The sequence below is a fragment of the Bufo bufo genome, chromosome 6 (assembly GCF_905171765.1).
Source record: "Bufo bufo chromosome 6, aBufBuf1.1, whole genome shotgun sequence".
Classification (NCBI taxonomy): Eukaryota; Metazoa; Chordata; class Amphibia; order Anura; family Bufonidae; genus Bufo; species Bufo bufo.
This window is the reverse complement of record NC_053394.1, coordinates 174,613,193-174,721,269: the sequence shown is the minus strand read 5'-3', so window position 1 is coordinate 174,721,269 and position 108,077 is coordinate 174,613,193. Positions and strand designations below refer to the sequence as shown.

Below are 108,077 nucleotides of genomic sequence, written 5' to 3'. Positions count from 1 at the left end.
GCTATTAAAACAGGCATGTCAGGAGTGGTGGCAGGTCTGAACTTACACTGGCCCATTCTAACACATTAATATGCTTTGATCTAAACCATTCTATTGTAGTTCTAGCTGTATGTTTAGGGTTGTTGTCCTGGTGGAGGGTGAACCTCCGCCCCAGTCTTTTGCAGCCTCTAACAGGTTTTCTTCCAGGAATATCCTGTATTTAGCTCCATTTATCTTCCCATCAACTCTGACCAGCTTCCCTGTCCCTGCTGAAGCAAAGCCTCCCAACAGCATAATACTGCCACCACCAGGTTTCCCTGTGTTGGTGGTATGTTCAGGGTGATGTGCAGTGTTAGTTTTCTTCCATACATTTATCCAAATTGAATCTCATTTCCCAAGTGGATTCCCAAACACTCATAGTGTCCAAGTCAGCTTGTACTGTAGTTGGGCATCTTCCATAGACTGCACAGTGCAACATAACTTGGCATCATCTGCAAAACTAGAAACAGTGCTATTAATCCCATCCTCCATATCATTACTAAATTACGGTTCAATCATTATTTTATTAAATCGTATAATTGAATAATGTATAAATATATCCAATGAGTATACAAAACAGTAAAGTACAAGGTCAAGAACTGGACATACCAATAAGTCTGAGGTAGTATTACATTCAATAATTAGTCTTACGGAACAAAATTTCAAGTATTAGTACCGTTGGGGCTTCCATAGATGAATCTAAGAGCATACACGGCATTTATTCTCTAACTTCCAGACTAGTAACCACATAAGACAGGGAAGACATCACAAGACGTGACAGACCAAAACAAGACATATACAAAAGGAAGGGGGGGGGGGGGGGGGGGGGGGGATAGGATAGGATAGGAGATTCTACTTAGTGTAGTATTTAGGAGCTATTACCGGGGACAATACCTGTTGTCAACCAATCATGGAAAGATGTGGAGGTACGAAATTGATTCCATGGGTCCCAAGTCCCCCAAAAGGCTGTAGCAGATCCTGAATCCCTAGCGCCTAATTCTTCCATATGAACTAGTGAATCCAGGGCGTTAGACCAGGTCACTCTCAAAAGACTCTCTGTAGACCTCCATTGACGGGGAATTATCTGTCTCATAGCTAGGATATCATTACTAAATTAAATAATGGGGTACCCAGGCCAGCACTGAACCTTGGGGGACACCACCAAAGACCATTCAGAATAGGAATCATTGACCCCAACTCTCTGGACACGGTCCTTCAACCAGTTTTCAATCCAATTACAGATGATACTTTCCAAGCCTATAGACCTTATTTTACCTATTAAATGTCTATGAGGGAAAGTGTCAAATGTATAAGTATACATTAAGTTTAATAGGGTCTTGCGGAGATCCAGCCACATTCCTGCAAAAAAGCCTAGAATCGGCTGGACACAAACCACTGGATGCTGCAGTTTGTGTCCTGCCGATTCTCACTTTTTTCTGGATCAGGCAGCCAGCATTCCGTGCCTCAGATGTGAAAGTAGCCTAAGGAGGTATAGTGGCAGATTGGATGGCTATTTAATGTCACTGGCGATTGGAAGTGCTTCCAGAAAGCATCAGAGTGAAATTTCAGCTTTACAGATGCTTCTGGTGATACTTGGCACTGTGTGATACAGATCTGGAGTTAGTATAACCTGGTGGTTATTCTTGGCGAAGAGTGTTTGACCTCTCTTTCTCACCAGCAGCATCTGTAAAGCTGAAGTTTCACTCTGCTGTCCCGGCACACTGATGCTTTCTGGAAGCACTGTGCTTGATTCACATGATCTTTCTGGATTGATGGTCTCAAAGGAGAATTGTATAGGGTTGCTAAGAGTAGGAGCTCAGGCATGAGCTTCCTTCCTCCACTCTGTCTATTCTGGAACTACCCCCTCCTGGCAGGATGTAAGACCAGCCCACTCCCCCCAAGAGGGGAGGAACAAGTTGGCAAGCCCTGTTTCTGGCAACCATGCCTTCTTTGCTAGAATTAAAGGCCTAAACATGGAATAACATGACAGAGCCATAAAAATATATAGCATATAAAACAATTGTAGATGCCCCCAGGTCTGGGGTACTGCACATATGTATAGGGTTGTTTTATACCAGTATCAATTCGGTACCGGAATGTTCTTTTTTTCAATACTAGGCTGCGCTACTGGGCAGTCTTGTATCTCCTCTTATGAGAGAACATGGCGCTCAGCGCGCGCTATGTTCTCTCAGTAGAGACAGTGGAGAGGGAGGGACGGAATCCCTCCCTTCTATGACGCGGCCGCCGCTGAGCCCAATGAAGTGAGCGGGCTCCGAAGCTGCCTGCACCACTGCCACCAATGAATGTGTGGCTAATCAAAGCAGGAGGCGGGACGGGGGAGGTAATAAACTGCTGCGCCGTCTGAGCTAGTGAGCTCAGTGATCTGCAGCGGCAGCCTCCTCCTCCTTAGTGTTTTGTGTCCTCCCCAGCATCAGCCCGAGCCCCAGAGTCAAGCAGCTAGCATAGCAGGTACCCAGCCTGGCCACTGTGCCACCAATGAAAATGAACCTTTAATACAGATACAGGAGGCAGGTGCCAGCGGCATAATCACATAGCCGGCACCTGAGGGGTTAACTGCCGCTGATTGCAGCACCCTGTCATAGAGCGCCCTGTCACAGTGCGCGCCCCCAACCCCCCCAGTATTAAAATCATTAGTGGCAGTGGCCATAGGGTCCCCTCTTCATTGGTGGTGCAGTGGTTGTGATCGGAGCCCCAGCAGTGTAATCCTGGGGCTCCGATCGGTTACCATGGCAGCCAGAATGCCACTAAAGCCATGGCTGCCATGGTAAGCTCCCTGGTGCTGTGTGTACTATGCACAGGTCAACAGGGAGAGTCTGAAGTCCTATTCACCCTAATAGATGTCTATTAGGGTGAATAGGACAAGGGATTCAAATATTGCCGGTTCGAGCCTCTAAGTGAGGAAATAGTTATTAAATAAAAAGTAAAAAAAAAAATATGTATAAATCGCCCCCTTTCCCAATTTTACATATATAATATATAAACATTCATGAATGAATGAACTTGAAATTGAACGAAAGTGGAAAGTGAGAAAATTATATTGAGGATGTGATTACAGGTGCTGAAGGAAAAAGTTTTAAAATAAGTTTTAACCTGGTTATAAGTGTTTTAGGAATTCTATGGTATTTAAGTTTATGATTTACATATGGGGGAGGGGGGGAGGGTATATAACATGTGGGAGGAAGATTATGGTGACACCCCTGATGAAGCGTGGAGCGAAACCCAGGTTGGGCAGATTTGAAAAAGACAGCCTTGACTGCTTTGTTTTACCTTATGTTTGTGAGTATAATAAATACTTTTCATATAACCACTTGCTAGCGGTGCTTCACTATTGGAGTAATCCTTTTTTTAGTGGTGGTGAAGAGACGTGGACAAAGGAGAGCCGTGGAGCTATACTATGTGCCTATATATCAAGCTGCCCTTGTGAGTACAAACGCACAAGGAATTTTCTGGTGATCTGCAGTACTTCACTATATGCAAACTTTCTGACATCCCACAGGTGCCTTAGTGTGCTGATAGTGGGAACCTGATTTATTTGCCTGTGTCAGAAACCTTGGACGCCTCAAGATTGAAGAGGTTTAACCTTCTGGATAGGGAACGCGCGGTCCCTCAAAAGCGCATGGTCTGAACTGTGATCTTTACCCACTTCACAACTGGGAACCGCTGCGACAATTGTGTCATACGGATTGGGACTTTATTTATAATTTTTATTGTTTTAGTGTGGGATTGTCCCTATACGTTGTCAAATGGATATCTTTGATTTCAGAGCGAATTTTGTATATATCGAATTAGCGTTTGCTAGAGATCTGATTAACCCCTTAGGGACGCATGACGTACCGGTACGGCATGTTTCCCGAGTCCTTAAGGACCCATGACGTACCAGTACGTCATGGCTTTAAAATGCGATTGCGGCGCCGCGGGGGTTAATCGGAATGGGATGCCTGCTGAAATCATTCAGCGGGCATACTGTCGCAACGCCGGGGGGGTCAATTCAGACCTGCGGTTTGCAGTGCTTTCTGCAGTTTCTGATCCCCGCGATCCCCCGCCCGCCTCCTCTTGAATATTCATTGGTGTCCAGTGGGTATACCAGAGTGTCAGCACATTGCTGACACTCTGGTATAAACGGCTGACATCTGTGCTGTGATGTCAGCCGTTTAACCCTTTCCATACCGCGGTCTGTACGGACCGCTGTATGGAAAAGGTTAACAGTCAGGGAGCTCCCTCCTTACCCTTCCCCGTCTGCTCAGTTGTGGCAGACGGGGAAGGTTCCCATGGCAACAGGACGCCTTCTCAGGCATCCTGCTGTCCATGGTGCTGAACAGATCTGTGCTAAAGGCATAGATCTGTTCAGACAAAGTGTAAGTAAAATACAGTACAATACACTATATAGTGTACTGTACTGTAATATACAGACATCAGACCCACTGGATCTTCAAGAACCAAGTGGGTCTGGGTCAAATTTTTTTAAAGGAAAATGAAAAAAGTAGATATAAAAAAAACCACATTTATCACTATAAATAAAAAAAAAAAAAATACACTACAACACATATTAGGTATCGCCGCGTCAGTAACGACCTGATCTATAAAACAGTCATGTTACTTTCCCCGCACCGTGAACGCCATAAAAATAAAAAAAATAAAAACTATGAGAAAATTGAAATTTTGCCCACCTTACTTCCCAAAAAAAGTAATAAAAGTGATCAAAAAAGTTGCATGTACGCCAAAATAGTACCAATCAAACCGTCATCTCATCCCGCAAAAATCATACCCTACCCAAGATAATCGCCCAAAAACTGAAAAAACTATGGCTCTTAGACTATGGAAACACTAAAACATGATTTTTTTTGTTTAAAAAATGAAATCATTATGTAAAACTTACATAAATAAAAAAAAAGTATACATATTAGGTATCGCCGCGTCCGTATCGACCGGCTCTATAAAAATATCACAGTACAGGTGGTCAGGTGACCACCGTAAAAAAATAAAAATAAAAACAGTGTAAAAAAAGCCATTTTTTGTCATCTTACGTCACAAAAAGTGTAATAGCAAGCGATCAAAAAGTCATATGCACCCCAAAATAGTGCCAATCAAACCGTCATCTCATCCCACAAAAAATGAGACCCTACCTAAGATAATCGCCTAAAAACTGAAAAAACTATGGCTCTCAGACTATGGAGACACTAAAACATGATTTTTTTTTTTTTCAAAAATGAAATCATTGTGTAAAACTTACATAAATAAAAAAATTGTATACATATTAGGTATCTCCGCGTCCGTGACAACCTGCTCTATAAAAATACCACATGATCTAACCTGTCAGATGAATGTTGTAAATAACAAAAAAAATAAAAAGGTGCCAAAAAAGCTATTTCTTGTTATCTTGCCTCACAAAAAGTGTAATATAGAGCAACCAAAAATCATATGTACCCTAAACTAGTACCAAGAAAACTGCCACTCTATCCCGTAGTTTCTAAAATGGGGTAACTTTTTTGGAGTTTCTACTCTAGGGGTGCATCAGGGGGGCTTCAAAATGGGACATGGTGTAAAAAAAAAAACAGTCCAGCAAAATCTGCCTTCCAAAAACCGTATGGCATTCCTTTCCTTCTGCGCCCTGCCATGTGCCCGTACAGCAGTTTACGACCACATATGGGGTGTTTCTGGAAACTACAGAATCAGGGCCATAAATAATGAGTTTTGTTTGGCTGTTAACCCTTGCTTTGTAACTGGAAAAAAAATATTAAAATGGAAAATCTGCCAAAAAAGTGAAATTTTGAAATTGTATCTCTATTTTCCATTAAATCTTGTGCAACACCTAAAGGTTTAACAAAGTTTGTAAAATCTGTTTTGAATACCTTGAGGGGTGTAGTTTTTTAGATGGGGTCACTTATATTAAGTTTGTACTCTAGGGGTGCATCAGGGGGGCTTCAAATGGGACATGGTGTCAAAAAAAACAGTCCAGCAAAATCTGCCTTCCAAAAACCATACGGCGCACCTTTCCCTCTACGCCCTACTGTGTGCCCGTACAGTAGTTTACGGCCACATATGGGGTGTTTCTGCAAACTACAGAATCGGGGCAATAAATATAGCATTTTGTTTGGCTGTTAACCCTTGCTTTGTTACTGGAAAAAATGGATTAAAATGGAAAATTTGCCCAAAAATCTAAAATTGTATCACCATTTGCCATTAACTCTTGTGGAACACCTAAAGGGTTAACAACGTTTGTAAAATCAGTTTTGAATATCTTGAGGGGTGTAATTTTCTATAGAAGTAGAGAAATTGAAACTTGGAAATTTGCAATTGTTTACAAATTTTTGCTAAATTTGGTATTTATTTATAACTATAAATGAATTTTTTTTACTTCATTTTACCAGTGTCATGACGTACAATATGTGACGAAAAAACATTCTCAGAATGGCCTGGATAAGTCAAAGCGTTTTAAAGTTATCAGCACTTAAAGTGACACTGGTCAGAAGTCCTTAAGGTGAAATAGGGCTGAGTCCTTAAGGGGTTAAGGAGGTCAGGATCACCTGGGATATTTTGGCTCTGGAGAAATCCTTATCCGAGAAAAAAAATTCCAGAGGGTCTGACTCTGAGGTGGCAGCTACCCCTTAATTCGGAAGAGCCTGAAGATTTAATAGAATGGGAAAAAACATATGAATGAATGCGGTCTCTGAACCATTAGTTTCATAATTGGTATAAGGAGGAAAAAGCTGAGAAAGATCACCAATAACATAGAAAAAATTCAGCAGTTATTAAGACCTTTTAAGGAGAAACAGGAATATTTAGATTTGAGTAATAAATTTCAGAATAATCTTATGAGAGCTGAGACAGAAATAGAAAATAAGAAACAAAAAAAGTATAAGAAATTATGTGAAGATTATGAAAATAATAAGGTGTATAAATGGAAAATTAAGGAGGATAAGAAGGTAAACCAAATCAAAGGAGAGGTAGCCATAGAAGACACAGACATAACTAACTATGGTGGAAATATCAGGAATCTGAGAGATGCAGGTGATCCACATAGAGGCTCTAGATATAGTGGTAATCAAGAAAACTCTAGGAAACCACAATATGTGAATGGTGACATGCAGGGTTATAGACCCTGGAAAACATTTTATGGGAACTTTAGAAGAGGAGGATATAACCAGTGGAGGGATAATTACTATCCAAATTATAGGGGTGGATGGAATTTAAAAAAGAACTTGATTCCTTGCTACAAAAGGGATTTAATGAAGGGATTTTAAATAAAAAAGAGCTTGACTACCTGATGATAAAATTTTCCGTGATCCCTGTAATATATTAACTCCCCAAGATCCACAAAAATATGACTAATCCCCTCCGGGGAGACCCATTGTGTCCGGGATTAATTCATTGCCGAGTCGATTAACAGAATATATAGATTATTTTCTACAGAAGTATGTTGTAAAGGCCCGTCATATTTAACCTCTTCAGGACACATGACGTACCGGTACGGCATGTTGTCCTGGTACTTAAGGACACATGACGTACCGGTACGTCATGTATAGTTCCGATCACTGCCGCCCGGAACCCAGTGCCTGCTCAAATCATTGAGCAGGCACCTTGGCTAGATGCTCCTGTGACCCCCCCATGTCGGCGATCGCAGCAAACCGCAGGCCAATTTAGACCTGCGATTTGCTGCGTATTCGGGTCTCTGAGGACCCGATAACCCGGAACAGGATGGTGATCGGTGGTGTGATTTTACACCACCAATCACCATTCTGCGATCCTGAGAGGTGATGGTGACATCACCTCTCAGGATCGCCTCTGATTGGTAGGTGGGCCGGAGGTTCAAATCTTGGCAGCGCTCCTCTCTCCTCTGCTCCTCTCTCCTCTGCCTGCACGTGTGGATCTCAGCCAGTATCACCCCATCTGTGCCCCAGCACCCATCCTTGCCCCAGCACCCGATCTGTGCTCCTGGACCCCCCCTCCCCCATCTGATCAGCCAGGTAATTAGGGAAAGGTTGGGCTAGGCAGGGATATAAAAGGGAAAGTTAGTGGGAAAAAAATCTTTGATTGCATCACCCTAAATAGGGTGTCTGGGGTCCACAGCACAGCTGTGTGACCCTAGCCACCCCAGGGGTGCTGCCGCTTGCCCCCCCTCCCCCCATAACTTTTTTGGGGCGCAGGCAGTTTTTTTTTTTTGAGCGTAAGCTGACTGTGGCCGGCACTCTTAGCGTCCGGCCACTGTTAGCCCATCGCACATCCCACCACTGATCAACTTCGGACGGTTGATCAGCGGTTTTGAATTTTTATTTTTTTCAAATTTTTTGCCCTTTTTTTTGTCTTTTTTTTTTTCTGTTAGTTTTAGGGATAAGTCCTCGAACACCCTTTCCCCCACACACACGCACGCACACACACACGCAGACACACACTCCCCTATGGCCCGCCGGATGTTCTCGGCCGAGGAGGCGTACGCCCAGCTTGCCTCCGAGTCCGAGAGTCCCAGTCAGGATGAGGATGACCCCACTTTCCTGTTGTCATCCGCGTCCTCCTCATCATCTAGCGATGATGATGAGCCCCCAAGGCGGCGGAGACGCCGCCAGGCAGAGCAAGGGGGCCGCCATGATAGGGACCCTGTGGCCCACCAGTTAAATCCACCGGAGCCCCCTGCTGGTGAACATGTCTGGTGTACCCCAGAGCGATTTGAGCCCGTGATTCCTGATTTTGTAGGCCAACCAGGAATCCAGATTTCCACAGTGGGCTTTACTGAATATGACTTTTTTAGTAATTTTTTCAGTGACCAACTGGTAAATCTAATGGTGGAGCAGACGAACCTGTACGCCCAACAGTTCGTTGCTCAACACCCAGGCTCCTTTTTGGCTAGGCCCGGTGGCTGGACGCTGGTCAGTGCAGCCGAGATGAGGAGATTTTGGGGCCTCGTGCTGCATATGGGCTTAGTCAAGAAACCTAGTGTCAGGCATTACTGGAGTGGGGACGTCCTCTAACAGACCCCACTTTACAGTACGGCCATGACACGCTCCCGGTTTGAGGCCATCCGGAAACTTATCCTCAGGGGTGAGGCCCGTGCCCTTACCACTGGAAACCTGTTGCTGGTCAGATATAAGGACAAGAGGGATGTCCTTGTACTGTCCACAATTCATGGTAACGGCATCACCCCTGTCCCTGTGCGAGGTACCGTGGCAACAGTCCTCAAGCCGGATTGTATCGTCGACTACAATCGGTATATGGGAGGAGTTGATCTCTCTAAACAAGTCCTCAAGCCATATAATGCCATGCGCAAAACCCGGGCATGGTACAAAAAAGTTGCGATCTACTTGGTACAGGTTGCCTTGTACAACTCTTTTGTGCTGTCCCGGAGCGCTGGCAACACAGGGACATTTCTTCAGTTCTATAAGGCAGTCCTCAAGGCGCTGATCTTTTCGGACCGGGAAAGAGCAGGCCGGAGTAGGGTTGGGCGATATACTGGTATCACGATATAACGCGGTATTAAAAAAACGGCGATATCGCTGTTTCCTAATTACCGCGGTATTTTGTCATCAAAGCGGTCATGTGCGCTGACCACTTCTAAGCGTGCGTCCGGCTGCCCGCCCACCCCTGCACCTTGCATAGCGCTGAGTACAAACATTACTTCCTCTCGCTCTTGGCTCCTTCTTGCTCCACCTCCCTTAGTCAAGTCTCCAGACTCCACCCACCATCTGACATCATCACCGTCCGTCACCCCTCTGTGCCGGTTCTATTGTATATGTGGCGAACTCTGTGTGAGTACTGGGTGTCTCTGGAGAGACTTTTCCTGCGGCTGCCTCACTAGTGTGTGCTCTGATGACAAAATTAGAAACTTATTACTTATCGCAGCGGGCCGCCCCCGGCTCTCCCTCCTTCTTGCTCCTATATTCAAATCTCCGCCCACCGACATCTGATGTCAGAATCGGACCACACAAGCGAGGCAGCCGCAGGAAAAGTATATCGTAAAGTATTATTGTACGTATGGTGGCCTGTGGCCACAAGACTTTATTATGACATCTCCTTGTGGCCCCCGGCCCCTACAGTGTAACGTCTCCTTGTGGCCCCCATACATTGTTACGTCTCCTTGTGGCCCCCCCATACAGTATATCTCCTTGTGGCCCCCATACAGTATATCTCCTTGTGGCCCCCATATAGTATAACGTCTTTTTGTGGCTCCCATACAGTGTAACGTCTCCTTGTGGCCCCCATATAGTGTAACGTCTCCTTGTGGCCCCCATACAGTATAACGTCTCCTTGTGGCTGCCCCCATACAGTATAATGTCTCCTTGTGGCTGCCCCCATACAGTATAATGTCTCCTTGTGGCCCCTCCATACAGTATAACGTCTCCTTGTGGCCCCCCATACAGTATAACGTCTCCTTGTGTTTTTTCTTTTAAACGGGTATTTATCGCGATATATCGTTATCACAATAAATTTTCTAATATCGTTATCGTCTGAATATTTTTGATATCGTCCAACCCTAAGCCGGAGTACCTCGGGAACTGGAGGCGCCCGGATCGTCCCTGGCCAACACTTTCCAGGTGTGGTCCCCCATACTGGAAAGAAGGGACGAACCCAAAAAAGGTGCAGAGCGTGTCACAGGAGGGGGATATGGAAGGACACCACTACTCAATTGATGCCCCCATGTTGATATATTATGACGTAGAGAAATAGATAAAAACCTAAAAACAATATCAAAAATATCAAAGATATAGTAAACGTCTGGTTAAAAATGCATTGATCAATTTTATATGTCAATGGTGGCCTCCTATGGCTCGAATTGTTTAAAATTCACAGTTCAATATTCAATGTCGTATGGTATGGGTGAGTGCCATCGGCTAAGAGGGACCGGCCACCTTAAATATGGTACGGTTCCTAGTCAGCCGGTGGCACCCACCCCAAAACGAACCTACAGGAAGCCAAATAATTCAAAGTCGGAGTTCAACCCCATTGGCAGGAGTGTGTCGAATTTGAAAATCTTCTGTGTCTCTGCTCTTGACATCCTGCCAATGTGGTACCCTCCCCTCCAATCCTTATGTACCTTTTCAAGGGCTACGAATTTCAGGCCTTAGGGATCCTGATTATGCTTATCTTTAAAATGGCTCGAGAGGGAGTGATTATCGAAGCCCTTTTTAATCTTAGCGATATGCTCCGCTATTCTTTTCTTTAATAATCTCTTCGTTCTCCCAATATATTGTAATCCACAAGGGCATTGGATGATATAGATTACGTCACTCGAATCGCAGGATAAGAATTCTTTAATCATGTGTTTATGTCCATTTGAGGTAGATGTTATCTCCATTGTCTTTTTTGGAAAGGTCGTGGACTGTTTGTGCTTTTTTTGTCCTAGATTTAATGGATGGGGCTACCTTCAGGCCCAAATTAGGGGCCTTTGTAAAGGTGATTAACGGAAATTCTGGCATCATGGCCCCAATGATCTTATCTTTCTGGACCATGTGCCAGTGTTTCCTAATAATTTTTTGGACTTTTGCATATTGTTCATTATATGGCAATATCATCCTCACCTGGTCATCAATAATCCTTTGAGGTAAAATGCTATCATCGAAAAAGGTCTTTCTATCCATGTTGCGGACCCTATCAAGGGTTTCATCGAGCATTTTTAGGGGATATTGTTTCTCTAAAAACATTTTTTTCATCCTTATTGCCTCAACCTCAAATTCTTGGTCCGCTGTGCAATTTCTTTTTATTCTTCTGAACTGCCCTTGAGGTATGTTTAAGAGCCATTTTGGAAGATGGCAGCTATTATATAGTATGAAACTATTGCGAGCCGTTGGTTTAATGAAAGTGCTGCAACTTATTTTATCATCTGCAATTTGGATTTGTAGGTCCAAAAATTCTAATCTTGTTTGGCTTTTTGTGGAGGTAAATCTCAAATTAAAATTGTTATTATTAATATGTCCAAATTAGATTGGCCTGATTGCCAGATAAAAAATACATCATCGATGTATCTCTGCCAGAGCACCAGTTCTGTCCCCAGTTTGGGGACTGAATATTGTCATTGAATATTGAACTGTGAATTTTAAACAATTCGAGCCACAGGAGGCCACCATTGACAAATAAAAATTGATCAATGCATTTTTAACCAGCCGTTTACTATATCTTTGATATTTTTGATATTGTTTTTAGGTTTTTATCTATTTCTCTACGTCATAATATATCAACATGGGGGCATCAATTGATTTTAGACATTTTATATGTTTTAGTATTTAATACACAATCTTTTAAGATGAATATTGATTATTTATGGATTAACATAGCTTAAAAAGTGATTTCCAATAAAAACGCAATGAAAACGCATCAAAAACGCATCAATGCCGCATATGCGTTTTTTGGATATGATTTTTTATTTTTTTTTGGTGCAATGTGATCTATAGAATGTAGTGAGTTTGCACAATGAAGACCAATGTGGAAAGTATTTATTTTATTAGAGAAAAGAGCATTATTCGATCCAAATCGATTCCATGGTAAAAATCCATTACAGAATTTGAGGACAACCGGATTTATTTCCCATTTTGCAAACTCCCAAATCTCCCTATAAAAGGAGCAGCATTATGGAGGGGAGGTCAACCACTGAGGAAGGGGCCACTAAGAGCCCCGAAACGCGTTTGGTACTGGACCCCCTCATTTAACACAAGAACCACCAACTTCTACAGCTCTGAATTCCTCTGGAGAAAACTTATTGAGGACCTATCACATGCATTTGTGGAGCTGTGGACTGTGAAAGAAACTACTGGCGCCAGTAAGTGAAAGCTTGTTAAAGTAAAGGACATCAGCTGTCGAAATTCCTTGAAAACTGCTAAGGCAAACCGCATATTACTATTCCACAAACAAAATCGATACTCGCGTGAATAAAGCAGTAGCGGAGGATCGCATCTGGATCACCACGCGGGACGCCGCAGTCTGTCGATTGGATCCGCCTGCAGACATCTGTTTCGTGAGTAAATAACATAACCATAGATGGAATAAGTATTTGCGACTAATATAATCGGCACAGTCCTATCTCTTGACGTTGCAACCTGGTCCTTATACAGACTAATCTATATACAAAAAATTCGGACAATCTACGATTATATGTAGATGTTGGGACATTGGGTCGAATATCTTGAATATAATACCACTCTTTTCATATGATTATTTATACGAAATTTTGGACTTGTGTCTATTGATGCGAAATTTATGGACATCGGATTTAAGGATAACCATTGCGTTTTATAGGAACTCTGTGGTTTTAATAATTAATTGTTTTTATTGTGAAGGTACTATATAGTCTGGCCAGACCTATTTATTGTGTTTATTGATTGTAGTGTCATTATATTTTTATCGTTATTGCTAATTTTATCAGTATTATAGCATTTTATTTAATAAAGTACCACATACTCCATATATTGCGAGTGCCCAGCCCTTCTTTTGAAACATTATTGCAGCTTATAGATTGGGTGAATCTGTGGGCTGAGAGCACCCATCCGGGCCACCCCACACAGCAGTGCGGTCTATTTCTGGTTTATTCTAAATTATTAGCAGATCATCGATGTACTGCCTGTAGAATATCAATTTGTTGCGCCAAGGATGTTCGTTATAAATAAATTGTTCTTCAAATAATCCCATATATAAATTTGAAAAACTTGGCATGAAACGCGTGCCCATGGCGTTCCCTTTCATTTGTTTGTATACTCTTTTTTCAAAAGTGAAAATGTTATGGTTTAAAATTAAGTTTATCGCTTCCAGTATAAACTGGCTTTGTGAATCCGACAGGGTCCTTTCTCGTTGTAGGAAGTGTTGTATGGTATTGATTCCTGCTGTGTGTGGGATGTTAGAATATAGGGCTGAGACATCTAATGTTGCCCAGATGTAGGATTCTTTCCATTCCACTTCCTTGAGGAGAGAAATGAAACTTGCCGAATCCTTTAGATACGAGGGTAGTTTAATTACGTACTTTTGTAATAGAATGTCTATGTAATGAGACAAATTGAAGGTTAGGGAACAGATGTATACATTTTTTGGCGTCCTCTTTTAATTGATTTTCTGTCAGGATTTGGTAATACTCTTCATCTCTCAAAATTCTATGTGCTTCGGCTAAATAATCACTTTTATCCTGGATCACAATGCCACCTCTTTTGTCTGCACCTCTAATGAAGATGGACTCGTTGGTCATAAAGTTCTTTAGGGCATTCTTTTCTTTTTTACTGAGGTTGCCAGGAATATTCAGGTCTTTGTTGATGGTCCTAAGATCTTTGGTGACAAGGGCGGAGAACGTTTCTATGTGGCTTCCCCTATGATGTATAGGGTTATACGTAGATTTCGGTTTTAGCCCCATATTGATGGCTTTCGGTGTCCCATCAGGATGTGTTGAGATGTTTTCTGATACTGCCTGCGGTGTAATTTTGGGTTTTAGAGCTTGAATCTCAAAGTGTCGGTGTAACGTTAGTTTCCGGATGAAAGTATTTAAATCCACAAACAATTCAAATTCATAGAATTTGCCTGTGGGGCAAAACGAGAGGCTGGTCTCTGCGTCACTTAGTGAGTGTGAGGATAGGTTGAAAATTCAGACTAATGCATCTTCTTGTTTCTCTTGGGACACACAGTGTTCGTCCCTATTTTTTTGATTGTGTGTGGTCCTATTTGGTCTCGCTTTCCCTCCTCGTCGTCCTCTAAGCTTATTCTTCTTTTGAGTCCCCTGATTGGGGCAGGTTGAAAGAAGTCCGTAATCATTGTGGTCCCTGATTGTTGCCGCAAGGCATAGGTTGCTACCGGGGTCAGGACCCCGGGTAAGGGTAAAAAAGACTGATTACCATTGCGATCTGGGTTGTCTTGAGTATTGGTATTTTGGATGGTAATGAGGGAGTCTTCAGACAAAGCGGAATGATTGTTGTCATCTAGTGCGTAATGCATGGTTGGTGACTGGATAGTGGAAGTAGGTAGCAGGGTAGGAGTTGGTGGCAGCGGCCGGATGGATGTAGGAGAACCGAAGGTGGTGGGAGGAAAGTTAAGGTGATCAGTAGACTGTTTACCAGTCTCCAAAATAGGTGACATTGTAGGATGATTGTTAGGAAAGGACCACTGGATTGATAGAGGTGCGGAATTAGTAGACTTGGGGTTATGGATAAGAGAAGTTGTGGATGGGTAGGAGGTATGGTTGGATAGAGTATGTACTCCAGGGGCGGGGCTGTTGTGCCTATTAGTATGGTGGGCAGGTTTGTTTTGGGGTTTCCTCCTATGTGATACACTAAAAATACAGATAGATGAACAAGTGGCCAAACTAGCTCAATATGGAACAATGATTTCAATAAGTTTGATCGGCTTATCACTACCAGAGTTCTTCAATACGAAAAAGAAACAACAGAAACAAAATCCACCAAATTAAATAGGGATAGGACCCATTTTCGTACAAATAAGTTTTGCTTTAATAGATCGAACAACCAACATACGTCTGACCCCCATCCACCCACGTTACCATTACGGAACACAGTTTAGTCCATGTCCCACTCACTTCAAACACCCACTCAACCCTCAAGAACTTCACAATCATGTATTTGCCCGCCTAATGTACCTCCGACATCAACACGTCCATATGATCGGTACAATACCAAAAAACACTATCAAAGGAACATTTTCCTCAACAGCAATAGGAAGAAACCCCAAAACAAATCTGCCCACCATACTAATAGGCACAACAGCCCCGCTCCTGGAGTACATACCCTATCCAACCATACCTCCGACCCATCCACAACTTCTCTTATCCATAACCCCAAGCCCACCAATTCCGCACCTCTAACCCCGAGACCACTATCAATCCAGTGGTCCATTCCTAACAATCATCCTACAATGTCACCTATTTTGGAGACCGGTAACCAGTCTACTGATCACCTCAACTTTCCTCCCACCACCTTCGGTTCTCCTACACCCGTCCGGCCGTTGCCACCAACTCCTACCCTGCCACCTACTTCCACTATCCAGTCACCAACCAGGCATTACACACTAGATTACAACAATCATTCCGCTTTGTCTGAAGACTCCCTCATTACCATCCACAATACCAGTACTCAAAACAACCCAGATCCCATTGGTCATCAGTCTTTTTTACCCTTACCCGGGGCACTGACCCGATAAGCAACCTATACCTTCCGGCAACCATCAGGGACCACAATGATTACGGACTTCTTTCGACCTGCCCCAATCAGGGGACTAAAATAAAAGAATAAGCTTAGAAGAGGACGACGAGGAGGGAAAGTGAGACCAAATAGAACCACACACAATCAAAAAAATGACGACGAACACTGTGAGTCCCAAGAGAAACAAGAAAACTATCCTCACACTCACTAAGTGGTGCAGAGACTAGCCTATTACAAAAAGGCCTCTTGTTTTGCCCCACAGGCAAATTCTATGAATTTGAATTGTTCGTGGATTTAAATACTGGTACCTGCATCCCTTTTAAGAAATGGAAGCCATTTTGGCACCAAAAATGGTAAAAGGCAGAGTGGACCCAGGATGCATGTGGATCCAACACCTCCTGAACTTTCTGGCGGCCATTATGGTGCATAACAGGTAGTATTTAATGTTAGGACCCGTCTTACAGAGATCGCCTTGACGTTCGGCAGACGGGCTCAGATGGTTTTGCACAAAATGCATTTGCCAAGCATCTCACTTTATAAATAAGCGTAGCATTAGCACTATAATATTTTGTGTGACTATGGCGTTATTGTACTTTATCTGGTTTGCAGGGTGCTGTTGCATTGTTTTTTTTTTTTAACCTGCAATTTGTCTCATTACATAGACATTCTATTACAGAAGTACGTAATAAAACTACCCTCGTATCTAAAGGATTCACAAAGCCAGTTTATACTGGACGCGATAAACTTCATTTTAAACCATAACATTTTCACTTTTAAAAATAAAATATACAAACAAATGAAAGGGACCGCCATGGGCGTGCGTTTCGCGACAAGTTGTGCATATTTATATATGTGATTATTTGAAGAACAATTTATTTATAACGAACATCGTTGGCACAACAAATTGATATTCTACAGGCGGTACATCGACGATCTGCTACTGATTTGGAACGGAAGCTTGGACGACGCTAACAACTCCACCTCCCATCTGAACAACAACACCTTCAACCTTACATTTATAGTTAACTATTCTAAAGTAGCTATAGAATACTTAGATTTGGTCCTATCCTCCGAAGGAAAATCTATAGAGACCAAAAAATTCTTTAAGAATTTGGTCGGAACTATAAAGCAAATGCTTTATATAAAAGAAAGGATCAAAGGAAAAATTTCAAGGGGAATTGATCCTAGAGGTGGACATATAATTGTTAATTTAATTATGCTGTGCAATCAGTAAAACATGGTGCAAGCGTCTATACAAAATATAAATAATTTATTATACAATAACTCAAGATAACTCTTTACTGAATAGTGATGATATTGATGTAGCACTTTTAACATGATACATCAGCACTAAAGCTGGGAGTTACTAATATATCAAGCAAATAATTCAATCAATACTACACATAATAAAGTTATACGTTACCCGAGAGTGCAAATGATATGCAGAGTCTTTGGGATGTCAGCTTTCAAGTCTGTTCTGATCATTGGGCTTTTCCTCCTGGGGTGTCTCTCCTCTCTCTTTCTTTGTTCCTCTCTCTTTTCTGTCTGTCCCACCCCCCTTCATGTGTGTATGTTTTATGATCCAAAAACTTATCAGTTAGACACACCTTCCTAGCTTGGAGTTTTCCAATCATTGTCGGTTAGGTGTGTACATATGATAATGACTGTGATGGCACTGTATCACCCAGAATGCATTTCGGCAGTTGGTTCAATGTTACATATTCATACCTAGGTGGCACTATTCCATGAGCTACTAACATCATTATAAGTAAGGGTTAAATGTCCAGGTCTGACTTCATCTTACATTCGATACACAACATATGGAATCCTAAATCAGAGCTAAGAGATTATCTTTGACACACATACCAATTAAAACATAGACGTTAAGGCACCACTTTAGACGTTTTCCAAACTATCAAATTTATGATACCGATAAGAATATAATAGACCTTGTACTATCACAGACATATGTGTCTCCTCTGTTACTTTAACGAGTGACTGATTGTTAGTGAGACAGTGTTATTTTAACTAATAAAGTCTACACTTAAAATTCTTCTCATTATGCTTTAGGAGTGTATGCGTTCCTAGTGAGAAATATATAAGATAATAGATGCATTGACGTCCTTCATAATATCCAATAATATAGTACAATACATGTGTCCTATTGATTATCTTATACTACAAACTAAAGTTGACTATACGTGTATGCATATATCACAGATTTTCTGCTTCATCAATAGACTAAACTATAGGGATAATTAGTACCAGATGCATCTAGAGACTATCCTTATCTCAGTCATAAATCTATAAGTAGACAAGAATGACTCTTCTCAGACTGGTACATCTATAGAGAAGAAATTATATGAACTGTGTCCTCTCCATGAACCTATTTCGGCCAACCTTAAAATACATACAAAAATGGTGAATATATCACAATATGGCCTCCTATATATAATCAAATACACTATAACTAGGATATTTAGATATTAATGTTATACATCTATGAAAAAGCACAACAAATCCCCCTTCATTACAATCTAATCCATTGAAATAAATTGGATTATTTTGGAATATCAAAAGGGTTTTTCACATGGATTCCTCAAGAATTGGGGTTTTTGGACTCAGTTTGTAATGTTCCAGCCAGAGCTTTGCTAAAGTCTTTTTGAAAAATTGCATCCCACTTTGTATTTCATCGTGATAGACCTGTGTATGGAAGTCAATACGCTCCTTTAGGAATTTAAGTTCTTGTTTAAATTGTTCATTATTCTCATGAAGATTTATTGAGTGGGTCAATAACTTTGAATGCAGGTTGATGGTGACGATAGTGTCCTCCGCATCGGAATATATGTGTCACGGCCTTTGGTGTGCGCTGTGACACTTATGCCACGCTTGCTGTTGCCTGTGGCAAGGTGTTGCTGTTTCAGCATGTGGGGGCAGTGTCATGACCTTTGTGGTGTGTGCCGTGACATGGTTGCCTTGCATGTTGTTATCTTTTTATTCTGGTGTGTGCACTTCCCCGGTCAGTTGTTTCCTCCTTGGTCTGGTGCTGGAGGGGTTAACCACCTTGTTGGGCGTGGTCACTAGGTGCTTCATCTTACCTGTGGCTAGAGGCCAGGAGTCAGTGGTACTCCAGCCATGTTGTGTGTTGGAGTTATGCTCCTGGTCTTTATGTTTCCATCTTCCAGAGTGAGGGCCTCCTAGTGGGACATCGATGTCTACAGCGATGTCTTCCCTCCCTTACATGTGTTGATGTTTGGTGTGGGGTTATGATTTGGTGTGTTGTTATTGTATCACAAGCCTGTATGCAGTGCTTCCTGGGGCTGCCATGCACCTTGTGGCATGGGGGTCCTAGCGGAGTCTGGTGTGCTGGATTTCTGTGAGAGTTGCTGGTATGGTGTCAGGGCTCCGGTACGTATTCACGGGTTCCAGTTGTTGTGGCAGCAGCAGGTAGGTGTGTTGTCTTGTTTTCTTACCTGCCGTTTCTCTTGCTGCTTATGGTCTTTTCCTTTCCCTGCTTCTAGGCCTTTTGAGACTCCTATTCTTCCGTGTCCTGGAAGAACAGGGCGCCTCTCCTCAGCTCCTTTGTGAGGGATTCTCAGGGCGACTCAGGGCCTTAGGTATCCAGGGTATGAGCCCTCCTACCATCCAGGTCCGCTTATACGGTGAGGAGTTATACCTAGCCCTAAGGATGCATTAGGAGGTGACCTGCTCCCTTATCCTTATGTTCTGGCCTAGTTGCTTTCCTTATCCCCCATTCATCATATGGTGTTTTTTTTTTTCCCACTCCCCACCGTGACAATAAGTCAGATAGATGTTGCTTCTGATTTTCCATCTCTGCATGAATAGTCACCAGATTCCTTTTTAGCAAACAGATTTCAAATTCCAATGTCTTAATAGAGACGGAATTAGCAGCTGATACACTGGTGGCAACAACAGCGTCTACTACGCCAAAGATTATGGCAGCTTCAATCGCACAAATGAACCGCTTTGGTCGTTGACTCGTGGAAAACTGTTCCCTGGTCAGGGTCTTTCTTGTCTATTCCAGGATTTGCGTAATCCATTCTTGGGAATAACTGACATCTATTTGATACCACATCTTTATCTTTGGAGACTGAATCTCGGAAACGTTGAACCGTCTTTTAACAGAGATGCGTGGATCCAAACTGACGTAGATCTTCTGGGATAGAATCCTCTTATTCGTCAAGATAATTCCCAGAAGAAGGGCCTGGTACAACGATCGGTTCAGAGTGGAACTCCTTCCCCAAGATTAGGAGGACGATGTAGATAACAGCAACAATCCTTGATGTCATCTTGCAACTATAATATATTGTATGACAAATATAAGCATAAACATATTTCCATATTTTCTTTAACCCTATAATAAAATAAGTCATACTACCATACATCTTCAATTTGGCATAGTTTTATTTCTTGAACAGAGCAAGTTCTTGGTTCAGAAGCGAGTCAAGAGATAATTAGTTACAGAGGAAAAATACATGAGAGTAGGTTAGTACACTCTTTTGTTTATATGATACCGATTCTGGGTTTCCATCTTTAGTTGGAACCTTGATATCTCTTCACTCCTCATCATCCGGTAAACCTTCCATTTTGCGAAGTTGGGACCTAGGATGACAAACATGTAATTGATTATTATGCACCCATTTCTCTATAAATCTATCCCCCTTAGGAATTTTGATCTTGTAGACCACAGGTGACAATTTGTCAATGACGACATCAGGTCCCTTCCAGGAACCTCACAATGCCGTGGGTACCACCCATTGTGAGATACCATTCTTTGAGGTTCTTACCAACAATCCATCCTGTAACGAGAATTGGGACTTACCCTTCTTCAAAATCCATAACTCTTCTTTGCCTACATAATCTTCCAGTTATGGAACAATTATGTGGATCTTCAATGTGTTTGTAAAAGATACCAATGACTGGATCTCCCTTTTGACTCGAAATGAGATCCTCACTAGGGGAATCTTGGTTCCACTGCACCACATTGGCTTCGGCCTCCTTTTGGGCCTGTCTTCTTGTCGTTGCCTCCACTTGAACAGTGTCACGAACCGGCAGGACAGGTAGTGAATCCTCTGCACCAGAGAGGCGATGGCGCGGGTTGTACTAGAGGACCGGTTCTAAGCAGTTGCTGGTCTTCACCAGAGCCCGCCGCAAAGCGGGATGGATTTGCCGCGGCGGTAACTACCAGGTCGTGTCCCCTAGTAACAACTCGACCTCTCTGGCAACAGATAAGACGTGGTACACAGGGAGAAGGCAAGAGCGTAATCGGACCTTTAGGCTACTTTCACACTGGCGTTTTGGCTTTCCATTTGTGAGATCCATTCAGGGCTCTCACAAACGGTCCAAAACGGATCAGTTTTGCCCTAATGCATTCTGAATGGAAAAGGATCCACTCAGAATGCATCAGTTTGCCTCCATTCCACTTTTGCGCCAAACACTGGTCAATATACAGCACGGGCCATCCGGACATATATACCCGTTTATTTAACTGCCTTAGATCCCAACTGAGGTGAAATTGACCATTGGCTTTGAGAATCCCAAGTATAGGATGGCTGAACGAGCTGTGCACCGGACGGAGGATTCCCCGCCTCTCCAAGTTCTTGACAATTTCCGATATCGACTTGTAAGCTGCCAGAGGAAGTCGGTACTGTTTGCCATATACAGGGGGTGCATTGGGATCCGTCTGGATTCTTGCAGTGTGCAGGTCAGTTTCCCCACAGTCATAAGAGTCCTTAGGAAACATGTCCTGGAATTCTGCAAAGAGCCCCTTTAGCTGTTGACTGTCCAACTCATCGGAGAATGCGTCAGCTATAGAGATTTGTTCTTCCACCCGTTCCTGAAATTCTGGAAAGATTTCAGGTTGACTTAACTCATAAGCTTCTTCAAGCTCACTAGTTAAATCGCTTTGAGTATCGAGTACCTTCTCTTTTCCCTGTTGGCATGACTCATACTCCTTTTCATCGAACTCATGGTTGAAAACCAAAGATGATTCTTCAATGTGGCATGTACCTTCTTCAGAACTGAAAGGATAAATAGAGTGGATATAGGTGTTGAGGAAATATGTTGTTCCACTACTTGCTCTTCTGTCAAGTATTCATCAGGAATAAGTTCAATGACCTCATTCTGGAATCCAAAAGTGTAATAAAACTCTGAATCCATATCTAGACCAATTATGGTGCCCTTTTGTAAGGTTACGCTATGGGGAGCCATATTAAAAATTACCATATGCAATAGATTCTGGAGGATGTTTATCATAGGAGTGGGCTTTACCTTCAGGCCGAGTTGTTGTATCCGGTTAGACAAACAGATCAAAGCATCTACATTCTTCAATTTGTGCCCCTTCTTTACTTGAATGGGAAGAAAAAATGGCTTGCCCCCTTCAGGGATTTTAACTTCATCAACAACCATGATACTTACAGCATAGGGCATCTGTTGTCCCCATCTCGAGGCTTGCTCTTCATCCTGGAACCCCTCCGGTTCTCCAGGTAATCTGGACCATAGAGTATTGTTGACCAGATCAATCTGCACGGCAAATCGGTGTAGAAGGTCATTACCTAATTATATCTGGTTCCGTGGGTTCATTCAATACGATGAATAAATGTTCCGTAGTCTTATCTCCTATATAGAAATAGACATCTTGCAATCACATTATGACTTTGAGAATCTCCATCCAGATCATGAACCCATTGGTCCTGTGGAGAGGAACCTTTAATCACTTTAGGGCTGGTGACCTGTTTTAAGAGACCTAGGCTAATATAACTGGCTTCGGATTTTAGATCCAACTTGGCATACTTCACCCGGGATATATTGTTCACCTGTATGGGAATCAATAAATTATCACTGACCTTCTCAATCCGTACCATGGATTGAGTATGCTTGGTCAGGTTCGCAACTTCGTAATTTCCCCCTTCAAGAGAATTAGCTAATACATCCCCATCCAAGGTCGATTCCTATGATCAGCCGATCATAGGGAAGGTCCACAATGAGTGTGTGATGTCTAATTACTTTCTTGCCTATTTTAGATTTTAACCATGCCGTGCCCCTTACCTGCAAAGCGTCTCCACCTACACTTATCAAAGAGCCATCAAACGATTTCAATTTCGGCCTCTTTGCTGTCAAATCCGTAACTTGTTGGAAATAACTATATGACAGTATAGTGGCCTGGGATCCCGTGTCAAGTAAACCCCTAATCGGCCCTACAAGTTCATCTCGGAGATAAGAATCAACAAAATAACGGCCATCAACCTTAAAACAAATCTCATAAGAAATTAGGATGTTCACTCATCTGACGCTTTTTGATGATTTGATCCTTTTGCAGCGATGCGACATCTGGAGAAACTCGGACATTCTTACTGCATGTGGCAGCAGCCCCCACCTTTGGGGAAAACTGGATTACATTACAGCTTACAAACGGCAGCTCACAGATTGACGCGGAGGTGATGGGATCTGTCACGAATGATGTTGCAGATAGCTGGAAGTTATGAATAAACATCCGACTGGCTTGATCCCAAACTAAGGAGCAAAAAGGTGACCCCTATAAAACCCTAAGAGCTCACCCTGACTGCTAAGCACATACAAGGGTCTCAGAGGTAGACGATTGCATGCCCCCGTACCTAGACTGTGTGACACCTGAAAACCCTATAATAGTGAGGGGACACGACCACCGGCTCCCTGCACTTAATACGGAGGGAGTCAGGGTCACCTAGAATCAAGCCAGCAAGGAAACACAGTACATGAAAGGACTTATCTGAACAAGCAGCAACAGAAGTCTCCAGCAGTGATCACTTCAATCCACTAAATCGCAAAGTGAGGCAGTATGGGAGGGAATATAAAGGGAGGCAATTAGTGTAAATAGGTGATAGCTGGGAGAAGGAAAGGAGATGACAAAGTGAAACCAAAACAAAGAACAGCATGTAAGAGGTAGAGAAGAACGTCTGCAAGACCTTCTCAGAGAGCTGGCGGTGACAGTACCCCTCCCTCTACGGGTGAACTCCGGACACTCAGAGCCCACCTTCTCAGGATGGGACCTATGGAAAGCCCTGATGAGACAAGTGGCCTTAATGTCCGCCACTGGGACCCACATCCTCTCCTCAGGACCATAACCCTCCCAATGAACGAGGTTCTGGAGAGAACCGCGGATAATGCAAAAATCCACAATCCTAGAGACCTGAAATTCAAGATTACCATCAACAATAATCGGAGGAGGAGACAAAGAGGAGGGTACAGTGGGTTGGACATAAGGTTTTAATAGGGACCTGTGAAAAACATTATGGATCTTCCAAGTCTGAGGAAGATCAAGACGGAAGGCAACGGGGTTGATGACGGACAAGATCTTGTAAGGCCCAATAAACTTAGGACCCAATTTCCAGGAGGGAACCTTCAGTTTGATATTTTTTGTAGACAACCACACCAGATCACCCACATTCAGGTCCGGACCAGGCACACGTCTCTTATCCGCCACACCCTTATATCTCTCACTCATCCTCTTCAGATTACCCTGAATCTTTTGCCAAATAAATGACAAAGATGAGGAAAATCTCTCCTCATCAGGTAAAGCAGAAGACCCATCTCCAGAGAATGTCCCAAACTGCGGATGAAACCCATATGCACCAAAAAATGGTGACTTATCAGAGGACTCCTGGCGACGGTTATTTAAAGCAAACTCAGCAAGGGACAAAAAAGAACACAAATCCTCCTGATTCTCTGCCACAAAACAGCGCAGATATGTCTCCAGATTCTGATTGACGCGTTTTGGTCTGACCATTCGACTGCAGGTGAAAAGCAGAAAAAAATGACAACCGAACCCCCAAGCGAGAACAGAAGGCCTTCCAGAATCTGGAAACAAATTGCGCGCCCCTATCAGAAACTATGTCTGAAGGAATGCCATGCAATTTGACAATATGATCAACAAATGCTTGCGCCAGCGTCTTAGTATTGGGTAACCCAGGAAAGGGAATGAAATGCGCCATTTTGCTAAAACAGTCACAGTCTTCCCCGAGGAACGAGGCAGGTCCGTAATAAAATCCATGGACAGATGCGTCCAAGGATGGGAAGGAATGGGTAACGGGAGGAGAGAACCCGATGGCCGTGAATGAGGGACCTTGGCACGAGCGCAGGTCTCGCAGGCTGCCACAAAACCCTCAGACGTCTTACGAAGAGCCGGCCACCAGAATCTCTGAGCAATGAGATCCACTGTGGCTCTACTCCCCGGGTGCCCAACAAGGACAGTATCGTGGTGCTCCCTAAAAACCTTGTCTCGTAAAGCGATGCACAAACAACCTCCCAGGAGGACAAAGATCAGGAGCCTCTTCCTGGGCTGCCTGAACCTCTGCCTCCAAATCAGGATAAAGAGCAGAGACAACCACCCCTTCAGCCAAAATGGGACCCGGGTCTTCAAAGTTCCCCCCTCCCGGAAAACAACGTGACAGGGCATCAGCCTTAACATTTTTAACCCCAGGGCGGAACGTGACAACAAAATTAAACCTAGAAAAGAATAAAGACCATCTGGCCTGTCTCGGGTTCAGACGCTTGGCTGATTCCAAGTAGGCCAGATTCTTATGGTCGGTAAACACGGTAATAGGGTGTCTGGCTCCCTCTAGCCAATGGCGCCATTCCTCAAAAGCTAATTTGATGGCCAACAACTCCCTATCTCCCACATCGTAATTTCTCTCTGCGGAGGAAAGTTTCCTTGAGAAAAAGGCACACGGTCACCATTTGGCAGGAGAGGGACCCTGAGATAAGACCGCACCCACACCCACCCCCACCTCAGAAGCGTCCACCTCAACAATGAAAGGTAGAGAGACATCAGGTTGTACCAAAATGGGAGCGGAAGCAAAACTCTTTTTGATACTAGAAAAGGCCTTAAAGGGGTTGTCCGGGATTAGGGACCATTGTTTAATAGCATTGCACATACACACACTTTACATACACCCATGTCCTACCTTTTCAGCATGTTTCTAAGTACCCTTTTTACCCAAAACCTTTATGGCAGGAAGTAACTGATTCCTTTCAGTCAGTGACGTACCGGGTCCCTTGCAGAGGAGGAAAGCTTCCTCTTCCGCTGCTCCGGGAGCCCGGTGACGTCACTGACAGCCTAATTAATTATTCAAAAGTCTAGGAGGGGCAGTAACTCTCCTGGCCAAGATTGCGCTAAGCTACGCCCCTCCAGTCCGGTGACGTCCCTAAAATGCTCCACTCCTTTCTGCCCCCATTGTCCCATATATAACAAATGCCCCCCCCCTCGATGCATCCGCTCCTTGTGGTGCCGATATTGATGGCAGCGGCTCAGGAACGGAGCCGCTGCCATCAGCAGAGAGCGTTAGCTGTAACTGTAACAGCTAACACTCTGTAACAGCTAACACCCGCGGCATCCAGATCCATGTGGTTGAGAAGGAGGGAGCTACCTCTCTCTACCATCGCACCCCTGTTGCTGCGATTGCAGCGGCGCGATCGTTGCCATGGCAACCGGACGCCTAACAAAGGCGTCCTGGTTGCTATGGACCTAAGGCTAATCAGACCCTGAGGTCTGATTAGCCTTAGTCAGGGCTCCAGATGGCGACCAAAATGGTCGCCAATGCGACTTAGAATTTACAAATGGCGACAAGACTTTTTAGTCTTGTCGCCATTTGCGACTAGACCCGCCGCCGCAGCTCTGCTCAATACAGCGGCGGGGCACAGGAGATGATCGTTCTCAGCAGCGCAGTGGAGGAGTCTCTCTCTCCCCCCTGTGCTGCTGCTGCCGCCACCTCCGCCAATAAGAAGAGACGGGAGGAGGAGGGGAGGGGCTGTGGCCACTGCGCCACCAATGAAGAAAACTGACCTGTAATACAAATACAGGAGGCGGGTGCTGGAATCAATTAGCCAGCACCCGACCTTTGTGACAGGGAGCTGCGATCAGCTGCAGTTGAGTTAACCCTTCAGGTGCGGTACCTGAGGGGTTAACTGCCGCTGATCGCAGCTCCCTGTCACAAAGGTCGGGTGTCGGCTATTTGATTCCAGCACCCGCCTCCTGTATTTGTATAAGAAACATTGGTGGCACAGTGCGCCCCCCCCCCCCCCCTCCCCCAGTATAATAAACATTGGTGGCACAGTGGGAAGTGCCAATAAGGGTTAAAAATAATTTAAAAAAAATAACTCACCTCCTCCAGTTGATTGCGTAGCTTCCGGTCTCCTGTTCTTTCTTCAGGACCTGTGGTGACGTAACTGAGCTCATCACATGGTCCATTACCATGGTGATGGATCATGTGATGTATCATGTGATGAGCACAGTGATGTCACCACAGGTCCTTTGACAGGTCCTGAATAAAGAACAGGAGACGATCAATTGGAGGAGGTGAGTTAATAATTTTTTTATTTTTTAACCCTCATTGGCACTGCCCACTGAGCCACCAATGTTTATTATATTGAGGGGGGGCGCACTGCGCCACCAATGTTTATTATATTGAGGGGGGGCGCACTGCGCCACCAATGTTTATTATATTGAGGGGGGGCGCACTGCGCCACTAATGTTTATTATATTGAGGGGGGTCGCTCTGCGCCACCAATGTTTATTATATTGAGGGGGGGCGCACTGCGCCACCAATGTTTATTATATTGAGGGAGGGCGCACTGCACCACCAATGTTTATTATATTGAGGGGGGGCGCACTGCGCCACCAATGTTTATTATATTGAGGGGGGGCGCACTGCGCCACCAATGTTTATTATATTGACCTTACCTTCTACTATTCATTCTGTATTAAGAATGCTATTATTTTCCCTTATAACCATGTTATAAGGGAAAATAATACAGTGACTAGACTTTCATCCTAGCAACCATGCGTGAAAATCGCACCGCATCCGCACTTTTCACGCAGCCCCATTAACTTCTATGGGACCTGCGTTGCGTGAAAAACGCACAACATAGAGCATGCTGCGATTTTCACGCAACGCACAAGTGATGTGTGAAAATCACCGCTCATGTGCACAGCCCCATACAAATGAATGGGTCAGGATTCAGTGCGGGTGCATTCCGGTATTTTGAATGCCAGATCTGGCACTAATACATTCCTATGGGGAAAAATGCTGGATCCGGCATTCAGGCAAATCTTCAGTTTTTTTCGCCGGAGATAAAACCGTAGCATGCTGCGGTTTTCTCTTTTGCCTGATCAGTCAAAATGACTGAACTGAAGACATCCTGAACGGATTACTCTCCATTCAGAATGCATGGGGATATGCCTGATCAGTTCTTTTCTGGTATAGAGCCCCTGTGACGGAACTCTATGCCGGAAAAGAAAAAAGCTAGTGTGAAAGTACTCTAAAATATTAAGTTTAAATCCCCCCTTTACCAATTTTACATATAAAATATATAAACAATAAATAAATAAATATATTACATAGCGCTGTCCAAACTATTAAAAAATATCTCCTATGCGGTGAGCATTCGTCATTTTTTAGTCACCTTGTCACCCCAAAAAATAGCATAGGACTGTTCTATTATGGGCCGAATGTTTCATAAAATGCGAAATGCACGCAGCTTTTTTTGGTGTTTTTTTTTTTGGCGCGGTATTGAGTATCGCAATACTTTTTTATGGTGACGAAAGCGAATCAAAATTTTGGTTTCAAAACTACCCTACGCCGATTTGATCGGCGTAGCGTTGTCACAATACCAAAATTTTGATTCAGTTTCGATTTGGCGACTAAAAATTTGATTTGGCTCCTAAATTTTTCAGTTCAGGAGCCAATGGCTACTAGGTATTTTTATTAGTCTGGAGCACTGTTAGTGCAAAAGTAGCACTGACAATACAGTGCATTTAAATAGATGACTATTGCAATGCACTGTATGAAAGTGAAAGTATTAAAAAAGGGAATGAAAAAAAAGTAAAAAAGTGAAAAAAAGTGACAGTGAAATAAAGTGAAACTGAAAAAAGGAACGTGCAAACAAGTTAGCGTGCATACAAATTGAAAGTGAAAAATTAATGAATAAAAAAACCTACACATATTTGGTATTGCCTTGTCCGTAACAACCGGTTCCATAAATACACTGCTCAAAAAAATAAAGGGAACACTTAAACAACACAATGTAACTCCAAGTCAATCACACTTCTGTGAAATCAAACTGTCCACTTAGGAAGCAACACTGAGTGACAATCAATTTCACATGCTGTTGTGCAAATGGGATAGACAACAGGTGGAAATTATAGGCAATTAGCAAGACACCCCCAATAAAGAAGTGGTTCTGCAAGTGGTGATCACAGACCACTTCTCAGTTCCTATGCTTCCTGGCTAATGTTTTGGTCACTTTTGAATGCTGGCGGTGTTTTCACTCTAGTGGTAGCATGAGACGAAGTCTACAACCCACACAAGTGGCTCAGGTAGCGCAGCTTATCCAGGATGGCACATCAATGCGAGCTGTGGCAAGAAGGTTTGCTGTGTCTGTCAGCGTAGTGTCCAGAGCATGGAGGTGCTACCAGGAGACAGGCCAGTACATCAGGAGACGTGAAGGAGGCCGTAGGAGGGCAACAACCCAGCAGCAGGACCGCTACTTCCGCCTTTGTGCAAAGAGGAACAGGAGGAGCATTGCCAGAGCCCTGCAAAATGACCTCCAGCAGGCCACAAATGTGCATGTGTCTGCTCAAACGGTCAGAAACAGACTCCATGAGGGTGATATGAGGGCCCGACGTCCACAGGTGGGGGTTGTGCTTACAGCCCAACACCGTGCAGGACGTTTGGCATTTGCCAGAGAACACCAAGATTGGCAAATTCGCCACTGGTGCCCTGTGCTCTTCACAGATGAAAGCAGGTTCCCACTGAGCACGAGTGACAGACGTGACAGAGTCTTGAGACGCCGTGGAGAACGTTCTGCTGCCTGCAACATCCTCCAGCATGACCGGTTTGGCATTGGGTCAGTAATGGTGTGGGGTGGCATTTCTTTGGAGGGCCGCACAGCCCTCCATGTGCTCGCCAGAGGTAGCCTGACTGCCATTAGGTCCCGAGATGAGATCCTCAGACCCCTTGTGAGACCATATGCTGGTGCGGTTGGCCCTGGGTTCCTCCTAATGCAAGACAATGCTAGACCTCATGTGGCTGGAGTGTGTCAGCAGTTCCTGGAAGACGAAGGCATTGATGCTATGGACTGGCCCGCTCGTTCCCCAGACCTGAATCCAATTGAGCACATCTTGGACATCATGTCTCGCTCTATCCACCAACGTCACGTTGCACCACAGACTGTCCAGGAGTTGGCAGATGCTTTAGTCCAGGTCTGGGAGGAGATCCCTCAGGAGACCGTCCGCCACCTCATCAGGAGCATGCACAGGCGTTGTAGGGAGGTCATACAGGCACGTGGAGGCCACACACACTACTGAGCCTCATTTTGACTTGTTTTAAGGACATTACATCAAAGTTGGATCAGCCTGTAGTGTGTTTTTCCACTTTAATTTTAAGTGTGACTCCATGGGTTTAAAAATTTGATTTCCATTTTTTTATTTTTTGTGATTTTGTTGTCAGCACATTCAACTATGTAAAGAATAAAGTATTTCAGAAGAATATTTAATTAATTCAGATCTAGGATGTGTTATTTTTGTGTTCCCTTTATTTTTTTGAGCAGTGTATATCACATTACACACCATGTCCGAAAAACACCTTAAAAAATATCATAAAAACTGTTTAAAAAAAAAGCCTTTTTTTTTTACCTAACATCACATAAAGTGCAACAACAAGCGTTCAAAAAGGCGCATGTCCCCTAAAATAGTACTAATCAAACCGTCACCTCAACCCGCAAAAAATGAATCCCTAACTAAGACAATCGGTCAAAAAATAAAAAACGGTGGCTCTCAGACTATGGACACACTAAAACAATATTTTTTTGTTTCAAAGCTGCTATAATTGTGTAAAGCACTCAGTCATGTTTAGGGATCTATATGGGAGCGTGGCCCTTATAGTGTGACGCTGTCAGCGATGTTTATGGATAGATGTGGGAGCGTGGCCCTTATAGTGTGACACTGTCAGCGATGTTTATGGATAGATGTGGGAGCGTGGCCCTTATAGTGTGACGCTGTCAGCGATGTTTATGGATAGATGTGGGAGCGTGGCCCTTATAGTGTGACGCTGTCAGCGATGTTTATGGATAGATGTGGGAGCGTGGCCCTTATAGTGTGACGCTGTCAGCGATGTTTATGGATAGATGTGGGAGCATGGCCCTTATAGTGTGACGCTGTCAGCGATGTTTATGGATAGATGTGGGAGCGTGGCCCTTATAGTGTGACGCTGTCAGCGATGTTTATGGATAGATGTGGGAGCATGGCCTTTATAGTTTGTTGCAGTCTGCTATCCCTAAGGTTGTATACCATGAGTAACTAGCACAAGCATAAAACTAAAAATGATCTACCATTGTGGAAAGATGGAGCTGCTCCCTGTGTGTTAGTTCACTGTCTGCAAACACTGAGCACATGACATGTGCAAGGAGGAGTTTATAGGGGAGGAATATGTAAGAGGGGGGTGGATCTATGGAGGAGTGGATGATGTGGAGGAGGGTGAATATGTATGAGGGGGGCGGGTGCAGGGTGGTGATCTTACACTGTAGAAACCAGGAGCTGCTGATCTGCCCTGGGAGCCACAATGCACTGCAGCAGGAAGTGATGGCACATAAAAACATGTATGTACACAGTCTGCTGGGGACTGTAGGAGCCATGCAGCAGTGCAAAAGCTACCTAAAAACATCTTAGGAAGATAGATTTGGCTACTAACAGTGAGTAAGCAGTTTAAAAAAAAAATGTTTGATCCCGGACAACCCCTTTAAGCGCATCTACCGACTAGGAGGAAAAATCTACCCCCTTTTTAGTCATATCAGTGAGTGGCTTAACAACAGAGGAATAATTCAAAATGAACTTTCTGTAATAATTGGCAAAACCCCAAAAACCGCATCAGCGCCTTCTGATTCTCAGGAAGCTCCCAATCAAGCACAGCGCGGACCTTCTCAGGGTCCATGCGAAAACCAGAAGCGGAGAGAAGAAAACCAAGAAATTGAATCTCCGGAACCGCAAACACACATTTTTCCAGTTTAGCGTACAATTTATTCTCTCGCAGAATGGGCAAGACCTGACGTAGGTGGTCCCTATGAGTTTTGAAATCAGGAGAAAAAAACAAAATGTCATCTAGATACACCAGTACAAATTTCCCCATTAAATGATAAAAAATGCTGTTCACAAAATGTTGGAAGACGGCCAGAGCATTCATCAAACCAAAGGGCATTAATACACGCGGCCATTTATGCATTTACCTTTCCCAAAAGAATCAATAATACGGCTTTTCTGACTGCTTGTCCGAAATGTGGGTTAGATAAGGCAGATCTGGTCAATTGTGTTCGGGTATGCCCACAGGTTCAACGATTTTGGGAGTGTGTCAGATGCTGGATCAAGTCTACACTGGGATGTACCTTGACTCAGAAACCTGAGATTCTTCTCTTTCATGCCTATGGAGATAATATCCCTCCCCCTCAGGCTGCAGTGGATACGGCCCTACTGGTATCATTGCGTTGTTTACTGCAAAATTGGTTGAAGGCAGAGGTGCCCCAGATACATGAGGTCATGTCGCAGATGACGCGTTTTATGTACCTAGATAAAACTGAGGCAGAGCTAAACAAAGATAAAAAAAGACCAAATGGTTTTTCAAGAGGTGGAGGATCTTTATTACAAACAGTTTTACCCAGGGTGAAATAAAAAACATAATGCAAACGTTCAAATTTACAGAATGGTATACTTTAGGCTACTTTCACACTAGCGTTCGGGGCTCCGCTTGTGAGTTCCGTTTGAAGGGGCTCACAAGCGGCCCCGAACGGATCCGTCCAGCCCTAATGCATTCTGAATGGATGCGGATCCGCTCAGAATGCATCAGTCTGGCTCCGTTTGTCCTCCGCTCCGCAGGCGGACACCTGAACGCAGCTTGCAGCGTTCAGGTGTCCGCCTAGCCGTGCGGAGGCAAACGGATCCGTCCAGACTTACAATGTAAGTCAATGGGGACGGATCCGTTTGAAGTTGACACAGTATGGCTCAATTTTCAAACTGATCCGTCTCCCATTGACTTTCAATGTAAAGTCAAAACGGATCCGTTTGCATTATCATGAACAAAAAAAAAAAAAACTTTTTTTTTTTTTTTTGTTCATGGTAATGCAAACGGATCCGTTCTGAACGGATCTAAACATTTGCATTATAGGTGCGGATCCGTCTGGGCACATACCAGACGGATCCGACCTAAACGCAGGTGTGAAAGTAGCCTTAGAGGCACTCAAGGGCACGCTAGGGGTGCTATCTCTTGAGGAATCAACTGTGTAGAGTGAAAAGGTACATGGCACAATATAGAGTAATTTCTAATTAGATGTGCGAATTCGACTATAGCAATGGTGATTATCGTCATGATGATTCGGGGGGGGGGGATGGGTGTTTTATGGGAATGTTTTTGTTTGTTATGAAAACTGGAAATTATGTAACACCGACTGTATCTGAACTGTGTTTCAAAAGTCTGTACTTTTCTTGCTTACTGGTGGTACTAATAAAGCAAATTTTCAAAAACAAACAAACCAAAGGGCATAACGAAATTCTCGAAATGACCCTCAGGGGTATTGAAGGCTGTCTTCCATTCGTCCCCTTCCCTGACCCTGACTAGGTTGTATGCCCCTCTTAAATCCAACTTAGAAAAAACTTTAGCCCCAACAATCTGGTTAAACAGGTCCAGGATCAGAGGAAGCGGATATGGGTCACGAATAGTGATACAGTTCAGCTCCCTGAAATCCAGACAAGGTCTTAAAGAACCATCTTTTTTCTTAACAAAAAAAACCCCCAGCGGCAACAGGTGACTTCGAGGGTCGGATGTGTCCCTTTCTCAGGCTCTCAGAGATATAAGTACGCATAGCGACTCTTTCAGGTTGGGAGAGATTGTATAAACGTGATTTTGGCAGCTTGGCGCCTGGGATGAGATTAATAGGGCAATCGTACTCCCGGTGAGGGGGCAGCTCCTGGACACCACTCTCAGGAAACACATCCAAAAATTCAGAGAGAAAAGATGGTACAGTCTTGGTACAAACCTCTGAAAGAGACGCCGTGAGGCAATTCTCTCTGCAAAAGTCACTCCAACCATTTATTTGCCTTGCTTGCCAATCAATGGTGGGGTTATGTTTAGTGAGCCAGGGTAGCCCCAACACTAGAGGAGTAGGTAATCCGCTTAGGACATAACATGACATATCCTCAACATGAGCATCACCCACAGTCAAATGGATATTGTGAACTATGCCCTTTAATGATTTTTGAGAAAGTGGAGCGGAATAGATAGCAAAAACAGGTATATCCTTTTCCAAAGTGCATACCTGGAAACCATGTGTTATAGTAAATTGATTATCAATGAGATTGACAGCTGCTCCACTATCTACAAAAATCTCACAAACAATGTTCTTGCTATCTAGCGCTTCCCTGGCAGGTAGGAGAAAACGGGAACTACAAGCAAACGGCAAACCTTCAATTTCCGCATCAACCTTGCCAATAGTAGCAAATGGACAGTTTTTAGAGGGTTTTTTATTTTTGTTTCTTTATTACCCTCAGAAAACTCCCTGAATCTCCTAGAGGGGCAAACATTAGCCAAATGATTTATACCCCCACAACAGAAACAAACCCTCCTCTGAGAGCTGAATCCTCTACTATCAGAGGCAGGCAAACCCAGCTGCATGGCCTCCTGCTCAGAGGGGATTGAGAGAGACTGAGGCCCCTGCACACTGAATGAGACCGCCCCATTGTTTTTGGACTGAATATGACAGGAAGGAGTGGTCTCTCCTCTCTCTCTAAGACGCCAGTCAATACGAACAGCTAAAGACATGGCAGACTCCAACAAGGCAGGTCTCTCATGAAAAGCAAATGCATCTTTCAATCCCTCCGAAAGACCATGGCAAAATTGACTTCGGAGTGCAGCATTGTTCCAACCAGTATCAGCTGCCCATCTCCGAAATTCAGAACAATATATCTCTGCGGACTGTTTACCCTGGCATAAAAGACGCAGTTTAGATTCAGCCAGAGCAATACGATCCGGGTCATTATATATCTGCCCCAGAGCTACAAAAAATTCATCCACCGATCGGAGGGGCCGTGCCCCCACCGGCAACGATAAGGCCCAAGACTGAGCGTTATCCCTGAGCAGCGAGATGATGATCGCCACCCTCTGCTCCTCATCACCAGAGGAATGGGGAAGTAGGCGAAAATGGAGTTTGCAAGTCTCTCTAAAGCGAACAAAATTCTCACTACCCCCGGAGAACGTATCCGGAAGCGAGATCTTAGGCTCGGAACAAATGAACGCAAGCAGAACCGGTCACCTGAAACTGAGACACAGTTTTACGGAGATCTGCTACCTCCAGTGAAAGACCTTGCATGCGGTCAATCAAGGCTGAAACCGGATCCATGCTTAAGACGGTAATGGCGGTTTATAATGTCACGGATGATGTTGCAGATAGCTGGAAATTATGGATAAACATCCGACCGGCTTCATCACAAACTAAGGAGCATAAAGGTGACCCCTATAAAACCCTAAGAGCTCACCCTGACTGCTAAGCACATACAAGGGTCTCAGAGGTAGACGATTGCATGCCCCCGTACCTAGACTGTGTGACACCTGAAAACTCTATAATAGTGAGGGGACACGACCACCAGCTCCCTGGACTTAATACGGAGGGAGTCAGGGTCACCTAGAATCAAGCCAGCAAGGAAACACAATACATGAAAGGACTTATCTGAACAAGCAGCAACAGAAGTCTCTAGCAGTGATCACTTCAATCCAGGAAGTAGTATAAACCGCAAAGTGAGGCAGTATGGGAGGGAATATAAAGGGAGGCAATTAGTGTAAATAGGTGACAGCTGGGAGAAGGAAAGGAGATGACAAAGTGAAACCAAAACAAAAAACATCATGCAAGAGGTAGAGAAGAACGTCTGCAAAACCTTCTCAGAGAGCTGGCGGTGACAGGATCACTCATTGGAGAAGACACATTAGTGCACAAATCTATATGGTTAGACTGCAACATAGACAACACGTTAGACACCTCCTCTTTGGCCTCAATTTTAGGGTCAAGAACGCTGCAAGGCAATATAGGATTAGGAATCACATTAGATTCTTCTACAACTAGCTCGGTAGCCTTGCGTTGGACTGGGTTCTAACCCCGCCCTGCTTGCTTTATAGGGCTGAGCTGGGACCTGCAGTCGCCCCTAAAAAAGGTTTAGGTTGTTTTTCGATGGAAACCTGGGACATCTTATTAACTAATTCGCTTAATTTAGCCACTTGATCTGCCAACTGATCAAACCGATCATTTGATTTGTGCACAGTTTGGTTTTATGGTGTACCCTTGCTAGAGGTGGGTTACTGACTTCTAGGTGAAGTAGAGGGTTCAGGCCTACCTCGCTTCTGTTGTCTGGGCCTGTTATTCCAGTGCCTGTATCCCGGGGAACCCCTGTTATAATATTGGGTAGTTAGACCTTTTACCACCATTATTATCCCCCTCTGACCCATTAGGGCTATGAGGTTTGTTTGCTTGGGTCCTACCTGTTGTCGCTGGGTTTGTTGGAAAGGTCCTGTAGACGGAGGGTACCTGCGTGGCTGCATTTCAAATCCAAGGTTGGGGTTTATTTTAGCTTCTGCTACATTTTGTTCTGGGGACCTTTTGTATCTTCTCTCACCTGTAGCATGGCCCTCACTGATATTATACAGTGAAGTGGCAGCCGTCACCAATCTGCCCAAGGGAGCTTTAAGATCGAGATCTCTAGCTAGGCTAAATTTAATTTGCATAGGCACTGCATCATAAAACAGTTGTTTGTTCTCCTTCCTTCACTCCCTGAAGACTAGCCTCCACAAAGTTGAATATACATCTTTTGAAAGATTAATGTCCTTCTCTCTATATAAACAGGGTCTATTATCCCGGATATACTCTATCCTCACTGCACCTCCAGAGGACACTAAACTCCGCTATATGTTGGAGTGGGAGGCGGATCTGTCGGAAGAATCAAGCGTATCTAGATGGCACCAGCGCTCCCAGACATTAACCAAAGGGTCATGGCAAACTACCTTGGCAGAGACCTCTATTAAAATACTCCACCGGATGTATTTAGTACCAGCCAAATTACATCACTTTTACCCAGAGGTTCCCCCTACTTGCTTTCGGGGGTGTGATGAGGAGGGCACGATGCTCCATACCTGGTGGACTTGCCCTGTGGCGGCCAGGCTATGGGGTCGCATCTGTGACTTGCTCTCATCTTTGCTGGGGTGCGTCCTCCTCCCCACACCCTCGGTCTTGCTACTTGGCGACAAGCCGTCGAAATTAACAAATGCCAAATTCAAATTGACCCAATTTATCCTGCTTGCAGCTAGAATCCACATTGCCTCTCAGTGGCGATCCTTGTTACTGAGCTATCAAGCAGTAATTGATAGAGTCAACAAGATTTACCAATCTGAAAGGATGTCGGCTATCCGCTCAGATACATTTGCTTTGTTTGAAAGAGTCTGGGAGCCCTGGTCATCCTCTTCGCACTCTATTGATCTCTCCCTTTATAGGGGGCTCTGATAATTTTCATGGATGTATTGTGCACTGAGGGGGGGTTATGCAGTTATGAATCCTTCTATTCCTGATCGCCTCCTGACACCAGACCTATGTACCTTGTAACTATAAGTCTATTACCCCTGATTTCCTGACGCTTTCCTTTTTATTTAAGTCTTATTTTATGTGTGTCTTTTTGTTTTTTATTTTATTTGTTTGGAATGTTCAAATAATTGGACTCCAAGTCCTCTGTATTAAGTACATTATTCTGTACACTTTATTATTGAGAAAATCTAATAAATACTATTGAAACATAAAACAGTTGTTTGAATTCCCCAGATTCCCAATTTGGGGACCTATACGCTAACCCATAGGCATTTTTAAGGATAGAGAGGAATTCCCGGGGAATTTAATTGGGTCTACATGTGAGTTTATAAATATCACATTTTGCAGCAGTAATAGTCCGGTAAGGGCCGAATTCTAATTTCGCCTCAAGCAAAACATCCTGCCAATCCCGGAGCCCCCTGTCTCTGAAGGAAATAAAGTAGTGGCGATACTTATTTTCAAATGCCCATGGTAGGAATCTGATCCTGTCCGCATCAGAATACAATTTTAACCCCTTAAGGACCGGGCTCATTTTCACCTTAAGGACCAGGCCATTTTTTGCAAATCTGACCAGTGTCACTTTATGTGTGAATAACTTTAAAACACTTACTTATCCAGGCCATTCTGAGAGTTTTTTTGTCACATATTGTACTTCATGACACTGGTAAAATAGTTTTTTCGTCACATATTGTACTTCATGACACTGGTAAAATGGAGTAAAAAAAAAATATCATTTTTATTTATAAAAAAATACCAAATTTACCAAAAATTTAGAAAAATTTGCAAATTTGCAAATTTCAATTTTTCTACTTCTATAATACATAGTAATACCTCCAAAAATAGTTATTAATTTACATTCCCCGTATGTCTACTTCATGTTTGGATCATTTTGGGAATGCCATTTAATTTTTTGGGGACGTTACAAAGCTTAGAAGTTTAGAAGCAAATCTTGAAATTTTTCAGAAACATTCCAAAACCCACTTTCTAAGGACCAGTTCAGGTCTCAAGTCACTTTGTGAGGCTTACATAATAGAAGCCACCCAAAAATGAACCCATTCTAGAAACTAAAATTAAAATTGTATGGTCACTGGGACCAGGCGTATTTTTGCAGCCCCTCTGACTAGTAATAATAAAACTCAATTTTATTTCAATGCTTTAAAACCATTATATTTCTTGGGAACAAATTTAAAACTTCAGGAGTCACAGAATCAGGGTCGAGTGCCAAGTCACCGTGTACACTTCTTATACCTTAAGCCTTCCTAGTGTTTAAATGAACTAGTTGTGTAGCATCTCTTGATTCAGTGGATTGTTTATAGGCACCCTGACAAACTCCTGCCTAAAAATCGAAACCTGTGTCCCTACATGTTTCGCCGAGCCTGTTGGCGTCTTCAGGGGAAGCTAAACTACACCCCTCAAGGTATTCAAAACTGATTTTACAAACATTGTTAACCCTTTAGGTGTTCCACAAGAGTTAATGTCAAATGGAGATACAATTTCTGAATTTAAATTTTTGGGCAAATGTTCCATTTTAATCCATTTTTTCCAGTAACAAAGCAAGGGTTAACAGCCAAACAAAACTCTATATTTATTGTCCTGATTCTGTAGTTTGCAGAAACACCCCATATGTGGTCGTAAACTGCTGTACGGGCACACGGAAGGGCACAGAAGGAAGGGAACGCCATATGGTTTTTGGAAGGCAGATTTTGCTGGACTGGTTTATTTACACCATGTCCCATTTGAAGCCCCCCTGATGCACCCCTACAGTAGAAACTCCAAAAAGTGACCCCATTTTGGAAACTACAGGATAAGGTGGCAGTTTTGTTGGTACTATTTTAGGGTAAATATGATTTTTGGTTGCTCTTTATTACACTTTTTTTGAGGCAAGGTAACAAAAATGTAAATTCTAAAATTTCATTTCCATTTGCCAATAATTGTTGTGGAACACCTAAAGGGTTAAAAAAAAAATGTAAAATCAGTTTTGAATACCATGAGGGGTGTAGTTTCTTAGATGGAGTCACTTTTTTGGAGTTTCTACTCTAGGGGTACATCAGGGGGGCTTCAAATGGGACATGGTGTCAAAAAACCAGTCCAGACTTTCGGTTCCGGCGCGCACATGGAGAGCCGCGAGTGAGAGCTGCTCTGCATTACCGGCCCGAATACCGCGGAGCTGCCGAGCATCGGGACTGTAAAGCCCCCGACAACTGGCCCCTAGAGTGTCAGAGGTTGTCCATGGACAAATATTTGATAAAAGGCGGCTCCCAGAAAGTGCCTTCATCTACTTACCCGGCAGAAGAGATACAGCGTGGCAGGGGCAAGTTGGCGGCGATACAAGACAGAGGACAGAGGCTCACGCGCTCTGCCTCACAATCCACACAGCGGAGCACGGAGGCTGATGAAGAGGAAGTGGAATGCAGCCAGGGGCCAGAGGGTGAATTAACGTCCTCCTGTAAAGCGATGGCCATAGAGGTGGCCAAACTTCTGGCTCCTGACATAAAGGCATCATTAGAAGCCACAGTCTCCTCAGCCCTGCAACAGCTACAGAGAGAGGTGGCACAACACATCTCTCAGATCTCTGATGTACAGCAGAGAATGACGTTGGTAGAGGAGGAATTGGAAAAAGCCCAAAGCCATATTAGTGACCTCCTACGCAGCAATCAATTTCTCAGTGAAAAAGTCGACGATCTGGAAAACCGCTCCAGGAGGAGCATTCTGAGAATTGTCGGATTACCGGAGTCGATTCCCCCGAATCAGTTGGCGACAATTTGTGAAGCAGAAATACCGCAGGCTTTGGGACTGTAGGGTTCCTTTACAGTGGAAAGAGCCCATCGTCTGGACCCATTGATGTCGGCGGGAGGCGATGTGAACAATGTGCGCCCAAGGCCCACAATAGTTAAATATCTGAATTATGCAGCCAAGGAAGCCATTCTGACAAAATACAGACGCACTTCACAGCAACTAGTGGTGCGGGGCTGTAAGATCTTATTGTTTAGTGACTATTCGGCTGAAGTCGCCAGGCGTAGGAGAGCATTTGCGCAGATTTGCTCCTCATTGGCGAAAAACAATGTCAAGTTCGCCTTACAGTATCCGGCAACACTACGACTTTTCCAGCAGGATGGGACTATAGACACTTTCCAATCTCCAGGAGAGGCGATGGAGGCTCTGGAGACAGACTCCCTATACTCTACTATGGTCTCTTCGTTCACCCACAGGTCCACACAGTCGGTCAGAGGGAGACGCAACAGGATGAAGTCAGGCTGTGGACCAACTAGACCCATAGGATCGGAAGACAAAGATGGTGACCTAAGATGAGGATTCTGGCAGCCGAGTTGGGTCTACTGTTTATATTGGACTCCTAATGGGCCACGTGAGATATCATAGGAAAATAAGTCCTGTTATTGTTATGGTTAAACAGTTTTAAGTTTCTAAGGGCCAGAAAGCAGAGTAGGACAAAGGAACATTGATGAGAAGACAGTATTTAGGTAGTGACAAAATCTACACTGTAGGATGTGCGAAAAAAGAGAAGTCAGCAAAAGATATTTTAATGTTGTGGGTTATCAATGTGAATTTAGAGATTGGGGGGTGAAGGTGGGGGGTGGGAAGTGAAAACTGATCTTAGGACCATAGGTGGGGAAGGTGTAGTGCAAAATCCCTGGAGGCAGGGTGAGTCTTGTTCTGTGCTGAGTCTTTCTGCAGAGATCTCTAAAACAGGTGTAACATGAGAGTAGCAACATGGAACGTGAAAGGCCTAAGGTCTCCTAAGCGTATGGCGATAATACGTCACCTTAAGAAACTAAAGATTGACATAGCATTTATGCAGGAGACTCATCTAGAGGAGTGTGATTTCTGGAGACTCTGGGTGGGGCAAGTGGTGGGATCCTCTTCCTTGGGGAAAAAAGCGGGAGTTATTATTTTGCTGCATAAGCGTCTTCAATATGTGATAAAGTCTACGACCACTGATGATCAAGGGAGGTGGATAAAAATATGTCTGGAATCTTCCATAGGCCTCACGGTCATACACAACATTTATGCACCCAATACATCCCAGACGGACTTTTATAGTAAACTGGAGACGGACATTTTAAGAGTGGGTTCAGCTAGCTTAGTGATTAGCGTCAGGCAACGTGAAAGTAGTGTTATTAATTTATAACGGTATAAATAGGCGGAGTCATCACTAGACGACTCCTCCTATTTATGAATATTAATTATTTGCATAAATATTGGTAATTAATATTCTCCCTTTACATATCTCAACTTCACATTTCAAACGCATGAATTATCCTCTTTTCCCACCATCATCATATGTGACTTGAATCATGTATTATTTATCATCTAATTATATATTATTATGAACTCAATGGGTGCCGTATGAACCACATATTTGACAGTTGCCCTACATGCTCCTTGCACTGTTTACTGTATGTTTGCGTATGAACTATATTGGACTATATTATTTTATTGACAGCACTTTTAAATCCATCTAAAAAATGTTTTAACTATTTATCATCTTTTATTATATTTAAATATTTTTTATATCTATATATCCTTAATTGTTGTACGTCATTTTTTTTTATCAATATTGTGTTTTTTTAGACTTGAGAAAGGAGTACATTGAAACGCGTTGTCGCTTATTACTAAATAAAAAAGATTCTATATACATCTATTGTGGTTGTGTCTGCGCCAAGAGGTATCACACTTTGTGTACTATTCTAGTACATATCCCCCTATTGTGTTCCACATCACTCCTCTGGAGAACCGGCCACTACACCTACGAGGATTGAGAGATAGCGGCAGCACCGACCCTTTGCCCTCACGAGTGTTGTGCCTGCATAGGCACAACATTAAAAGGTGAGCAGAACTATTGGCATGTTCTGTTCCTAAATATACTTTTAAAATCATACTACGCTATGAGCGCCTTTTCCTTTTTTGCCACACATCCTTTAAAACCTGGGGTGCCTCTTATCAGATGCATCTTATAAAGCGATAAATACGGTAAATAAGTGTTTATGAGCGGTTTGCAGTTCAAAAATGTATTAGAACAGTGCACTATGTTAATAATATAGCATGCTATCTGTAATGTTAAAGGGGTTCTCCGGGCTTTTAAAAAAATCCCTTCTTTTCCTGTTCATGTGCATACAGGTTAAGGCTACTTTCACACTTGCGTTCAGGGTTCCGCTTGTGAGTTCAGTTTGAAGGCTCTCACAAGCGGCCCCGAACGGATCCGTACCGCCCTAATGCATTCTGAGTGGATGCGGATCCGCTCAGAATGCCTCAGTCTGGCACCGCTTGGCCTCCGTTCCGCTCAGCAGGCGGACACCCGAACGTTCGGGTGTCCGCCTGGCCGTGCAGAGCCAAACGGATCCGTCCAGACTTACAATGTAAGTCAATGGGGACAGATCCGTTTGAAGTTGACACAATATGGTGCAATTTCAAACTGATTCATCCCCCATTGACTTTCAATGCAAAGTCTGGACGGATCCGTCTGACTAACTTTTACACTTAAATTTTTTCTGAAATATAATGCAGACGGATCCTTTCTGAACGGATCCCATCGTTTGCATTATAGGAGCCGATCCGTCTGTGCAGACACCAGACGGATCCGCTCCGAACGCAAGTGTGAAATTAGCCTTAGTGTTACATTGCAACATGTGTCGCAGAGAATTCATGAGACTAGGGCTGCAGCTATCGATTATTTTAGTCATCAAATATTCTACCGATTAATCCAACGATTAATCGAGTACTCTAATAAGAAAAAATTAAAAGAACATTTTCTATAAAAACTCATCAGCCCCAGTGCCATCAGCTCCCCCTCCCTTGTGCCATTAGTACCTTTTCCAGTGTATCAGTTGCTCCCCCCCAGTTCCCCCTCCAATGCAATTAGTTCCTCCAGCAGTGCCATCAGCTCCCCCTTCAATGCCATCAGTTCCCTCACACCCCCTCCTAGCCATCAGTGCCCAGCTGCAGCGCCAGTGAACTGAAATACTTACTTTTCCTGTAGGATGATGCCAACACTCCAGAGATCTTCCATCCTTTTCTTCATGTGCTGCACTGGGACCTGTCGTCATACAGCATGTCCTGATGATGTGTGTACATCAGGATCCAGTGCAGTGCTGTCCGGGCAGGCAGGAGACCACAGAGCGTGAGTAATAGCAAGCTCTACATTCACACTTTGTGGTCACATGGCTCAAATGAATCATCGATGCAAAAAATTTGCAGAGGATTTTTTTGTCGAGCTAATCGATTAATTCGAGTAATCGTTTCAGCCCTACATAAGACACAAAAATACATGCAACTTGTCTGCAACTTGCTGTTGCACGACTATTTTATGGCTTGGGATTTCTGTTTGAAGAGAAAGCAGCGTTCGTATGCGCGCTGCCTTCTCTTCACTGTTTACCTGCTCTCAGCTGCAATTGTAAATACAACTCCATCGTCCCTTTCACTTCTATGGGGCGGTTCCTTCCTGTGCAAGTGAATAGGATGGAGCTGTCCTATTGGAGTGAATGGGGAGGGATGAACTGCTCACCGCTGCAGTTGTGATGGCAAGCAGGTAAATAGTGAAGAGAAGGTAGCACTCATATGAGAGCTGCGTTCTCTTCAAATGCCTGATCGGTAGGGGTGCTGGAAGTCGGACTCATGCAGATGTCATATTGATGACCTATCTTGAGGATAGGTCAATATAAAAAAGTGGACAAACCTTTTAAAAATTACTACATCAATAATAGTAGCCGTGTAGAAATTAAATCTGGCCTCGATATGGCAGTTTTATTGGCCATCTTGATGCCTGTATAGTGGAATATTTGTGCCCCCCCGGCACAAAAATCGACTAATTTATGAAGAGGCTCAGGCCTTGTCATAAATTAGGCACACAGCCAGCAGTCTGTGACCTGGAGTAAAAAATACACCAGGCCCTGATTGGAGCAGTATTTACTCCTCTTTTACACCTGTAAATAAATGAGCTGGGGCCAAAGTCCGTGCAATCCCAAGTGGCGACGGCGGCACAAAAATGCCTGCACAACCACAAAATATTGTCACAGGGGTGGCAAAAAAATAAATGTAAATTACCCCCAATGATTCTCTATGGAGATGAGCGACCACTGCAGAGATCCCTCATCCCCATACAGCGGAGGTGATTGCTGCATCTCACCTCCTCTGAGCAGGCAGTTATCAGGAACAAACAAAGCATTCCCAATAATTGCCTGCTGTGTCAGCCCATTTAAAGTCATCTTTAGCTTTTGCTTGTTCACTGGTGGCATATTAACATAGGGTAATTATCTGGAAGGAGTGCAACCAGTCAGGCAGAGCATTTCACCTCAGTGTAACCACAGTTGACCCAGTGCAGAGTCCATATACAGTATTACATGCAGAGCCTTGCATTACACCCAAAGTCCGCATGCAATGCTCCCAACATTCATGCAGAACATTACACACCAGTGTACCGACAGTCCACGTGCAGAGCATTGCACCCTGAGTCCTCATGCAGAGCACTGAATTCCCTTGCCCCTAATAAGCATTGCAGCTGTTGATGGTGTTCTGCAGAGACCCCTCTTCCACTACTCTGCAATGAACTGAGGCGAGCAGCGCCTCTAGTAAACTCTAGAACTGCTCCTCCCACAGGAAAGTCGGGTCACGTGGGCGTGACGTCATCGGAGGTCCTTTAGCCTGCTGGGAGGAAAAGGTGTTGTGCGGTAAGTGCAGGATCTTTGTAGTGTCCACAGCAGCCCCGCGTTATACAGAGGGGGCAGCGGGGGCTGATGTCATTCCCGTAGAATGCAGCTTCTAATACCGGTGAGCTGGGTCCGGCTCGTGAGGATGTCACTGTCATCCTGCTCATTTGTTCACTATTACTATTCATGTGCTTTCATTATATTGATATTTTGCTGGTCATTATTACACAGTTTTTATTACTATTCATGTGCTTTCATTATATTGATATTTATGTGGTCATTATTTTCCTATTCATTGTACTAGCAGTATTTTATTTGTTCTACTTTTTTTGTTTTAGTAATAGCCATGTTATTATATTAATTATTATAAATTTTAATAGAATTATCTTATTTAAATAGTTATTAATGTATTGGCAATATTAATATTCTGTCACTTTATTGACGTTTTGTCTGTAATATTCGCTATATTTCTATTCATTTTTCATAAAATATTGGCAAATAAAGGAGTTTCCCCATGGCATTTTTTTTTTTTTTTTACAAACAACTAAACCATGACGTGTCACAAAAATACGTCCGACTTGTCTGTAACGTGCTGTCGCGCGACTATTTTAGAGCTGAAAACAGCCATTTTACAGGTGAGTCATGTGCAACTTACATTGAAGTCAATGGAGTAGAAGTTGTGTACGACGTGCAACACAAAATCTAGCAGTAGTGTTGAGCGTACTTCTGTTTCCAAGGTTCAAGTTATCTAAGAATTCCGTTATTGATTCCGCTACCACTGACCATAATTTGTGGAATCCATAACGAAATTCTTAGATATCCCGAACCTTGTACGCCGAACTTGAAAACATAAGTTCCTTCATCCCTACCCAGTAGTGTTGGGTCGTTTGTTAGACTGCGACACCATTGACATACATTATATGAAATATCATATCGCCGTGTAGCTGTACCTTGTGTAAAATAACGAATGGAGAAATACTTGTACCAATTCCCTGCTGTTTCTGTGCCGTCGCTTACCTCGTCCCCTGTAGGCTCTGCTTACTTGGCATGAGCGCTAATGTGGCATGTCGACGTGAGACTGCTGCACAACCAGAAAGTAGCACATGAAAAAGAGTGTGGACGCCCAAGGTAGTGAGATGATGAAGACAGTGCTTTATTGTGCTCAAAGAGCACCAGGAAACTCGCTGAAACGTAAAACAATGTCGGATAGATCACCCGTGATCCTCACACAATGCAGACCTGATGAGAAGACATAAAGCAGATAAGTTATATCCTCCCTCTAGAAAGGACTATATAAACAACACCTATGAAGCGCAAGCTGCCTTCCCTGCTGTTTGGATAACACCATTTTGATTATTACCTTTGGTATTGCGCTTTTTTGTCATGTTACTTTTAGGCCTCATGCACATGATCATGCCCGTATTTCAATCTGCAAAATACAAATACCTTCTGTGTGCATTCTGCATTTTCCTCACTCCCATCAATAGAAATGTCTATTCTCCTCCACTACAGGAACCAGAATCGGGCATGCTAGATGCTGATGAAAAATATGGCTGTATGCATGAAGCCTTAGGTTTGTCTTGGTGCTTTTTGGACACATGTACAGCACCGCTCTCTCTTAAGGGTGTGTGCACATGGCAGTGCAGTTAATGCAATTTGCATGGATTTTCATGCGACGGTTCCACACCAAAATCCACATGTTACTTGTGGATTCTGACATAGATTTTCCACAGATCTCCCCAGTGGCATTGCAAAGGGTGAAATCTGTAATGGTGTGCTGTCTGGGTTTTTTGCGGACCCATTGAGATCAATGGGTCCGCACCCTATCGGCAAAAAAAGTGGAATGGACACGGAAACAAAATGCGTGCATGAGCCCTAATGCTGTGGAATTTCTACATGAAAATCTGTGTATATACCTCAGGGACCTTTTCTATTTCTAACAGGACACACCAGGGGTGTCCTCTACCTCCCTTAATATTAAGTCTTGTCATGGAGCTGTTTGCGGAGCCGATTAGGGCGGATCGGCTCATTCCTGGTATATGTGTGGGATGTGTTGAGCACAAGATAGGCTTATTCACTGATGATGTGATCTTAGCCCTGTCCGATCCAGTTGTTATGTACATCCTGGAACAATTTGGGGCAGTGTCCTATTATAAAGGTTATATTAGCAAGTCTAACCTATAAAATATCAGACTTCCCGAGGATTCTGTATCCTCCCTAGTAAAAACCTATCCATCTTCCCTATCAGCTTTGGGCCTTTCTTACTTAAGTATACATTTAATGTACCCTGTATCTAAGCTATACTTGGTTAATCATCTGCTAAAGAGCTTCAGGAGCACCTCAAATGTGACATATCTTGGGCGGGGCGTATAGCCTCAGTGAAAATGTTGATTTTACCTTAATTATTATACGGTACATTTTTCAAAATGTGCCTATATTTGTTCCTATGTCATTTCTTTGACGACTTCAGTGTATATTAGACATATCTGGAAACGTGGCAGAGCTAGAGTTGCGTCCTCTATTCGCTTTCGCCCTATCCGCTATAGTGGTTTGGGTGTTCCACACATCGTATGTTAGTATCAGGCGGCTATATTGCAACAAACTAGACAATGGCTTCATCTCTCTTCTAAAGTTTGGATTTCCATAGAGTTAGCTACCTCAAGTCACATCCCTCTTCCCTCTCAAGTCTGGCTTTTGATTTTCCAACATAATGGGGGTCATTTATCAAACTGGTGTAAAGTAGAACTTCCATAGTTGCCCATAGCAACCAATCACATTCCTCTTTTCATTTTCAAAAGGTGCAGTTCAAAATAAAAGGTGGAATCTGATTGGTTGCTATAGGTAACTAAGCCAGTTCTACTTAATACCAGTTTGATAAATGATCTCCAATGTTCCTACATCCACTTACCTCACCATACAATTGGGATTGGCCATTTGGAAGAAATTGTGTAGCTTCAGGATCTTTATTGAATTTACCTGATTTACCGATGTATGTTTTTTCCTCTCCTATACCTGATATTGATGTATCTACTTGAGTGACGTTAATTTTTTGCATGTTTCTGACATTTGGGATGACAATCATCTTATATTTTTTGCAGAGGTTAGTCCTAAATTTAATTAACCACATACAGACTTCTTTAAATTTCTTAGGGTCCGCCATTGTATCTCTACACTTTTGTTGCCCTGCTCTAAGCCAAGGCTGGGTTTGACTTGTTTTTACACAGCCACAATAGATTGGCAAAGGGTATATCCCTTATCTATTCTGCGTTGGGAGAGAAGCGTCTTCTCCCCAGTTTTCTACCCTTGAAGAAATGGGAACAAGATCTTCATTTGACTATTGATTACTCAGAGTGGCTTACTGCATTTACTCTCCTTACTATACTTTCTCATTGTACAGGGTGGCCCACAAAAGTAGTCCACCTCCGGCAATAGTATGACAAGATGAACGAGCAAGTGGATTGTTTAGTTGTTGTTTTTTTTATTACCCACAAATCACAAAAGATGCTGACAGTGGTCCCCGTTCACGTCTGCACCTTTGGGCACATGGGATTATGTTGGATTATGCTGGTTTTTATGGTTTGCAGCTCTTCAGCAGTCATGCTGCAGAAGAAAAAATGTCCTGCTTTTTCGGACAAGATGGGGCAATATGCCTCACCTCACGGATCTCACTGGCACGGGTTCATGAACTGTTTACAGAGGAACAAACTGTGAGCAAGGGGTTATGGCCACTACATTGAGGAAATATAAAACAGAAAGTGTCCACTAACAATCCACACCCCCTGGATGAACTCAAGAAGAACATCACAAACACCATACGCAGCATCACTGCTGAAGAGCTGTAAGCTGTATCAGCCAGCATAACCCGACGTGCCCAAATATGCTTAGATGTGATCGGGGAACACTGTCAGCATCTTTTGTGACTTTTGGGTAATTAAAAAAAATAATCCACTTGCTCGTTCATCTTGTCATACTAACGCTGGAGGCGGACAATTTTTTTGTGGGCCACCCTGTATTACACACTTGGAGGCTTCAAGGAAGGTACTTTAACGTTGGTATATGACCCCTTACTGCCTATCCTTGATATACCCACAAACCTCTTTTGAATGTTGGTGATGCCGCGGTGTGGACTTTTGCATATTTCCTTTTCCATTACTTATGGACATATATGGACCTTTGGGAATGGTGCCCTTTTCTTTTTCTTGAACTGGCTAGTCCTTTTTTGAGTGTTTCATTTCTTTATGTTTTCTTTATATTATCCTGTTGGATATGCATTATTATGCATTTGAACTACTATGTACATTATTGCTGTACTTTTTGTATTAACAATAATAAAATGTTTGATAAAGAAAATCTGTACATAATACACACCATGTGCATATACCCTTACTGTTTCCTGCTGTGCCTGCCTTCTGCTTTCATTACAGAGACATGACTGCTGCTGCCAGTCACTGACTGTAGTGTTAACACCACTAAGGTCACTGTTGTGGCTGGTGGTTAACTGTAGCAGTCATGTTGTATCTGTTGTGTTGGTGGGTTTCCTCTGCTCGCCCAGGTCCTTCCACAACATTTCTATTTGATTAAAGCCAGGATTTTTACATGGCAATTCCAAAACTTCACACACGGCAGAATTTTCCGCAACAAAATCTGCAATATAAAGAAATCCCCTATGTTAGCCAATGTTCTGGATATTAATTCTGCAGCAGAACAGAACACAAATAATACATGTATGGCGCATGTTGGGGAGAGGTTAAAGGAGGTTGTCAGGTGTCCCATATTGATGACTTATTCTTATCTATTCTGCGTCACTCACACCTGATTGTCATGCCATTGATTCTAAATAGGGATGATCGAATCGACGTCGGATGAAACATCCAAAGTCGATTTGCATAAAACTTTGTTCGAAGCAGGAGCTCCGTACAGTATTTGAATGTATTGGCTCCGATGAGCCGAAGTTATTGCTTCCTGTGGTACCTTGGAACTGAACTCGAGTTCGGGAAATGTTTTTTTAACAGAACAAATTAATTTATGAAGTTATTCTGCAAAGTCTCGTGAGACTTCGCGAAGCAATAACTTCGTCTCATCGGAGCCAAAACATTCTAATACTGTACGGAGCTGCTGCTCCGTACAGTATTAGAACAAAGTTTTATGTGAATTGACTTCGGATGTTATCCCTAAATGTAAACATCTAATTTTATCTTCAAATTATTTGACCAAGTCTCATATTTTTGATTTGTTTGATGTAGTCATTTTAATCTACTTTTAGGACTTGAAAGTCTGATGTAGTTGTACTGTAGATCAAATGTATACAGAAATATAGAAAGTCTGAAGGTTTTACTAACTTTCAAGCACCACTGTCCGTGTGCATATACATCTATATCTGTCTATTTATCTATCTACATATGTTTTTTATTTAAGCTGTTTGTACCCCTTTAAGTTTTATTAGTCATGTATTGTTATTCATTTTAATTAAATATAAATAATTTTTATTGATAGTACTGGTATTTTCTTTATTATAGTCATCTTTTTGTATTCTTGTGCATTGTTTGATAGTTACACATTATTCTCATTAATTATTATGTCATAGTAAGGTGGTTGGCCATTACTATGTTAAAAAAAATAAAAAAATCTTTATTTAAAATGGGTAGAATGGAGAGCACCAGCTGTCTCAGATGCCATTAAAACGATGCCAACCTCTGGCATATGATCTGGGAGTGTAGATATATACAAAAATTCTGGAGGGATGTAACATCACTCCTGTCAGATTTAGTGCCTGGAACTGTCCCTCTTTGCCCCAAAATGTGTGTGTTAGGAATAGTGGATGAAGAGCAGTGGTCCCACCACCATAGGATATTCCTGGAAGAGACCTTATTCCTTGCTAGGAAGTCGATAGCGCTTAGATGGATGGCCGAAAGGTTACCCACTCTAAACCATTGGAAACTGATAGTAAATCAGCTAATACAGCTGGAGAAAGTGGTATACAAACATAGAGGATGCCCACAGAAATTTCAGAAGGTGTGGGGAGAGTGGTGTGCATCCACAAACACGCTATCCACTCGAGTTACCCCACACATGCCCCGAGTATAATAGGAGTTATGTATGTTCCTGCTGTTTTGCGTTCTCTAAGCTTGACTCCCTGAAATGCTATGCTTACCGCTGTAAGGAAAATGCTTTATACGTGATAGAAACCCTGCTGCGCACAGGGGTATACTACTATGTACCATGTCTTTTATTATGTTTTAGTTTTGATTTTAGTTTTCTGATTTTAGTGTCATGTAACATATGGCATGTACTTTGCTATCTGCACCATTATACTTCAATAAAACGAGTTTAAAAAAATAAAATAAATCTAATGCAGACTCACCACCCCTTTAAGCCACAATTCTCTCTGCACATGTGAGCTGTCATGAACAAGTGATGGTTAAAGATGTGGTGCACCATTACTGTATTAATGCTGCATTACTGTGTTGTAGGCCCATCATTGTAAATGTCCCATACATTGGTAAGGGTATGTTCACAGTGATTTAAAGCGGTTATCCAGTAGTAGAAATACCTCCCCACATGCCTGGGCGTCTCCTATAGACGATACTTACTCGATCCCTGGCACCGTCGCCTCTTGTACTCCTCGCAATTCTAGGGTGCTGTTCACTGCCATGTCCTGCTATTACCTGCTCTCCTCGTCACCGTATGTTTTGATCCGCCCGACAGGAAGATGCAGTGGCGGCTGTGCAGCGATCCGGAGGGGTGCGGGTAAATATCTATAGGAGGGGCCCAGGCATTGTTTGTAGGTATTTCCACTATTGGATAACCCCTTTAACCTAACCTGTGTGCATGAGAGCTGAGACTTTGTTTCTGTAGTTAGGAGGTTGCAGGTATGAGTGGATTACAGCAGAGACACGGGTTCTAACCTCAGTCCTAGTAGTATTTGAGCTGCTATCTTTGTGTGTGAAGTAATTTGAGCACTTTCACAGGCGAACTACTGTATATGGTGGAGTAACGTGTTATTATCAGTGGGGAGCCCCCCCCCATTCTTCTCCCATGGTCAAAGTGGAGCTCACCCTCCGTCCCCTTTATATTCACCCATGCTACATATCCTTTCCGACTCCTAAATAGATCTCAGATCTTTTCAAGAAGAACACCTTATGTCTGTTACAGTAGAATTAGGTTAAAGGGATTCTGTCATGAGATTTTACCCCTATAACCTAAACATATGCTCATGTCCGGAGTAATAAGAATAATCCTAACCTGGCCTTATTAAACTTCACTGTGGCTCTGTTTGCCCCCAAAAACAGGTTTTTATAACCTGTCAATCACTCACTTAAGGTGCCCAAGGGGAGGTCCGTTAATACAGGGTGCCCGGCCGCACCCCTCGCCGTCCGGTGCCCAGCGCCGCCTTCGCTGTCTTCTGCGCCGCCTTCTACAGCTCAGCGCCGCCTCCGCAATCCTACCTGTCCCTCTGCCAGATCCCGCGCCTGCGCACTAGGCTCAGCCTGATGCGCCGCAGACTCCTGGCAGCGGCTTTGTTGAGCGAAGTGCGCATGTGCATCAGAAGACAGCGAAGGCGGCGCTGGGCACCGGACGGCGAGGGGTGCGGCCGTGCACCCTGTATTAACGGACCTCCCCTTGGGCACCTTAAGTGACAGGTTATAAAAACCAGTTTTTTGGGCAAATAGAGCCACAGTTAAGTTTAATAAGGCCAGTTTAGGATTATTCTTATTACCCTGGACATGAGCATATGTTTAGGTTATAGGGGTAAATTCTCATGACAGAATCCCTTTAATGTCTGATCAGCCTTTCATTCTGTGATGATATTGTTGTTGGTAGTCTCCAATAAACATAATTACTGTGAATATTTTTTATTCTCTAAATTCAGGGCTCTGGACATCTGGTCCCAAGCAGCAGGGCCAAAGCTCAGTCTTCAGAATGGACCAGGAGAAGAGTCATGTAACTGAGCAAATATTAAGTTTTACCCTGGAGATCATCTATTTGCTCACCGGGGATGTAAGAGATTCTAGTAACTATGTAACATAAGTTCAGAAAAAAAACTCCTGATCAAAAATATAATGTTTCTTATTATCCCTCTTTTTATTTAGAACTATGGTCCCTTGAAGAAGACACTCAGCAGCTGCCTCGACATCCCAGGAAAATTGAGCAGGACTCAGAACCTTATCACATTGCCTTCATTTCATCCGATATATGAGAGAAACAATGAGCAGAAGATTTTGGAACTCACTAACAAGATCATTCATCTGCTGACTGGAGAGGTGAGCATTGCTAGGAATACACGGGTATTATACAGTAATCCAAGACAGGTGTCAGGATGATAATGTGTGCTTGTATGTGTCAGGTTCCTATAAGGTATCAGGATGTCACTGTCTATTTCTCCATGGAGGAATGGGAGTATTTAGAAGGACACAAGGATCTATACAAGGACGTCATTATGGAGACTCATCAGCACCTCAAATCACTGGGTAAAGTTTTGAGGGTCACATAGATATAATGCATTCGGAAAGTCTTCAGACCCTTCAAATTTTTTCACATTTTGTTATGTTGCGGCCTTGTGCTCAAATAAAAAAACGTTTTCCCAATCAGTCTGTACTCAGTACCCCATAATGACAAAGTGAAAATAGAATGTTATAAATTTTTGATAATTTATTGAAAAGGAAAAACCAAAATGTTGCATGGACATAGGTATTCAGACCCTTTGCAAATTTATTAAAATGGAGAAAGTTAAATTTTGTATGGACATACATATTCAGACCCTTTGCAATAACACTTGCAAGTTAGCTCTGAGGGCTTCCCATTTCTCTCCATGATCTTTGAGATGTTTCTACAGCTTGCTTAGGGTCCACCTGTGGTAAATTTTGGATTTGGAAAGACACAGCCCTGTCTATATAAGGTCTCACAGCTGACAATGCTTATCATAGCAAAAACCAAGCCATGAGGAGGAAAGAACGGCCTGTAGAGCTCAGAGAGATGATTGTATGGGGGTACAGATCTGGAGAAAGGTACAAAAAAAATTCTACTGCACTGGGAGTTCCCAAGAGGACATTGGCCTCCATAATTCTTAAATGGAAGAAGTTTGGAACAACCAGGACTCTTCCTAGAACTGCTCGCCCCACCAAACTAAGTAATTGAAGGAGTAAGGCCTTGGTAATAGAGGTGACAGGAACCCAATGGTCATTGTGGTTGAGCTCCAAAGATACTGTGTGCAGATGAGAGAAACTTTCAGAAGGTCAACCATCACTGTAGCATTCCTCCAATCTGGGCTTTATGGCAGAGTGGCCATAAAGAAGCCTCTCCTCAGTAAAAGACACGTGAAAGCCCCCCTTAACATTTTGGCCTCAACTATAAATGTTGTGTGTGGAGGAAACCAGGCACTGCCCATCACCTGCCCAATAACATCCCTACAGTGAAGCGTGGTGGGGGTGAGGGTGATTGTGAAATTTTTCAGCGGCTGGGTCAGGGAGACTGGTCAGGATTGAGGGAAAGCTGAATGGAGCAAAGTATAGAAATATTCTTAATCAAAACCTGATCCAGAGTGCTCTGGACCTCAGACTGGGTCGAAGAATTATCTTCCAACAAGACAATGACTCTAAACACACACCCAGGACAACACGGGAGTGGCTTAAAGGGCTTAAAGTGTAACTGTCATTCCTTTTTTTTTTTTTTATGTGTAGAGGCAGTGATAATGACCATTTTTGTACTATACTTTAATTACTGAAATTGTACATTTCTATAATAAAAATAGCTCTAAAGTGGCCCATTTTGAGCCTTAGCAACGGTCCTCTGTCTTCTGTTTACATAACACAGTCAATGTTGAGCAAGTCTCCACTGTTATGTAAACAGAAGACAGAGGAGCGTTGCTAAGGCTTAAAATGGGCCACTTTTCGATCAATTTTACTAATGGAAATGTACGATTTCAGTAATTAAAGTATATTACAAAAATGGTCAGTATCACTGCCCCTATATATTACACAAATAAAAAAAAATGGCAGTTACACTTTAACCCCTTAACCACTCAGCCCTATTTCACCTTAAGGACTTGGCCATTTTTTGCAAATCTGACCAGTGTCACTTTAAGTGCTGATAACTTTAAAACGCTTTGACTTATCCAGGCCATTCTGACATTGTTTTTTTGTCACATGTTGTACTTCATGACACTAGTAAAATGAAGTAAAAAAAAAACATTTTTATTTATAAAAGAATACCAAATTTCTAATTTCCAAATTTCAATTTCTCTACTTCTATAATACATAGTAATACCTCCAAAAATAGTTATTACTTTACATTCCCCATATGTCTACTTCATGTTTGGATCATTTTGGGAATGGTATTTTATTTTTTGGGGATGTTACAAGGCTTAGAAGTTTAGAAGCAAATCTTGAAATTTTTCAGAAATTTTCAAAAACCCAATTTTTAGGGACCAGTTCAGGTCTGAAGTCACTTTGCGAGGCTTACATAATAGAAACCACCCAAAAATGACCCCATTCTATAAACTACACCCCTCAAGGTATTCAAAACTGATTTTACAAACTTTGTTAACCCTTTAGGTGTTCCACAAGAATTAATGGAAAATAGAGATACAATTTCAAATTTTCACTTTTTTGGCAGATTTTCCATTTAAATAATTTTTTTTCCAGTTACAAAGCAAGGGTTAACAGCCAAATCAAACTCAATATTTATGGCCCTGATTCTGTAGCTTACAGAAACACCCCATATGTGGTCGTAAACCGCTGTACGGGCACACGGCAGGGCGCAGAAGGAAAGGAATACCATACGGTTTTTGGAAGGCAGGTTTTACTGGACTGTTTTTTTTGACACCCATGTCCCATTTGAAGCCCCCTGATGCACCCCTAGAGTAGAAACTCCATAAAAGTGTCCCCATCTAAGAAACTACACCCCTCAAGGTATTCAAAACTGATTTTACAAACGTAGTTAACCCTTTAGGTGTTCCACAAGAATTAATGGAAAATAGAGATACAATTTAAAAATTTCACTTTTTTGGCAGATTTTCCATATTAATAATTTTTTTCCGGTTACAAAGCAAGGTTTAACAGCCAAACCAAACTCAATATTTATGGCCCTGATTCTGTAGTTTACAGAAACACCCCATATGTGGTCGTAAACCGCTGTACGGGCACACAGCAGAGCGCAGAAGGAAAGGAATGCCATACGGTTTTTGGAAGGCAGGTTTTGCTGGACAGTTTTTTTTTACACCATGTCCCATTTGAAGCCCCCCTGATGCAACCCTAGAGTAGAAACTCCATAAAAGTAACCCCATCTAAGAAACTACACCCCTCAAGGTATTCAAAACAGATTTTACAAACGTCGTTAACCCTTTAGGTGTTCCATAAGAGTTATTGGCAAATGGAGATGAAATTTCATAATTTAAATTTTTTGGCAAATTTTTCATTTTAATCCATTTTTTCCAGTAACAAAGCAAGGGTTAACAGCCAAACAAAACTCAAGATTTATGGCCCTGATTCTGTAGTTTACAGAAACACCCCATATGTGGTCGTGAACAGCTGTACGGGCACACGGCAGGGCGCAGAAGGAAAGGAATGCCATACAGTTTTTGGAAGGCAGATTTTGCTGGACTGTTTTTTTTACACCATGTCCCATTTGAAGCCCTCCTGATGCACCCCTAGAGTAGAAACTGCAAAAAAGTGGCTCCATTTTAGAAACTACGGGATAGGGTGGCAGTATTGTTGGTACTAGTTTAGGGTACATATGGTTTTTGGTTGCTCTATATTACACTTTTTGTGAGGCAAGATAACAAGAAATAGCTGTTTCGGCACCGTTTTTATTTTTTGTTATTTACAACATTCATCTGACGGGTTAGATCATGTGATATTTTTATAGACCAGGTTCTCACGGATGTGGCGATACCTAATATGTATACTTTTTTTTATTTATGTAAGTTTTACACAATGATTTCTTTTTTGAAGCAAAAAAATCATGTTTTAGTGTTTCCATAGTCTGAGAACCATATTTTTTTCAGTTTTTGGGCGATTACCTTGGGTAGGGTATGATTTTAGTGGAATGAGATGACTGTTTTATTGGCACTATTTTGGGGTGCGTGTGACTTTTTGATCGCTATTACACTTTTTGTGATGTAAGGTGACAAAAAATGGTTTATTTAGCACAGTTTTTATTTTAAATTTTTTACGGTGTTCATCTGAGGGGTTAGGTCATGTGATATTTTTATAGAGCCAGTCGATACGGACGCGGCGATACCTAATATGTATACTTTATTTTTATTTATGTAAGTTTTACACAATAACAGCTTTTTTAGTGTCTCCATATTCTGAGCCATTGTTTTTTTTATTTTTTGGGCGATTGTCTCAGATAGGGGTTCATTTTTTGCGGGATGAGGTGACGGTTAGATTGGTACTATTTTGGCGGGCAAACGCCTTTTTGATCGCTTCCTGTTGTACTTTTTGTGATGTAAGGTGACAAAAAAATGGTTTATTTAGCACAGTTTTTATTTTTTACGGTGTTCATCTGAGGGGTTAGGTCATGTGATAGGTTTATAGAGCCGGTCGATACGGACGCGGCGTTACCTAATATGTATTTTTATTTTTTTCCCTATTTTTTACCAATTTTTTTTAACTTTATTTGGGTAAAATGACGTTTTTGTTTATTTTTTACTTGAAACTTTTAATTATTTTTGGGGAAAACTTTATTTTTTCAACTTTTTTTTTCACTTTATTTTTTGTCCCACTTTGGGACTTGAACTTTTGGGGGTCTAATCCTTTACAATGCATTCCAATACTTCTGTATTGGAATACATTGGCTGTGTGAGTAATACCGTGTGTATTACTCATACAGCTTCCGGTCTGTGAGATCCAGGGGGCTGGATCTCACAGGCTCCTCACCGGAAGGCAGCGCGATGACTTCCTTAGGCATCGCGCTGCCTTCCATGCCATCGGGTCCCCCCTACAGCCGCATGGGGACCCGATGGCACCGCCGCCGCACCAGGTAAAAGCCGCAAACCGCAGGTCTGAATTGACCTGCAGTTTGCGGCGATCGTTGACACGGGGTGGTCACGGGACCCCCCTGCACATTTAGCCGAGGTGCCTGCTCAATGATTTGAGCAGGCACCTTGTTCCGATCACCGCCCGCCGGGCGGCGGTGATCGGAACAACACATGACGTACCGGTACGTCATGGGTCCCTAAGGGGTTAAAGACAACTCTGTGAATGTCCTTGAGTGGCCCAGCCAGAGCCTTGACTAAAACCCAATAGAACATCTCTGAAAATGACTTTCCACCGACAGTCCCATCCAACCTGACAGAGCTTGAGAGGATCTGCAGAGAATGGCAGAAAATCCACAAATACAGGTGTGCAAAACTTGTGGCATCATACCTAAGAAGACTGGAGGCTGTAATCACTGCCAAAGGTGCTTCACCTAAGTCCTGAGTAAAGGGTTTGAATACTTTTGTCAATACAATATTTTAGTTCTTACTTTTTTTTATAAGTTAGAAAAGATTTTGAAAATCTTTACTGAGTGCAGAATGATGGGGGGGAAAAAATTAGATTTTTTTTTACTGTAGGTTTCACATAACAAAATGTGAAAAAAGGAAAAAGGGTTTGAAGACTTTCCGAACGCACTGTACATGCATGATGTGATCATTATATACAATGCATTCAAAAAGCCTTCAGTCCTTTTCACTTTTTTCACATTTTGTTATAATGGGGCCTTTATGCTAAACTAAAAATAATTCAAGTCTTTCCCCATATCTCTGCACTCAATACTTCCATAATGCAAAAGTGAAAACAGAATGTTTGAAATGTTGCTAATTTATTGAAAAGATAAAACTAAGACATTTTCAGGTTTTCAGGAGATGTTCGATTGGGTTCAAGTCAAGGCTCTGGCTGAGTTGTCCCTAAGCCACTCCTGTGTTGTATTGGCGTGTGCCTCGGATCATTATCTTGTTGGAAGATCCAGAGCACTCTGGATCAGGTTTTCATTTAGAATATCTCTGTACTTTTCTCCATTCAGCTTTCCCTTAACCCTAACCAGCCTCCCTGACCCAGCCTCTGAAAAACACCCTCACAGCATGATGCTGCCACCACCATGCTTTACTGTAGGGATGGAATCAGGAAGGTGATAAGCAGTGCTTGGTTTCCCCCAGACATAACACTTAGAGTTGAGGCCAAAATGTTCAATCTTGTTTTTCACAGTGTAAGAGTCCTTTAGGGACCTTTTTACAAACTTCAGGCAGGCTTTCATGTGTCTTTTACTGAGGAGAGGCTTCTTTCTGGTGACTCTGCAATACCCCAGATTGGTGGAGTGCTGCAGGGATGTGGTTGACCTTCTGGAAGCTTATTGCATTTGCACACAGGATCTTTGGAGCTGAGCCTGGGTGACCATTGGGTTCTTGGTCACCTCTTTTACCAACCTTATTCATCGATTACTTAGGTGGGGTGGCCAGCTCTAGAAGGAGTTAAGAATTATGGAGGCCACTCTACTCTTGGGAACTTTCAGTACAGGAGAATTTTTTTGTACCCATCTTCACATCTGTACCTCCACACATTTGTGTCTTTGACCTCTACAGACAGTTCTTTCCTCCTCATGGATTGTTTTTTGGTCTGATATGCATTGTCAGCTGTGAGACCCTATATAGACAGGGATGTATCTTTCCAAATCATGTCCAATCAACTGATTTTACCACAGGTGGACAGTAATCAAGGTGTAGAAACACCTTAAACATGATCAAGGGAAATGGAAGGTCCCCAGAGATAAATTTCAAGTGTCACACACAAAGTGTCTGAATGCTTATGTCCATTAAACATTTTAGTTTTTCCTTTTTAATAAATTTTCAAAAAATTATAAAATTCTGTTTTCACTTTGTCATTATGGGGCATTTAGTGATTTTTTTTTAAATTGAGAACAAGTCTGCAACATAACAAAATGTGAAAAAGGTGAAAGGATCTGAAGACTTCCCAAATGCATTGTATAAGCTATGAATTTAGACAATGTGTTTATTTTCAACAGATGGGTCTAAGAGAAATACACAAGAGAGAAGTACCAGTCCTCTTTGTCCACAGGATGCTAAAGTGGAAAACCAAACTGTGATTCAAGATTGTATTATGAACCCAAACGAAGTCTCCAAGAAACATAACAAGGTATTTTACACTTAATTTAGGCTGGGTTTATATTACTGCTATATATTTCCATTGTTCTGCTCTGCCAAAAATGTCAGAAATGACCCCCATTGACTTTTATTTTATTGCATTATTTAGGTTGAAGATGTAAGTATGGGGGAAGTTGAAGTTGCTCCTCAGATCAAAGGAAAAAGAATGAATGCCATAAGTGAACAGCAGCAGAAGGAAACGATTATAGATCTTACCCCAGGTGAGTACTATTCATTGAACAGCTGTACTTTCCTTCTAGGGCTCTTTCACACAGGCAGGGTTTCTGTCCGTATGCAATGCGTGTAGCTAATGCATAGCATCAGGACTGAATCCTGACCTATTAATTTCTATGAAGCTGTGTACATGAGCCTTCTTTTTCACACATCATCTTTGCGTTCAGGAGAAATCGCAGCATGTTCTATATTGTGCGTTTTTCATGCAGCTCTGGCTCAATAGAAGTGAATGGGGCTTTTGTTTAAAAAACGGAAGGCAGGAGGGGCGTGGCCAGCAGCCAAGATGGCTGGACGTGCTTGAGTGGGGTTTCGCAGCAGTCACGCCAGGACAAATCCTGCAATCACCGGACCACCAACAGCCTACTGGAAGTGTCCCATAACTGGTGGGACCACGCCGATCTGAAAACTTACCGGCTGGGAAAGAAAAGAAGCCGTGCCGCAGGAAAATATTGATACGGATGGCTTCCCTGAGACTAACCAGGTATATAGCGCTCATGTGGGGAATCGATCAGGGGCCACAATAGAGGGGTAGAGAGCGGTGGCCCCTGGGCCTGAAACTTCACCCCCTTTCCCGCCACACAGCCATTTCCCCAGTTCTCTGAGGCAACAAGAAGAAAGGAGGAGCTTGGTGCAGCATGTCCAACAGCTTATACAACTGCTGTAGGAGACACTATTACAGCAAACCATAATTGCTGCTCCTTCCACTCCTGCTTATATAAAGCACATATAGAGGGTCTTAGCTGCCCTGACAGCCCTTTTCTGGACCCTTACTAATTGATCATAGGGCTCTGAAACTAGTCGCCTATCACAAGGGACTCTATGATCTGGCATCACCTCTGATTAACTGTTTCTATCCTGACATAACAATGGGGTCACAAAAGCCACAACGTGCCACTGAAAGATTGCGGGAGTTTGCTAGGAAACCAGATGAGAGTTTGCGCTTGCCATTACCACAGCGCACTGTACACACCAGAGCCAGTACTACTGCGGATGCAGCAATGACTGATATGCCTGCTGAGGAGGGCACTCAAACAGGTGTCAGCTCAAGTCCTAGAAGCGATTACAGCATGCAAAACGTCCCTTGTTGGGAAACTTGATGAAGTCAAAATTTACCTGGGACTTCTGTGCCAAGATCTGCATAACCTGCAGGACGGACAGAGTACAACATACAGAGGAACGCATTGCATAGAGGATGCTACTGCCACTGTCTCAAGAGCTCTATCTGACCTCAATGCTAAAGCAGACCTATGGAAAAATAAAGCTGACGACCTTGAAAACGGGCTCCACAAAAAACATCCGAATAATCGACCTTGCAGAGAGAGCGGAGGGTCGCACACCAGATGTGTTCGTAAAAAAAAATGGATAAAGGAACTTTTCCCAGACGCAGACTTCTCCCAGGCCTATGCTGTGGAACAGGCACATAGATTGCCAGCAAAACCTCTACCACCTGGGCCCCTCCCCGGCCTATGTTGGCGAGATTTCTCAACTGCAAAGATAGAGACAAGATCCTGGCGCTCCTGACAACAAGAAATCAAGTACGACAATGCCAGAGTTTCCATCTTTCCAGATTTCTCCATGGAACTCCAAAAGCAGCGTGCCACTGTTATGGATGTCAAGAGATGCTTGAGAGAGGCTAATATTCCTTGCTCCATGAGATACCCTGCTAAGCTTCAAGTAGTAGATGGATACAGAGCAATTTTCTTCACCGCACCTGGAGAATATACTGAATGGCTGGCCCTGAGGCGGCTATCACGAGACGCTGAGGACTCTGGCAGTATCACATCAGATGGCGTCGTGAGCCTGGTTTGACAGTATGCATAACACTCTAGCTATGGATCTGTGTTACCTCTTGTTTACGTTTTTTGATTCTGAGGGGGCTGCACACTCTTTTGCTTATACTTGTCTGAATGGTCGTTTAAGTGCTGTAGCCGCATGGATCTGCCACCCAACATCCCTGGTAGGGGCATCCCGGTATTTCTGGCCCATAGTCTGGATTACCGCAACTTATTCCAGACTTAAATGCGATTCTACAATTATTGTACTGATAGAAGTTTCTGGTTCTTTTCCTTGATGCTTAAGATTACTAGTAGTTCCCAAATGATGAGTATAACTTCTTAAATCACACTGTTGCACACTTGCATGTCAACTGCAGTATTTGTACACCTGAATGTCACATGTCTGTCTCAGAAATCATGGCAGACTTAAAGATCATGTCATGGAATGTCAGAGGTTTGGGCACCCCTCGTAAAAGATCCATGGTATTTTCCCTTATTAGATGTGTATTCTCTGCCTCCAAGAAACGCATCTTACCGATAATACTTCACGAGTTTTACAGAAACCCTGGGTTCAATGGGCTGCACATTCCTATCATTCCTCCTCTTCTAGGGGAGTATCCCTACTAGTACATAAACACTTATGATGAGTGGTAAAAGATCTAGCAGTTGATTCGGAAGGCTCTCTTATTGACAATGTACAATATATTTTAGTAGGAATTTATAATCCTCCCCCTGGATCTATGCAGGTGCTACACCTGGCAGCTACCTTTGGAGCCACGTGTCTATATGCTAAAACTATATGTATGGGAGACTTGAACATGTTACTAGACCCGTCCAGAATTTCGTTGGTTTGATTTATGGAGGGTTACTCACCCTATAGCCCGGGAATATTCCTGTCACGGCAGCGGCCATCACTCACTGACACGAATCAATTACATGCTACAAGTGGAAATGTGTTGTTAAACCTTCGCTCCATATTATATTCACCTAGAGGAGTGTCGGACCACTCGCCAATGATTGGGACCCTGGCGCGCAATGCCCCCTCAGTAATGTACAAAATGAACATACACCTGTTCTGGCTAAATCTCTTGGGCTCCGCTGATGGGATCCCCAACCAATTGGGTGAGTTTTTGTCAGCACATAGGGAGGACACCAATTTCGTCCTCCTTAACCCCTTAAGGACTCATGACGTACATGTATGTCATCTCTGGACGTGACTTAAGGACCAGAGAAGTATATGTACGTCATGGTGATCAGGCGAGTGCAGGAGATGCGCATGAAATCGGCATGGTGATCAGGCGAGTGCAGGAGATGCGCATGAAATCACTGATGCTGGCGCATTAACCCCTGCACAGCCGCGGACATCGCTGACCGCTCCATGTGCGGGCTTCAGACATGTGCGGGGTGGCCATCGGGTCCCTGCGCTGATGTGACGGGGACCCGATGGCAGGAAAGGCAGCCCGATGCCTTCCTTAGGCATCGTGGCTGCCTTCCAGGAGAGCCTGTGAGATCCAGCATGTGAAATCCAGTGAGATGCAGCGGTTAAGTCATGTGCATGTAGCCTAAAGAGGTTATCTCACTTAAGACATTGATGGTATATTTCTAGACATTTATGGAGGGTGTCTAGACATGCATGCAGGGTGTCCACTGTGATCCCTGCTTTTCCAAACCAGTCAGTGCAAGCATACATACGTATGATGGCACTGCGCGCTCCTGCCATCAGCAGAATCAGGATGTCCCACTAACACTCCAATCCTGTCCTGTGACAGCAGACAGAAATAATCTGTTTCCGGTCACAGAAAGTCCCTACAAACAGGCAGTGCAGTGTTCCCAATGCTGAAGAGCTGCTTCCGCATTTGGGTAGTCGCTAAGGAACCCTGTGATGTCATGCATTCACAGTGCCAAGAGGGGATATGAAGGCATGCAGAGAAGACATGATCTGCATCTTCTCTGCATACATAAGGTCCTATTACACCTGTGATTGACAATCACCTGCTCACTCGCTGCTATTATTTACATCGATCTCCTCCTCGGGGAGGAGAGATCGCTTATGCCATCACTCGTCCCCATACTGAATCACTGTTTGCCAGCAGCAGATAGTGATTACATAGCACGATCTGCCGCCAGCAAACAATGATTTTTAAACCTGTTGAAAGATTCCAAGTACCTGCTCGTTCATTGGGTAATCTGAACTATTGTCTTCAGGTGTAATAGGGTCTTTATATATACAGATCACTGGTAACAGTGGTCTATAGGCTGTTATCATTAGATCACTGTTATCAGTGGTCTGTATATGGAGGCAACCGGAAACACATAGGTAATGTGTTTCCTGCTAACCTGTGACCCACAGTAAAAAAAAAATATAAAAAATTTTGTAAAATGCAATAAAAATGCACACATCACCAATTCTGTACTTGGATGATTATTGTCCATGTACAAAGGCTGCATCCAGTTAAGGGAGGGATATCAATGTAAAAGGTAAAATAGGGTTTTTGTTTTAGCACTATAACAACATCATTCATTACACAAGGTGCACGAACTTCACAGCACTATTTACAGGAGAATTAGAGGGTTCATTTTTTGTGTAAATACAGTTTATTAAAGCATAGTATGAAAGAATATTCAGTTTCTGACCATTTGTTCCTGAATATTACCTACAAAATAATATCCATTCTAATTTTAAATAACTTGAAAGCCCCAACCCCCCCCCCCCCCCAAGAAAATCACTATGAAAATAAAAAAATGCACAACAAAAAATACTTTATCGAAAAGACCCTGTTAAAATCACAAAGGGGACCGCGATAGTGTGGCTACACACCATCAGTTGTGGCATGCAATGTAGCTGTAACGGGGCGCCGAAGGCGCACTCTGTCTCCCATCAGCCGCAGACCTGCTGCTTAGCTTCGGGAGCGAGGATCTGTGTTTGGCCTCGTTCCCAGGGCTAGCTGGGAGGCTCCCTGCTCCTAGGTCTGCCTTGAGTGGCGAGCTGATCACTCAGTGCTCGACTTGTCTGCCTGTCGGTCATGTGACGCTGGCCACGTCACATGACCCTCACTCCCCACTATAAATACAGGCGGCCAGCTGGCTACAGATTGCCTGTGATTTTCGTCTCTAGGGCTGTGTGTACTATTATTATTGCTTCCTATTTGACCTCTGGTATTGACCTTGTTTGTTTCTTGACCTCGCTTTGCCCGCTCCCTTGGTACCTACGCTATCTCTCTGATCTCTGCTCGTTCTCGGATTTCGTCTCCTGCCTCATCCCTTGTATTGACGTGACCTCCCGAACCGACCTCAGCTAGTTGACCTGCCATTGCCTTTCCCATCACTGGGTACTGTTGTCTTATATACCTCCCTGTCTATCCGTTGCCTTAGTCTTGTGTACCGCCTTCTGCCTTGGCTGTCTGTTCCTCTCTTTCTCTGTTCGCTCTGCTCTACACTTACGTCGTCGCGGCTCATGTTTTTATTGTGGCGATTCTGACCACTGGGTTCGTCAATGTCCCAAAGCTCCTCCTTCCGGAAGATAGTCCAAGTCAGAGGGATCCAAGGACAAGGTATTCCCAGAGGTGGTAAGAAGCAAGCTATTGTTGCCTGTCTCAATTTCCTTGGGGGTCTTAAAGGGGTCAGGAAGTGCTTTTGTGGATTCTGGGTCAGCATTTAGTTTTGTTGATCTCAAATTTGTTGAACGGGTAGGCATCCCAATACTAAAATTGTCCACCCCGGTCCAGGTGGTTGCTATCGACTTTACTTCCCTCCTGGGGGGCACGATAAAACTCTGTACTCCCGAGATTACCCTGTCTGTAGGGGTCTGCCACTCTGAGAAATGTTCTTTTTTAATTTTAGAGAATCTTCCGGTACAAGTAGTTTTTGGCATGCCCTGGCTTCAGCAACATAATCCGGTCATAAACTGGAGTTCGGGCGAGTTAGAGAGATGGGGTTCCAACTGTAGTTCTTGCTTAACGGTAGTTCAAGCTGGAGTTTCTTTTAATGCCATTCCCCACTTTATTGCTGAATTTCATGATGTTTTTTCCACTGCTGAGACCGACACTCTCCCTCCCCATAAGCCTTATGACTGTGTTATTGAGTTAGTTCCCGAGTCCCAGTTTCCTAAGGGACGCATTTACAATCTCTCTGGTCCTGAACGCAGTGCCATGAGAGACTACATCCAGGAAAGTCTTAGGAAGGGACATATTAGGCCCTCCACCTCGCCCTTGGGAGCTGGATTCTTTTTTGTTAAGAAGAAGGACGGTAGTCTCAGACCCTGTATTGATTATAGAAACTTGAATAAAATTACTATTAAGAATCAATATTCCATCCCGTTGATTCCGGATTTATTTAACCAGATCTTGGGTGCTTCTTGGTTTTCTAAACTCGGGCTTATAACTTGATTCGTATTAAGGAAGGTGATGAATGGAAAACGGCCTTTAATACCCCAGAGGGACACTTTGAGTATCTTGTTATGCCATTCGGTCTTTGTAATGCCCCAGCTGTGTTTCAGAACTTTATGAACGACATTTTTAGAGAACTTATCGGCAAAGTTATGATTGTTTATCTTGATGATATTCTTGTCTTTTTACCTGACTGGAATGCCCATTTATCTCACATCAGATCTGTTTTTAGAATCCTCAGGGAGAATCATCTGTCCGTTAAATTGGAGAAATGTGTGTTTGGAGTTCAAGAGATTCCTTATCTTGGGTACATTCTTACTCCACATTCATTTAAAATAGATCCCAGTAAGGTTCAGGCTATCCAAGACTGGGTAAGACCATCTTCCTTAACCACCTCAGCCCCCAGTGCTTAAACACCCTGAAAGACCAGGCCACTTTTTACACTTCTGACCTACACTACTTTCACCATTTATTGCTCGGTCATGCAACTTACCACCCAAATGAATTTTACCTCCTTTTCTTCTCACTAATAGAGCTTTCATTTGGTGGTATTTCATTGCTGCTGACATTTTTACTTTTTTTGTTATTAATCGAAATTTAACGATTTTTTTGCAAAAAAATGACATTTTTCACTTTCAGTTGTAAAATTTTGCAAAAAAAACGACATCCATATAGAAATTTTGCTCTAAGTTTATAGTTCTACATGTCTTTGATAAAAAAAAAATGTTTGGGTAAAAAAAAAATGGTTTGGGTAAAAGTTATAGCGTTTACAAACTATGGTACAAAAATGTGAATTTCCGCTTTTTGAAGCAGCTCTGACTTTCTGAGCACCTGTCATGTTTCCTGAGGTTCTACAATGCCCAGACAGTACAAACACCCCACAAATGACCCCATTTCTGAAAGTACACACCCTAAGGTATTCGCTGATGGGCATAGTGAGTTCATAGAACTTTTTATTTTTTGTCACAAGTTAGCGGAAAATGATGATTTTTTTTTTTTTTTTTTTTTTTCTTACAAAGTCTCATATTCCACTAACTTGTGACAAAAAATAAAAAGTTCTATGAACTCACTATGCCCATCAGCGAATACCTTGGGGTCTCTTCTTTCCAAAATGGGGTCACTTGTGGGGTAGTTATACTGCCCTGGCATTCTAGGGGCCCAAATGTGTGGTAAAGAGTTTGAAATCAAATTCAGTAAAAAATGACGAGTGAAATCCGAAAGGTGCTCTTTGGAATATGGGCCCCTTTGCCCACCTAGGCTGCAAAAAAGTGTCACACATCTGGTATCCCCGTACTCAGGAGAAGTTGAGGAATGTGTTTTGGGGTGTCTTTTTACATATACCCATGCTGGGTGAGATAAATATCTTGGTCAAATGACAACTTTGTATAAAAAAATGGGAAAAGTTGTCTTTTGCCAAGATATTTCTCTCACCCAGCATGGGTATATATAAAATGACACCCCAAAACACATTCCCCACCTTCTCCTGAGTACGGAGATACCAGATGTGTGACACTTTTTTGCAGCCTAGGTGGGCAAAGGGGCCCATATTCCAAAGAGCACCTTTCGGATTTCACTCATCATTTTTTACAGAATTTGATTTCTAACTCCTTACCACACATTTGGGCCCCTAGAATGCCAGGGCAGTATAACTACCCCACAAGTGACCCCATTTTGGAAAGAAGACACCCCAAGCTATTCCGTGAGGGGCATGGCGAGTTCCTAGAATTTTTTATTTTTTGTCACAAGTTAGTGGAAAATTATGATTTTTTTTTTTTTTTTTTTTTTCATACAAAGTCTCATATTCCACTAACTTGTGACAAAAAATAAAAACTTCCATGAACTCACTATGCCCATCAGCGAATACCTTGGGGTCTCTTCTTTCCAAAATGGGGTCACTTGTGGGGTAGTTATACTGCCCTGGCATTCTAGGGGCCCAAATGTGTGGTAAGGAGTTTGAAATCAAATTCTGTAAAAAATGACGAGTGAAATCCGAAAGGTGCTCTTTGGAATATGGGCCCCTTTGCCCACCTAGGCTGCAAAAAAGTGTCACACATCTGGTATCCCCGTACTCAGGAGAAGTTGAGGAATGTGTTTTGGGGTGTCTTTTTACATATACCCATGCTGGGTGAGATAAATATCTTGGTCAAATGACAACTTTGTATAAAAAAATGGGAAAAGTTGTCTTTTGCCAAGATATTTCTCTCACCCAGCATGGGTATATGTAAAATGACACCCCAAAACACATTCCCCACCTTCTCCTGAGTACGGAGATACCAGATGTGTGACACTTTTTTGCAGCCTAGGTGGGCAAAGGGGCCCATATTCCAAAGAGCACCTTTCGGATTTCACTCGTCATTTTTAACAGAATTTGATTTCAAACTCCTTACCACACATTTGGGCCCCTAGAATGCCAGGGCAGTATAACTACCCCACAAGTGACCCCATTTTGGAAAGAAGACACCCCAAGCTATTCCGTGAGGGGCATGGCGAGTTCCTAGAATTTTTTATTTTTTGTCACAAGTTAGTGGAAAATGATGATTTTTTTTTTTTTTTTTTTTCATACAAAGTCTCATATTCCACTAACTTGTGACAAAAAATAAAAACTTCCATGAACTCACTATGCCCATCAGCGAATACCTTGGGGTCTCTTCTTTCCAAAATGGGGTCACTTGTGGGGTAGTTATACTGCCCTGGCATTCTAGGGGCCCAAATGTGTGGTAAGGAGTTTGAAATCAAATTCTGTAAAAAATGACGAGTGAAATCCGAAAGGTGCTCTTTGGAATATGGGCCCCTTTGCCCACCTAGGCTGCAAAAAAGTGTCACACATGTGGTATTGCCGTACTCAGGAGAAGTTGAGGAATGTGTTTTGGGGTGTCTTTTTACATATACCCATGCTGGGTGAGATAAATATCTTGGTCAAATGACAACTTTGTATAAAAAAATGGGAAAAGTTGTCTTTTGCCAAGATATTTCTCTCACCCAGCATGGGTATATATAAAATGACACCCCAAAACACATTCCCCACCTTCTCCTGAGTACGGAGATACCAGATGTGTGACACTTTTTTGCAGCCTAGGTGGGCAAAGGGGCCCATATTCCAAAGAGCACCTTTTGGATTTCACAGGTCATTTTTTACTGAATTTGATTTCAAACTCCTTACCACACATTTGGGCCCCTAGAATGCCAGGGCAGTATAACTACCCCACAAGTGACCCCATTTTGGAAAGAAGAGACCCCAAGGTATTCGCTGATGGGCATAGTGAGTTCATGGAATTTTTTTTTTTTTGTCACAAGTTAGTGGAATAGGAGACTTTGTATGAAAAAAAAAAAAAAAAAAAAAATCATCATTTTCCACTAACTTGAGACAAAAAAAAAAAAATTCTAGGAACTTGCCATGCCCCTCACGGAATACCTTGGGGTGTCTTCTTTCCAAAATGGGGTCACTTGTGGGGCAGTTATACTGCCCTGGCATTTTCCAGGGGCCCTAATGTCTGGTAAGTAGGTAAATGACCTGTGAAATCTGAAAGGTGCTCTTTGGAATGTGGGCCCCTTTGCCCAGCTAGGCTGCAAAAAAGTGTCACACATCTGGTATCTCCGTACTCAGAAGAAGGTAAGGAATGTGTTTTGGGGTGTCATTTTACATATACCCATGCTGGGTGAGAGAAATATCTTGGCAAAAGACAACTTTTCCCATTTTTTTTATACAAAGTTGGCATTTGACCAAGATATTTATCTCACCCAGCATGGGTATATGTAAAATGACACCCCAAAACATATTCCCCAACTTCTGCTGAATACGGAGATACCACATGTGTGACACTTTTTTGCAGCCTAGGTGGGCAAAGGGGCCCAAATTCCTTTTAGGAGGGCATTTTTAGACATTTGGATACCAGACTTCTTCTCACGCTTTGGGGCCCCTAAAATGCCAGGGCAGTATAAATACCCCACATGTGACCCCATTTTGGAAAGAAGACACCCCAAGGTATTCAATGAGGGGCATGGCGAGTTCATTGAAAAAAAAAAATTTTGGCACAAGTTAGCGGAAATTGATTTTTTGGATTTTGTTCTCACAAAGTCTCCCTTTCCGCTAACTTGGGACAAAAATTTCAATCTTTCATGGACTCAATATGCCCCTCAGCAAATACCTTGGGGTGTCTTCTTTCCAAAATGGTGTTATTTGTGGGGTGTTTGTACTGCCCTGGCATTTGAGGGTCTCCGCAATCATTACATGTATGCCCAGCATTAGGAGTTTCTGCTATTCTCCTTATATTGAGCATACGGGTAATGAGATTTTTTTTTTCCGTTCAGCCTCTGGGCTGAAAGAAAAAAATGAACGGCACAGATTTCTTCATTCGCATCGATCAATGTGGATGAAAAAATCTCTGCCAAAAAAAGAAAAAGGAGGGGAAAGGCGTCTGCCAGGACATAGGAGCTCCGCCCAACATCCATACCCACTTCAGCTCGTATGCCCTGGCAAACCAGATTTCTCCATTCACATCAATCGATGTGGATGAATAAATCATTGCCGGGATTTTTTTTTTTATATATACAAAGTGTTTGCCAAAGTATATGAACACCGCCACCTCCTCAGCTCATATGCCTCGGCAAACATATCTTTTACTGCAGAGGAGAAATCTCGTCTTGCAGCGCCGCATACACCGACTTGCGTGTAATCTGACAGCAGCACAATGCTTCTGTCCGAATGCACATCAGTGCTGCAGCTGGTCGATCGGTTGGTCCACCTGGAAGGTAAAAAAAACAAAACAAAAAAGAAAAAACCAGGCCGCAAAGCAATAACTTTATTAACTTTAGAACAGAACATATTAACTTTTTTAAACTTTTTTAACTTTTTTACTTACCGGTAATTTTTTTTTTGTTTAGTTTTTTTTACCTTTATAGAACAAACCTCTCCTTCCCCATGGGACAATGTGCAAAGCGCAAATCGCCCAAAGATGTGGCGAAGTACGTTATGCACTTTATCCCAGGTGAAAGGAGAGGTTTGCAGCAGCTGAGAGTAAAAGGGCCCTAATAGCCCTGTGTGCCTGTCCTGTGAGATGCAATCCCTATGCTAGGTGTACCTGTGTGTGGTACTTCCGGAAACACTCTCCATAGCATAGGGCAGGGTGGTCAGCACAGTCAGGACAGAAATAGCGGGTGTCACGCCTTATTCCACTCCTGCTACAGACACGACATCTTTTTCGGGGTGACGGTTGGGTTGAGGTACCAGGAACGACACTGGGGAAATGTCGCTCGTGTAGACGGCTAACTACACTGGGGGATGGGGCCACGGAACCTCCTGGGTAAAGGAGGTTCTCGATGATCTCTTCCTGGAATTTGAGGAAAGATCGTGTTCTCCCAGCCTTACTGTAGAGAACAAAACTATTGTACAGCGCCAATTGAATTAAATATACAGACACCTTCTTATACCAGCGTCTGGTTCTGCGGGAAACTAAATACGGAGACAACATCTGGTCATTGAAGTCCACCCCTCCCATGAGCGCATTATAGTCGTGGACACAGAGGGGCTTTTCAATGACACGGGTTGCTCGCTCAATTTGGATTGTCGTGTCTGCGTGAATGGAGGAGAGCATGTAAACGTCACGCTTGTCTCTCCATTTCACCGCGAGCAGTTCTTCGTTACACAAGGCAGCCCTCTGCCCCCTTGCAAGACGGGTGGTTACAAGCCGTTGGGGGAAGCCCACGCGACTAGTTCGCGCGGTGCCACAGGCGCAAATCCGTTCTAGAAACAAATGCCTAAAGAGGGCCACACTTGTGTAAAAATTGTCCACATAAAGATGGTACCCCTTGCCGAATAAGGGTGACACCAAGTCCCAGACTGTCTTCCCACTGCTCCCCAGGTAGTCAGGGCAACCGACCGGCTCCAGGGTCTGATCTTTTCCCTCATAGACACGAAATTTGTGGGTATAGCCTGTGGCCCTTTCACAGAGCTTATACAATTTGACCCCATACCGGGCACGCTTGCTTGGGATGTACTGTTTGAAGCCAAGGCGCCCGGTAAAATGTATTAGGGACTCGTCTACGCAGATGTTTTGCTCGGGGGTATACAAATCTGCAAATTTCTGGTTGAAATGGTCTATGAGGGGCCGAATTTTGTGGAGCCGGTCAAAAGCTGGGTGGCCTCTGGGACGGGAGGTGGTGTTGTCGCTAAAATGCAGGAAACGGAGGATGGCCTCAAATCGTGCCCTGGACATAGCAGCAGAGAACATGGGCATGTGATGAATCGGGTGCGTTGACCAATATGACCGCAATTCATGCTTTTTTGTCAGGCCCATGTTGAGGAGAAGGCCCAAAAAAATTTTAATTTCGGAAACTTGGACTGGTTTCCACCGGAAAGGCTGGGCATAAAAGCTTCCCGGGTTGGCGGATATAAATTGTGTGGCATACTGGTTGGTCTCTGCCACGACTAAGTCCAAGAGCTCCGCAGTCAAGAACAGCACAAAAAATCCCAGGGCCGAACCGATTTGAGCCGTCTCAACCCGAACCCCTAGACTGGTAGGTGAAAGGGGGAACTACAGGTGCGGCTGAAGTTGGTGACTGCCAATCAGGGTTTGCCAGCACCTCAGGGATTCTAGGGGCTCTACGGGCCTGTCTTTGCGGTGGCTGCGACGGGGTAACTAGTGCACGTGCCACCGTACCAGCTTCAACTGCCCTTCTGGTGCTCGCCACGTCACCATGTTGTACGGCAGTGCTGGTACTAGGTCCAGGGAGGGCTGCGCTGCTGGTGTATGCCTCACCACGTGATCCGGCAGCGACAGCCCCACTCTGCTGCTCTTGAAGCGGATCCTGCATAACCTGTGGTCTAGCGACATGGGGCCGGGTACGCCTGGTGCTGCCAGGGACCTCCACCTCCTCGTCCGAACTTTGGGTCAGAGAGCCACTGCTTTCCACAGGTTCATATTCTGACCCGCTAGATTCATCAGATGAGGGTTCCCACTCCTCATCCGACTGGGTCAGAATCCTGTAGGCCTCTTCAGAAGAATACCCCCTGTTTGACATTTTGGACTACTAAATTTAGGGGTATTCCCTGAGACTACCCAAGAAAAAAAGCAAACCTGTCTTACAAAGGGGAGGCTAGCGAAGTACCGGAGGCCGCTGCGGTTGATAAAAAATATCAAAACTGATTTTTTTATCGCCGCAGTGCGTGTAAAATGAATGTGCAGTGATCAAAAAATATATATTTTTTGTCACTGCGGTGGGGCGGGCGTGGGTGAACGCACGTGTGGGCGACCGATCAGGCCTGATCGGGCAAACACTGCGTTTTGGGTGGAGGGCGAACTAAAGTGACACTAATACTATTATAGATCTGACCGTGATCAGTTTTGATCACTTACAGATACTATAAAAGTACAAATGCTGATTAGCGATACGCTATTCAGCGAATAAAAGTGACTGCGGTGCGGTGGGGTGGGCGCTAACTGACGCTAACTACCTAACCAAGGGGCCTAAACTATCCCTAAAACCTAACAGCCAATACTAGTGAAAAAAAAAAAGTGACAGTTTACACTGATCACTTTTTTTCCTTTCACTGGTGATTGACAGGGGCGATCAAAGGGGTGATCAAAGGGTTAATTGGGGTGCAGGGGGGTGATCTGGGGCTAAGGTGTAGTGTTGGTGCTACTCACAGTTCAGTCTGCTCCTGTGCTGGATCCAACCGACGAAAAGGACCAGCACAGGAGCAGACAAGCCATATAACAGATCATATTTACTAATATGATCTGTTATATGGCTTGTGATTGGATTTTTTAAAAATCGCCAGCCTGCCAGCCAATGATCGTTGCTGGCAGGCTGGTGACTAACTTGTTCTTTAACTTTTGCCGGCCCGCGATGCGCATGCGCGGGCCGGCTTGGAGCGAAATCTCGCGTCTCGCGAGATGACGCGTATATGCGTGACTGTGCGCAGCGCTGCCACCTCCGGAACGCGAATCTGCGTTAGGCGGTCCGGAGGTGGTTAAAGGCACTTCAACGCTTTTTATGATTCGCCAACTTTTATTGTAAATTCATAAAGAATTCTGTTATCGCTAAGCCCCTTACTGATTTAACTAAGAAAGGGTCTGATCTTGTCAACTGGTCATTGGAGGCCTGTCAGGCCTTTGAGACTTTAAAAAAATTTTTCAAGTGGCCCCAGTCTTGGTTCAGCCTAATCCTGAGGAACCTTTTGTGGTGGAGGTGGATGCCTCAGAGGATGGTGTGGGGGCCATTCTTTCCCAGGGGTCTTCCAACTTCACAAATTTAAGACCATGTGTCTTCTTCTCTCGCAAGTTCTCTCCTTCGGAGAGAAATTACGACATTGGAAACCGCGAGTTACTGGCCATAAAATGGGCATTTGAAGAATGGAGGCATTTTTTAGAAGGGGCTAAACACTGTATTACGGTCCTCACTGATCATAAGAATTTAGTGTTTCTTGAGGCGGCTAAACGCCTTAATCCTAGGCAGGCTAGGTGGGCTCTATTTTTTACTTGTTTTGACTTCTTTGTTACTTTCAGGTCAGGAAGTAAAAATATTAAAGCAGATGCCTTGTCCCGGAGTTTTAATGCCATCCAACCTCCTGACACTCCTCCTGAACCCATCTTACCGGCAAGCATCTTTGTGGCAGCGATATCCTCGGATCTTTCCTCTGAATTTCAACGAGCTCAGCAACTTGCTCCTCCACAAACTCCTTCAGATAAGTTGTTCGTTCTCGAGCATTTTTGTTTTCGTCTTATGGGAGAGTGTCATTACTCTGTTCTGCATGGTCATCCAGGCATCGCTACCACTAAAGAATTGCTGCTGAGGTCCTTCTGGTGGCCTACTTTGTCTAAGGATGTACGATCTTATGTTTTGGCTTGTGAGGTTTGTGCCAGATCTAAGACCCTGAGAAAACATCCCGCTGGTGAACTACAACCACTACCCATTCCCTGCAAACCACGGTCACACATTTCCATGGATTTTATTTCTGACCTGCCCCCCTCCGAGGAGAAGTCAGTGGTTTGGGTAGTGGTTGACCGTTTTAGCAAGATGGTGCATTTTGTTCCTTTAAGTGAGCTCCCTGATGCGAAAACCTTAGCATCCTTGTTTATTGAACATGTGGTACGCCTGCATGGTGTCCCTGAAAATATCATCTCTGATAGGGGCGCTCAGTTTGTTTCCGGATTCTGTAGAGCTTTTTGTCAAAGATGCGACATCTCTTTATCCTTTTCGTCTGCTTTCCATCCAGAGACTAATGGGCAGATGGAACGGTTAAATCAGGCAGTGGAACTTTTCCTGAGGTGTTATGTATCTCACAATCAGCTTTTATGGGTGAGATATCTCCCATTGGCAGAGTTTGCCATCAACAATCGGGTTTATTCGTCCACGGGAGTATCTCCTTTTTTTTGTAATAGTGGTTTTCATCCTCGTTTTAGCTCTGCGTTCTCACTCAACCCACAGGCAGATGATTTCACCTCTAGACTGTGCACAGTCTGGGCGCAGGTTCAAGCGAACCTGAAAAAGGCCCAGGAGTTTCAGCGTAGACATGCCAATAAGAAACGTTCCAAGGGAGTAAATTTCGTACTCGGCAATAAAGTATGATTGTCGACTAAGAATCTTTCTTTGAAACATTGTTCTAGAAAATTCTCTCCGCATTTCATAGGACCATATAATATTATTGAGGTTATTAACCCGGTTTCTTTTAGAGTAAAACTACCCGACTCCCTTCGTATACATGATGTGTTTCATAAGTCTTTACTCAAGAAATATGTGTCGCCAGTGGTTCCTTCTAAAAAACCTCCCCCACCTGTGGAGGTTGAAGGTCAGGAAGAATTCGTCATCTCTAGAATCATGGATATTAGAAAGGTTAGAAACTCCTTTCAATACCTGGTCCACTGGAAAGGTTTTGGACCCGAGGAGAGGTCCTGGGTACCTGTGTCCAGGATGCATGCTTCCAGGTTAATTGCTAAGTTTCACCGGGAACACCCTGAGAAACCTCGTCCACAACGCTTGGGTCCGGTGGCCTCTCGTAAAAGGGGGTTACTGTAACGGGGCGCCGAAGGTGCACTCGGTCTCCCATCAGCCGCAGACCTGCTGCTTAACTTCGGGAGCGAGGATCTGTGTTTGGCCTCATTCCCAGGGCGGCTGGGAGGCTCCCTGCTCCTAGGTCTGCCTTGAGCGCCGAGCTGATCACTCGGTGCTCGATTTGTCTGTCTGTCAGTCATGTGACGCCTGTCTATCCGTTGCCTTAGTCTTGTGTACCGCCTTCTGCCTTGGCTGTCTGTTCCTCTCTTTCTCTGTTCGCTCTGCTCTACACTTAAGTAGGTCAGGGACCGTCGCCCAGTTGCGCCCCGTCACCTAGGGCGGGTGGTGCAAGTAGGCAGGGACAGGGTTGAGGGTGGCAGTTTAGGGGGTGAACTTCCTCTCTACCTTCCTTACCCGTGACAGTAGCTCTTCCCACAAGTCTGTGCTGTAAATCACTTTAAAGCTTGGATCCAAACTCAGCTTCAGTTTCAGTTGGTACCTCGGATCAGACGCAGAGTTCGGATCCAAGTTTTAAAATGGTTTTCCAGTTTACAAATCAAATGCCAGAGTTATTCAACGAGCAAATAACTCGCTTCCCTTCATCGGAGGCTGTACATTTTAATGCTGTACGGAGACAGATCCGTACAGCATTAATTCAAAATTTTAAGCGAAACAAGTTCGGATCTAGCATACGAAGCTCGCTTCGTTCATCACTAGATGACATTTTCAAAATCTCATCTGCATGGTTTGGAAGCTTTCCATGCAGAAATTGGCAGCATGTCAATTGTTTGGGCTGATTTCCAGTGCAGATTTCACCCTTTGCAATGCAAAGGGTGAGATCTGTGACACAATCTGCAAGTAAAATACCGTATTTTTCGCCCTATAAGACGCACCTAGGTTTTTGAGGAGGAAAATAAGAAAAAAAAAACTTTGACCAAAAGGTGTGCTTTTGGTGGGCTTTGAACTAATGGTAGCCTGTGAATGACACTATTATGGGGGATCTGTGGATAACGCACTATTATGGGGGATCTGTGGATAACGCACTGTTATGGAGTATCTGTGGCTGACACTGTTATGCGCGTCTGTGGATGGCACTGTTATGGGGGGTCTGTGGATGGCACTGTTATGGGGGTCTGTGGATGGCACTGTTATGGGGGCGTCTGTGGATGGCACTGTTATGGGGGCGTCTGTGGATGGCATGACACTGCTTTGGGGGGATCTGCGGATGACAGATAAATAGCATCTTATTTTATGTGTCATCCACAGATTCCCCCATAACAGTGTCCCTGTGAATGACCCCCAATACAGGGGGTGGGGGCTGGCATCTACAGTAGTTTTGTAATGGCAGTGGGGCCCAGTGCAGTCATTGTATTCTATTGCACCGGGCCCCGCTCACTGTACTAATCATATCTAACTGCAGGCAATTAACATGCAGGCTTAACTATAGAAAATCTTCAATCCAGCAGCACCATAGCAAGCAGGAGGCTGGGCGGGCGGGCACTGGCAGCGTAACTTACTACGTCACGTGCCCGCGTCGCCTGCTTCATTCATAAAGTGGGCGGAGCAGGCACGTGACGTAGTGAGTTACGCTGCCAATGCCCGCCCGCCCAGCCTCCTGCCTGCTACGGACGTAAGTACAGTTTAACTTTCAAAGGTCAGTCGCTAAAACTTAACTTTTAATCAATCATTAAAACGTGGGTGAATGATCCTAACATTTATTAACACAAAACCCAGGTCATATTATGGTCCAGTGTGGACCCTTTCCCTATGGGTTGAATACTCTGGATTGGGGGTGTCGGACCGGACTTGTAACTTCTGTGGGACCCTCACTTAATACTGTCCCTGGCTGTTTGCCCGCATCTAACTCCTATAATCCAACATAAATACCACCTCCTCCAGAATTGGCTACTAAATGATTGTTTCTTGCTTCCAAAACCTATTCTTTATGACAGCAGAACCTCATAATAGCTCTTTGCTGTATATAGTTGCTGCTCAACGCGTTTCTCAAGTTGCTATTCACTTAGTCATCAGGAGCAATGGAAGCGAAAGACAAACAAACAAACAAACAAACAAACATGCAGCTTCTGTATTAGCATGCAGCCACGTAGCCAGCGGCACTAGAATGGCCGTAGCGCGGCCGCCCCATGCTCATCCTAAAGAAGAATTCGCCACACTTCCTAGGCGGAGACCGGTACCGCAGGAACCAATCAACTGGGGACCGCGCCAGTGCCCTGGCACGCCCCCGTCCCGCCTACTCATTTGCTCCGCATCATAGGTAAAACATTGTATCGGAGTGACTATTAGCGGTTTCTAATATCAAACGCTAGAGACTGACATAGCAAATCATGATGTGGCCATTACGGGAATATTTAGAACGACGGATATTTAGATTACAACTTTACTGGGAAACTGATATAACTGCTACACTGCTTGGGGAAACTGCAGCATAGCGCAGCATAGCGATGTAGCTCAAAGGAATGAAGGAAGCGCGGTGTGTCCATGAATACAATATCCGACATTCACCCATCAATGTCTTAATGCAAGCCGTAAGTACTGGCTGCTGGATTGAAGATTTTCTATAGTTAAACACGCCTAGTACAATCAGCGGGGCCCGATGCAATAGAATACAGTGACTGCACCGAGCCGCGCTGCCATTACAAAACAAGATGCCGGCCCCCAGCCCCTCCTCCCTCCTAGCTGATACAACTCCGACCGCGCTGTGCAGCATGCGGTCGGCGGTGTATCAGTGTAAACGGCAGCATTCGCCCCATAAGACGCACTGCCATTTCCCGTCTTATAGGGCAAAAAATACGGTACGTGAAATTTGGTGCAGGAACAGCAAAAACTGCATGGATAATCCACTTGAACTACACGACTACAAGCATGTACCCAGGCTTATTTCTGGCTACCATGGTACTAAACTGCTAGAACTGTGCTGATCAATCTTTTAGCCAGATTGAGCGGGAATGGATCTACTACTTGTATTGGTTTACAAACAATTGCACAGTGTGAACGTGGCCGAACACATGTTTATGAACAGCATGAGGTTAATAAAGGTTTGGCAGGTTTCACTTGTGCTGTTCCTACCTTAGAAGGCTCAACAGCCACTTCTAGAAGGTGGCACTAGTGAAATGGTTCATTTTTTTGGGGAGCAAACTTTATGCATATTTTTCCCATGGACGATTGCCAGTAAGTCTCCATACTATGGAGCAGTGCTAAAAAGTACACAGCTGGTCTCTTTAAGGAGAGCCAGCACCCTGCCTAAGCTGCATTCAGGGCATCGCACTCAGCCAGACAGAATCCTACTCTGTACTGATGAGGGGTAAGCACCCAGAATCAGCTGTCTGCAGATGGATATTTGGATGGCTATTTTCCCTTGTCATGTTCCAAGGTTTGTTAAAAAGTCAGACTTTGACTCATAGAGAGTCCCTTCCAAAAGGTGGCACTAGCTCTTTCCCTGGGAGATATCTCTTTGTATATATTTTTCCCATGGAGCACTGCTAGATAATCTTGAACTTGCATGTTCCTTTGGTTGTCAGATTGTAGCAGTATACTTCATCATTTTTGCTATTTATATTTGCTTACAATGTAACGTGTGTCTTCTACAGAAGCATACAGTGTAACACCAGAAAGATGCACCAGTCCTCCTCATCCAGCACCTTATGCATTAAATGAGAAAGCCTTCAAAAAACAGAATGAGGTATTGTATTCCTGGTCACGTTAATGTACATCTTTTAGATAACTTACCCTGCACGCATATACCTCACTCCAGAATAAGCTTTGAGGCCCCCATACACATTAATGTAGTGTCGGTGGACATTCCAGTGTGTGTGGGGTGCTCTCAACTGTCCCCTGACAGATGATGTTGGGGTAGAGAAGAATCGGGCAAAATGATTGCTTTCCCTCCTCTGCCCACTGAATATACATACACGTTTGGCCAAGCCGAACATGTATGACTATGGGGGAGCTAAAAGGGATTAGGCAGAGATAGCTAATGAAAGTACAGTGAGGAGAAGAAGTATTTGAACACCCTGCAAGTTCTCCCACTTAGAAATCATGGAGGGGTCTGAAATTCACATTGTAGGTGCATTCCCACTCTGAGAGACAGAATGTAAAAAAAAATATCAGGAAATCACATTGTATGATTTTTAAAGAATGTATTTGACTTGCACTGCTAAACATAAGTATTTGAACACCTGAGAAAATCTGTGTTAATATTTGGTGCAGAAGCCTTTGTTAGCAATTACAGAGGTCAAACGTTTCCTGTAGTTCTTGACCAGGTTTGCACACACTGCAACAAGGATTTTGGCCCACTCCTCCACACAGATCTCCTCTAGATCTGTCAGGTTTCGGGGCTGTCGCTGAGCAACACAGAGTTTCAGCTCCCTCCAAAGAAGTTCTATTGGATTTAGGTCTGGAGACTGGTTAGGCCACTCCAGAACCTTGATATGCTTCTTACGGAGCCACTCCTTGGTTATCTGGCTGTGTGCTTCGGCTCGTTGTCATGTTGGAAGACCCAGCCACGACCCATCTTCAATGATCTGACTGAGGGAAAGAGGTTGTTGCTCAAAATCTCACAATAAATCGCCCCATTCATCCTCTCCTTAATACAGTGCAGTCGTCCTGTCCACTTCGCAGAAAAGCACCCCAAAAGCATGATGTTACCACCCCCATGCTTCACAGTAGGGATGGTGTTCTTGGGATGCAACTCATCCTTCTTTTTCCTCCAAACACGACGAGTGAAGTTTAGACCAAAAAGTTCTACTTTGGTCTCATCTGACCACATGACTTTCTCCCATGCCTCCTCTGGATCATCCAGATGGTCATTGGCAAACTTCAGACGAGCCTAGACATGTGATGACTTGAGCAGGGGAACCTTCCGTGCAATGCATGATTTGAAACCATGACGGCATAGTCTTCTACCGACAGTGACCTTTGAAACTGTGGTCCTAGCTCTCTTTATGTCATTGACCAGCTCCTCCCTTGTAGTTCTGGGCTGATTCCTCACCTTCCTTATCATCAGTGATACCCCACGAGGTGAGATCTTGCATGGAGCCCCAGTCCGAGGGAGACTGACAGTCGTCTTTAGCCTCTTCCATTTTCTAACAATTGCTCCAACAGTGATCTATTTTCAACAAGCTGCTTGGCAATTAGCCCCATAGCCCTTTCCAGCCTTGTAGAGGTCCACAATTTTGTCTCTGGTGTCTTTTAACAGATCTTTGGTCTTGCCCTTGGTAGTATCGTTGGCGTCTGACTGACTGTGGGGTGGACAGGTGTCTTTAAAGAGCTCAGACAGGTGCTACTAAGTTAGATGTTAGATTAATGAGTGGAGTAGAGGTGGACTTTTTAAAGGCACAGTAACAGGTCTTTGAGAGCCAAATTTCTTGCTGTTTCTCAGGTGTTCAAATACTTATGTTCAGCAGTACGGCATGATGTCCCGGTACTTAAGGACACATGACATACCGGTACGTCATGTGTAGTTCCGATCACCGCCGCGCGGCGGGCGGTGATCGTAACTGGGTGCCTGCTCAAATAATTGAGCAAGCACCCTGGGACAATACGCGGGGGGGATTTCCCTCCCCGCCCCGTGTTGGCGATCGCATCATACCGCAGGTCAATTCAATTCGTTTCCGGGTTATTCGGGTCTCTGGGGACCCGATAACCCGGAACAGGTTGGAGATCGGTGGTGTGATAATACCTCTCAGGGTCGGCTCTCATTGGCTGCAGGGGCGGGCAGGCCATTCAAATTATTGCAGCGCTCCTCTCCTCCTCCTCTTGTGTCCGGGAGCCGAGGATCTCCAGAGCCAGCACCCCCATCTGTGCCCAGCACCCCCTTCCCCTTCACCAAGGTATTTAGGGAAAGGTTAGGGACAGGTTAGGATAGGCAGGGATATTCAGGGAAAGTTTAGTTAAAAAAAAAAAAAAAAGTTTTTGGTTGCATCACCCTAAATCGGGTGTCTGTGGTCCACAGCACAGCTGTGTGACCCTAGACCCCCCCCCCAGGGGTGCTGCAGCTTGCCCCCCCCCCCCATAACTTTTTTTGGGGCACAAGCATTTTTTTATTTTTATTTTTCTGCGTACGCTGACTGTGGCCGGCACTCCTAGCGTCTGGCCACTGTTAGCGCATCACACACCCCACCGCTGATCAACTTCAGACGGTTGATCAGCGAGTTTGAATTCAATTTTATTAATTTTTTCACATTTTTGTGCCTTTTTAAAAAAAAAATTGTCTGTTAGGTTTAGGGTAAGTCCGCGAACACCCGTGCCCCCACACACACGTACACCAAATAAAGATTTCCACGCACGCACACACACACTCCCCTATGGCCCGCCGGATGTTTTCGGCCGCGGATGCATACGCCCAGCTTGCCTCCGAGTCCGAGAGCCCCAGTGAGGACGAGGCTGACCACACTTTCCTTTTGTCATCCACGTACTCTTCATCATCTACCGGTGAACTTGCATGGTGTACCCCAGAGCATTTTGAGCCCGCGATTCCTGATTTTGTAGGCCAACCAGGAATCCAGATTTCCACAGTGGGCTTCACTGAATACGACTACTTTAGTCTTTTTTTCAGTGACCACTTTGTAAATCTGATGGTGGAGCAAGCAAACCTGTACGCCCAACAGTTCGTTGCTCAACACCCGGGCTCCTTTTTGGCTAGGGCCGGTGGCTGGACTCCGATCAGTGCAGCCGAGATGAGGACGTTGTGGGGCCTCGTGCTGCACATGGGCCTAGTCAAAAAACCTAGTGTCAGGCATTTCTGGAGTGGGGACGTCCTCTACCAGACCCGTGCCCTTACCAGTGGAAACCTGTTGCTGGTCAGATATAAGGACAAGAGGGATGTCCTTGTACTGTCCACAATTCACGGTAATGGCATTACCCCTGTCCCTGTGTGAGGTACCGCGGCAAAGGTCCTCAAGCCCGATTGTATCGTCGACTACAATCGGTATATGGGAGGAATTGATCTCTCTGATCAAGTCCTCAAGCCATATAATGCCATGCGCAAAACCCGGGCATGGTACAAAAAAGTTGCAGTCTACTTGGTACAGGTTGTCTTGTACAACTCTTTTGTGCTGTCCCGGAGCGCTGGCAACACAGGGAAATTCCTTCAGTTCTATGAGGCAGTCCTCAAGGACCTGATCTTTTCTGACCGGGAAAGAGCAGGCCGGAGTACCTCGGGAACTGGAGGCGCCCGGATCGTCCCTGGCCAACACTTTCCTGGTGTGGTCCCCCATACTGGAAAGAAGGGACAGACCCAAAAAAGGTGCAGAGTGTGTCACAGAAGTGGAATACGGAAGGACACCACCACTCAGTGTGACACGTGCCCTGATCATCCGGGCCTCTGTATTATTGGTTGCTTCAGGGAGTACCATACTTCCATGGAGTACTAAATTTATATTACTCTTCCCCAATTTAGCCACTGACAATCGGAAAAAAAAAACTATAGTTCTTAGACTTGAGACACTAAAACAAAAACATTTTTTTAGGTATCACCGCGTCTGTAAGAATCTGCTCTATAAAAATACCCCATGACCTAACCCCTCAGGTGAACATGGTAAAAAAAAAAAAAAGGTATTTTTTTGTCACCTTACATCACAAATAGTGTAATAGCAAGCAATCAAAAAGTCATATGCCCCCCAAAATAGTGCCAATAAAACCGTCCTCTCATCCCGCAAAAAATGAGCCCCTACCTAAGATAATCGGCTAAAAACAAAAAAAATACTGACTCTTAGACTATGGAGATACTAAAATGTTTTTTTTTGTTTATAAAAGGATAATATAGTGTAATATATTAGGTATCCCCGCGTCCGTAAGAATCTTCTCTATAAAAATACCCCATGACCTAACCCCTCAGATGAACACGGTCAAACAAATAAAATAAAAACTGTTCCAAAACAGCTATTTTTTGGCATATTTTCCATTTTAAACCGTTTTTTTCCAGTAACAAAGCAAGGGTTAACAGCCAAACAAAACTTAATATTTATTACCCTGATTCTGCAGTTTACAGAAACACCTCATATGTGGTCGTAAACTGCTGTATGACCAAACGGCAGGGCGCAGAAGGAAAAGAGGCACACGGTAGGGCGTAGAGGAAAAGGTGCGCTGTGTGGTTTTTGGAAGGCAGATTTTGCTGGACTGGTTTATTTACACCATGTCTCATTTGAAGAACCCCTGATGCACCCCTAGAGTAGAACCTCCATAATAGTGACCCTATCTAAGAAACTACTCCCCTCAAGGTATTCAAAACTGATTTTACAAACTTTATTAACCCTTTAGGTGTTCCTCAACAGTTTATGGCAAATGGAGATGAAATTTCAGAATTTCCATTTTCGGTAACCTTGCCTCAAAAAAATGTAATATAGAGCAACCAAAAATCATATGTACCCAAAAATAGTCCCAACAAAACTGCCACCTTATCCCGTAGTTTCCAAAATGGGGTCACTTTTATGGAGTTTCTACTCTTGGGGTGCATCAGAGCTTCAAATGGGACATGGTGTAAATAAACCAGTCCAGCAAAATCTGCCTTCCAAAAACTACATGGCGCACCTTTCCCTCTACGCCCTACCGTGTGCCCGTATAGTAGTTTACTGCCACATATAGGGTGTTTCTGCAAACTACAGAATCGGGGCAATAAATTTTGGGCCAGATTTATCATTACTCTGACAGCTCACTCCACTTTCACATATAGCTAAAGTCAGTTTTAGCCAAGTCAGATTTATGATCGGCCCTTTAAGACTGTAATAAATGTGGTTTGACGGTAGCAGTTTATCCGTCAGTAAGCAGCTTTACAAAAGTCGCACTTCCTTACGAAAAAGTCGCATGTTCTATTAAAAAGTCTCATAAGATAAGCATGGTCCTCACTGGAGTGAAATTGCAAATTTTTTTGCAACTTTTTAAATAGTCCCAATAGTAAATCTGTCTAGAGATTCATTTAGATAAGAAAACACGCCCACTTTCAGAAAACTGGCGAGCATAGTGCAGAGCAGAAAAAAGTCGCAAATTTGTGCGCAGTTTTAGCGTTTGCGCATTTTTGGGCGACTTTTTCACTCCATTATTCTGACTTGAGCTAATGATAAATCTTGCCCATTGAGTTTTGTTTGGCTGTTAACCCTTGCTTTGTTACTGGAAAAAATGGATTAAAATGGAAAATTAGCCAAAAAATTTAAATTCTTAAATTTCATCTTCACTGCCAATAACTATTGTGGAACACCTAAAGGGTTAACGACGTTTGTAAAATCAGTTTTGAATACCTTGAGGGGTGTAGTCTCTTAGATGGGATCACTTTTATGGAGTTTCTACTCTAGGGTTGCATCAGGGGGACTTCAAATGGGACATGGTGTAAATAAACCAGTCCAGCAAAATCTGCCTTCCAAAAACCACACGGCGCACCTATCCCTCTACGCCCTACCGTGTGCCCGTATAGTAGTTTACAGACACATATGGGGTGTTTCTGCAAACTACAGAATCGGGGCAATAAATATTGAGTTTTGTTTGGCTGTTCACCCTTGCTTTGTTACTGGAAAAAATTGATTAAAATGGAAAATTAGCCCAAAAATTTAAATTCTTAAATTTCATCTCCATTTGCCAATAACTCTTGTGGAACACCTAAAGGGTTAACGACGTTTGTAAAATCAGCTTTGAATACCTTGAGGGGTGTAGTTTCTATAATGGGGTCATTTTTGGGTGGTTTCTATTATGTAAGCCTCACAAAGTGACTTCAGACCTGAACTGGTTCTTAAAAAGTGGATTTTTTAAAATTTCTGAAATATTTCAAGATTTGCTTCTAAACCTCTAAGCCTTGTAACGTCCCCAAAAAAATAAAATGTCATTCCCAAAATGATCCAAACGTGAAGTAGACATATGGGGAATGTAAAATAATAACTATTTTTGGAGGTATTACTATCTATTATAAAAGTAGAGAAATTGAAATTTGGAAATTGCTAATTCTTCCACATTTTTGGTAAATTTGGTATTTTTTTTATAAATAAAAAAGATTTTTTTTTACTCCATTTTACCAGTGTTATGAAGTACAATATGTGACAAAAAACAATCTCAGAATGGCCTGGATAAGTCAAAGCGTTTTAAAGTTATCACCACTTAAAGTGACACTGGTCAGATTTTCAAAAAATGACCTGGTCCTTAAGGTGAAAATGAGACCGATCCCTAAGGGGTTAAAAATCATACAATGTGATTTCCTGGATTTTTTTTTTACTTTGTCTCTCAGAGTGGGAATGCACATACAATGTGAATTTCAGACCCCTTTATGATTTCTAAGTGGGAGAACTTGCAAAATCGCAGGGTGTTCAAATACTTCTGTTCCTCACTGTATATGGTAGCTCTTACTTAGAATATGACTCAAGTGTAAGATAACAAGAAACAACAAGCTCTGAACAGATCTGTCCTGGTCTGTGCACCTGCTCTGTGATATGGATACTGGGTACATCTGTGGAAGGACAGGGTAAATAAACGAAGCAAGTAATTATGGATATTTAAGGGAGCCTGTTGTACACAACGAGGTAACAAGGCGATAGTGTATGATGCAGCTGAGAACTGTGCATCGAAACCGCACACAATTTTCAGTGAAATGCCACATTTTTGTGATGCGGTTTTCACCTGTACATGAAAGCATATGGTTCTTAAGTGCCATCACTTGCACTTGCTGCCTTGGCAAGAGCCACAGTAAGTCAAGTTGGGTTTTGCTGCATGGTTTTTGGCCGTGTAGCAGTCTACCAACTGTCGATCGCATGGTTTATGGGCACTCAAAAGGTTTGCAGATCATTAACATTTTTCTCCCACATTTTTCTGTTTAGGATGAAAATCTGAATATTGTCATAATTGACATTGAAGAAGAAGATGAGGAATATATAGGGGATGACCAGCAGTGTAAAATGGAGGTACAGGTTCCTAGAGGTGTTAGTACAGGTGAGTGAGGTGAGGACTGTCATGCTGGTAGCTTTTCGGCGTTAGATTGTAATGTGCATCTTCATTGTGATATTTTTCTCAGCCATATCCAATTATTTATTTTTTTAAACAAAAGACAGCAGTACAGGTAAAGTCTGTTTAAGGGTGCAGTTTGCATTGATTGCATTTTTATAATTTTGGGCTGAAATTATTATTATTTTTTAATTCAAAAATGTTATCCATTTTTGCGCTATAGGGTTAAATTTCTGCCTATTTGCAGACTGTCACTGCACAGAGACCTGTCAGATGACGGCTATGTGTAGCCCTTATATCTGAATTCCTGACAGACTATAAACACTCATCTAAGCCATATTCTTAATAATTTGATTAAATTAGAGCATCTTACGTTACGCTAATCAATGCAATACTCTTCTTTACGCAGCTTTTATCTAGAGCTAGCAAAACAACAATAGAACTGTCATACTTTTATCCCAATTCTCCACCTACCGCTATCATAAGGATTACCTTTCAGATCTTCCTCTCATAGCAGCAGTAAACTGACTGTAATCAGTAAATTGATTACATATCTGTATAGGAGGTTTTAGCACTCTGTGATGACTGTTACAGAAGAACAATATTTTGCATTGTACTGCCAAAATTAAAAAAGAAAAGCAACTAAAAATTCTTTAAAAAAAGTTTTTTTATTTAAAGAATATTGAGTTAAAAAATACCTTTTTCTGATGGAAGTGCCACTTTAAATTGCTCCAGCTGCTTCTTTTACTAAGACTGACCTAAAAAAAATGTTCACAGTAAAGCTAGTTTCACACTAGTGCTAAACTGTCCTTCCAGGCTGTCCCAGTAGGAAAACAGCCTGGTGGAGCTCATCGCATTCATCATAGCTGGAAACTGCCAGAGCACCGACAGGACTCTACCGGAACAGCCTGCCAGAACAGTTTAACGCTAGTGTGAAAATAACCTAAATGTGGGGCTATCATGAAAATAAAGATGAAAAAATCACTTTCTGATCATGAAAAAATTATAGCCATTTACAAATAGCTAAAATAGTCTGACCATTAAAGGGAACCTGTCACCTTTTGGGTATAGAGCTGAGGACATGGGTTGCTAGATGGCCGCTAGCACATCTGCAATACCCAGTCCCCATAGCTCTGTGTGCTTTTATTGTGTAAAAAAAACGATTTGATACATATGCAAATTACCCTGATTCATATCAGGGACAGGACTCATCTCAGGTTAATTTGCATATGTACCAAATAGTTTTTTTTACACAATAAAAGCACACAGAGCTATGGGGACTGGGTATTGCGGATGTGCTAGTGGCCATCTAGCAACCCATGTTCTCAGCTCTATACACAAAACTCGGTGACAAGTTCCCTTTAAGTTCCCAAATATGCCTGGTAATTAGGGGGTTGCATGGCCAGGTCAAGATTATAAGTGCATACGGACGTCAGAAAAAGGCAGTCCCCTTTGCACAAACCCTCCATTCTGGGAAACTTGATGGCCCTGTATTACAAGGACACGGAATTCGTTTGAATGATCCCCATGTAATACTGCATTTATGCTGGCCCACCATGACAAAATCAACTGCTTGTTGGGGCTCCTGCCTCTGGGCCAACATTCAGAAACTGGTATCATCCTTTAACATTTTTTATTTTCTTCCCACAGCCCTTGAAGACAGCGGACAGTCTTCGGGAATCAGTCCCCCTTCTATCCCAAAAAACTATGATTTTTACCAGAATTTTCTCCCAGGTGCTAACTATAACTCTGAAATGCAATTTGCTCAAAATCCAGATTTACATTCTTTTCACTACAGACATGAACTGTATTTCCAAGATCCTGGAGTTAAACCCCAGTCAAAAGTGGGAAATAAACAGTACATTTGTACTGAATGTGGGAAGTGTTTTCCTCGAAATAACGATTTGGCTATGCATAAGAGATTGCATCGAGGGAAGGTTCCTCTTGTCTGTTCTGTGTGCGGCAAATGTTTTCCCAGTAATTCCCATCTCTTAATACATTTGAGGATTCATGCAGAAGAGAAGCCCTTTAGTTGTTCAGAATGTGGTAAGAGTTTTAAGAGCAATTCTCATCTAGTGACTCACCTAAGGATCCACAGGGGAGAAAAGCCTTTCATCTGTCCGGACTGTGGAAAAAGCTTTAACGACAAATCCAACTTCGGAAGGCACAAGCGAATCCACACGGGCGAAAAACCGTTTACATGTAGCGAATGTGGAAAAGGCTTTAATCGCAAAGCCAATCTTCTAATTCATCAGAGAACCCACACTGGGGAAAAGCCTTTTGCCTGCTGTGATTGTGGGAAGCGGTACACCAGCAAAGCTGAACTGGTCCGACATAAAATTTTCCACATGGAAGGGAAACAGTTTTCATGTTTGGAGTGTGATGAAAAATTTAATGAGAAATCCAGTCTCCTCCTCCACCAGATGATTCACAAAGGAGAGAAACCGTTTTCCTGTGCAGACTGTGGGAAATGTTTTGCCAACAACTCCCAGCTGGTAACACACGAGCGCATTCACAAAGGAGAGAAGCCATTTGTGTGTCAAGAATGTGGGAAAAGCTTTAATGACAAGTCAAATTTCATCAGACATAAGAAGATTCACACCGGGGAGAAGCCCTTTGCTTGTTTCGAGTGCGGCAAGGTCTTTAACCGGAGAGCAAATCTCTTGTTACATCAAAGAACTCACACAGGAGAGAAGCCATTTGCCTGCTCTCATTGCGGGAAGTGTTTCACAAGCAATTCAGGTCTCGTTGTACATCAAAGGCTTCACTATGTCTAACTGTTTTTATGAAAGATTTCGTAAAATAAAAAATCTCTTTGTACAATCTCAGGAGATTTGCCGGTTCTGGGAGGGAAGGGGGGCAACTTGGCAAAAATCATATGGGAGCAGAGTTTCACATAAGACATTTCTTACCACTATCATCCATGAAGGAACTTTTCAGTTGGGCCTTAAAGTGTTAATTTTTTCACAATGCCTCTTGACAGTTTCTTGGCTTTAGGGATTAATACTTGCACTCAACCAGTATTAAAACTGATTATACAAATCTATGATCGGTAGATGACTTCTATAACGTGATTAGAAAGAATATGCTTGCCATGGATACAGCATATTTCTTTTCCTTACAAATGTTTTAAAGGGTATAATTTATTTTTTATTGTTCATATTACAAATATGTCTCATTTTCACAATTTCAGTTATCCAAAGCCATTCGTGTGAGAGAAAGTTTGTTTACACAGTTATGGTGGTCTCTTCCTGCTGTCTTCTCCATTCTATCCAGCTACAAATGTCGAAAAAGAAATTAAATGGGATGGCCCATGAACGACATTTATCACCTCTCCACGGGATAAGTAATAAATATATGATTGTTGGAATTTTGACCCCTTTAGCCCCTGTGATCACAAGAACGAGGTCCTCAAGTCCCCTGCGTCAATGGAGCGGCAGTGCACGTGCGGTCTGTGGGACTGAGTTCAGCGCTTGGCTATTACTTCTAGTCCTATAGATGTTAATGGAGTCGTGGTCACACATGCGCTATGGCTGTATTCAGACAGGGAACTTGAGGAACCCTGTTCTTGTGATTGGTAGGAATCCTGTGGATAGGCAATAAATGTTTGTGGGCTAACACCTTTAAAAGGGTTGTCTCGACCAAGAAAATACACTTCACTTTGCAATTCCACAGTGATCTTTCCTGCTACAAGCACCTCCAGCAAACAGCTCATTTTGCCAGGAAAGCCCGGCCAGACACACAATTGGATGAATGGTCGTCCATGTCACAGTATATTCATACATAGCACGTTTGTTGCAAAAATGTCTGCAAAAAAAAACAAAAAACTGTTCCCTACATCTGAAAGGAGTTGTTTCTGCAGTATGATGTGGATTTCTACAAGCCCCATTCAGATGAATAGGACAGTCAGCAAATTTTCTACAAATCCGCTGTGTGTGAATATACCCTAATACAGAGTTGCTCATAGAGGTGGGTACAATGGGTGATCCCCCACTGACGTCCGTATGCTCTGTCTCATGAAGATGACCCCTTAAAGCATCCCTGTCTGCACTCAAAAATCAATTGATCTGTGATATACAACAGGAAATATGGTATATACAACAGCCCTAAAAAATTACTGCAGTGCGAGTTAACTGAAGGTCCGGTACATGGTTTGACCCCTAACTGTTTTGCTGTCTTGTGTAAAGTTTTCAGGTTCTCCCATGTTTTTTTAGGTTTCACACTCCAAAAATATTGTGGTTATACTATTGGTTAAGTAACGTCCTATGAAACTGATCCTGTTTTTGACGGAGATTGGGAAATTTGATGACAAGGTACACTGGCGACAGAGATTACAAGGTACACTGGGGACAGCGAGACCAAAATAACACTACAGTTATGGCCCAGTGACAAAAAAAGCATATGAAAAATAACAACTACACTATCATTCAGTGTACTCTATCTAATATTCATAAAATGGTTTGTTCAGGGTGAATAGTCATTAAAAAGGGGTCAACGAGGGATAAAAAACGCTCACTGATCCCTTGCAGCTCCTGTGCCAGTCCCTACAGGGCTTTGTGATGACCTGACTGAGCCACTGATTTGCATTTCCTGTGTGTCTGGAGCAGACCAGACATCAGAATGGTAGTGGCAGGGCCCGGGATCGGTAAGGGTAAGTAATGCCTCTTTTATTTATTTTAATCCCTCTTTTAACCCTTTCTAAAGAACCACCTTCCCCTTCCCCCACTGGTCATCCCTTTTAAAAACCACAGCACCAAAAATACAATATACACATAGCTATTATCTTCTAAAAGGCCTCCAAAAAAGCACCTTCACATCAACAGGTGGAGGTCCTCAATCCTCAGTATAAACCTCCAACAAACTGACCAGTCTGGAATATCATTTTGTATTAAGATTACTCTGGAGATTATGTTCCCCCTTGTCTATCTAAATAATAATTTTGAAGAAGTAGATGGCATTGCTGCATTATTTAGGATGGGTTTTGAATGAAATATATATTTTTTAATTAAATGTGTGGTCCAATTTTTTTTATTTTAAATGTATGTTTTGCGTTGTTCTGTTGAATGATGGCAGAATAAAATGACTTCCTTATGGACAGATTGGTTGGCTTTCATTAGACATTCCTCAAAAACGACAGATGTAACAAAAAATTGTGTGAGTGTTGCTCTAACGTGGGCATGCTAAGATAATGAAGCTTCAGGAAATGTGGGTGTTGTTGTGAGAAATGTCTTCACATAATTTGGGTATGGTATGAGAGTGTAAACTGCACAAACTCCCAGTGGGTATGTCCCCTTGTTTCCTATGCTGTTGGTGAAGAATACAGGTCATTTTAGATATCACCATGTTAGCTAATGTTTAAAATGTTCTTTGTCTACCTGTTTTGGTATGATGTTATTAAAGCGAATCGTTCACTATTTTTATGGTGTCCTGACCAAGAGCAACATAAACTAGTGACAGATCCCATTAGCAAAATGTTGGGTCATTTATTTTAACTGACTAAAGTCTTGCTAAAGTCTTGAACATCTCCAACGCACTCTGATGAGTTCTGAATATTCATAAACTGACGATTTTCTCTGTCCCCTGCTGCTAACACATATGGTGTGCTGCTGTATTCAATAAAATTGCGTAACAAATTGTAGGGTCCTTTTTCTCCTGTTACCCCTTTTGAAAAACCTGGGGCTAAAGCAACATTTTACTGGAAAAATGAAATTTTTCATTTTGACAGCCAAGTGTTTATAAATTTAAAGTGGCCAGTATACCCCTCAATAACTTCCTTGAGGTTTGTAGTTTGAAAAATGGGTTAACTTTTTTGGGGTTTCCACTCTGTGGGTAACTCAGGGTCTCTTCGAATGTGACATGACGCCTGAAATCCATTCCAGCAAAATCTTCCCTCCAAAAACCGTATGGTGATCCTTCCCGTCTGATCCTTGCCATGTGCGCAAACAGCAGGTTGTGACCACATATATGTTATTGCCGTGTTCAGGAGAAAATGCTGAAAGTCTAAATTCCATTTTAATTTATTTTTTATTTTTTGCATTGACAGGGAACATTTTTTAATATACTTTATTGAGGGAAAACGTTTATATATGGTAGAAAACTTGGGCTGAAATGTCCCTTAGCAGCGCTCTCTCAAATGAGCGTTGCTAAGGGACAATAGTCTTCCATCTGCATAGTACTGTGCTGACTAGAGAGACGGGCTGTGTTGGGAGCTGTGGGCATCTGCCCTGCTCCCTCACAGCCTGGTGCGGACAGGAGCCTAATATTTTTTCAATGTATGTTTAATTTAAACCAAATTAAATATGGACTTCTAAACTATGTATATGCTCACTGACCAGCGTGGCCAGCACTCCCCTGACTAATGAACCAGCCGCTGGGAGCGATGCCTGAGCGAGCGCTAAGCGCTCACTACAGGGAAGCAGGGGAGCGTTATACAGTATATAGGTACATAACTGTCCCTTTATACTGTATAGCAGCTTCCCCCTGTTATACAGTAGCTGCAGTGCTTGTGTGAGTGCATCCTCCTCCTCAATGTTAACCTGAACGCATCTCCCTTGTAGCAACAGGGCAGTGTAATTGCAGCTTCCTCTCCTTTTCACATAAATGGTATGAACAGCTGTAATTACACTGCATCACCTAGGGACCCCATTCAGGTAAACATTGAAGAGGACATTGCTCTTGCACAAATACCACGGCCACATCAAATAGTTGATTGTGAGGGTGTCGGGAGTCAGACCCCCACCGATCTGATATTGATGACCTGTCCTGAGGATATTGCAGCCCGGACTTTAAAGGGGTTTTACAGTCAGAAGAATATATTTATCCATTGGATAGTTGACAAATGCTAGATCGTGGGGTCTGATCCTTCAGGACCCTCACAGATTATCACAATCAGGGACTCTGGTTCCCTCAGACAAAAGACTCCATCTTGGGAGAGTTTGAATGGAGTGGTACTTGCCCTGTGGCTCCATTTAACATGTATGGCACTGACTGAACAGCTAAGTAGAGTGGTTGGACCACCATCTATTCTAGCATTTCTTGCCTATCCAGTGGATAGGTGATAAATGTTGACTGGAATACTTCTAAGGCTACATTCACATGGCCGTGCCCCTGTTGCGGACCAAAAAACACAGACTCGCAAAGCAGGGCTACCGGCCATGTGCACTCCACATCTCTGTGTGGACTCATTAACTTCAATGGATTCGCAAGATACGCCGAAAGATAGGACATGTTCTATCTTTTACAACATGAAGGCACAGACTCAGAAGCACATGGTCAGTCTCCCAATAGCCTTTCTATGTGAACTACAGGATGACATCATCACCTACCATATCTCTGCTGGCAGCTCTAAGGCCTCTACCCTCCATGTACCTCTGTATATCGCTGTATCCTATTGAAGATATAATGTCTCCCCTATCTAAATTACCAGAAGTGGAGATGTATATACAGTGATCAGCAGCAGTTATATAAACCTCCTTACTCTCACTCATAATGTCGCTCTATACAGTCTGTGTGTACTGACTCTCCAGTGTAGTTCTATGAGATGTAGCTTCATGGTGGTCTCCCTGCCTCCAGCCTGTAAGAGCTGACAGGAGAGAGAGAGATGACAAGGCAGACAAGATCAAGCTGCATCATATAGAAAACATGGAGACCCTGCAGTGTTAGGGGACAGCAGCTCCTTGTCACTGACCTATTATGGCTGCCTTCATCGTAGTGCGGTATGGTGAGACTCTGTCCCTGAAAAGCCAGGCATGGTGGGAAATGTAGAATTCATTAAGAAAACCATGTCAAAATGGCTGACAACCCACAAATTGCATGTCAAATTAAACAGGTATACTCAATGCATATACAGGAGCCTCCATCTTATTAATTAATAATGGCTTATCCTGCACTATATAGGCCAAGAAAAAATATCCTGGAGAACCTCGTCTGGTAGCCATATTGGAAAGCCACTCTATAAGGACACTTTCTGCTCTGGCAGCTTTGAGACATCCATGTATGGTCTGGCTGACCATGACTTCTCTTGCCAAAACAGCTGTAAACTATATGAGATGGTTTGTCTGTGATGAGAAGAATTTCCATGGGCAGTAAAGTCATGATACTAACCCCAATAGCACATCATACAGTAAAAATCTGCATGTAAACCAAACATTAGGCCGAGGCTAGGTAAACTGCTGTCCATAAAAATTATGAGGTACATAAGTGGTGTTAATTAGGGATGACCAAATCTCATCCGAAGTCGATTTGCATAAAACTTTGTTAGAATACTGTACGGAGTGAGCGCTCTGTACATTGTTAGAATGTATTGGCTCCTATGAGTTATTACTTTTCAAAGTCTCGCGAGACTTTGCATAATAACTTCATAAATTAATTGTACTGTAAAAAAACATTTTCCGAACTCGTCCCGGTTGCTCCTAGAGGCTCATTTGCCTATATTAAAACTTCATTTTTGTCAGCAATGTGGACACATGTGAACAGGGGGCCAACACAGATGCCTTCAGCTGCCAAGCTCACATGTAACAAGTCAGCCAGTTTCATAGGTACAAATCTGCTGACAGATGCCCTCTAATGTATCAATCATATTTCTTAAGGGAGCTAATGCTACCTCTGCCCCATGTGATGTGTATGGGACACCCATCAGGAAAACAGATATTTCTAAACGGTCCTGCTTCACACTACACAGTGTTGGTAATAGCTGATACGCAGCTGCCCCTTGCAATGTATATCCAGCAACCACCAACAAAAACAGTGTTGCCATAATAGCCCAGTTCACCCTGTATGTAATGGTGGACACTAAAATTTAACCCCTTAGGGACGCATGACGTATCGGTACGGCATGTTTCCCGAGTCCTTAAGGACCCATGACGTACCGGTACGTCATCTATAGTTCCGATCACCGCCACCCGGCGGGCGGTGATCGGAATACGGTGCCTGCTCAAATCATTGAGCAGGCACCACAGCTAAATGCGGGTGGGGTCCCGTGACCCCCCCCCCCGTGTCGGCGATCGCCGCAAACCGCAGGTCAATTCAGACCTGCGGTTTGCGGCTTTTTATTGTGCGGGTGGTGGTAGTCGGCGGTGCCATCGGGTCCCCATGGGGCTGTGGGGGGGACCCGATGGCATGGAAGGCAGCTCGATGCCTAAGAAAGGTATCGCGCTGCCTTCCGGTGAAGAGCCTGTGAGATCCAGCCCCCTGGATCTCACAGGCCGGAAGCTGTATGAGTAATACACACTGTATTACTCATACAGCCAATGCATTCCAATACAGAAGTATTGGAATGCATTGTAAAGAATTAGACCTCCAAAAGTTCAATTCCCAAAGTGGGACAAAAAATAAAGTGAAAAAATTAAGTTTTCCCCCCAAAAATTAAAAGTTTCAAGTAAAAATAAACAAAAACGTCATTTTCCCCAAATAAAGTTAAAAAAAATTGGTAAAAAATAGGGGGGGGGGGGGGGGAAGTATACATATTAGGTATCGCCGCGTCCGTATCACAAAAAGTGTAATAGCAAGCGATCAAAAAGTCATATGCACCCCAAAATAGTGCCAATAAAACCGTCATCTCATCCCGCAAAAATCATACCTTACCCAAGGTAATCGCCCCAAAAACTGAAAAAGATATGGCTCTCAGACTATGGAAACACTAAAACATGATTTTTTTTGCTTCAAAAAAGAAATCATTGTGTAAAACTTACATAAATAAAAAAAAGTATACATATTAGGTATCGCCGCATCCGTGACAACCTGGTCTATAAAAATATCACATGATCTAACCTGTCAGATGAATGTTGTAAATAACAAAAAATAAAAACGGTGCCAAAACAGCTATTTCTTGTTATCTTGCCTCACAAAAAGTGTAATATAGAGCAACCAAAAATCATATGTACCCTAAACTCGTACCAACAATACTGCCACCCTATCCCGTAGTTTCTAAAATGGGGCAATTTTTTTGGAGTTTCTACTCTAGGGGTGCATCAGGGGGTCGTTTGTAAAATCTGTTTTGAATACCTTGAGGTGTGTAGTTTCTTAGATGGGGTCACTGTTATGGAGTTTCTACTCTAGGGTTGCATCAGGGGGGCTTCAAATGGGACATGGTGTCAAAAAAACCAGTCCAGCAAAATCTGCCTACCAAAAACCGTATGGCATTCCTTTCCTTCTGAGCCCTGCCGTGTGCCCGTACAGTAGTTTACGACCACATATGGGGTGTTTCTGTAAACTACAGAATCAGGGCCATAAATATTGAGTTTTGTTTGGCTCTTAACCCTTGCTTTGTGTCTGGGAAAAATTTATTAAAATGGAAAATTTGCCCAAAAATTGAAATTCTGAAACTTCATCTCTATTTTCCATTAATTCTTGTGGAACACCTAAAGGGTTAACGACGTTTGTAAAATCTGTTTTGAATACCTTGAGGGGTGTAGTTTCTTAGATGCGGTCACTTTTATAGAGTTTCTACTCTAGGGGTGCATCAGGGGGGCTTCAAATGGGACATGGTGTCAAAAACAAACAGTCCAGCAAAATCTGCCTTCCAAAAACCGTATGGCATTCCTTTCCTTCTGCGCCCTGCCGTGTGCCCGTACAGTAGTTTACGACCACATATGGGGTGTTTCTGTAAACTATAGAATCAGGGCCATAAATATTGAGTTTGGTGTGGCTGTTAACCCTTGCTTTGTAACTGGAAAAAAATTGTTAAAATGGAAAATCTGCCAAAAAAGTGAAATAAGTGAAATTTTGAAATTGTATCTCTATTTTCCATTAATTCTTGTGGAGCACCTAAAGGGTTAACAAAGTTAGTAAAATCAGTTTTGAATACCTTGAGGGGTGTAGTTTATAGAATGGGGTCATTTTTGGGTGGTTTCTATTATGTAAGCCTCGCAAAGTGATTTCAGACCTGAACTGGTCCCTAAAAATGGTTTTTGAAAATTTCTGAAAAATTTTAAGATTTGCTTCTAAACTTCTAAGCCTTGCAACATCCCCAAAATGATCCAAACATGAAGTAGACATATGGGGAATGTAAAGTAATAACTATTTTTGGAGGTATTACTATGTATTATAGAAGTAGAGAAATTGAAACTTGGAAATGTGCAAATTTTTCCAAATTTTTGGTAACTTTTTTGACCCAATTTTAGCAGTGTCATTAAGTACAATATGTGACGAAAAAACATTCTCAGAACGGCCTGGGTAAGTAAAAGTGTTTCAAAGTTATCAGCACTTAAAGTGACACTGGTCAGATTTGCAAAAAATGGCCAAGTCCTTAGGGTGAAATAGGGCTGAGTCCTTAAGGGGTTAAACAGAATCACTGCAGGGCAGTAAACAGTTAAATATTTTTGTTGCACAAACAATGCAAGTATGTGATCGGCCAAATACATAGATTAACGCTACACGTTACCAGTTAGGGTGCTGGCACACGTTGCGGCTGTGCTGCATTTTGCATTACATTCATTACAAAATAGACTGCAAAGAAAAATTGGGGGTCAGTCAGCACATCCAGTGCGCAGGTGCACATTGCCATGGCTGAAAGCACAAAGGCAAAGAAAATATACAATGCAACAGCACTCTGCAAACCAAATAAAGTACAATAGTGCCAAAATAATAGAAAGTATTCTGGAGCCAAATGCTACGCTAATAAATTAGAGATGCTTGGCAAATCATTTTGTATAAAATTATTTAGGCCCGTCTGCCAAACGTCAAGGCGATCTCAGTAATACGGGAACCTAACACTAAATACCACATTAACTGGTGCCATACTGGCCTCCATTGCATTCAGTGAATGCAGGTTCCACATGCATGCCGAGCCCACATTATATTATGCCTCTTATGGTACCAAAATAGCCTCCATTATATTCAAAATAGAGTTACATTAATGTAATTGCAGTCTGTGTGTTTTCATTTGCTGGAAGAAACGGCACCATAACAGCAGGTATGTTGTTGCAAAAAAAAAAAAACGCATGTGGTTTTGTTAATGCAGTATTTTGCAGCATCCATAATACAGCACAGCCACTACATGTGCCAGCATCCTTAACCCCTTAGGGACGCATGACGTATCGGTACGGCATGTTTCCCGGGTCCTTAAGGACCCATGACGTACCGGTACGTCATGAGTTTAAAATAAGATTGCGGCGCCCCGGGGGTTAATCCGAACGGGATGCCGGCTGAAATCATTCAGCCGACATCCTGTCACAACGCCGGGGGGGGTCATGTGACCCCCCCCCCCCGTATCGGCGATCGCAGCAAACCGCAGGTCAATTCAGACCTGCGGTTTGCTGCGCTTTTAGCCGATTCTGATCAAACTTTAAAATGCCCGAAATAAAGTTTTATTAACCCCCCCTGCACCCCTGAATGATATTATGTGGGCGGGTGGTGCAGGGGGGGTGTCGCAGGCGGTGCAGGAGGCGGGCGGTGCGGCAGGCGGGATCGCGATCCCCCGCCCGCCTCCCCTTGAATAATCGTTGGTGGGCAGTGGTTATACCAGGGTGTCAGCACATTGCTGACACCCTGGTATAAACGGCTGACATCTGTGATGCGATGTCAGCCGTTTAACCCTTTCCATACAGCGGTCCATACGGACCGCTGTATGGAAAAGGTTAACAGCTCAGGGAGCACCCTCCCTCTCCCATCAGGGGGCTGCTGTGCCTTTGCAGCCCCCCGATGGGAGAGGGAGAGAGCCCCCAGACAGCCCCATCCTTACCCTTCCCTGTCTGCGCAGTTGTGGCTACAACTGAGCAGACGGGCAAGGTTCCCATGGAAACAGGACGCCTTTTCAGGCATTCTGCTGTCTATGGTGCTGAACAGATGTATGCTAAAGGCATAGATCTGTTCAGACAAAGTGTAAGTAAAATACAGTACAGTACCCTATATAGTGTACTGTACTGTATTATACAGACATCAGACCCATTGGATCTTCAAGAACCAAGTGGGTCTGGGTCAATTTTTTTTTTTTTTAAAGTGAAAAAAGTTAAGATAAAAAAAAAACATTTATCACTGAATAAAAATAAAAAAATAAAAATACACTACACATATTAGGTATCGCCGCGTCCGTAACGACCTGATCTATAAAACGCACGGTGAACGCCATAAAAAAAAAAAAAAACTATGAGAAGATTGAAATTTTGCGCACCTTATTTCCCAAAAAAGGTAATAAAAGTGATCAAAAAAGTCACATGTACGCCAAAATAGTACCAATCAAACAGTCATCTCATCCCGCAAAGATCATACCCTACCCAAGATAATCGCCCAAAAACTGAAAAAACTATGGCTCTTAGACTATGGAAACACTAAAACATGATTTTTTTTGTTTCAAAAATGAAATCATTGTGTAAAACTTAAATAAATAAATAAAAGTATACATATTAGGTATCGACGCGTCCGTATCGACCGGCTCTATAAAAATATCACATGACCTAACCCCTCAGGTGACCACCGTAAAAAAAATAAAAAATAAAAACGGTGTAAAAAATTCAATTTTTTGTCATCTTACGTCACAAAAAGTGTAATAGCGAGCGATCAAAAAGTCATATGCACCCCAAAATAGAGCCAATCAAACCGTCATCTCATCCCGCAAAAAATTTGACCCTACTTAAGATAATCGCCCAAAAACTGAAGAAACGATGGCTCTTAGACTATGGAGACACTAAAACTTTTTTTTGTTTTAAAAATGAAATCATTGTGTAAAACTTACATAAATAAATAAAAAAGTATACATATTAGGTATCGCCACGTCCGTGACAACCTGCTCTATAAAATTACCACATGATCTAACCTGTCAGATGAATGTTGTAAAAAAAAAAAAAAAAAGTGCCAAAAAAGCTATTTCTTGTTACCTTGCCGCACAAAAAGTGTAATATAGAGCAACAAAAAATCATATGTACCCTAAACTAGTACCAAAATAACTGCCACCCTATCCCGTAGTTTCTAAAATGGGGTCACTTTTTTGGAGTTTCTACTCTAGAGGTGCATCAGGGGGGCTTCAAATGGGACATGGTGTCAAAAAAAACAGTCCAGCAAAATCTGCCTTCCAAAAGCCGTATGGCATTCCTTTCCTTCTGCGCCCTGCCGTGTGCCCGTACAGCAGTTTACAACCACATATGGGGTGTTTCTGTAAACCACAGAATCAGGGCCATAAATAATGAGTTTTGTTTGGCTGTTAACCCTTGCTTTGTAACTGGAAAATAAATATTAAAATTCAAAAGCTGTGTCACGGGGTTCCGAAGGTGCACTCGGTCCCCCATTGCCCGCAGAACTGTTGCTTAGCTTTTGGAATGAGGTTCTGTGTTTGACCTCATTCCCAGGGCGGCTTTACTAGCTGGGTGGCTCCCTGCTCCTAGTCTGCCTTGAGCGCCGAGCTGATCACTCGGTGCTCGACTGGTTGGTCTGTCGGTCATGTGACGCTGGCCACGTCACATGACCCTCACTCCCCACTATAAATACAGGCAGCCTGCTGGCTACAGGTTGCCTGTTAATTTCTAGGTTCCTGGCTATTTGTTGGACTGCTGAATACTTACCTGATCCTGTTCCCTGACCATCCTTTTGCCTGCTCCTCCTGTACTGCGCATCCGTCCTGGTATTGTGACCTCGGCTCCCACCTGACTACTCTCTTAGGACTCCTCTTGTACTTCTCTGCTCTCCTGGTATTTATGACCCCGGCTTCTCCTGACAATTCTCTGCTTGCTCCATTTGTACTTTGCAGCTTTCCTGGTATTGACTCGGTCCGTTCACGTCCTGTTGTTTGTCTGTCTGTCATCCCTGCACTTATTCCAAGTTAGGGATTGCCGTCCAGTTCTCCCCTGTCATTAGGACTCGCGAGGCAAGTAGGCAGGGCCAGGGGTAAGGGTGGAGCGCAGTGGTCACTTCCCTCCCCCCTGTGTGTGTGTGTGTACGCGACCGTTACAAGCTGCCAAAAAAGTGAAATTTTGAAATTGTATCTCTATTTTCCATTAAATCTTGTGCAACACCTAAAGGGTTAACAAAGTTTGTAAAATCAGTTTTGAATACCTTGAGGGGTGTAGTTTCTTAGATGGAGTCACTTTTATGGAGTTTCTACTCTAGGGGTGCATCAGGGGGGCTTCAAATGGGACATGGTGTCAAAAAAACAGTCCAGCAAAATCTGGCTTCCAAAAACCATACGGCGCACCTTTCCCTCTACGCCCCGCTGTGTGGCCGTACAGTAGTGTACGGCCACATATGGGGTGTTTCTGTAAACGGCAGAGTCAGGGAAATAAAGATACAGTCTTGTTTGTCTGTTAACCCTTGCTTTGTTAGTGGAAAAAATGGGTTAAAATGGAAAATTAGGCAAAAAAATGAAATTCTTAGATTTCATCCCCATTTGCCAATAACTCTTGTGCAACACCTAAATGGTTAACGAAGTTTGTAAAATCAGTTTTGAATACCTTGAGGGGTGTAGAATGGGGTCATTTTGGGGCGGTTTCTATCATGTAAGCCTCACAAAGTGACTTCAGACCTGTAGTGGTCAAGATTTGCTTCTAAACTTCTAAGCCTTGTAACATCCCCAAAAAATAAAATATCATTCCTAAAATAATTCAAACATGAAGTAGACATATGGGGAATGTAAAGTCATCACAATTTTTGGGGGTAGTACTATGTATTACAGAAGTAGAGAAACTGAAACTTTGAAATTTGCAAATTTTTCCTAATTTTTGGTAAATTAGGTATTTTTTTATGCAAAATATTTTTTTTTTTATTGTCATGAAGTACAATATGTGACGAAAAAACATTCTCAGAACGGCCTGGGTAAGTAAAAGCGTTTTAAAGTTATCAGCACTTAAAGTGACACTGGTCAGATTTGCAAAAAATGGCCAAGTCCTTAAGGTGAAATAGGGCTGAGTCCTTAAGGGGTTAAACAGATAGACACTACACATCGCAAATGTGCAATTAACCAGTTACATAAATTAGCATTTCACAGAATAGGTAAATCTAATAGCGCCACAGTGAGAAAAGACGGAAAAAAACACTACTCAAGCAGTATGACAAGAAAAAACAAGAAAAACTTCTTGACAAGACTTCTTGCCCTTTGAGGGTGGAAAATACTTTACATCTAATTGAAGCCTGGTACAACACCAGAAGAGCCACACTGGAGAACTTTCTTGCTCGAAAAATGTTTTATTACTCATTACTATCTGAGAGAATCCACACAGGAGAGAAGTCTTTTTATGACCTGAATGTGGAAAGAGTTTTAGAGAGCAGGTTCATCTTGCTGGGCATCAGGGGGACTCACATTGGAGTGACGGAAGAAGCTTTATGACAATTTAGTAGTATTCTTTTCTAAGACAAGACAAAGCATCTGCCTGGTCCAAATTATTATCTATGGGGGTTCTTGGGTCCAACCCATTTCATGCATGGAGGTTCAAAATGGATGAAGCGCAGTATGTTTGGTTATTGTAGAAATCTGGTAGTTTTCAAACTTCTAGAGTATATATACATCAAGTATATATTTCACATATTAGGGCCAAGATATGGGCATATAAAGGTTTATGGACAGCAGTGGAGCAATGCATGTGGAATGAGGATGTTATCAGATATTTAGAGGGGTCGTCTAGTTTCAGGAGAAAACTGGAAGCCTTGGGTAGCTGGCAAATACTTTCCCGGGTGATCCTATGCCACTACTCCAGTTCTCCCGGCCGAAGCCTATTTACATAGCTTCAGTGGTGACATCACGTGACCACTGAGACTAGTGATTGGCTGCAGCTGTCATGTTATTGACGTTACATCACTGCTGTAGCTAGGTGAATAGAGTCTGTCCTGGAGAATCGAAGTGGCAGTGTAGCATCTGTGGGGTAGGAAATGGTGAGTTTGTTATTACAGTCCGGTCGCGATGGTTGTCTAGTTTTGTTCTGAAGTAATAAAGTGAAAAAAAAAGAGATTTACCTAACTCTGCTTGAGACATTTTTTTAAAATTGGCATACACTTTGTTATTGTAAAGACATTCTTTGCAGTCACCCTCCACTTTAGAGACTTCACACTGGTAAACTTTAAAGGGAACCTGTCACCTTGAAAATGCAGTGTAATCTGCAGGCATGAATGTATAGGACAGGAGGAGCTGAGCAGATTGATATACAGTATTGTGGGAAAATATTCTGTTTAACTTGTATTTCATTCATTTACATTCTGTGCTTTATCATCAAGGAGATGGTCCTATCAGTGATTGACAGCTATCTCTGTATGCACAGTCATAGAGGGAATGCTGTCAGTCACTGATAGGACCGCCTACTCGACTTCAAAGGTCAGAATGAACAGAAACTTAAATTAATGAAATACTAAATCTTTTCCCATAAGACTATACACTCACCTAAAGAATTATTAGGAACACCATACTAATACGGTGTTGGACCCCCTTTTGCCTTCAGAACTGCCTTAATTCTACGTGGCATTGATTCAACAAGGTGCTGATAGCATTCTTTAGAAATGTTGGCCCATATTGATAGGATAGCATCTTGCAGTTGATGGAGATTTGAGGGATGCACATCCAGGGCACGAAGCTCCCGTTCCACCACATCCCAAAGATGCTCTATTGGGTTGAGATCTGGTGACTGTGGGGGCCATTTTAGTACAGTGAACTCATTGTCATGTTCAAGAAACCATTTTTCCAGTCTTCAACAGTCCAATTTTGGTGAGCTCGTGCAAATTGTAGCCTCTTTTTCCTATTTGTAGTGAAGATGAGTGGTACCCGGTGGGGTCTTCTGCTGTTGTAGCCCATCCACCTCAAGGTTGTGCATGTTGTGGCTTCACAAATGCATTGCTGCATACCTCGGTTGTAACGAGTGGTTATTTCAGTCAACGTTGCTCTTCTATCAGCTTGAATCAGTCGGCCCATTCTCCTCTGACCTCTAGCATCCACAAGGCATTTTTGCCCACAGGACTGCGGCATACTGGATGTTTTTCCCTTTTCACACCATTCTTTGTAAACCCTAGAAATGGTTGTGCGTGAAAATCCCAGTAACTGAGCAGATTGTGAAATACTCAGACCGGCCCGTCTGGCACCAACAACCATGCCACGCTCAAAATTGCTTAAATCACCTTTCTTTCCCATTCTGACATTCAGTTTGGAGTTCAGGAGATTGTCTTGACCAGGACCACCCCACTAAATGCATTGAAGCAACTGCCATGTGATTGGTTGACTAGATAATTGCATTAATGAGAAATAGAACAGGTGTTCCTAATAATTCTTTAGGTGAGTGTATATCCATTTGCTTAGCGTCACCTACTCTATAACATGCTGCCTTCAGCTCAGACACTATTTTTAATGTGACAGGTTCCCTTTAAAAGTGCATTTCCACGTACTGAGCAGGCAACGGTTCCTTCCTGATAACTGCCTACTCTTCAGTGGAGGTAAAGAGCTGCATTTTCATGCAGTGATCACCTCCAATGTATGGGACGAGCAATGGGTACAGGAATCGCTCATCACAGATTGTTTCTGGCAGCAGATCCCTGTTCAAATAGCATGATCTGCTGCCCAGAAACAATGATTTAGGTGTCTGCATAACCCATTATTTCCCCCAAAGAATGAGTGTTTTGCTTGTTCATCAGGTGATCTGCAGCACCTTTACATGGGCGATTATTGGAAAAGAGTGTTCGCGCTGTTTGTTCCTGACAATTGGCCAGACATTTGCCCCGTATAAACTCGCCATTATAGTTATGTGGTTTTCTGACTCAGAGGAGCATGCTGTCTTCACTACGCTAGCTTTAACCCTCTTACTGTCACAGTCCTTGTAATCGCAACTGGTGCAATGCTACTTTGTCAGTTTGCAACATGAACATGAACAGGAAGGAGCCATCCCATTGAAGTGAATGGGCGTAGTTTTAATTACTATAACGCAAGCAGGTAATCAATTTTATTAGGCAAGCAGGTAAACGATGAAGAGAAGAGGAGACAGCACTTGTACGACCACAAGCGGCATTTAAAGGGATTGTCTGCTTTTTAAGGGCTCATGTACACAAACAATTTTATTTTTCCTTGTCTGTTCCGTTTTTTTGCAGCCTGTATGAGGAACCGTTCATTTCAATGTGGCCACAAAAAAATGGAAATGACTCTGCATGCATTCTGTGTCCGCATGGCCATTTCGCCCAAAAAAAAAACCATGTCCTATTACTGTCCATATTATGGACAAGGATAGGACTGTTCTATTACGGGCTGGCCGTTCCGTAAAATGCAGAATGCACAAAGCTGGTATCCATGTTTTGCAGCTCTGCAGTTAGCGGACCGTAAAACATCCAACGATCAGCCCTTGATAACCTATCCTCAGGTGACTGCCAGCACCCCCACTGATCAGCTGTTTGAAGAGAACACAAAGCTTGTACGAGCGCTGCCTTCTCTTCATTGTTTACCTGCTTGCTGTCGCAATTGCAGTAGTGAGCAGTGTAATTACATTCACTTCAATGTGACGGCTCCTTCCTATTCACTTGAACCCTAACCTGGTACAATGCTATTTTGTCAGGGAGAGCAGAATGCCCAAACGTTGCCACTTGAACAGGAAGGTGCCGTCCCATTGAAGTAAATGGGACGGATGAGCCGTAATTACACTGCTCACCGCTGCAACTGCGGGTAAACAGTGTAGAGGAGGCAGCGCTTGTACGAGCACTGCATTTTCTTCAAACTGCTGATCGGTGAGGTTGCCAGAAGTTGACCCCCCTTCACTGATCTGATATTGATGACCTACTCTGAGGATAGGTCATCAATACAAAAAAGCGAAACACCAAATGCAATGGGCTGACTGTTAAAGCTGAATAAAGAATGTGTAAATTATAAACTACGAACTCCTAAAGCAACAATAACACCTTGCAAGAGTATGGAAAATACATCTTTATTGGTAAATCTAAAGACTAAAATCACAATGAATATATTGTAGCATTAATCAGTAGTGATCTGTTAAAGCAATAACTGGTACAACATCTACTAAAAATGTACAAGCCTAAATAATATCCAGGATATTGTGATGAGAATATACCAGAGAATAGCTAAATAAAGTCATGAAATGAAGTAAGATGGAGTAAAATACCAACCATGCGAGTGACATCCTCCTCCCCAACGTTGTTTCGCCCAGACGTTCCTTCCGGGGGTTAGTTACTCCATCAATATATTTGCCTTGATTTTATTCTTTAAATCTACCAATAAAGATGTATTTTCCATACTCTTGCAAGGTGTTATT

General features: G+C 43.2%; 1 protein-coding gene across 1 annotated transcript; it reads left to right on the top strand.

Annotated features, from left to right (window-relative positions):
- The first annotated feature begins 45,458 nt into the window (after window positions 1-45,458).
- LOC121006070 (oocyte zinc finger protein XlCOF22-like) lies at window positions 45,459-93,438 on the top strand. Its single transcript, XM_040438962.1, has 9 exons — window positions 45,459-45,490; window positions 53,340-53,467; window positions 53,560-53,730; window positions 53,814-53,937; window positions 60,470-60,600; window positions 60,718-60,829; window positions 80,601-80,692; window positions 87,804-87,915; window positions 89,578-93,438. The coding sequence occupies exons 2-9, from the start codon at window positions 53,390-53,392 to the stop codon at window positions 90,702-90,704; spliced, it is 1,947 nt and encodes a 648-aa protein (XP_040294896.1). The 5' UTR covers window positions 45,459-45,490; window positions 53,340-53,389; the 3' UTR covers window positions 90,705-93,438.
- The last annotated feature ends 14,639 nt before the right edge of the window (window positions 93,439-108,077 follow it).

What these genes read in the sequence shown, in the direction of transcription:
- LOC121006070 (XM_040438962.1), top strand. Translation starts at nt 53,390, where the DNA reads ATGGACCAGGAGAAGAGTCATGTAACTGAGCAAATATTAAGTTTTACC. An exon ending in TCAGCACCTCAAATCACTGG is followed by an intron (nt 53,938 to 60,469) that starts GTAAAGTTTTGA and finishes TATTTTCAACAG; the next exon opens with ATGGGTCTAAGAGAAATACA. An exon ending in CCTTCAAAAAACAGAATGAG is followed by an intron (nt 80,693 to 87,803) that starts GTATTGTATTCC and finishes TTTTCTGTTTAG; the next exon opens with GATGAAAATCTGAATATTGT.